We start from the raw sequence: 122,434 nt of genomic DNA, 5'->3' as shown, positions 1-122,434 counted from the left end.
GTTAATTGTTTTTAGTTTAAGCATCAGATGAAACAGTTGGAGATGTTTTCTGGGTTTGAAGACAGAACAAAACTTTGTAATAGCTTGAAAACATTCATTCATTTCAATTGATCTGTTGTATCTTGGTCGTTTATCTCCACAGTTTACATCTACAGACAGATTCAATTAACCTAACGTTGTTCCTTGGTTCATTAGGAATATCAAAGACTTTAAATTTTGTAATAACATTACAAATCTATCTTACTCAACATTTATAGGAGTTGAAAAATCGTATTAATGTTAACATTTATTTACCACTAACGTCTTTAATGTCAATAACATTGGCTTAACACTGATTGTTAACATTCAGTAAGTAGAGCTTGAGAATAAACATTTTCACCGTTGTGTTGAACGAAATAGACAACCTGGTTCAAACAGATAACTTCAAGAATGAAGTAAATATAACTAATCGCAGTACTCGCCTTTTACCATTAACTATAATATAGCAATTTGAAAATGAAATAAAAACACAAAAAATACCAAAAAGAACTCATTGAAGCTGTGGAACATTTTACTAATTTGTTACACCCAAATGTGCACTTACAAATGATAGGTTCAGTTGCCCATGTTCAGTTTGTTGATGGTATGAAAAAACGTACACATCTACTCAAAGCAAACTCCAAACATGAAACTAACTGAGTATATGAAAATCAAAAACAAAACAACATAAAAGCAGTGATAATAAAACTACAACAGCCAGTGTTTTATTTAATGTTTCTTTGTTGAATATAATTTATAAGTGTTTGACACAAAAGGCCAGTGCATTCTGAGATTATACTTTATTATGAAATACAACATGTATTATGGTTATCCTGAAATACATTTATGATATGTGATAAGTAATTATAAGTGCACCTTTTGTCAAAGCTAGTTCCTTATGAACTAAATTCAGTGCTGAGAAGATGATAGAGAATTTTTTCTAACTTACAAACATTTTCAAGAACTTACTATAGTAATATATATATACAGGGGCTCACCACTCACCACTTCAGTTTAGCTCTAGCTGCCTAAGTGAACACATAGACCTATCTGATTTTATCAGAGATGGCATCAAGAAGCTGCAAGCATTCTCCAGATGCATTCTGATATGTATGTAACCAATTTATCAAAACAAGAGCGAAAAGGTATTCTGCTAAAATGTGTGAAGTCTACAAGGCATATTTCGGCATGCCTGTGTGGGATCAAGACAAAGCCTGGGCATCTCATTTTACCTGTGAGTACTGCAAAAAAACTCTAGAAGGTAAGACGGACAATTTTTGTTTGATTGAATAGTAAGGTTTTATATTATACAAATTTTAGACCTTTTAAAATTTGATGCACCTCAAAGAGGAATCCAACAGCGTCAAGACCTTGCTAGAAGCCTTGAAGTATGATGAGGTTATCGGAGACTTCAAAATGGTGGCATTCCTGATGGGTTTCCCAAGGAGGCTTTACCAAGCTTGCCTGTTATCTTTGCCTTTGGAACAGCATGAGCACCACAGCAAACTAGAACAGGAAGCACTGGCCACAACGGACCGAGTTCTCTGTGGGGAGGCACAATGTTAAGTATGAGCCACTAGTGGACCACCAGAAGGTGTTGTTCCCACTATTGCACATAAAGTTGGGTCTTATGAAACAATTTGTCACAGCTCTTGATAAGGAGTCTTTAAAACTTCTTCCCTAAGCTGTCTGAGACAAAGGTTAAAGCTGGTGTCTTCGTTGAACCACAAATAAAGAAGATCCTGAAGTGCACAGAATTCCCCAAGAAGCTCAGTAGGAAGGGGAAAAAAAGCTTGGGGCAGCTTTGTCACAATGGTTCAGGGCTTTTTTAGACAATCACAAGGCCGAAGATTATGTGGAACTGGTTGAGACGCTGGTGAAGAACTACGGCAAAATGGGCTGCAGGATGTCCCTGAAAGTCCATATCGTTGATGCTCCTCTTGATAAATTCAAGGAGAACATGGGAGCATACTCAGAGTAGCAAGGCGAGCGCATGTATAACGAAAATATGATGGGAGACTGTATTTGGGGGCTGATACGTGAAAGTGATTTACATTACAGTCGCAAATCTCGAAAAACTACTCACTTCTAAACATTTTTGTTCATTTTTGTATAACTTTAGTATAAATAAATGTAAATCTTGATTCATATGTTGTTTTATTCAGACCTTATGAAAATGTGCAAATTTGCCCATTTTTATATAGAAAATAGGTGAATTGCTCAATTTCATTATCCAGGTCACAAAAACAAAGTTTGAAAGAAATAATGGCCATTTTCTGTACTTTTACAACATAAGCAATTAAGAAATAACACATACTATCCAGGAACAAAATGTTACATAGTGTTATAAATCATTCATAAGGAACGCATATGCACTTTCAGAAGTGCGAGACAGTTAAAAGTTAATTATACCAAACAACAAAACGAAGTACACAACACAACACACAGCGATTCACTAAGGATAAACTGAAGCTAAAACTCTGAATCCTCAGATGTACGGTTTTACTGTATCAAACTGTATGAAATAGACTTTTAGAAATGTGGGCTGTGTACAGAAGTTCTGTGAAAATCAACGGACTCAAAATGTTAGAACTGTCTTTGGAGGAAGGTAATGAATTTATTCGTTCAAAGATAAACATATAACTTGATAAAGTCTAGTGTCCAAGAATGAAGCTCTCAGCAAATGGGTTGGCATTAAAGGTGGAAGTGCATTCGGTTAAACAAAAGTTACAGACAACGTTCTAAACAAATTGAACTCAATGAGGCCTAATTAAACTATGTGTTATTACATATTTTGAGGGAATGTATGAGATTGTACTCGACACTAAACTTTCTTTCATCAGAAATTCTTTATTTCTTCACAACATTCTTGAACTAGGACAACTATAAGTTTAAAGCCATTTCTGAGAACTTTTTCTATCTTACATACTAAGAACTTGAAGAAAACGTGGGTTGCCATTTTTGGGACTTGTGCTGCTAAAGGAATGGATAATTAGAAGAATAGTGTTGGAGCACCACGTGGAAAAGTAGACGTCGATATTCAAAGTAAAACAAAGGAATCAAATATATCGTGGTAGTGATAAATTGTTTAACAAATGCAAGCAATTGAAAAACATCCACATCTTCTGTTATATCAAACAGACGAAGTATAACCTAAAATATTTGTCAATGAACTTATACTGAAATGTGGAGTTGTCCAGAAAAATTCGTTTAATCAAATGCAAAGTTTTATGTTATTGATATTTGAAAACTGAAAAAAAATTAAAAGAACAACATTTTATCATTCTCTAGATGTAATAATAGTAATTTTTTTTAATATTACTGTGTCAAACCTTACTTTAATATTTGTGTGCCCGCTTATAATTATTGTTTAGAGTCATATGATATAAGAAAAGTATCATAATCAAATCATTCTTTGTATACTTTTTCAACGTTATCTGTACCTTGTCTTTCTTCTTGTGTTTCCCAAAACTTATATGCAAAAACGGCTCTTTTGGGTTGAGAAAATATTTTACGTAGAAGAGCGAACAACGTTTCGAGCTTCGGTCATCGTCAGGTTCATATTGTTTCGCATTGTATGAACACTTTCATATTTAGGTTAAAAGTCTAGTGCAGGAGCTCCCAAGATTTTGTTATTTTGGTCAGTATTGCAGTTTCTTCAACCATCAAATCTTCAATTATCTAAATATAAGCGCTATACTCATTGTTATGAATATTTTATTAGCCATAATAAACTTTCAGGCCTAGCAAGTAGATATTAAAATAACCAAAAGTGTAAACATATCCATAACAAAAACTTTCTTAAAAAACAACAAATACTTTATCTGAAGTTATCGAAAAATAAGCTGTAGTACTAGAGTTAGGCCTAATTCGCAGTGACGGTTGGCCTAGATTAAACGAGTTTATCAATAGTTGGCGTGATATTATATATAGCTAATAATATTTCTATTGTCCAACAAATAATTGCATTTTGTTGCTGTTGGCATTGTTCTCTTTAGAAAAACCGTTGAAGTTACAAGAATATAAAAAAATATGTATTGACTTGATAACGATGGCAAAGGACACAATCTGATACGTTTTTACGAAGTTGAAGAACTTGCTACTTGTTTTCAATCTTAACAGGAACATAATCTGACACCAGTTACAAAAGGAATTAAAATATTCTTTATTAATTTTATAATACTGACAGAATTTAATAATTTTTACAAGAAGTTTAGTTAAGAACTTTCTATTTATTTAATAGCGTCGACAGGAACACAATCTGACACCGTACACAAGAGGTATAAGAAATGTTTGTTAACACAGTTTATTATTTGCACACCGGCTGGCTATTTGCTAAACAGAGAAAAATGCTATATGTATAATACGATAATGATGTGAAACGTGTGTTTGTATTACTAAAGGCAGTTAAAACACAACAAATGAAACAACATTCTTACAATTCGTAAGCACAGTATCCACAATAGTATTAAGTGCAGTATTTCACAGTTATCGTTATGATAGTATAAAATAACATGTGACAGGTCTCTCATACCTACAAACTTCTAGATTAGAAGCAAACCATGACACGAGCTTATCGTCCTTATTTTTGCGTCACCTGTTTACTTACAAATCCTCAAGTCACATCAGCAGAGCCAACTTGTTCAGTAGCAACTGATCAGTTGGTAATTAGTAATTCTTTAACATAAGAATGCCAGTGTTACGCAACAATTAATCACCTATGATTTAATTGGTAAAATAAGTTCGGCTTTCACTCAGCCATTAATGATGTGCTTGACATCATCACGACTTCGAGACAAAATGTCATAATGGAAATAATTCGTGACTCCTGAGATAATAGCTTACAGGCCTAGTGCGGCCGCGTGTTTCTGCGCCTTTAACCTCAGATCAGCAATACTAGTGTTTTTATTATTCAGCCTATCAGCAGCCAAGAGAGCAGACAGACTAAAAGGATGGGTGAGAGAGGGATACAAATAAAAACTCGGATGGTGATGTGTGCCACGTGCCACTTGTGCTGCCGCCGCAGCTGCCACCGAATACTGGTGGGCAGCCGCTAAAAAGGTAGGATCTGCAAAAGGTAGGTAATGCGTAGTTGGCACCAGGTAGCGCTCCTGTGGCAACCTAGGTGGTGTACTGCTCACGTTGATATAAGGTGCGATCCGTGACGACTCGATTGGTGTACTGGCTGCCATCAGTAAATCTGAAAATAAAAATATGATATTAGGTTTGATTTTGTCTTAGTAATAATTGATGGATTTCTAAAATATAGATAGTTGTTTTTTAGCACAAACTTATATCCACAGAATATCAGGTTGTGTATTGTTACTCAAGTAAGAAAATTGTTTTGAAACACGATATGAACATTAAGTTTAAAATACATTACTATTGTGTTTTTAGTTTACCTATATTCAGGACAGACTGCAGAAAATGTACATAAAATTGTAACTAAATTAAACGCAAAAGGAAGTATTTTATATTGGAGCTGCTTATAGGAAGGCCCGGCATGGCCAGGTGGGTTAAGGCACTCGACTCGTAATCTGAGGGTCGCGGGTTCGAATTCCCGTCGCACCAAACATGCTCGCCCTTTCAGCCGTGAGGGCGTTATAATGTGACGGTCAATCCCACTATTCGTTGGTAAAATAATAGCCCAAGGGTTGGCAGGGGTCGGTGATGACTAGCTGCATTTCCTTTAGTTTTACACTGCTAAATTAAGGACGGTTAGCGTTGATAGCCTCGAATAGCTATGCGCGAAATTCTAAACAAACAGGCAAAGCTAATAGGAAGAACTTTTCGTTTGAAGTTAAGCACAAGGCTCCATAAAGGGCTATATGTGCTCTACCCATCACGGGTATCAAAATCCTGTTTCAAGCATTGTATATTCGTAGACATACTGCTGTTTCACTATAGGGGACAGGAATAACTAACAATAAATTCCAATTATATAAAATAACAGTCATCAAACTATCTAAGTTAATCAAACAAATAATAATAGTAATAATTTGCAGTTTACTGTTAGTAATCATTTTCGTGACTATTTTGTTTTAAACTGCTTTTGAAAGCTTGTATTAAAAATAATATATAAATAATTTTAGTTAGTCGAATCTATTAATGAAGAAAGTTCGAGGGCATTTTAAAAAATTAGGGCTACTGATTAGTGCATCACAGTTTTGATACCTTAACTCCTTTCCTCAGAATATTTACCCAGCTTGTGTTACTTCAGTTGGTTCTTTGGAACTCTTATTGATTTGTGTGATACAGATTAGGTTTGTTTTTTCTGTTTAATTCGAAATAACATTTACAGTTCATGATAATTCAAATATTTTCTCGAAACATTTACTAATTGAAACCATTATTAATGGAGTTTTTCTGTATATCATATTTCGGTACAGCTTATGATTTCTTCCGAAATTTACTAATGAAAGTACTTGAATTTATGACAAAGCTACAGAGGTTGACTACCATGGTCACTGATATTGAATTATTAACCAAAAGGATGGCAATCAGTCAGAGCACTCTATCGTCTGACATTAGCATTGACAGATCTCACTCTATAACGCATCCAGAGTTTAAAGTGCGGGTAATTGTTATCGCATACCACGGATTCGAAACCAGTTCACTAGCCCTAAAATCGGAGTTCTACCCATGCCCTTTCTTTACACAGATACAATTGATGATATATTCACAAATTAATCGTAATAATTAATACGACGTACTTCATACTAGACCAGTTACTTCCTAAATGTATTTGTTTGACACACAGAAGGTTATTGTTCGACAATACAAAATTAATTTCAAAGATTAATGATATATATTTATTGATGATGTATTGTTTAATTCCATAAGATGTTTTTTTGAAATGATCACAAGAGCTTTAGTCGATCATTACACTAAACATTCAGTGGTTGTTACATTTCCAGTTAGGTTGACGACTGAACGACAATTGAAAATAAAACTATTTTAACCTTGTTATTGTTGCTGCGATTATAACATTAAGTCATTAGTTACCACTTCGTTAATGACAGTTGTTGGAATTCAGTTTCATGGAAAACTCACTGATTAGTAAAGTGAAAATCAGTGTAATTCTATCTGTTAGTTTCACTCAACCTTCATTGGTAGTTGTTCTTTTGTCAGCTGTTGTTCCCGTAGTTGTCCAACGTAAGTTGGGAGCTTATAGTACTAAAATTCAGGATTCAATCCCTACAATAGGAGTAACACATTAGCCTATTGTACAGCTTTGTGATTTGCAACCAACGAACATGTTATCAGTTACTCTCGTGAAACATTAGATAATTAGTTATAAGTAAGAGTTGTCGTATCGTTTTTCACGTGATGTTAAATCAATAAAAGTGATTTGAGAATGTTCAACAAACTAGTTCCGCTTTATGTACCCTGACAATAAATAACTGTCGTTCATACTGTTTCATTTACATAAAACGCTTCTGTTCCTTATGTTGAAATAACAGTTTGTGTTTAATGGAATTTAATTATACTTTATTAACTAGTTACACATTTTATTCGCTGTGTAGGAAATTACAGTTTTGATAACATTTGTTACATTTGCTTTTATTGGATAATAGGTGTTCATATCATAACAAAGTGAGAATTGTAGTTTCGAGATGTATATCTCGCGGTGTCATGAAATAAAAACAAATATGTTTTACGTAACAGTTCATATGGTGACAAAATGAAGAAACCCGCTTCCAATAGCAATTTAGTTTTAAAAAGTCAGAAGCGTTCTTGTGTACAAATAATATACTTTTTAAATGATAATTTTCCTTCTTCAAATTAATTCCGGATAACGTTAATTAATTTACTAGTTTTAGCTCCAGGTAACATTAGCTAATTAGTCATGAAAGTTCGATGCCCTGTTAGCTGCTTCTGCATAACATGCACTGATTAGCAAAGAAAAGGTGACATTATATCAATTACTTTCAAGCAACTTGCACCGATTAGTAATGGTTCCCGACACTGTTTTAGATATATTCTGTGAATTCGACACGATATCGCTTTATACGTAATTAACAGTGTTTAATAACGTATTTGAGAACATATTAAATTAAAGAACCATAATGACTGTGATTATGAATTATTGTAAGATTTTGTGGTTTCTAGTTTAGAAGGTTAGGACACACACAAGAGAACATATTTACTATAATATATAATTTATTTACATTTGAACAGGGTCGCCAGATGGAAATATGTTAAGCTTATTTCACACAACATTTCGGCATTAAAGGAATCGTAAATTAGAAGAGTTCGTAAAAGAAAAAAGTTGAGATTATCCCACGAAGATATAGCAACAAATACAATGTTTTTTTAAGTCCCAGTCAATGTAGCATTACTTTTCAATGCCTAAAGTACATTATTCTCAATAATACGACATTGTAGTTGAATGCCTAAAGTATATTACTCTCAACAATACAACATTGTGTTTGGTTGCCTGAAGTATATTACTCTCACAAATGCAATATTTTATTAAACTAATTATATGTTAGTAGTTAGCTTTATGTTACACCAGTTAAAATCTGTTATTTTTAACCAGCTTTGTTACATATGACTGCTCCATAATAACACTGCTGTCGTTTTAACGTAATGTACAGTTGTCTTTCTCGTAGTATTAAATGAACCTATCCCAGCTGTTAATCCTGGTTGATATTAAATGATTGTTATTGTACACTGAATTTGAACTAGGAAATTACTAATAACTTGTTATGAAACGTAAGCTAATTATACAGCTAATAACTAATTAAATTTAAAATATCATATAGATGATAATTAAAATGATCAACTTTAAAGGCAGTTTGGTATAATTATTTGCCTTCGTATACATTTGATTGTTTTTTTTAATTGCATGCAAAGCTACACGAGGGCTATCTCCACATACTCTTGATATGATATTTCAGCACATAAGAATATTAAGGCTTAAAGTTATACAATGGTTAGGCTTAAATGGATGAACATTTGAGTGGTCTCATTTCTAACTATACATTTAGCCATAATCCTAAGAATATCTCATGAATTAGCCCATAGTAGGAAAGTTAGGTTAGTCCTAACCAAACAATAAGTTAAGAAACAAAATATTATTTTCTAGAGTAAAATTTTGGTTATAAACACTTAAACAAAGTAATAAAAATTATAAACGAATCGACACTGCTAGTTAAAAATCTAACAGACACGTTACAAAATATATCATATGAAATCAGATAACACTGCTTTTAAAAAAAACAGCACACCCCCAAATGGTTCTGCGTCAAGTCTAATAGCTCATAAGTTGAAAATCGAGTTTATTTAATAAGAAAACAACTCTAAAGAAAAATGGAAGTTTATTCCATGCGATAAATTGATTGGTACTTTATTGAAGTTACATTAATTTGTAACAATAACTGTTAATTTCGCATGACTTGAGCTTTATAACAGCTAGAATAGTGCTGTTAGATTTAAGGAAGCATTTTTATTTCTACGTGGGATTAACAGCTTATTATAGAACTTATTTCATTTTTATTAACAATGTTATGTATATACGAAATTAAAATATCATTTCTATACTGAACGGAAACTTATAATTATAGTATAGATTTCTATTCCTCGTATAGTAATAAATGTTAAGCATAAAGCTGCACAACGGTCTATCCGTACTTTATTAACTGCAGGAATCGAAACTCGATTTTCAACTTATGAGCTATTAGACTTGACGCAGAGCCATCTGGGGGTGTGCTGTTTTTTTTAAAAGCAGTGTTATCTGATTCCATATGATATATTTTGTAACGTTTCTGTTAGATTTTTAACTAGCAGTGTTGATTCTGCAAGACATAAGTCAGTTATCGTGGAATGGTCGACATGGTCAGGTAGTTAAGGTACTGGACTTGTAATCTGAGGGTCGCGGGTCCGAATCCCCGTCACACCAAACATGCTCGCCCTTTCAGCCGAGGGGAGCGTTATAATGTTGCGGCCAATCCCACTATTTGTTGGTAAAAGAGTAGCCCAAGAGTTGGCGGTGGGTGGTGATGACTAGCTGCTTTCCCTCTCGTCTTACAGTGCTGAATTAGGGACGGCTAGCGCAGATAGCCCTTCTGTAGCTTTGCGCGAAATTCAAAACGAACAAAAGTTATCGCAGGAAGTTTTAGCTAGTATCTGATATTGATAACAACCAGAAAGAAATGTAAATTTATGGATGTACAGGTCGAGTGTATGCAAAGAAGTTCTGAAAATCAGTGTTAAGAAGACAATATCGACAAGTTGAAAATAATTTTACTTCTTTAATGGTGGTAATTAAAAGTCAATTATTCAAAAAATCTAGACAAAATTCATTTAAGTATGAAAACATAGGTTGGTGCAAAGATAAAACATAATTTTAATGTTAAAATAATGGTGTAGCAGCGAGGTTCGTGTGCTTTTTTTAGCGTTATCTTAGTGTTTACTAATGATAATACTTCAGTGAATATTGACTTCAACATTTTAAAGTGGGCATTCAGCATTGTTGTATGGCACGCAAATATATCTGATATGTTTGGCTAGGTGATTAAAGCGCTCGACTCGTAATCTGATGGTTGTGGGTTCAAATCCCTGTCACACCAAAGATGCTCTTCCTTTTAGCCGTAGGGTCTGACGGTTAATTCCACTATTCGTTTGTAAGAGAGCAAGCCAAGAGTTGGCTGTGGGTAGCGATGACTAACTGTCTTCCTTCTAGTCTTATACTGCTAAATTAGGGATAGCTTTGTGAGAGATTAAAAAAAAAAAAAGATAAACAACTGATCGGAGCACTGTATCTGACAATATGAAACAGTTTTACCGTACCACAAACCCTATTTTTGTATCACTTTAAACAGCTTACAAGAAAATAAGTTTTGTACATTTGACGTAATAAAACCTGGATAAAAGTATTTAATATGCTACTTAAAGAAGCTTTTTTTACTTATTGGTGATTGTAATGCAAATGTTGTAACCATCACATACAGTTATTTTGTTCATTATATTAATATTTCGTATCAATAAGCAACAAAAAACAAACTATGAAATTCCCATTCAACTTTAACGTTTCGTTTCAGGTATTGAACATTTGCCTTTTAAACACAAGCGCATAATGGTATTGTTTTCTTTTGTTTAAAATGATTATTCTATACTATTCTGTATACATTTTTCACATAATGACAAATGTTTCTGCGAGCAGAAATCCACAACTTCTTTTACCAAGTCTAGTACATTTATATGTCCACTGACATCGCTAGGGAGAATTACCAACGAAACTTTAGAAGAGGTTACAATATTTAAACTGTATACTTACTTTTCTGCACCTGGGTCTCGTGCTTACGACACTTCGCTCTTCTGTTTTGAAACCAAACCTGAAGAAAGGAAATGAAATAGTTATCATTAGAATTGTCAACTCCAATTTCTATATCAATGTAGGCGTCGTAAACAAAATTGTTGACAAGCACGCGCCAGTGATCACTAACTTCGCGCAGCACGCGGCTTCGCGAGGACCATTCTAACACTACACGCATCGAACAAGGACTTGAGGAGAAGTTTATTATGGACGCACAGTGGCGGTTATTAATCATGTCCTGATCCAGCCCAGACTTAATGACTATGCGGAAATATCCGCATTTTCTTTCATCAACACGATTGCATTAGTGAGGCCACTTATTATTGGTAAATTCAATCTTGTTAAACGGCAATTTTGTAATGAATAGTTTGCACTAGACCGTTTAGTCTGGAATTATGTAAATCCCCCAGCTTTGTGCCGACTTGGACAGAATACTGCTTCTCTAATTTAATTTCTTCGCCCCCAGGACCCCCACATCAGGTTTCTAAGCTCGTTGTCTTAATGACATTAACGAGAGCAACTTCCATTCCATTCTTTTATTCTGTTCGCCAACAGGGGTGACGCATAACGGAGGAGGAGTTTTCCCTGTCAGCGTATTTGCATCATTGGCTAAGTAGGAGAAATCTATTTTATTAGATTAAATCAAGGTTTAATACAGCTGCATAAGCTGAAATAATGGATGATGATAATTATCCAGATGGATGAAAGACAATTATTCCCGAGACAGTGACACTCAAATATATATCTGTAAACACTGTCTGATATAGATATAGTCATTCAAATATTATAGTTATGTGTCATTCACGCACTCCACTTTTTAAATGAGCGTATTCTGCTTAATCTCATACCATACAACTATTAAAAATTGCGTATATGTATAAACGAGTAGAGCCTAAATGTTTATACGTCTATTTATTTAGCTATAATAATTCCAAAGGCTTCTCTGCCTTCTCCATTTCAGTATATGTTCTTAGATAACTTAGAGATGTCTACTTGTAAGTGTAAGTTATTTGACTGATCAGTCCAGGTCAGCATCCAAAACTCATGTTCTTAGAAGGCTTATCAGTGTGTATATATGTGTAAATATACGGAGGTTAAAAGCGTAGTCTCTTATCTTCCACATGAAATACAGAAGAATGGACTATTCAGATTCTCATCGAAAAATAGTGTTAATGTCCATAAGCCTGGTTTGTTGGACTCTACACACAAGATCTTATTAGCAAGGTTAAAGTGCTCTTACACATGTTTAAGTATATTGTTATTAAGAGACTGCTCCAAATGTGAGTGTTTTCAAGGGTGGACCGGTAATATACACAGATTACTATATTGTTATGAGAAACGGTTCCGTTAAGACCCACATATATAGCGTCATTAGAAGCCTGATATGTTACTATTCACATATAATTGTATTGTTATTACAAGGCTAGTATCTTGAAGAATTCGCACAAATATATTTTCGCTGCAAATCTAACCTGTTCTGTTCTAGATGTGAGTTCTGTTATTTCGTTGGTAGTCTAGGCTGTTTATATTTATATGACATTTTAATAAGTTTAACCATTCATGTCCAAATGTGTATGTATTTCTATTGGTAGTCTGGCCTGGTGAGGTCAAATTCATCCACATATTTACTTTTATTGTTATTACCAGGACAAACTCTCCATATCCATATGTAAGTATGGATTGTTCATGTGTATACGTAAGCGAAAACGTTTGGACTATTGCTGTTCGTTTGTAAGTGTGTAATACTAGATGGTCTACACGTAAGTATTGAAGAGTGGATTTTTCATGTCTGTCTATGAGTATCTAGAGAAGACTAGTCTTAGCCTGTTCAAATGGGTATAGAAAACTTGACTGTTTTGGTCTATATTTACGTAGAGAATAATTAACTATTCAGGTCTATATTAAATATAGAAGAGTTAACTATTAATATAAGTACAGAATACTGTAGTGTTCGGAACTACATGAAAGTATAGGAGATTAGATTGTTCAGGTCTAAATGTAAGTATAGAAGACTTAACTGTTCAGCTCTACATGTACGTATATAAGGCTCGTCTCTTTATGCCCCCATGTATCTTGTGATGTTTGCAATATTCCTGTGCATTACTATTGGAAGGCTGGCCAGTTAACGTTTAGTCGTAAATATAGTAACCTGAAAACCTGCTGTTAGAACGCAAGTTTTTATTATTAGGATCACTTGTTCGTTTTCACAGTTACGTAAGATTGGACAGTATATATCCATATTTTAGTGCATAACGATGGACTTTGGACTGTTCGTGTTCACAGACAAGTACATTTTTACGAGAAGACATATCCGTTCAGGTTCCTAAAATGGAAGCACGTTTTGGTGGTAACATATTTGCGAGTCATGCTGTCAGCTACTGTACCACGCCCGGTTTCACAATTACCGTAGACTTATCTCTTCAGGTCCACTTGTGAGTTTTGTCTTATCACGAGACCGGTCAGTTCTAGTTTACTTGTAACTTTGTAAGACTGGACTGTTCAGATCCTCAGATATGTCTCTATGGTAAGTTGTCGTGAAAAGTGTGATCTATTATGTGTGATCATTGTAATATTTTCTTCATCGATTTTAAATTACATAGTTACCTAACTGTTGCCTTTTACCTTTTCACGTGAGTGATTTGTCTAAACCTTATGTACGGGTGTCTTTGTGTAAGAGAAAATAAAGTTATTTTAGTCTTATGTGACAAGACATCTGAAACTGGAACCGACATTATTTTTTTCACTCAATAAAAGAGATTGGGAAAATTAAAACTCACCGTTGTGGGAAAAGTATTTAATGTCAGGAATATCTAAGGTGACTAATTATAAAGATTATTCTTTTCTTACACAAAATCACAAAATCTAAGTACCTTCAGTAATGTGACTTTGTTACTTTACTTTGTTTGTTTTTCCACAAATCAGATTGATTAGGGATATTGAATAGGCTTGTTAAGACTAACTAGTAAGGCCGTTTAAAAGTGGTATAAACTTTGTTTTGGTGACTTCTCCATCTGCATAGACGAATAAACAGATCGTTGAAACAGTGGCCGCACAAATGTGAAACGGCCGTAATGTTTTCCTTACCCGGCCGATATACGTTGTATTGTCGGGATGCACGTGCTGCCTATCACCCCAGGGCCCTGAGTGACCTCTCTGACCAATTAAGTTGGCTAAATGAAAAGGGTCAGCCTCCTTAAAAGGCGCATTACGGAAACAACGATTTAATCTTCGTAAAAGCCAGAGTTAATTGACAAGCCTGCTGCCCTTAGCAACTTCACCCGAATGAGCTGAGACACGTGAGGCGCGTTAGTATGTAGTCTCGCTAGTTGCACAGTTTCGGATATCCAATCACTTGACAGAGGCCACTTTCAAAACAACAGAAGGTTTTTATAGACATAATAATGGATAATAGTGACTAGCAGGAAAATGAAGTGTTCGAACTTTTCTATTTTGTGTCTTATTCCTTACGAAAGTGGAAACTTTGATATTTGGAATACTTTAAATTCTTTAAATTCTAAAAATATCATTCTCGTAGGAAATGTTTAAATCCAATAAAAAAACTGTAATTGATGTTTCAGATGAGCCAAATGCCATAGAAAATGTGAAAATCTTTCCAAACTGTGTGAGTGAAAAATACATAAATCAAACCTAGACAATAAAATGGAGAACCAAATTGTATAATTATTTTAAGCTCTCAACAACAATGAAAAAGCTCATGTCGTTGGATATTAAAACCTGACGTCACTTTAATGACACATTTTTCCTCCTTAAAGCACAACGTGACACTTTAATATGCGATATTCCGATTAGTGAAGTTTTTTGTTTTGTTTTTTAAATCCAAAACTCCATAGCTAGATTGTTCCCTGGTCAATATGATAAGTAATTGTTAAAACCAACTCAACCCTCTCCCAAATAATTCTACAAAATACATTATATCTGTATGTTTTACAGCCTTAATGTTGAACTGTGAAGATAACACACGTTCAAAATGCTGATGAAAGAGAATAAACTTATTAAACATGTTAAAAAGTGTCTAACAATGATTTCCGTGCCTAACATATACTGGTTTTCTAACAAATCTATTTATTGTTGATATATTATTGAAATTTTTCTGTGTTTCTTTTGAATTTCGCGTAAAGCTACACGAGGGCTATCTGCGGTGTAAGACTAGAGGGAAGGCAGCTAGTCATCACCACCCACTCACACTGCCAACTCTTGGGCTGCTCTTTTACCAACGAATAGTGGGATTGATCGTGACTTTATGACGCCCCCACGGCTGGAAAGGCAAGCATGTTTGGTGTGACGGGGATTCGAACCCACGACCCTCGGATTACGAGTCGAGTGCTTTAACCACCTGGTTATGCCGGGCTTCATTATTGCAATTATTAATGTACGTATGTGGACGTATGTGCTATAATGTTAATCATGAGCACAGGCCTTTGTCCACAGTGTACATTCTGAATTCGCTAAGCACTCTAAAGATTATAAGATGTCATCATACACTTTCAAAACCACATTCACTCTGCACAGTTAAGAGCTGATAAAACATGTATCCTTGTTTTGTTTGCTTTCTTTGTTCCTGATAGTATCATGACTTAGTTATAGTCGATACAAGCTCTTATTTAAGCTGTACCGAACTCTACTTACTGGTCAAACAGACAGCAAATACCCTTCTGGACACATGCTGTACAGATTATCAAAGTGATAACACCGATACACTTAAATATCAACTAATAATTCTTGTATACCGTCCGCAACACACATAAAGTTTCTTTAAAAGTTCATGCTTGGTATAAAACTACTGAAATCGATGCAAATACATTTATTTGAGTTTAATTGAAAGTACTCAGATCTGAGTTGTTATTGGCTAGCATAATAATATAGTGGAAATGTACCTGCACACGAGCCTCCGAAAGTCCTAACCTCTGTGACAGTTCTTCCCTCATGAAAGCATCAGGGTAGTGAGTTTCTTCAAACAGTCTTTCCAGTTCATTCAGTTGCTCTAGAGTGAAGTTGGTTCTCGAACGGCGCTGTTTGGCGGACTTGGAAGAATGAGAGTTAATAGTGTCTACAGAGGGTACCGGTGAGTGGGTGCTGGGTTTGCTGTTAGCGGTTTCCTTGATCCCTTCTAGTTTAAGATTTCCTTCTGAAGAATTAGGACAGCTGTCTGCTTCAGATGGACCACTTTGTTCATGAGAGACTTCTTTAGTGCTAGTTACTGATGTCACATTTGGTTTCCTATCTCCCTTTCTTTCTGAAGGCAAAGATGGAGTTGATCTGGCTGAAGACGGAGATCCTGTGGAAGCAAAATAACCTAGTAAAACAGTCTTGAATGAAAAGAAAACTTAAATATTATTACAACTTTTCTACCGCACATTCTGTTTAATTTGTGCGTGTATTTCACGTGTTTATGACTAGTTAAGTAGCATGTTGTTAAGGTTATGAGACTGGTTATTATTAGCTGGTGTGGGTGTCTCTGAGAAACCCTTAGCATAAACTGTAAATGTACCTTTACGCTTTCCACACATCTGCATAATAAGCAAAATTTGATGCGAGAATAAAAGCCGAAATACATGTTACATGAGAAGTTTTTACATGTGTGAAGCTTTATAATGGAGGGAAAAAAATTAATCTCTGAAGTACATTTGATGGTAAAAAGGAACAAGTTACATGTTTCTGTGTTTTATGTACACCATACAATGCCTTCCAAGGTTTTCACGTCTTACGTAATAATTTCATTGTGTTTATTGGATACAATGAGAGACAATACGTGCGTGATAATGAAAACAAATTGAAGTAATTAAAACAGATTCAAACGTTTGAAAGATATATTTTTTAAGTAAAATTCGTTTGATCCTATTTTAATTTTTAATCTGAGAGTCGCGGGTTCGAATCCCGGTCGCACCAAACATGCTCGCCCTTTCAGCTGTGGGAGCGTTATAATGTAACAGTCAATCCCACTATTCGTTGGTAAAAGAATAGCCCAAGAGTTGGCGGTGGGTGTTGATGACTAGCTGCCTTCTCTCTAGTCTTACATTGCTAAATTAGGGACGGCTACCGTAGATAGCCCTAGAGTAGCTTTGCGCGAAATGCAAAAAACAAACAAAAACAAACATTTTAATTTTTTATATGTTTTTCCTTAAAATAAACTTTATGTTTGACTATCTTACTTAATATCCTATCAGTATCAAAATTTACATAATAAATATTTCAAACAACACGATATTTTTCCCCTGATTACAGAAATCGTCATACATTGAGATTAAGGCCGAAAATATCATTAATAAATTCAATATGCTTTTGCCTCTCAATGGCTCAACGGAAAGTGTGGCGACTTATAACAATAAATAAACTGGTTTCAATATCTGCCACAAAAATTAAGTTTTATTGTAAATTGATTCATAATAATAAATAATACTAGTTAATTTGAAATAATTTCATTAACTCAATTCATCGGTGCCTTTGTTATTGCTTTCTTAAGAACAAAGTCAAATTTACATTTCATCTGCTCGTTAGTTTAAGTTAAGAGCATTTCTAATGAATTTTCTGAACGTTTAGAATCTTGATAACTTATAGAAATACAGAACGTGTAGAAACAACCGTAAAATGAGCTTGCATCCAAATCATAATCTTCCTTCACAAGATATTTTTACTTGCCATTTCTCGCCTATTTTTTACTTTATCAGGAATCTGTTACATATATTCGGTGTCAGATGTGAGTTGCTAGAAACCGAAAACTATTGTGTTATACATATATTTACATAAAAGGGCCGGGACTGGTCGAGTATAAATATAGACACTCAGCCGTTCACGTAACGTAGATTACTTAGCTATTAGTACCTCATGTGGGACAGCGGTAAGTCTTTGGATTTACAACGTTAAAATTCGGAGTTCAATTCCTCGCGATGGACACAGAAGATAGCCCAAAATGGCTTTGTTCTAAAACAAGCACTAACTTAATTATTAAATCACAGTTTATATATATATATAAATATATTGGAAAACGTTGTGAGTGTAAAGTAAAAATTACAGTTTCATTTTATAGTTTTTTTTTAAATATTATTGCTATCTGTTCTATAGAATAACTGTCTCATAGGGTGTGACAGTACCATTGTTTTACTGCAATTAACTTGTGTTAAACAGCTGGTGAAGAACATGTTTTTATCCTTTATTTTTAAACAAAATTATATTTATCATATTAGTAAGTGCAGTAATTCATTTCATGGCATTTTCTGTATAGATGAGCACTTTTACTAGAATACAACAATTTTCCATCCTTTTCGTTACCCTAACTATCAATCTCCAGTTTCATCTCATTCTAGTGACTTCCATATTCAATCATGGCTTTACTCACAAAAAGATAAAAAAAACATCAATATGACTCACAAAATAAATGCACAAAACACGAAGATCTTTGATTTCTTTTCCTCATCGTTACGTTAGAACTTCTCCGTGGAAAAATAAAAGTGCTAAAAGGCGTGCACTGCTCCCAGAAATAGACAATATTTGATGAATCACATTGTACGTTTTAAGGCATACTGTTTGCATTTGTTTCTGAAAGAATTTAAGTAATGTCTATTTTTCACATAAACCCACACACTCTAGGTCCTCGGGAAGATTTGGCCAGATTTGTAGTGTAACAACAAGATTTGGGAATCACGCTTATCTTCAGATGCCATTTTTGATTTGGTTTTCACTTTGGTTCCCAAGACGTTTGCGGATATTACTTCCCCGCGCTCTTCTCGCGAGAAGAAAAATGTCCGATAAAACGGCCCACAACGAATTGAAGAGATCTGTTTATTACTTTGCTTCTCGTCATCAGATCTCAGTAACTTATAATTAGCTTTATTCGTTAATCTCTAAAATATATCAAGTTTGTTCACATTAGCTTCATAGACGCAAGGATCAGAAAATAAAGGATTTATTTCTACAGACCAGTGAGGATTTATAGGTTAGTTAGGATTTATAGGTCAGTTAGGATTTCCAGAAATGAAACGACAACGGGAACTTAGTAGTAAAAGTAAATAGCATGGCCTTTTGGGCATAATATGGACCTGTCCAATGTTTTGTTATTAAGTCTAGTTGTGAGTTTCTGGACTTTTTAATTATACAAATTGGTTGCCAAATAGTAGTAATCTACCATTCTCTTAATGTAGTTGACTGCTATGCTCCTGATGAAATTAGTCAGGAGAATGTTGTAACAGTAATGTTACATCTTCAGAACTGATACCAATCTAATGTGATTTAATCTACTTTATATCATTATAAATACTTTCATGAAGCACTGTTTGTTTGTTTGGTTTTTTCACTAGTATTTTATGAAATGAACTAGCCAAACTGTGTAGGAGATATACAACAGCGCGTGTATAGAATAGGCATAAAAAATGTTTATTAGTGTTTTAAAGATCTTTATAGATTTAAGTCCAACAAATAATTTAGGTAGTGTTTAGCTACTTTTTGTCATTTATTTGGTATACACAAACTTAATATATATATATATATATATATGCACAATGATAGGTTTTCAGGATATAAATGTGAATTATGAAATCTCTTATAATACGTTTTCACACCAACTGCCCTCTGCTATCTATGATTTTGGTCATACATATCATTGATGGCGCAGATATTTCCAGAGTAAGGTAACAAGCCTGTCTATAAACTTTGGTTTTAGTACATAGTGTCAGTAAACTAGTAGTGGTTAGTAGTTCTGAGGCTCATAATGATAACACCTGTAGGTTAAAATCAGTATTAATCTATTGGAAATTATATGTTTACTTTGATGTGTCACTTTTCTATGCAGTATTTTTAAAATATCCGATCGGGGGTGCTTGTGATGTTTTTATTTTTCGTTGCTACTTTCAGATAAAGATAATTTCTCTGAAAAGATTTTCACCTGTTAGTTATAGTCTGTGAATATCTCTACATGTTAAGTTCAATAGAGTTAGGTACGACTGTTAAACGTGTTAAAATATTCCAAAGAAATGTTGGAAGCATCCATAGTAAAACATTCTAAAAACACTTAGAACAATTCACTACAAGTCACTGACTAATTAACAGAAGTAATACTTCCTAAAGAGACGCCTATTTATAGGTCCTCTCTCCAGAACTAACTGACATCTTTGTCTCAGAAGGATGATCTTTACTACAGATTATTTATTAATTAATCAACTACGGTAAACCTTACTAACGACACGTCTACTTAATGGAAGCCACTTCTACGAAAGAAACTCACATTTTATCTGTACAGGGTAGCTGTACGAAACCTAGGGTCAATTATGTACTATTGTGAAAATCGGTATCAGTTTCTAAGGTAACAGATTCGCACGTGTAGTATAACTGAGAACCTATTTAAAGAAATATATCGCGGTAAAGCTCTAAATTGTATTGTAAACTAATGATGATGAAAGCTTCTAAGACGACGTTTATGCAGAGATTCACATCGATAGGACTAACTGACATGTTGTCTACACATGATTACTTCAGTACGCTTGGGATAGTGGTTTATTATTTAATTAACAAAATGTGTATATGTAGAAATTCATATCTACAGAACTTGCCGGTAGGATACATTTCCCAGAACTGTATATAATAAAACTTCGTAAAAATACATTTATTTACAAGACCACATCCATAAAACTAATTGATATTTTTACCTGTTCAGTCTAACTTCATCAGGGCTTTAGGTACAATTTGTTATAGTGTAATTAATAACGGTAATTTTATTTTTAATGACACGTGATGAAATTCTCATCCTTACAACAAATAATCATCTTTTTTAGCTTAATGTAACTTTAGTTAAGTAAGGTACGATGTGTTATTATACGTCAAGTTAGTAAGGGTAAACGTTTTTAATGACAACTATACAACGAAATTATCATTTTCAAAACTAATAACCAATCTATTAACATTGCGCAACTTCCCCTTATACATGTGGATACCTCTGTGGTTGGATGATAAGTCCGACGACTTATAACGCTAGAAATCGTGTTTCAAAATCTGCTGTGGCACAACACAGCCCATTTGTGTAACTTTGTGCTTAACAACAAACAAACAAAGCTGCAGGAATAATGTTTTACTGTCTAGTTAGAGATGGAGAGGTTTCTACGGAAACGGTAACTTAGTAATTATCAACTACTTGAAAACACGATTGCCTCTTTATTTCTAACAATGATTCTACCCAATATCTCTAACTGATAGTGTGTTTTCCTATGGTTTAGCCAATATTTCTTCTTCATAAAAGGTATTTTTGTTTTACTTTTGTCGCTTTTGTTTGTTTGTTTTGAATTAAGCACAAAGCTACACAATGGGCTATCTGTGCTCTGCCCACCACGGGTATCGAAACCCGGTTTTTAGTGTGTATGTCCGCAGACATACCACTGTGCCACTAGGGGCTACTTTTGTCGCATCAAAATGCGACGTTTCTTAAACAAAGATGTAAAGTTATTTCTAAATGTTCACTTTCACCATTCTCTCTTTTACATATAGTGTATCGTGACGTGTTATCCATTACTAAGGTTTCATTCACTACATTTTTTATAGCGTGATATAAATGTTTTGTTTGTTTGTTTTTACCGCAGTGCTCATCGTTATATTCATTCTACCCAATTTTATATTTAGAGAATCATACATTAAAGTTATACAATCAAGAACAATAAAAATGCACAGCGAAGTTTGTTAATCTCAGTCTTTATTTTGTACATTCACAAGGTCTCTTTTGTACCGACGCTCGCTTTATCATTGGCTCTTGATCAGATCTTAAAATAATTAGAGTGGATGAATTTCACAATAAAAGAATCGTATTTTCTGCATAATAGCAACCATGTTTTCATCAGACTGGTCATATTACTAGTATGGTATATACTGTTAAACTTCGACAATATTACTAGTATTGTATATACTGTTAAACTTCGACAATATTGCTAATATTGTATATACTGTTAAGCTTCGACAATATTACTAGTGTTGTATATACTGTTAAACTTCGACAATATTACTAGTATTGTATATACTGTTAAACTTAGACGGTATTACTAGTATTGTATATACTGTTAAACTTAGACGGTATTACTAGTATTGTATATACTGTTAAACTTAGACGGTATTACTAGTATTGTATATACTGTTAAACATAGACGGTATTACTAGTATTGTATATACTGTTAAACTTCGACAATATTACTAGTATGATATATACTGTTAAACTTAGACGGTATTACTAGTATTGTATATACTGTTAAACTTAGACGGTATTACTAGTATTGTATATACTGTTAAACATAGACGATATTACTAGTATTGTATATACTGTTAAACTTCGACAATATTACTAGTATTGTATATACTGTTAAACTTAGACGGTATTACTAGTATTGTATATACTGTTAAACTTAGACGGTATTACAGATTTTTCATTTTTGACACATTGATTATCGCTTCGAATGTGAATTATACAACGAAGAAAACTTTTAATGTCTTGTATTCCACGTGCGTTAATCTTCTGTTTCATTGTACGGACAAGATATAAAATGCTTATGAAGTTTTGCGTAAGGAATTTAAATACATCAAAGAATTCTTATGCCAAAATGGTTCTCCTTGTATATCTTATTGACAGAAAACTTCGTAACTGTTTGAATGCATGTAGTTTTAGTAAACCATTGGTGGACACGAAGTACCTAAATATCCTACTGTTATAACTTTGCCACATATATGGGTAAATATTATTTAACTATTACAAATCAGTTAAGAAATGTAATTCGTAGGGTATGTCTTCATATACAGTTGAAATGCATTTTGAAATCTGATTGTCCACTTTCTTCTTTTTTTTAATTTTTGAATTATATTCCTGGGCGAAGGGCGTCAAATGTGGTTTATTAATTTACTTACCCTTGTCTTCAGCGTAATTATACAGCGTTTATTGTAAGAAAACTTAATTCGTATGAAAGAGCATACAAGTTTAGGATTCATGACTACATGTTTGTGATAGTTTTCTATTGAAATTACATTAAGATATTATCACGATCCAGTGATGAACAGAGCGCCCACATAAAACACCTTGTTCATACACGAACCGATGTCTGAAGTTACCCAAGTCAGCTTCATGTTTAAGTCACTCTTGGTTCTGTAATTTTACCCTTCATGAAATAAAATCTACTGGAGAAGTAACGACAAATGTGAATGCTTACAACACTAAAATCCTGAGCTCTGTTCCTTGCGGTGAACAGAGTTTGAGTTGTAATTCATTGTGTAGTTTGCGCTAAAACAACGTGAAACAAGAATGTTCATATTTCCAAAGATGTCGTTACTTCAGTTGTTTTAGAAGTTGTTTTAAACTTCATTCTTAAACGAACTCTTGTTGCGTATCAGTGACAAGTAGATTTTCTTACCTTTACGATCTCCGGAATCTTCATCATCACCATAACTATGGCTACTGACCGTCGGACTGACCAAGGATGATGTGGTCAGCGGAGGTAATGGTGAGGGATTTGGAAACCCTGGATGGAACACGTGGGGGAGCATTAGTGTGTCCATAACGGTGCCAAGTCCTCGCGGCCCAGGAGGATGAAGAGACAGGTGACTTGTAAAGGTATGAGCAGTCGTTAAACAAGGATGAGAAAGGGAGGCAGTCAAGGTCGACCGGTCATTTGTGGTAAATGACTTGGACACAAATTCTGCCAACTGTTCCATAGTTTCAGTTTTCGGAATTTTTGTAAGTTTAGTTATTAACTACAGGGTGACAGTTCAGATGAAGACTGATAATTACTTTATGAAAACTAAAACAAACATCCTAATAAAACTGATCTGTAGATCTAAGCTCGAAGTAAATTATTCATAACATACAACTTTAGTTTTTACTCTTGTTTGTAGACCTCATACTCTTGTCAGAAGACCTCTTTACTTCAGCTGTTAAAATCGTCAGAGTTAACTTAAAATGTGCTTGAAAATCTCCCAAAAATTTTAGAAAGAACGATAGCAATTAGTAGAATTTTAATATCTCGATAGCGTGTAGATCTGGTAGGAGCGAAAGATCACAAATTATTTCCAAGACCTTTAACTAGTTCGTAAAATATGATTTAAATTTTTTGTATGGATATATTTAGAACTACTGTTTCAAGTTCTTCTATAATGTTGATGGGTTTGGTGAAAATAGCAGCAGCTCACCAAATATGATTAAAACGTTGGCTGTAAAATGTGAATTACCACGCTAATCTCTTCCTTCATGTCACCATAAATCACAGTGATTACAGCTTGTTTTGATTGGAACGATACTGCGGTTTGTGTCCTGTGACAGTTTACTGTTTGTCGTTGTGTAACTTCGAGAGATTCCAGTCAAACTCTCTTACTTATATATCTCGTCGTCTGTTAACTGTGCGCGCCCCTAATCACATTATTTCCCGCGTGTTTTCCATGCTTCTTGTCATATGAAAAGCTCACTACTAGCGCCGCCAATGCTGATTGGATTCTGCCAACCATTTTAGTGCCGAGAAAGCTTTCCTCGCAGGCTTGAGCTTCGTGTCCAATGAGCATAGAAGATGCACGGTTGTTTTTTTTTTGTTTTTTGTTTTCATAAATTAAGGGTTTTACCACAGTTGGTTTGATAGACTTCTAAGACTAAATACAAGAATTAGGCAGGTAAGGCACATTTTAAAAGCTCTTTACTTTTAAATATTTATTTGTTGTTACACTCCAAACAACCGTACAATTTTTAGAAAGACTCCCACAGGTTCATAATGAAAAAAATTATATCAATGTGTGTGTTTTTATAAACAGTAGCTAATTGTTTTAATTATGTCTAAGCAAAGCCAGGAAAATATTTATATAACTTCATAATCGGAAATCTTCAGCATATTTACAAAAACTATAAAATTTATATTCAAAAACATGCTGAACATTGTTTCCAATTACGACAGAGAATATATTTTAAAACTTATGTACTTTCTATTGATAATATAACAAACAGTTTAGTCGAAAAAATCCAGTATGACCAGAAAGAGTATAACAGAGTTTTGTAATAGGTAAACTTTTAACTTTTATGTAGAGAATGAAACGCAGATGAGATATTGTGATCAAGAAATACTTAGGCCTGAAAATTAAACACAAATATAGAACAGTGTTTAGTGAAGAGCCTATTGAACTGATTATTTAATTCACAAATACAATAACTACACATTTTACAGCTGGCAAGGTCTGATTTTAGTAATTACAATATTTCGACCAATAGTACTGAGCCATCATCAGGTAAGAGCTATATTATTGGTCGTCGTTGAAAATACTAAATTAGAAACTTGTCTACTTAAATAGTTGCTGTTATAGTATTTGCGAATTTACATTTTTTTTCCAATTAATATAATTCGACTGTCTTTGACAGATAGAAATACATAATTCTTGCCAATACGAACTTCAAGGCAGGAGGAACCTACGATATATGATAACTATATCTGAATGTTGAAGTTCAAGCTGCATGTTGTTAATAAGCATAGTGGTGGAAAGTTTACATTTTCGTACATTTCAACTCTGGGCAGTAAAAAAAAAAAACACTCGATATTTTCCACACTATACCAAGGTGGAATTTTCTCATAAATTATAAAAGAGTTTTTTTCTCATCTCGTATCTGTAAAACGAATAAGTTTAAGTATTTCTTCAAGAAATTTTATATTGAAAAGTTTCATGTATAATAATAAGCATTTACAAGAGAAAGAAGGGTATTTATAAGTAATTCGTTTTGTATTTTGTGAAAACAAAATAAGTCTTTGTAACATGTTTGTCTAGTGATGAATTGTCAGGTATTTTTGTAAATAGCTTAATTTTAATGTGGACACCATTGTACGTAAGATATTTAAGTTTCTTTGTTTATTTTTAATTTCGCACAAAGCTGTACGAGGGCTATCTGCGCTAGGCCTTCCTAATTTAGCAGTATGAAACTGGAGAAAAGGCATCTACTCACAACTCCCCCAACTCTGACAATGCCCCCCGCTAGTGCAGCGGTATGTCTCCGAATATACAACGCTAAGAGCAGGGGTTCGATTCCCCTCAGTGGGCTCAGCAGATAGCCCTATGTGGCTTTGCTATAAAAAAACACACAAACACACACGTTTTGACAAACGAATAGTGGGATTTACCGTCACAGTGTAACGATCCCATGGCTGAAAGGGTGAGCATGTTTGGCGGATAGGGATTCGAGCCTGCGACTCTCATATTACGACTCGAGCACCGTAACCACCTGGCCAAGCCGGGATCGTAGTGTTTGATGTCTTACACATATACATGACTTAAATATCTACACCAAACATGTTCGCCTCTTCAGTCACTAGACGTTATAATGTGACGACGATATATTCCAGTATTCCTTGGTAAAAGATAAACGCAAGAGTTAGTGGTGGGTGATGATGCCAAGCTACCTTCTCTCTAGTCTTACACTGCTATATTAGGGATGGCTAGCCCAGATAACCCTCGTTTAGCTTTTCGCGAAATTAAAAACAAACAAAGAAATCGAATACCACGTAATTCACGTGAACATTTAGGTTAATAATGAATATTTAAGAAAGAAACTGTAATCTAAGCAGAATTATTTTAATTTTCTTTGGCTACAAACTTGTTAGTAGGAAACAAAAATAATGCTTCCGGTGGGGCAGTGAAAAGTTCACGGACTTATAACGCTAAATGGCCCGGCATGGCCAGGTGGGTTAAGGCGTTCGACTCGTAATATGAGGGTCGCAGGTCCGAATTCCTGTCGCACCAAACATGTTCGCTCTTTCAGCCGTTGGAGCGTTATAATGTGACAGTAAATCCCACTATTCGTTGGTAAAAGAGTAGCTCAAGAGTTGGCGGTGGGTGGTTATGACTAGCTTCCTTCACTCTAGTCTTACACGACTAAAGTAGAGACGGCTAGCGCAGATAATTCTCGTGTAGCTTGAAACGAAATTCAGAAAGCAAACAAACAATAACGCTAAAATTCGGAATTGGATTCCCCAAAATGGACACAGCAGATTGTCTAATGTGTCTTTGCTGAGAAAAGTATTTATATGCCTGGTAATGTATATTATGTGTCAATTTAACGTGTATTGCATTCAGTGAGAGAAGGAAGGTGTGAGTATGAAACGAAATAACCTACTTACTTTCGTGAAGGAAATTTGAAACTTTTAGTCTTATTTTAATGTTGATATGTGTATAAGAGGCATGCATGAATAAAAACTACGAAATCCTTTACACCGAATAAAATTATTTGTCTGTTAATATTATTATAGTAATGTAATGTTTATCTGTTTTGTCGAATCCATAATGTCTGTGGGTAAAGGATAATTTAACTACCAGTAAATATAAAATATGGTTTGGTTTGGTTTGAATTTTGCGCAAAGCTACACGAGGGCTAATTGTGCTACCCGTCCCTAATTTAGCAGTGTAAGACTAGAGGGAAGGCAGGTAGTCATCACCACCCATCGCCAACTCTTGGGCTACTCTTTTACTAACAAATAGTGAAATTGACTGTAACATTATAATTCCCCCATAGCTCAAATGGCGAGTATGTTTGGTGCGACGGGGATTCGAACCCTATAAAATATGAGAGGAAGGTTTGTGGCAAGAAAACATGCGTTTTTATTTTTAAATAATGCCGCCATATTGTATTAGCTGTATTCATCACTGGGTTTGTTCTTAGTTCTGATCTACGGAAGTAGCTTGTTTTGATCAGAAGTTAATAATAATTATGATGGTTATATTACATTTTATTTTGAAGATTACTATAGCGACAATAGAGGAAATCTCTAACATACCTACGGTAACTAGTTGCCATTTTCTTGACGTTTCTTACTGTACTACTACTAAATAGCGTTGTGAATTAATATTATGGATACTACATAGGATGTCAATATATTTGGTTTATACTCTGTGGATTGAGACGATAAAAGCTCGTTCACCTCATACTAAAATAAATTATCTTCATTATAATTAACATTTAAAAAAACACGCTACATGTACCTAAATTAAATAACAGGTTGCTGTTTAGTGCCTTTCAACACGAATTTATTCCTGATGTGTATAACACGATGTCTTATCTTAGGATACTCATTTGAGAAAATGTGAAATATGCAAATGTGCCACCTACACTACACGTCGTTACTACTATAGTATTCCCGTTTAATTTTGTTCAAACTAACACTGTTATTTAAACATAATATCATAATGAAGAGAAGAGTTAAAGATATGTATATATATATAGATTTTACACTTACTAAACAGAATTGTCTGCAGCGTTTTAAGAACAAAAACACCTTACTGTTTATCCTTTATATGTTTTTAATCGTCTCTATGAAATCAAATTGACATGTTTTGAAATGATACGTATTTTCAAAGCTAGTAATAACACCATTGATTCTGGGAAAGAAGCGGTTAATTGTCTCCAATCTCTAGGAGACAATTATTTAATAATTATTTGCCTAACTTGTCAGACTAATAGACTGAAAAATAACTTTTGATTTAAAACATCTGAGAAAAACTAAAAGTTCGTGAATTTTACTGAAATCGTGTTTGTTTCAGTGTTAGCATAATTGTACATAAAACGCTATTTGTTATGTAAACGACCCTAATTTTGAAATGTTAGATAAAGGGGGAAAGAAGTTATAGTTAACAATACCCACCAGCAACTTTTGGGCTACTCTGTCTGACCGAATAGGAATTGACCACCACTTGTTTATTACGCCTATAATACTAAATACCGAACGGGACACGAATTGTGAACTCTCGGATTCATAGTATTGGTACGCTCAGACTTCTTACTTAAACCTAAACAAACGTGTATGTATGGATCTTCTTCACGAGTTTTTATTGTACAGAGAGTGGGCGTGGCATAATGTTGCGTACTAGGTCCGTGAATCCGAGGGTTCATGGCTCGTTCCCACACACACACGCCTACAAAAAGAGCGTTGCGCATTTAAGGTCGTAGGTACACTATACAAGTGACAGTCAGATATCCCTACTTAGCCAAACAGAGATAGAGGTAGTACAAAGGTTGGCTATGCGTTTTGTTGATTTGTTGACTTTCCTCCAGTCCATGGGTTCAACATTAGAGACAGCTGTGCGCAAATATCTCTTGCGTAGTTTGTTTTTTCTTCGAAAATAAACACATATAGAAACTGATTAAAAATAAACGCTAAGATAGGCTTCAGCTAAAAGAAACGTTTCAGTTTTAATCGGCAAATTCTAGTCGCCAGGTAAATGAAAAAAAAATATATATAAAAGTATGATTTATGTTCACTTTTATTTAGCGCCTTTAGCTATCTGTGAGAAAAATATGTAAAGAAAATATAATAAAAACAGTGTTTTAAATGTTTTTTTCATCATTATCCCAAGACTAAACGTTAAGCATACAAACTGATATCCACTTCTAGATATTATGTTCGTAAGCTTTGTTATTGTAAAAGAAAGTGATCAGAAACTACACCAAAATATCACTCTTGTTTTATAAAATATGATCTGTTAAAATAAAATACAATATACAACACATGACAGTAATTCTCATTATCAAACATCGTTACAACAACATAGTTAATGTACACCAAACTGTGCTCTTATCTCCAGGTACTTTGTGGTTACAATAACATGTGTAAATCACACCAAGTTGTGTTCTCATCTCTAGGTTCCCTATCATCACCAAAACATAGATAATTAACACCAAGTTGTGTTCTTATCTTTAGGTTACATACTGTTACAACGACATAGATAATTAACATCAATTTGTGTTCTTATTTTAAGGTTCCTTATTATCCTAACAACATAACTAATTTACACCAAGTCGTATTCTCATCTCCGGGTTCTTTGTTGTTACAACAATATAACTGATCATACCAAATTGCCTTCTAAACTCTCCAGGTCCAATAATTGCTATAACATCATTGATAATTTGCACCAAGTCGAATTTTTATGTCCAGTGTCTTTATTGTTACAACAACATAGATAATCCACGCCAAGCTGCTTTCTAATATCTTGGTTTCTTGTTGTCACAAATCCATAGATAATTCACAGTATGTTGTGTTTTTATCTCCAGATTCTTTATTATTCCAATAACGCAGATAATTAACATCAACTTATTTTCTGTTCTCCAGGTTCCTTATTTTACTAACAACATAGGTAATCAACACCAACTTGTGTTCTAGTCTCCGTGTTCGTTATTGTTACTAACATAAATAACAGCCCTCTAGGTAGGTATAACTGCTAGTTCCTTCGGAAGGCTGTTGAGCATGTAGTCTTTTCTGGAACTATCTGATAGTTTTACAACAATGGACTCATACTTGACATCCAATGACGTTCATCATCTATGAGTTATAATCACAGTATTACATTACAGAGTAGATTTTACTGACGTATTTCTTTGTAGACGCAGTTTCCAATAAAATCGCCTTGCACTTTCAAGTTCTTGAAAATTCTTGTAAGTTCGAGAAAATTTTCTATCAGCTACTCAGCACTGAATCAACCTGGAATGTTCTGGAAGATGGGTAAATTTGAAAATTTCATTACCTAGGTCACAAAAGCAAAGTTTGAAAAGAAAAACAGGTCTTTTCCATTTACTTTAGGTATAAGCAATTGGGAAATAACACTTTCTGCCCAAGAACAAGAAAAAGTAAAAATTTTGTTTAGTGTTATCCTTGTTTGTAATTTTTTATTGGTTAAATCTGAAACATATAATTTTTGTGGAAGTTTCAATCGTTTTATTTATAGTTCGGCTATAGAAATACTGCCTAGTTATAAAAATTTTACCCAGTTATGATTGGTGATGATCGGTGCGGTAGTTTCCGAAATCCGAGTTTTGGACGTATACACCGCAAGCTCCATTATAATAAGATAACAAGGTAGATAAGTCACACCAAGTTGTATTCATAATCTCCAGGTTCCTTATTGTTACAATAACATAGTACATATAAGTTCATTTTGACATTATCGTGAAAGTAGCTTTAAGTTAATACGTTACTTCTTAATTACGCGCTCTTGTTTTGTATTAGCTTAATTTAACAGTATTGTGTATTTACGTGGTTTTGTGACAGTATTAGTTAAGCCTAGCATTATGACATATGCAATTTTATGCCATATCAAACGAGACACTTTAAAGTTTCCTATTTTATGGTTGTAGATATTTGTCAAATTTACCACTCTCATTTATCTACGTTTGTTACAGTACATATTAAAATCTGCTATTATATAGCTCTATGACAGGAAATAATTCTGTTTAATGCTATCATATGTGTAGTTTTATGATATACAAGTTTTTACGAACAGATACAAGTTTAAGACAACTTATTCTATGTAGTTTTTTGTGAGTGGGTATTACTGTTGATTAACAATAATGTATATATTGTTTTATTACATCATCTATTAGCCCAACATTATATACAGCCCAATATCTTCATGACAGTAAATTTTGGTTTAAGTTTTCACTATCGTATAACTGTTTTATAAAACAGTAAATATTTGTTCAATATTTAGCAGCCATTTTAAAGGGAATCAACTTCTGGTAATAGACATTTAATGATATAGAAATTCCTTATCTCTTTCTCTCTCTTTTATTTATTTATATATTTTTTTTTTTTTTTTTTTGTAGATGCTTCTTGTAACTGTAATTATGTGTGGACATTTCTTGTAAACATAGCTTTTTTAAATATAAATTTCCTATAATTTAACATTTCTGGACAGAAATAGAAACTTCCGGTAAAGAATTATGAGAAAAAGTCTTGTTGCTTAATTATTTTCCCACAAACACTATATTGCATATTGATATGACTGTAATTAAATATACAGTGTTTAGGAAAATGGGCCTTATTTTCCCAAAAGGAAATATTTTAATGATATGAAAACATATATGCTTAACGTGTAAATATATAAGGTTTACAGATGTATGTGTAGAAAGAAACTCTTAGCGTTTGTGGCGACATATGTTAATAAAATATGGTAAGGACTATCATTGTTCTCGTAACATGTATGAAGGGGGTTATATTACTATGGATGTGTAAAAAGTGGATTTTCTCGTAACTGTACGTATCAGTGGACTGATTTTATTGTGATATCATCTTTCTGTTGAATATTTTTAAAAGTATGAAGATATATTACAGATTTCTTTTCTTTCCACCAAAGGTAAAATTAAAAATATAATCTGTCACACAGAGGCCTAACGTATTCTTTAACCAACCTCTCTGTTGTATATTAGTTACTCTGTTCAAGAATTATTAGCACAGTTGTGGTCAGAAAAGCAAACTATCTTTAGGCCTATTATAAGGGTGATGTGTATCTAATATTTATACGGTTTTTGAGTTTGTTTTTTTAACTTACCATACAGTAACCCAAATAAATGCAAGTGTGTGAAGAATAATTTGGTATTGTGCTTAATTTATTGTTCGATATTACACAACGGACCAACTGTTTAATGATTATGTTACATATTCATTTTATTTTTATAAGGGACTCAAATATTACATAAATATTAGACATACATTATTATAAGAGGCCTAACCGTATTCCTTTTGTTTGTTCATCCAAACTATGCTGCTAAACCTTGAAGTGGCAGAACTGAAATCCACAACAGAGGGTGCGACCAGTTAAAGAATACATTAGGTCTCTGAGTCACAGATCATATTTGCAAGTTTACCTTTGGTAGAAAGAAACAAACCTTTTAATCATAAAACAGTTGATCCAATGAATAACACTGAATAATGAATTAGGTTCAATGCCATAATATTATTCACACAGATTAATTCAAGTTACTATATGGTGAGTTTAAAAAGGACTCAAAAACCTGTAAATAAGAAGACAATTTTATAATACGACTGTGTATCGTTTTTTTTTCAGGAATAGAATCACGAGATAATTTACTCATACCCGCAATACGAGAAATAAGTTGATGAAAACATCTGGTAAGTATAAAAAGAATTCTTTTTTGTTGAAAGCAAGTTTAAAGAATATATTTCTATGAAGTATGCGGCGTTTAAGATGCGAATTTTGTTATAGATATGAAAAAAGTGCACATGTATATTAATACAGTTAGTTGTCTTACGAATGTTTAGAAACATTCTTATGTATGCAAATTATTCTAATAACTGTTCATATATGAACGGGGAATTTTTTTTTGCTGCTGTAGTTGTAATTTTAATCAGCTAAAAACAGATATTTGTGCAACTTTAAATTCGAGTCCACAAGTTGTAAGAATTATATTATCTATCCAGGTGAGTAAGGACCCATACGATATTTTTGTTATACAATGGATATGTTTTGAAATACAGTTGACCACCTGCATATTACAAATATATGAGAGTCCTGAACCTCAAGATGAAGTAGAAAACGTAATGGTTATGTCGAACGTACAGCATAATCCCAATATTACTTTTCTTGTCACCTTGCTATTCAGGACTGCCGTATAATAGTTACTGTTATGAAAACTTTTTTTGTGTGTTTAAAAACATATATCAAGTGAAAGGTTCTGTTGTCGTAGAGATATATAACATAATTAATAGTTAAGTGACCGTGTCGCAGGTGTGTCAGTAAAATACTTCCTTGTCAATTTCACTTCTCACTGTGATGAAAAGTCTCTCCTATATCTTTATGAACAAGTGCATGTAGGATATTTGGTGAGTTACTTACGTCTTTAAAGTTTTATTTGTTTGTTTTTGAAGTTGCGCAAAGCTACACGAGGGCTATCTGCGCTAGCCGTCCCTAATTTAGCAGTGTAAGACTAGAAGGAATGTAGCTAATCATCGCCAACTTTTGGGCTACTTTTTACCGACGAATAGTGGACTTGTACCTTTATAACGCCCCTACGGCTGAAAGGGCGAACATGTTTGGTGTGACGAGGATTTTAATTCGCAATTTTCGAATTGCAAGTGAAGCGCCCTAACCACCTGCCCATGCCGCGTCCGCCTTTATATATAGAAAGATTCTTCGTTGGTTATATGAACACGTGTGACTCTCGTTTCTGACTGTAGAATATGAAAAAAAAAATAAAGAGAGAGAGGTTCTTCTGATGACTGTAGGTACATACAGGCCCTCTCAGAGGTTCAAAGATGTCCGGGCTGCTTCCGTCATTTAAAGCTTCTGGTTATAATAAAAAATAAAAATTATGGCGCATGAAAACAAAATAAGACAATCATTAGTCCAAAAAGAAAAGCGTGTCATAATTTGAATATTTAATTTGTATATATAATTTGTATATATAATTTCAGCTTTAAGTTTAGAATGTGCCACTTTTTTTCTGACTGGAAGGCGCATAACAACAAGTCGCGAAACTTGACAAATGAAAAATAAATAAATTTGAGATCCCCTTTTAGCTTGAGACCCGGGCCAAATGGCCTTCTTGTCTCACTCATCTAATTGGTCCTAGTTACATACGTATATTGAAATTTCATGGCAACTGAGGATGAACTTACTGAGTTGTGTACGTTTTCTTTCAGTTTTACAGACAACTATACCTAATCATCATTACAGGTAAGAACTATTCCAGTGGCTGCTACTAAACGAATTAAGCGAAGTGCCCTCTGGTAGCTGTTGCTACTCGTCTAAAAAATATATTATTATTGATTAAAAACAAAGCCTCTTAAGTATAAACTTAATATAAAAGCTGGAGTTATGTTGACCTGGTTCTATCTAAACATGTGAAGTGATCCAGGAGCTCATAAACAGGTAAATAATTCAGAAATGGAGAGGTTTAGGAAAATAGTCCCTAGTCGTAGTCGCAAGACATGAAGCATTATAAGCTTATTCAATGATACTGTCATTTACGTCATTTTTAATGTTACGACCTTTGGATATTTTACAAATGTGTATTATACATGCAAGAAGTCAATAGCACCAGCCAAAAATTAACACAATCACTCCTCAAGAACAACAAATATAAGCATCAATTTCCTCTTGTTATGCGTAAGTTCTACCACAGAATACTGAAGTCCATTCAGAGCAACGGTTTGTGGTTCAGTGTCAGAATTTTGCACTTTTGAAGTGTCCATCAGGTTAAAAAATTAAAATAAAAGCTCTTTATATACGGAAGCACACAAACTTTATATTGTAGCTACTCCCAAATAATCTAAATAATGACACAATATTCATTTGACGAACAGTTTAACATGGTCCTACTTATAATTGTAACTTTATTCACGTGGTTAACAATAGACCTTGTTATTGTAGCTACATGAATAAAATATCCTCTTGTTTAGTTGATCAAAATGTATGATAGAAATATTACTGTGACCTTAACTACACCTATTGCTTTATTCACGATTAACAGTACATCTTGTTACTGTAGATACCTGAATGAAATAACTTTTTCTTTAGTTGTTCTACATTTGATAGAAATATTACTGTAATTGTAGCTACATCAATGTCTATGACTATCACATGATTAACAACATATTGTAATTGTAGCTAGATTGACGAAATACCCTTTTATTTAGTTGATCTACGTGTATGATAGAAATATTATTGTAAACATAGCCACGCCTATGTCTGTTACTTTAGTCGCATGGATAACAATATATCTTGTTACTATAACTAAACAACTTTTACTTTCGTACAGTTGTTCTGTAACGTTTCAGACTTGCGTACCACTTTTTGTTTATTTTTTTAAAATTGAAAACACAAACCTTATTTTAAATAAAACATAAAGACCTAATATCAAAAAGTCATATTTTAACATGTATCCATTAACGCGAAGGGTGCAATTGTCTTTTCTGGCACGATTGAAGAATATGTGGTACAAGGTTTGCCAGTTTTAAAGCAAGGAAATACTGGCGTAGAGGGTGAGTTATATGTAAGTAGAATAGAGTGTTTATGTACGTGGAAAGCTTAGATAGGAATAATTACAAATTTTATTTAATTTTGTATGCTTACTGTGTCATGTACCACTGAGATTAGCATCACGTACCACAGTTTAATAATTCCTATTTTAGTATATGGACTTCTTTTGATACCAGTTGAGCTATGGATGTAAGTATTTGTGTAAAAACAGATCTATGGTTGTTTCGAAATGCATTGAGAAATATATTGCTGCTACTACGGCTAAATGTTTGATACAAATTTTATAGTCAAATTTACACTGTGAAAGAACCTGTAATTGCACTGTACAAACATTTCCCTAATAATAATTTGCATAACAGCTAGAATCTTGAAAAAACTTGACGTAACTGTAGCTATGAGAATATTATTGTAATGACTTTTATGTCATTCTGGTTTCGTTTTATAGATCATTCTTCTATGGTTGTAATTAAATAATTTTATGTCGCTTGTTATAAAGTACCTTCTTACCGTTTATTAGAAGACTCTTGGTGTCACTTGTTAGAAAACTCTCTTCATACCATTCGTTAGAAAAAAAAAATGACATTTACTAAGAAACTCTCCTTTTGTCACTTGTTTAAAACTCTCTTCCCCTTGCTTGTTACTAAAAATCTCACCGTGTCACTTATCAGGTAGAAACTCTTCGTGTTGCTTGTTAGAAAACTAATCATTTTCGTACTACTTTTTATAAAACTTCTTATCACTTGTTAGAAACTATCTGCACGCAATTGGTTAGAAATCCCTTTTCGTATAGTTTGGTAGAAAACTACCTTTGATTGTACGTATATGCAAAATGGTGTTAATTGTGAATTTTAAGTCACAATAAACTTCTTGTATCTCTAAGTGTCGATACAAGAAGTTTCTCGTTTGTGCTCACGAAAGATAGAAATTTAACTTTAGAAAGGTAAATGTTTCCAGGATTGAGGAATTTAAGACTTTGCCACCGAAAATTTACAAGAGTTAATAATTTCAAATATTATCTGTTAATGTTCACACACATTATATTTAAAAGTTGCTCAGTCAGTGTTCACAGGTAATGTAGATGTAATAAGTTATGTATATATTTATTTAAAAAAATAGTTTATATGTGGCATTTGGTCCAATGTTATGAAACTTACATATTTTTAATACTATTCTTTTAAATACTTTTGAGATAAATATATATGACATGTTATTCTCTCAATAACTTTGAACCAGATTAATAGTGTAGTTTTCCTTTCAAACTCGTTTAGTTATTAAAGTTTTGTTGGGAATTGGTCACTCCACATAAACATTTAGTACGCTTTAGACAAATTGTGCATGAAACAACGTGATGATACCATAGTATCAGAAAAATTATTTTATTTTGTTGTTGTTTTATTAAATGACATTTTAAAGATTTCTCTATGATAAAGTATCATTTTTCCCAGTACTTGTGTGTGGGTAATCTTAAGATCTTGTAAAAACGGTAGGATATTCGTGTAGTCTTGCGTGACAACTTTGTAAAACTGTCATGAATTTCACTGAAGAGTTTCTTTAAGCTATTCATTTTATTGAAATCAATAAAAAATATCCAGCTACAGAAGTACTCTGGGAGTTCTCAGAGTACAGCAGTTTAATGATGTGTATCCAAAGTTCGAATCGAAACATTTTCTCCCCACTTTGCTGTAGTAATACCGCATGTTACGAGTACTTTGCCACTTGGAAAGCTTAAAATAAACTTTAGAATATACGTAGTTAGGAGGAATGAACGAGTTCAAGGTTTCGGACAATTTTAAAACTGTGAAGCCTCTATTGGAATTAGTTGATTTTTGAATAAAACACACGATGGAAACTAAAGTATTTGTTCATATAAGTGAATAGAAATTATGATCGAAGGCAAAATCAAACATTGTTTTATTTGAGTTAAGAAGGTATATTTTTTGGAATTTAAGCCAGATATTTCTCCAGTTTTGGGAATAGAAACCGATATCATAATTGGAACTACGTATCTGGATGACGAGAAATCCATTTGAAATACAATTTATCTCAGAACGGCTGGTATGGGTATTAACACTTTTATTGATAAGCAGAGAACAACGTTTCGACCTTCCTAGGTCATCTTCAGATCAACAAAGAGAGAGTTTGCACTTAACCGTTGCCGGGCACGTCTTAGGAACGAGAGTATAAATGGTACGGGATTGTAGGGGGCGTTGTAGTTGGATGTTAGGTTATTAATTAGTATAAGTATTTAGGTGTTCCTTTGTGTTGGTTTAATTTTGGTTTTAGTTGTTGTATAAGTAGGGTTTTTTTATTTTGCGTTTGTTTATTTTTTTCCCTAATTAGTATCTGGCTGTGTTCTACGGTTGTGTTTATTTGATTTGCAGTGTTCAATAATATATGAAGATGTTTTTTTTTGTTCTTTGAATCTAGTTTCCGTTTTCTGCTTGTTTTCTTCAATATAGAAGTCGTGGCAGTTGTTGCATTGTACTTTATAAATTATGTTGGTGTTTTGTTTGTCAGTGTAGTTTTTACATGGTATGAACTTTAGTTTTAAACCTGATTTTTAAATACATTTGGTATTTACTGAAATGTTTGTTTTGTTAAGTTTTTTCCAAATGTTGGTTATTTTTTCGCTGATGTCAGGAACATATGGTATGCAGCAATACAAGGTTTTGTAGTTTGCTGTATCTTGGGATTTATTGTTGCCCTAGGTACGCGTATAATTTTTTCCACGGATTTTGGAAGAAATTTGTTGATGTCGATGAAGTGTTGTTTTATTTTGTTGATTTCATCGTTAATTTTATCGGGTGAACATAGTTTTGTGGCTGTGTTTATTTGGTTTCTTAATATATTGAGTTTTGTTTTGTTTCATATGCTGAATCCCAGGAAATGTATAATCCAGTATGGGTGATTTCTCTGTGGATTTTTGTTTTGAATTGTGTATCGGTTCTAGATATCTTGAGGTTAAGAAGTGCTGTTTGGTTAGTTTTTTTCTTGTTCACAGGTGAACTTAATATTGAGGTATATCGAGTTAACGTGGTTGAAGAAACTATAGGGAAACAAATATAAACAAAGGCAAAATTAAAGAAACCCTATTTATACAACAACTAAAACCAAAATTAAACCAGTATAAAGGAACATCTTCATACCTATACTAATTAATAACCTAACATCCAACTGCAACGCCCCCTACAATCCCGTACCTGTTTATACTCTCGTCCCTAAGACATGTGCCCGGCAACGGTCAATTGCAAACTATTTGTTAACCTGAAGATGACCTAGGAATGTCGAAATGTTGTTCTCTGTTTATCAATAAAAGTGTTAATACCCATACCAGCCGTTCTGGAACTACGTTTTATCTAAATGTTAACAAGTACAAACCGTTGCTAAAGCTAACAATCATTTCTACCCCATTGCCTGCAACTCTTATTATAAAGGCTTTGTTCAAACCAGAATCCTTACGAGAGCTAATTACTTCTAACAGAAATAGGTTTTATTAATTGGTCTTGTCATAACCCGGAAAGATTAAGTCTAGTTAAGCAAAGAATAGGATATCTTACAGAATAATAGATTAAATTACTGTGAATATTTGAAATGATACAAGTCAAATCATTGTCAGTAGTTCCAGAGATTTCAAAGCTTAACAAAACAAGTAACATTATAAACAGTTCAGGTTTCTTGCAGCACTGGCCTTACATGAAATCTTTAGCTAAGTCTATTGCTGTTTTTCATAAAGCTTTTAAATTTTAGTAACATGTGCTCTAAAACGTTGTGTGTAGTTTTGAGGTAGATCTGAAGAAAAGTATAGTTTGTGACTGGTTATAAAATGAGTAATAACTTTTGGTCAGTTTGTTTGTTTTTAGAGTAAAGTCACATTAGACTATCTTCTATGTCTACAGCGGGGAACCAAATCCTGAAACTTAGGGTCTTAAGTATGTTGACTTATTGCTATCCTACTGGAAGACTTGTGGTCAGTCCTACTGAAAAGAATAGCTTCTGGTTAATCACGAAGAGAATAATATCTTCAGTGTTAAATAAAAAATACGTTTATTTTTTAATCATGAAATAAAAAGTAATTTATAGTCAGTCCTGAAAATAAGTAGCAATTCATAGTTAGTCCTTAACATAAACAGTAATTTGTAGTCAGTCCTGAGAATAAGTAGCAATTCATAGTTAGTCCTTAACATAAACAGTAATTTGTAGTCAGTCCTGAGAATAAGTAGCAATTCATAGTTAGTCCTTAACATAAACAGTAATTTGTAGTCAGTCCTGAGAATAAGTAGCAATTCATAGTTAGTCCTTAACATAAACAGTAATTTGTAGTCAGTCCTGAGAATAAGTAGCAATTCATAGTTAGTCCTTAAAATAAACAGTAATTTATAGTCAGTCCTGAGAATAAGTAGCAATTCATAGTTAGTCCTTAAAATAAACAGTAATTTGTGGATAGTACTGAACAGAAGTAACTTGAGGTAGCCATAAAAAGAAATAGTAATTTGTTGCTAATTTTTGGAAGATTGATATTTGATATTCTTAAGAAACATACAAATTAGTTTTAATTTCAAATATTAGTAAAAGGGTAAAACCCAAAGTATACGGTTTCAGTAAATCAACAAACACACACATAATGTTAGGAGTTAGAAAATTCAGCGGAATAGCAAATAACATTACTGGTGCCACAAAGACGCAGTGTTGACACCTCTGTGTTAACAGTTCTGGAATGTTTTTTTCTCAGACTATATATTTTGACATACCTCATAAAAAGCTTGTCATTTCACAATATTAACTATGTATTTCTAATATTGTGTATGACATACTGAGTGTAGTTACCTAAAATATCATTTCTTGAAACATATGACCTAACAAAAGTATCGGGGATTATTTGAGACGAACGATTTTCATGAGGTGTTATTTGAGTTGGAAAAACGCATGGACTTGAGTGAAACTGTTATGCTATTTTTAATACTGCTATATAACGTATTACTAAGTTTTATATAATTCTACGTAAACATACACAGTTTACTCACCCCCTAGACACGGACTATGGATACGGATATTTCCCTGTTAAGAAACTTTGTAAAGTCAAGACAATGGATTCCATTATTTTAAAATAAAAACAAACAAACAAATGATATTGAAAGCTAAGAGGAGGAGATACGCTTACACCATACTGCATGTACCAGAACCATTGCCACGATATTTTGGAAACATTTCAGTTAAAAGCCTTTTGTGGGAGTCGTGAAATGATAGATGACTTACAGTGATTATCTTGGCATCAGCTTAGTAAACCATGTTTTAACTGACTGACCTTCCGTTCTCGCTGTCAGTCTGCAAGGACGGGGAGGCGATGCTTTTCCGAATTTATTCTTTTTCCAACCGTAAATCTTGTAAGGGGATCTCGTCTTTACTATGTCCGGTTGGTCGACTTTTGACGAGAAGGGGAGTTATAATGTTGTTAGGCTGCGACAAATGCACGCGCCATGAAACTGACTGAGTGCATATTTCATAATTCAATCCGAAAATTAAAATATTTTTGTTTCTCTTTCTACAACGTGATATTCTCAAAATTTGCTTTCATAAAGTGCATCGATAGCTAATTGACAGAGTGAAGTATCAGTAATGTGGAACTTGTTTCTAGAGACAGATTCTGATTTTTGGTCGTTTTCAGAAGAATTGTTTGTTTGTTTTGTAATTTCGCACAAAGCTACTCGAGGGCTATCTGTGCTAGCCGTCCCTAATTTAGCAGTGTAAGACTAGAGGGAAGGCAGCTAGTCATCACCACCCACCGCCAACTCTTGGGCTACTCTTTTACCAACGAATAGTGGGATTGACCGCAACATTATACGCCCCCACGGCTGGGAGGGCAAGCATGTTTAGCGCGACGCGGGCGCGAACCCGCGACCCTCGGATTACGAGTCACACGCCTTACGCGCTTGGCCATGCCAGGCCGTTTTCAGAAGAAACTAGATTGCGGATATCATCTAACACTACATACTCTTGCTGCTGAATAGCATAAAATAAATCATAGTAACTTACATATTATATTTTCTCCAAAACTAAAGGCTTTTAACTAAACTGAAGGTGTTCCCTAGTCTTCTTTCTTTTGTCTATAAACATCCAAGCTACGTGCAAAAACTTTGAATAATCGTACCCCCATGTATAAAATATTAAAAGGTAAAAAAGGGACTTCATTAACTATGTTTGACTTATGAATGTGTGAGATGGACTGATGTATTTGAGAACAAAGACAAAACCTACAATTATTTTTCAAAACGCTGTTCAGCTATATTTGTTGTTAAATCTACAGATGAATCATCATATGAATAATTGTGAGTAACAATACGGGTGTTTTTATATGAACCAGTAATTAACCACTGGATATGTTAACTCAAATACATTTTATTTCATTCTATATTTCTACAAATTTATATTCCCTGAGCATAAAATAGCTTTTAAAGTGTTTTTTTTTTCATTTAATATATAAAAATAAAATATATTGTGTTTAATATTGAATAACACGTTTCGCTCTGCCAACTTTATCTATTGTCTGAGAAATTTGAGATTTCTTTCAGGGTAAATATAGATTAGATTGATTAAAAGTGATGTTAAATTGGGCATGTTTTAGTGGTTATCGTGACCACTGCTAATTCGACGATTTGGCACTTTGATGTCGTATATTCTTTATAGGTACATCCAGCTTTTCAGGTCAAACCAATGTTATCCAAGATTCGGCGGTGGGTACTGTTGACTTGGTGGTTGCATTCTAGGGACAACTAGCACAAGTAGTCATTGTGAAATTTTTTACTGAATAATGAAAGGGACATGTTATTTTTAACTTCACCATAACATTTTTTAGCTTTCAGAAAGGGTAATATTATATTACATGGATGATATTATGAGAAAGTTCACGAGATGTTTTCGTACAATTTTCAGACTTCTTTTTCTGTCCTTGTTCTTTTCTCTCCATTCTCAGAACTTTATCGAAACGTTTTGTTTCCACATAGTAATAACTTTGGTTTTATTTAATGTTCTATATATATTATTATAAATTGCTCAATCGAATGATCTCATTTCTATTTCTTTTTGTAGAATGTTATCAAACTCAGTTTGTTGTACAAAACGAGTGATTTAAGATACAAAAAGTTAGACGTTTTTAAATCACCAGGGCTATTTCTCGACATGCTGGAATTTGTATTCAAAGTATTATAATGAGAAATAACAATTATGAAAAATAAAATAACTATAATTAAATAACTTATAATAAATTCATTTGATCTTGTCTGTTGTCAAAAGTAAAGATATACAATAAGTTATTTGAATTATGACCATCGCGAGGAACCGAACCTCGTATTTTAGCTTTCTAAGTCCGTAAAGTTATCGCTAATTAAAGATTAGTCGTAGCAGTAGCGAACAACGATTAAAATCAGCAATAGTGGGTGTGACGAAAACTAAAAAATAAAAAATATAGGTAGCATATGAAACTAATGTGATTGATAAATGTAAATGATTTAGTGTTGTAGTGAAATATAAAATGTGTAAATGCTGCTATCAAACACGTTTTATTATAAAAGGATGCTATGCCTACACCCGTTTTTACATAACAGGTGCTGAACGTTCGTAGGATATATACAAGTGGGTTGTTTGTGTCATTTAATGATCACAGTAAGACTGCCGAGGTGTGTGTTTAGAATGCTGTTGTATTATTCATACTAAATCAAAGCATAAGACTAGCAATAAAAGTTTTGGTATAAATTATCAACAGTCTTATAACTGGTGAAATTCCACGCAAAACACCCACCAACAGATCCCTCGCTGGTACAGCGTTAAGTCTACGGATTTACAACGCTAAAATCTGGGGTTCGATTCCCCTCGGTGGATTTAGTAGATAGCCCGATGTGGCTTTACTATAAGGAAAACACAAAACACCAACCTACAAGATTACGTTTTGTACGATTAGAAGGTATATACTGTTTAAAGTAACTGAAATGCCACCAACTATTTTATCAGTTACAGTCCTGAATGCATGGAAACTTCGTATATTGATTTCCATACACTGTATTGATGAAATTGGTAAAATACTGTTGAAAATTCAAAGTAGGTCAATGTTTGGTTAGTAGTTTGAAGCATTTAAGTAATAGGCAAAACATTTCAAGTAAATTTATACAATATCCGTTTACACACTAAAAAAATCTTATCCAACTTCAGACAGTAGTGTTTGTTCTGTTTCAAAATAATAATTACATTAAGTGTATTTAATAATGAACTATAAGTTTAGTTAATTAGTCAGAACAACAATAACAATTATCAGGAACAAAGTTAATTTTCATATGTACAACCATACCTCTAAGTATATTTAAACACTATTCGTAACAAACCCAAGTATCAGTAATATGTTTCGCTTAATCACAAAGAATTGGCTATTAAACGGTTAAAATACTTTTAAAATGTATTGGATGATTTTTTCGATCAGCCCAGTATTCGAAACAACACTAACAATTTATAAAACTGGTTCATTGCAATTTTAAAGTTGCCATTCAGTATAAGGAAATATATTTCGTATTTCAAATAAAACAATTACAAGGTAAATCAAACCCAAGTGTTAAACCTATTGTCACAAATTTACACAGCGTCAAAACCAAGAATCGTATTAATACGGTAGAAAGTTGTAAACATAAACAACTTTATATTGAACTACAACACTCAAACAACAACTTTCATTTTGTTACCAAGGTCTGGTTTCTTCACCGTTAGACATTCAACGTTGAGTTGTTTGTTCATTGCTCAAAACAAGAACACTTGTCAGTAACAACTTTCATTCTATTACCAAGGCTTGGTTTCTTCAATATATAGCATAATAACGCCCCCACGGCTAAAAGGGCGTTTGGTGTTGCAGAGATTCGAATCCTCATCCTACAGATTGTAATTCGAGGTCTCTAACCACATGGCCATGCTAGTCCAACTTTACATCAACCTATAAAAAATCTCTTTATATACAATTTCTTGTAAATAAAATCTAGTATTCCTTTTTTCTCTCTCTCTCTCTCTCTTTTATAAATACATTACACCTTAAATGAGAACGTATGTATATACATGAAAGTACCCGTATTAAGCTATACAGAATGGTTGCTACAACGACACATTCATTTTTTTGACTACACAAAACTTATGTTTTGAGCCCACATAATCAACAGATTCGTAATATTAATTTCATGTCACAACCGTGACTTCTAATACAATTATGATGCGTGTAAATGGTTAGCAAAGAAAATGTGCAAAAAACCTTACCAGTTGTGTTCCTGGGTTTTCTAGATCTTTTTGTATCCAGACGCTGAAAGGCAGTAATGCTTAAGACAGGTAATTTGCTACATAACAAAGCTGTTAGAATCCCTAATTACGCCATCATAATACACCTAAAATATTCAGTTGTGTCATGCTGCGAAACGACAGATTATGCGAGTGAGTGCACGCGCTCCAGATGTTGAGCAGTCAGAACGTAGCACGCGTAATTTGCCGCCTAGTCAAGCGGTCGACACGAGCAAGATGTCCGAGAACGAGCTAAAAGTTTGCGATTGTTTGATATTAGCTGCTAAATGTTCCTTGCCCAAGCTTGTCTTGGCGAATTAACTTGGTCATGTGACACACAAACATTTTAGAAACGTTTCCATTGCTTTTGATAGCTTTTACATTAAAATGTTTTTTACTTGAGTCGATTACCTTCGTAATAAAAAACGTAGCTATATTATGCAAGTTCACGATACAGCTTAAATTTTTATTGAAACATTTTTTACTTTTATTTCCGATCTTAATATCCTCACGATGACAAAGGTTGATAGATAGTTGTTATATATTGTACAACGATCTAGTCCAGTATATGACAAAGGTTGATAGATAGTTGTTATATATTGTACAACGATCTAGTCCAGTATATGACAAAGGTTGATAGATAGTTGTTATATATTGTACAACGATCTAGTCCAGTATATGACAAAGGTTGATAGATAGTTGTTATATATTCTGCAACAACTTAGTCCAGCAGAAGACAAAGGTTGATAGATAGTTATTATATATTCTGCAACAACTTAGTCCAGCAGATGACAAAGGTTATTTATTAGGTAGTTATATATTCTACAAATGTGTAGTCCAGTAGGTGACAAAAAATTGATAGGTAGTTGTTAGATCTGCTACAAGGATCTAGTCCAGTAAGTGACAAAGGTCTATAAATATAATTGTTATATATTCTACAACTATCTAGTCCAGTAGATGAGAAAGGTTGATATGTAGTTAGATATTCTGTAAGGATCTAATCCAGTATATGACAAAGGCTGATAGGTAGTTATATATTCTACAGTGACCTAATCCAATAGATGACAAAGGTCTATATTTATACTTGTTACTCCATAACAATCTAGTCTTTCAGATGAATGACTAAGCTTTATATTTAGTTATTGTAACATACATTTGTTTTAACATCCTGTATATTTTGTTTAACACTTTATACTATTCATTATTAATTTTTATTCAGAACTGACGAACCACCTAAGTCTCGTTGATACCAGAGTGGGTTCAGCGACCACAGCGCCAATAGGAGAGGACCGCGTTAGTAGTTATTATTAAGGGTTATACGTTGAATGTACATTAACACGCTAACTTCAAGTATATGTTTTATCCAGTGCCGTAAGACAATACATTTTTCATCATCGAATGCAGTAGTTCCGCCTTTTTCTGAGCTACTTCTTGTAACTGCCACTAAATACTGTGGGTCGAACAATGTCTGTCCTAGTGGAGAGAGTGGTTTAATTTTTCTCCTGATAAGTCATATATACGAGGGCTGTTCAAAAAATACGCGGACTGTTTGAATTGCGCGGCTCCAGTTGGTTCCAGGGGAATTCGCTTGGTGTCGCTAGGTTCGCACAGATCAGCTGATTACGACGCCATTTCCCGATTGCAGATATCTTCATTTGTGTATTAGCTACGCGGTTTCAAGTGAAGGGCGATTTTTTCGTTCGGCGGATTTCAGAATGAATGACCTGAAGGAGCAACGACTTGCTGTGAAATTGTGTTAAACTTGGAAAATCTGCGACTGAAACTTATGCTTAACACGGCTTACGGTGATGTTGCTATGAATCGTACGGCATGTTTCAAGTGGCATGAACGTTTTAAGGATGCTCGACAGTCCATTGAAGATGATGAGCGTCCTGGACGTCCTTCCACGTCAACTGACGACCCACACGTCGACAAAATCAACACCCTGGTGCGGGCAAATCGACGTCTCACTGTCAGGGAGCTTGCTGAAGAGTGTGGGATATCAGTTGAATCTTGTTACGAGATTTTGACCGAAAAATTGAAGATGCACCGCGTTGCTGCGAAATTCAGCCCTCAGAACTCGTGAGTTTTTGGCCAAACACTCGATCACTGTTCTTCCCCACCCCCCTACTCACCTAACCTTGCTCCTTGCGATTTTTTCTTGTTCCCCAAACTCAAAAGACTCTTGAAAGGAAGAAGATTTGAGACGATTCCCGAGTTTAAGGCGAATGCGACGAAGGAGCCGGAGGACAAAAGAAGCGTACTAGGACTGTTTCAACAAGTGGAAACACCGTTGGGATAAGTGTGTGCGTTGGGGAGGAGAGTACTTTGAAGGGGTCCCAGACCTGTAACTTCTAAATACAGTACATTTTGTTTTATGACGTCAGACCGCGTATTTTTTGAACAGCCCTCGTACAGTAATATAAATCTCCAATTTCTACTCGTTGTTAGAGCTGAAAAATTAAAAAGTCGTATTCTCCATTAACTGTTTTGAGCATGTATTTATCGAGAGTTAAGCGTTTTTTATAACAATGAATAAAGCAAAAACTTAAAACTTAGATATACCAATAGTATTCATCATTCTTATAGATTTTTCAACCAAATAAAGGAGGATCATGGAAGATTTTGATCACTATAATGTTACAGCTATAAACAGTAATTAATATACTTAAAAACGAAGCAGTTTATTTGTTAAGAAATAAACACGTGTCAGCTATTATGGCAGATACCTATGCTCCAAAGACAATTATCTGATGTCTATAATAGCAACCCCTAACCGCTTAATTATGTCAGATATTTCTTTAGTTCTTGGGAAGTCATGTTTAATATTTACAGCAGAGGGGAAGGTTTATGAAGCAGACATTTATATCTTTACCAGTACGTAAACTTATTTATGTAAATGTTTAAAAATAGTGTATGTGATGTGTCATAAATAGTAGTTATTCACCGCCTTTGATTTCTGATCAATATACATTTATTGATCAGTAGTTTTTGTTATTCATAAAACATCACTTTAGAAATCACGGTCTCTGAACAAATAAAAGCACGAAAACATGTGCGACTAGATTTTATTATTCAAATGTCTTTTTATCAGAGAGCACAATCAGGGGCTACATCAGCCTTTTTCCAATGAAGGTACTGAGGTGGACTGGAGAAAACCAAGGGAAATGCACTTTTTCTTGTGGGCAGATGTGTTGTCTTGTAAATGAACCAATTTTACCAGTAAGCATTGTTCACTGGGTGCGGGGGCTACTGGGGAGGCTATAGTACATTTTGGGGTTACTTCAGCCCCAGAAAGCTGCCCCTGAGCAGGGTATTTTGCTTGTTTATTCGTTTGTTTCTTAAAGCTACGCGAGGGCTATATGCAGTAGCCGTTCCTAATTTTAGTTGATAGACTGGACGATATGTGGCTAGTCAAAAGCACCCACCGCCTTCTTTTGGACTACGTTTATCAAATTTGACCGTCAAGTTTATAATGAATCCACAGCCCCAACATGCGGAGCGCGATTTTATGAGGTCGGGACATGAATTGAAATCCCTTGTGTTCAGTCCAGCACACAAACCATTTGGCCTTGCCCAGTCAATAGTTGGATATCTTTTTTTTTTTAATTTCATGGAACTGGTCACGTTGTGTTACTTGCAACAATATTGCTACTGAATGCAAGATGTGTAATTTATCAACCCCAAGTACTATTATTACAAAACAATCTACACTGAGAAACCTAAGACATATCACCATTTTAGACACTAATCTTACTATAATGGACGTAATGTGTATGTCATTATCTATATACGTAACCAAAACTTCTGCATCATCTACCGAAAAGCACCACATACAAAAAAGATTTCAGACTTTGGGTGTTTAAGATTCTCCTCACAACAAGAACACAACTTTCACTAGGACTGTACATGAGGGTTTGTTTTATCGATATAATTTTTCAAAAATGCTTCTGAGAAAATGAAGTTTTTAAAAAACTTTTTTCAAATAAACGGTACCATTTTTAATATACAAGAACATTAGAGTTTACATCAATGAAATTTATGAAAGTTGAACTTTGTACATTGAGTCATTTTGATATAATGAGTTGTGTATGACTAAAGAACACAATCTAACATTTTTTCGGTGCAGTACATCCCAGAAAAAATACTTTCTTAAACAAATGTTCACTTTTTCAATATATTTTTTTAATAAGGTATGAATACTACGAATAGTAGGGCGGCGTTTCTGTTAGTATCCATAGTAATAACAGTTGATTTTTTTTTTTTTGGTTTAGTCAAATTGTTAATATTATTAAAACTAAAAATAGGTATATTTATGACATGTCATCAGTGCAGAATATTGTCCAGAAATAAATGTCTGGAATTCTTACGATGGCATTTAAAACAGGAATATTGAGTAGCTTATCGTTGGTTGGTTTACCCCCAACGTTTGTCGCTTACAAGGTGTCTTATTTGTCTGCTGTTTCAACTCTATTCAGAGTAAGTTTTGCAACCCGCAAGGCAGCATTGGCGAGAAGGACATTCGTCTGATTTTCCTCTTCGACTCAAACTTGAACAAGAAGCTGCCGAAACTACACAAAACATCATCCAGGCATTCGGCCATGGGTCTGTTACTGAACATACAGTTCAGCGTTGGTTCCAGTGGTTTTGACATGGAGATGGAAGTCTTGAAAACCACGAAGGTTGTGGAAGGAAGCCATTCTTAGATGAAAACACATTAAGGGAAGCAGTTGAGACAGAGACCCTCGCACAACAATACGTAAGTTTGTAGAAAAGCCGGGCACAAGCAAATCAAGCATTGCCACCCACCTGCGTGTGATTGCATAAGTTCAGCATGAGCTGACTGAAGATCAACAAATTCAACGTTATGAGACCTGTCAAGGATGATGCTCCAAAAATTGAACGAATTGGGAATCGAGGTTCTGCCTCATCCACCTTATTCCCCAGATTTTCCCCTACAGATTTTCATTTTCAAGCACTTCGACAACTTTTTGAACAATAAACGCTTTCAAAACCAGACAACTGCAGAAAAACTTTCAGGAAATTCACTGACCATAGAAACTCTGATTTCTACAGAAAGGGCATAAACAGCTTCGATACACGTTGGTAAAAGTATGTTAAAGCAAATGGTGCTTACTTTGGTTAAAGCATGTTTTACAATACTGGTTTATACTTTTCCAAACTTCGCAGTTCACGAACGACATTTATTTCTGGATCACCTAATCTTCATTGTCTATTAAACGACTTTTTACCTCAACCGTGTTGTAAGATTCATGTTTTCATAAAAATCATCCCATTCATGTGAAACCTTCGCGATACTCCCTTATGTTGTTGATATGAATTATTTCTTACTGTTGGCCATGTTAACTACATTTCATAAAATGAATCATAGCTATAATTATGACGTCGTTGAATTTGTCATATGTTTTCTATCATTTTTAAGTATTGTTCAGCATACGTTAAACCATCTGTCCTAAAGTGCTGAAGAGCTAAGTATTAAAGTCATCACGACCAACACTATCTAATTTCTTTCACTCTTTACGAAGGTAAGCAGGACCAACTCTTTCATTTTGTCTTCAAAACATCACATGAAGTCACTTCTATTACTTTGTATTGGGCCCGGCGTGGCCAGGTAGTTAAGGCACTCGACTCGTAATTCGAGGGTCTCGGGCTTGAATCCTCTTCACAAACATGCTCGCCTTTTCAGCCATGGGAACGTTATAATGTGACGGTCACTCCCACAATTCGTTGGTAAAAAAAGTAGCCCAAGAGTTGGCGGTGAATGGTGATGACTAGCTGCCTTTCCTGTAGTCTTACACAGCAAAATTAGGGACAGCTAGCACGAAATTTAAAAACAAACAATACTTGGTATTGAAATTTTACAGCCAAAACCTTTACGAATTATTGGAAACCATGCATGTCCAGTACTTGTAATATAAGAATAAAAAGGTTACAATACTGGTTGAGAAAGGGTCTGGCTTTATTGAACTTCTGTTGTTGTTTTATGCAAGTTCCAAAAGCACAGACACTAACAACTTCTACACAAATAGTTTTATTCTTGTACTTATGACCACTTCTTTCTTTCAGTCATGAAGGCAAAGTGTAAATTTTTGATCGCATTTCTTTCTTCCTTTCTGACAATAGAATAAACTTATTTTAATTCAAAAACAGAAGACAAAAAGTACAAAATGTTTTTAGTTAAGTAGTTTGTTTTTCAGAGGTAAAAAAGTTCTCTTTACATTAGCTTTGTTATGTAATACTTCTAGACCTCATTGTTATTTCCTTCTGCTAATATGCCCCTATTTCTGTATTCTCTAATATCCTCTTTAGTCATCTTTTGTGTGGTTCTATGTTACTCAGACTCAGTTTTATATTTATTTAAAAAACGTTTGTGCCAGTCAGAGCTTCTAAATTAAAAATTAACGCTTGCATTCAAGGAAATGATAAATGTACTCTGGGCCTTAAAACCTGATTGAAGACACACACACACTGTCGTTTTAATCTGTCATTACAAATCAAAGCCCTGAGTACTGAAGCTTAACCATTTATAAACCCAGAACTTCAGTTGCTTAAAGTAACAAGAGTCAAATCGTTCGCATCCTGTCTATTCTTACTTTTCATTTCTATAGAAAGCTTACAATTTCAAATACTAAAATGTTAAGAATTTCTCTATTCAAAAAGATCAAGTTCAAACATTTCCCTCGTTGTTTAAACCAAATTATCACAAGATACAAAAATGATCTCTTTCATTGACAGTGCTTATTTCGTCATAGTGGTGCTGTTGTGTAAAACAGATTTTCAATCAGTTTTAGGCCAACTCATAAGCTCTAGTGATATTTTCTTGTAATCAGTGTATAAATTCTTATGTAAATTACTACCTTACAGTGCATTATAAGAATGACAGTCAATGATATACAGTGTAAATGATACAAGGTGCTGGCTGATTGGCTGCCTTCCCTCTGACCACTACTTGAAAGTTTAGGGACGGTGGCAAATAACCTTACTAGTCTTGCCACAAACAGTTCTTCACAGTAATAGGGTGGAGTACGAAACGTTCCACTGTCTTCCCTAAATGAAGGTCGAGTAGTTTGATATTCCTTTTCTCAGAATACCATCACAACGTATAAGATAAGCATCTCAGATTTACCGATATTTATTTGTGAATTGCGCTTATACAGTTGAATGAGTTGATGCATTCATTTCACCAATTTATCTGTCAAAATATTATAAAGAAATACCGTGGCGTTATTTTCATGGAATATGCTTATTAATATCTACTATATTTAGTGGCTCTCCAAGTCTGTACCTTTAGATTTGTAGCTTTGGGCGAAATTCAAAAAACAACAACACTTTTGTGTCACATTTGTTTATTTTTTAAATATTTGTAGTTTGTGTTTGTTTTTTGAATTTCGCGCAAAGCTACACCAAGGCTATCTACGCTAGACGTCCCTCATTTAGCAGTGCAAGACTAGAGGGAAGGCAACTAATCACCATCCACCGCCAACTCTTGCCCTACTCTTACCAACGAATAGTGGGATTGACTGTAACATTATAACTCCCCTACAGCTGAAAAGGCGAGCATGTTTGGTACGATGGGGATTCGAACCCGCGACGCTCAGATTACGAGTCAAGTGCCCTGACTTCCTGGTCATGCTGGGTCAAATAATAGCTTTTAACATTGATACTTAGGAAATATATTAGACAAGTTTTATTTACGTGCATATAAGTAATTAATTTCTAACATTAATTACACGGGTTTTAACGTGCCCATGTTTAAAGTTAAGACAAATAATACTATTATGCATGTTACTTACGTTATGAACCTAAAATAGCGATAGTTATTATTAAAAACGCGGTCAACATGCGCGAGCCGATTAATCGCATAAAGTAAAACATACTTATATAAAAATGTATCTCCTAAAATTGATATAAAACTTACATCAGTTGTTGGTAAACATGTTGGATTAACAAGTTTTGATATTTTCACTCCAGCAGTATAGCGTTGTCCAGACGTCTTCTCTCGTTTTATATCACAATCGTTTGGCTTCCTTCTTACAACTGATTACAAAAAAAACTTTAAAATATTTGGTCTGTAAGCAAAAAAAAAACAACTGACTGTCTCTTTAAGAACATGTTAATACTTTTAGTCGCAATTAGTGTGATTAACTGCATTTAATTCTAATAGATATCTGATAGATCAGGAAGTTTCTCCAACACAAAACCTACGTATCAGTTACTAAATTTTTAAAGTAACAAAAGTGAGAGTTTACAATATATCTAACATTTTAATTTTTCAGATATACTTAGTACTTCCTTATCGACTAGCCACTTCGTTAATTCGTTTTTGTCCTAACACTAATCACGTAGTTTTTTACGACCTATTTCCAGCAGCTCGAATAACTATCCTCATTTCAACTGAACTTAAAATTGGATTTTCTTCTGTTTCGTTAAAAAGTCGGCAGACTTCTGCTTATTCTTAAGAAGCGTCAAAAGAAACAAATTCATTAGGTGATTAATAAGATACACATGATTTAAATTACAAATAAACGTTACTAATTCAATCGAATTTGATGAAGGGGCACGTATCGAGGGCAAATACTTTCGAATTCAATGAACCTCAACATTCAACGCTGGTTTCAGCTGCCTCGGGGCACAGAACTGCCGCCAAATTGGCCGACAAATATCACTCCAGTGTTATTTGTTGACAAACAGAGCCTAATTACCAGTAAAATAATTATCTCATTGCTAGGGCGTTGGCGACAGCGTAAAGACTGAGCTTGGTTAGGCTTAATGCAATCACGACTTCCTTCGCGCCACGCTGCTAAGGGACGGGCACGTGCTAATCTCGTCTCTACCTGGACTCGAAAACGCCCAATACTGCTGCTTGCCGTTCAAATCTAATGGTTGGATCTTTATTAATCCAATTTTGATCAAGCTCCCGAAATTATGTTGCCATTCAAAATAAACAATGGAAGCGACCACCGGTTGTTTCTAACCCAGTTAAGGGGTCTACAGTAAATCTGAAACCAGCGAAGCGTGAAATTTAGCTATCGGCAGCGCGAATCTGGAATCTTTGAATCAGCAGAGAGAATACAAGTAAGCACTGTTCTCTCTTTCGGTAACAAAGTATTGATTCTTGAAATACACCATTAGAAACTTAGGAAAAATATTTTAAGCGATTTTCCGCGTATTTCTTTTGTAAAAGATTACTCTGGAAAACTTGATTTTTATATTCGTCTTTAAATTAGTTTACTTTTTTTAAACAACCACATCGAAATAATGTATTAATAACATCGAATGTTAGTTTTACTAATTAAACTTTGAAAGGATAATTTCCATTATATACACATATATAAAATATAAATATGCATTTTACTCAGAAGTGTTCATAATAAATTCCTGAAAATATGAATAAAGATTGTATTCACATGGCTAAAATATACCGCTTGAGCGGGTAATAACGGAAAATACCCTTTTAAATTTAAAGAAATAAAATACGCAAGTAATAAGCACTTAACAGGTTTATATTTTTCATCAGTAAAAATACACCTTTACAAACGATTTGAAAGATCCTATTTGAAAAGAAAGTTATACTTTTACATTAAGCTTACTTCTTCATGCAAGTTTTTCTTTATCAAAACTTTAAATACACTATTAGCTTTAATAATATTAATACCTACAGCAACAAAATTTGCTATGTAATAAACGCAGACACAAGTGGAAGAGGTCGTAACAAGCGAATTCGTTTGTGTTTACTGATTATAAACTTGTTTTACAAGTGATAGCTTTTGCAGTAAACAAAATTTTAAAACAAAAAATAGGTACAACATATTGCCCCCTAGCGCGAGCGACCTTTCAAGTTCATTGATTTTAACGGCTTTTCTTTACCGTTAAAACCCGTGGGATTGAGAATGATCACCTCAGAGATAGAAACATTACACTTGTTTCTAAACAAGTGGGAGCGTGGTAAGATTCATTTAACATCAAAACAGTACTGTTATTTTTGTTATTAAACGTAACACTAAACGACAGACAAGTTTTGCTATACTCGCCGTAAGGACCGATTTTTAACGTTATAAGCCTGCGAGGTTTCCCTTAATTCACTGGGTGGGTTTCAGTAATACTGCTGAACAAAATAGCAGTGTAAAATATAATTTTCTATGCTACAATTTGTTTTGAATCCATTAAGAAAATAAGATCTAAAGTAGAAAATCTGGAGCTTTTGTACATTACTAAATTTTGAATCAACATTAACCATGTATATATATATTTCACATTCCAAGGTTTTAATCATTTTTACCACAGGTTTTGTAATAACATAATTCATGGAAATGTATGTATTGTTCTACTAGTAAACAATGAAACCAGTAAATCAAAATGTCTAAGATGCTGCTGATGCTTTAATCGTGGACATACAGAAATACAAAATTTCAAATATTTGAGATCTTTATTTCATAGTATTTGCTATTTGAAGCTCTGTCCTTATCCAATAGAAAAATCTTGACTGAGTAACAAATTACTACAGAGTAGCAAGTCTAGGAAAAGATTGTAACATGAAAAAAGTAACACTAGAAAATTTTGGTAATATACAATCCATCATAGTGCATGGTCAACGTATTATAGATTTAGTTAAAATCAGCTTCCATCACTGTTCTCATAAAAAAAAAAAAAATTAAAAAATGTATATATAGTACACAGTACTTCAAATATCAAAACAATTAGCACTGCACTACACCAATTATATATAATAGTAAACATTAATAAAATCAAACTAGAATTACATTTCAGCTCTTCCATACAAAAATAACTATATTAAAAGTTACAAAGCTTTTGATTTGCAATAAATTTCCATGGCAACAAAATTAAACAAATATTACTGTGATACACTAACTTGTTTTCTAGTTTTTTAACATTTCTATATTTGTATAATGACTAGGTATAAGCTTTTCTGCTATTTTCTATTGTGCAGAGCATACTATTTTTAACTGGAATGTTTATAAAAGTATAATCTCAGAGTAGTTTGGGTTTGTAAAAAGAAACTATATAAATACTTGTGTACAAGCAAAAGAGTTAAATAATAAACATTACACAAGTTTTGATGATACACAGTAAAAAAGAAAAAATGTGCAGAAAACAAATAAAGAAAACTGAATATAACTTGGTCAAAGCACAATTTGCCTACACATTTTCATAATTTCAATACTACAAACATTTTAATAATTTTATCTTGGATGGAAATCTATATAAAACATTTTTTGAAACACTGTAGTCTATTTACAAGGTGTTAGTGTGAATATCTTAAAACCTACAAAAAATCATTGTATAGCCACAATGTAACAAAAATTATACACAAAATCTGTGAAAATCTGTATATGATAAAAACTAATGTAAAGCTGTATGTTCTACATGAGGCTAATGCAATTCTGCTTCTTACCAGAAACCAATACTGTCTAAACCACAAAGTCAATGGGCAAGAGCTTGGCAACAAACACTTAACAGTCTTACAATCTGGATGTACTTCTATCAGACAACATTTGGGTAAAAGTGGACTGGGGATTACCCGATAGAACAGAAGGATCTTCAAACTCAACAATCTGAAAAAAAGATCAAATCTGGTAAAGATGATGGTCAATCCTAGTCCTAAACACATTAGAATATGAAAGATATTTAGATAAATTTAAATTTTGGAAAGTAATTACTTAAATATACATTTTTTTTAAATTTATATTAACAGAAAATTAAAACCCTATCAATGTGCTCAGAAACAGCAGATTCTAGAAAACTACGACAGAATGAATAATGGTTAAAACAGCACACAGAAAAATGTTCTCATCCACATGACCTAGGTCCTGATGAACATTTCACATTTCTCTTTCACAAGTACCAGTTTTCATCACTTCAGTATTCTAAAATTTTGTAAGACTATAAATTACATAAATTTATTAATCATGTTACTTATAAATTCTTATTTATGTCTAATTAAAAATAAAGTACTTTAGTCAGTTTTGTCTTAATTCTTTACCTGGTTTACTTGTTTCAGATACTTGAACAAAGTTACACAGAAACTATATGTAATATCCATCCTTAAATAAAAGTAGCAAATCAACAGTAACTACTGCCAACACTTGAGATATTTTAAACAAACAATAGGATATGGCCACTTACTCTAAACACATTTACAGCCCCAAAGCATGGAGCAGAACTTTGTGGCAACAGACCACAAACCATAGACCTATCAAAATGATAACAGGACTAAAAAATTAGTAGTTTATTTCTCTCATGGCAATTGACACCCAATATTCATTACTCAGCAGCAACTTCAGAAATATATAGACATTTTTAGGTTGACACTTTAAAAGTACTGTTGGAACAACTGTTTTCCTGAATATTGAAATTTTTTGGAGTATCACTTATATACAACATGCTAAACAATAAAAAACAAAAATTAGAATATTCCTAACCTAAGGATGAAAATTAGTTATACAAAGATTTTTTTTTTTTTTTATAATGACAAAACTTAAAATATTACTTAGAAAGTCACACCATAAAAAGTTTATCTTACAGTTAATATATACTTAGGTGTTATTTAACCTCATAAGATTGAGAATCAACAGATTTAACTTTTATACATAATATCATTTCTGCTTACCTTGCCCTCTTGAAGTACCATAACTCTGTCACAGTTGAGGACAGTCGAAAGTCTGTGAGCAATGATTAAAACTGTACTTTCTGCAAACACCTCTTTGATGGTTTTTTGAATTAAGTGGTCTGTTTCCAAATCAATAGCAGCCGTTGCTTCATCAAGAAGTAACACCTAATAATAAAATATTATACTTTAGAACAGTATAAAACAATGTTGTGGTGGTATATTTCTAGACGTCATTCACATGATGTAAAGTCACTACTATCAGTGCTTTGGCAATCATACAATTTTCAATTTATTAACTTAGAAACATCAGCTATGTTAAGTAAGAATCTAAAATGAAGGGATGAATAGAAGATGGAAAATTAACAACAAAACAAATACCAAATATCCTTTTACACATTGTAATATGCTTAACATTTTAATGAATTTTTTTTCCTTCAAACTGTCTTCTGTGAAACCCAAGGAATGTAAAAAAATTGGGGATGTTTAACACAAGAGACATTTTAAATGTCACATTCCATTATTTCTTTAAGTTCTTAAATATTTATAGTACCATATGAAATACCTTTAGAATGTGTCATGTTCTTTGATTTACTATGTATTTATGACACCACATGATATACCTTTTGGGTGTGTCATGATCATTTATTTTTTAAGTATTTATAACACCATATGAAACCTTTCTGCATCACATTTGTTTATTTCTTAAGTACTTATAGTAGTGTGTTTTTTCAATTTCGTGCAAAGCTACATCAAGCCTATCTGCACTAACTCTGCAATTTAGCAATGCAAGATTAGAGGGAAGGCAGCTAGTCATCACCACCCACTGCCAACTCTTACCAACAAATAGTGGGATTGACCATCACATTATAACGCCCCCACAGCTGGGAGGGCGAGCATGTTTGGCGCGACTCAGGCGCAAACCTGCGACCCTCAGATTACGAGTCGCACACCTTAACACAATTTATGAAACTAAGCAAACATCTACTGTTATTAAAAATAACTCAGGCAAAATAGATGATAATTTTGGTTTCAGAAAATAGTCAAGTCAATAGCAAGTATCTTAAAATTAAGCCATGTATTAAAATAAAATGTAAGTAATAATAATTCACAGTAAATAAAAAATATTTTCATAACCTAATTTTAAAATTACAGAAAATTTTATTGAGTAAAAGTTATTAGAATTGAGCATTTATCTGTTCATTTCTTTACATCCTATTTAGTATGAAAATTAGCTCTAATTATGTTGAATTTATACCAATGGTGAACAGTCAAAACTTTAAAACACATCAAGAGTTCATATTGTATGATCAAACGAGTCAATGCTAAGATGAAAATGTTTTTTCTTATAAAGATACAACTCGTGCTCCTGTAGTTTAAACAGCACTTACCTTTGTACATCTTAGAAATGCTCGAGCCATACACAAAAGCTGTCGTTCACCAACAGAGAAGTTTGCTCCATGCTCTACTACAGAAGCATCAAGCCCACCATCAAGTAACATCACCTATGATATGAAAAACGTTTTTTTAAAACTTGCATCCTTATTATAGTATTGAAAAACACTTTCCATAATTTCTTTGTAATTTCAATTGCATAGAAACTTGAGTATGTTCATCACCACTTAGAAATAGTTGTAACAAACAGCAAAAACATTTAATTACACTTTTTCTTAAATATCTTTTGCTAACAAATGTGAAGAGAGTCTTAACTGTCCTTAAACAGCTGTTAATATTATGTTTATAAATTAGCTGTTATTAATGGCTGACATTTGAGGATTGTGTGTCAGCAATAAATTCAGATATACAAACTAATCTTTCCTGAATACATAGCTAAGCAAGAAAGCCTTTTTATTCCTCACTTTACACAGATATAACTTGTCTGTATAATGCAATCTAATTTACTAGGTAAAACAATAAATCAATAACTTATTTTTTTACTACCATAAAAAGCATTCTTTAACAAGCAAATAATTTAACAGTGAAATTTAAAATAACTAACCTTTTCTTTCATATGAGTTTTCTCTAAAGCTTCCCACATTTCTTTATCAGTGTTCCTTTGAAATGGGTCCAGATTATAGCTTGAAAACAAAACAATCTTTACAAGTCTTATCAATCTTTAATATCTATGTATTAAATCATGATAAAAGTTGTTTTTGTCTGATTTTTAACTAATGTTTTAAAAAACTGTTAGTTTTATTTCCATCATTCATAGCATAAAACAAGTTTTTGAGATTTAAAGAGACAATTTAAGCATGCTATTTTGATATTACACATTGTTGTCCTTTAATCCCAGTAGATATTCTTGGGAAATAACAGTGTAGCCTCTAGCATTGAATGTGCACTACAAAAACAGAAGCTTTACCAACTTTACAGAATAATAAACATAATTCTCAAGCATTCAAGGTCATACAAAACCCTAAACCTACCGAACAGTTCCATGGAATAGTACCGGGTCTTGAGGTATTACAGACATCCTGGATCTCAAGTCTTCTAGTCCCAACTTACTAATGTCAACACCATCAATGTGAATGGTACCTGATGTTAGTTCAGTCAACCGGAATAGCACTGCACCAATAGAAGACTTACCTGCAAAGAAATTAAAACTTAACCTTATCACAATAGGATTTAAAAATTAAATGTTTTGGAAATAGAAAATTACTTTTACAAAACATTTTCAACTAGGAAATTTTTTTAATCCTTCTCTTGCTTTCTGTCATTTAGTATAAAAACACTAACCACATGCTAAAGAATGCAAATCATCATGTCAAAAACATTCAATGGAAAAAAAGAGAAGATCTTATAGATAACTCAGGGCAACAACAAAACATTCTCTGCTACTACAAAAAATGCAACTATATCCAAGTAATTTCATGATGCTGATTCTGAAAATAATGAAGTGGCATACTTGCTATTTACTTATTCAGCCACTAGACCATGTCAGATTTGTAAACTGTACCACACACATGGAACGTAATGTTTTTCTCCGTCATCAATTTTAAACCCAAAGTAGTGGTATTAAGATACCTTTACTTGGTATATGGTGTTTTGTTTTTTTTGTAAAACTAATATTTTCCACAAATGTAACAAGCTGTTCAGGTGATTTTTGCACTTTACTTGAACAGCAAGCAGCCAGCATTTCAAATGATTTTCTAAATCAAATAAAAGAATTTATTTCAACAGAACTACAGTTTAAAATATTTTAAAAAATTCTAAAATTTATAAGATATGACAAGAAAGATCAGACTGTTTTGACTGTACTCAGAGAGAGGCAAAGTGACCAACTGAGTAAGTGAGATACAAATGAGGGGGTCATCTGACTGCTTCTTGTGCTTACTCAAAGGATTTCTCAAATGTTTTAGCAAACTAAGCATGCAAGTTTCATGATCCCCAGGTGGATCAGATGAATGTGTGAATGAAACAAAAGTTGACCAATTTGCTACAATAATATTAAGACAAATAGCATAGATGAACAGTATATATTTAGAATCTTGTACCAATACAATACAGTCAGTGTTTGAAGTTATCAAAAATGTACACCTTGTACCCATTAAACAATCCAAATAAGCTTAATTTTGCAGCATAAATCCATTGAACTGCATTTATTGCATGGTATATTACATAATGCTGATAAAAAAAAGATACTACAATAATTCAAAACCTAGAGGTGATGAACAGACTGACTACATTTCTGAAACTACTCCAAATCACTTGCTTTCTTCAGTAAAAAACTGTCTAAAATGAATGCACTACTATAATCAGGATTCAACATCAAAAAACAATTCATTCACAATAACAACTTAAATTAACAACACTTTCTAAAACAGTTAACAAATTACTGCCTGGCTAGAACTTCACACCAATATTAATCAGTATTATTTCAAATAGTGAAATTGGGAAAAAAAAAATAGAAATAATTACCCAATTCCAAATTTTGTTTAGCTCAACAATGAACTTTTAGAAGCCCATTCTTATGGAATTTATAACACTAATAAACTAAGAACGAAATAAGGCTGAGACTATAAAGACACTAAGGAATAAACTTTTTACTTAACCCTTACACAGTGGGAATGTTGTAGGTAGCATCCTCAATTAACAATAGCTGATGTTTAAGGGTTAACCAAGAATTCAAGCAAAACAGACCTTGCTTTACTAAGAACAATTACTGGCAATACAAACACACCCAGATGAGACAAAAGTATTTGCAATCACTAAAAAATAAAGCATAATGAAAACACCTAGAATACTCAGATTACAATGACCAACTTTGCTCTACTACAGAGATTAAATGATAGTAATGACAATATACAAGTTTTGATACTAACATAAGAAAAATACAAGCTAAACAAATAATCAGAACAGTAACTCAACATCAATATTTTATTCTTAAAACCTCGCTGATAAAATTGTTTTTGGTTCTCCTGAAACTCTGAGGTTAGGTACATTGTATCAAAATGATTTTAGAACCTCAATGTCCACATCTTTCTTTGATGACCATGAATCTTGACTATGGCACTGCAGCATTTTTCCATTGTATAAAACTGTTGTGTTCAACATACAAAACTTTACATTATGTGCAGTTTCTATAAATAGATTGAAGATAACAGTTTATGGCACTTGTTTCAACAGTTTGATCAAACAGAAATATAAACATTGCATCTAGAAACCTGAGCAGTATACATATTTGTAATAAATATGAATATCTATTTGATCTTCCAGTTATTTTAGATACACATGACTGGTTGAGAGGTATGATTGAAAGCCTTTATCTCAGTAAACCCACCCTGTTGGTCTTACCTATATTAAAAGTCATTACTTATTTGTGGTAGCAAAGATCCAGAACATTGGTCCAATGCTAAAAAGAATACACTGACCTCTGTATTCAGCCTCTTCATCCCTAACTCCTGAAAGTACCCAGTGATCATGAATCCTTTCAAAAATGTTTTGTGAAATGCCTTGAAATGTATTAGAATTTTTCTTTTTTCATTTATTGACTGATTGAAAATGACAGTTTTTACAGTATTAAAAGTGCACATAAATGTCAGGTGTCACAATGTACTGCCATTTTACCTTATCTAGATACTGTTTATATGGTACTAGAGCTGGTCTTCCTTTTTCATGATATGTAATGGAAATAACTTGTTTACAACAGGTGTCACTTTTCTAGATGGAGATCTTTATTGATTATGTTGTGTACGGTTGCTTGGAATATGTGGACACCTTTTGTCATTGACTTGAGTCTTAAAGAATTAACTGTTACAAGATGCAGCACTTTGTTTACTGTATCTCTTGTATGACAAGTTTTGTTTTCCTGATAATCATGGTACATCAAATTGATCCATATTCTTTTGTTTTCAAATGTCTTTCAGTGTATAGTAGAAATTCTAAATCAACATTCTGACCACCTATTTATGATCCGAGTGCATGAATATTTTTTGAAAATAACTTAAATACTCTTCCCAAAAGCAATCAATTTTTGGGGATATCACACTATTTATGAAACACCAAGCTATGTAAAGATATGGTTCTGATAAACATTGTTCCACCATTATTTTGTATTTGGTGGTAAAATGACTTGCTGATATGCATATTTGAGATTTGAATTTGATATCAAACTCAACCATATTTATACACTTCTGAAGATGCAAAAGTAATTTAATATACTGAATAAACTGAGAACAATGTTAAAGACATTAGTTTTTTAGAAGATGAACAGCCAGAAAGAAGTTAAAATGCATGAACCAACACCATAATGTCATAAAAAGTATAACTTTTGTTAAACAATAAAGTCAAGAAGTATATTCTCTAGAGCAGTGGTTCCCAACCTTTTTCATGCCCCACACCCCTAAAAAATATTCATATGTTCTCGCACCCCTCACAGTAATTAATTTATTTAAGAATAAAGGTGAAGGTGGCCAAAACAAATGTTATCTTGCACCCCAAAGAGGTGTGAGCACCCCTGGTTGGGAACCACTGCTCTAGAGGAAACAAGAAGCCAAACTACAAGACATGGTTCTCTGCTACATTCAAAAGTCCTACATATTAAGAATTAAGACAAATGAGAAAGCCATCTTAATACATCATTTCTGATCCATTCTTTCAAATAGTATATAGGTTTGAGTCTCAAATACTTCATTAAAACTTGCAACATAAAATACTTTTTTTTAATCTCATTTTATTGTCACCACATACCCAATACTCTATTACCATATTTAAGCAACCTTGAAACATGTAAACTATAAAATAGAATAAATAAGGCTTAGTAAACGTGTTAAGGAACCTCAACTTTAAAGAAGCAGTATCTTGCATACAATTATTAATCATAAGGAATACCATGAGAATATTTTGGAAAAGCAACTAATTCTAGTGAAATACACTGAACCATATTACCTAGAATAATTAAAGAAAGCCCAACAGGTTAAGAAACTATTAAAGCTACAAAGAATTAAGTCCACAAAATAGTCTGTATCAGAATTACAGGCTCAAAGGTAAAATTATGGCAAGTAAAATTATGTAACATTGGAAATAACAAAATATGGATATTATGCATTTAGAATACTATTGATTGTAACAATTCTCTAAGTAATCATTATTCATAAGTTTTTAAGTGAAAAAAGGTCACATCAGTTCTTGCATTTAAGTAGTATTCCATAGAATGCTTATAAACTATGTTAACTTCAACATTTATATCTCCTATACAGCATACAAATTTCCAAAATTTAAGTTGCCAGTACCTGCCCCTGTTCTTCCTACAATTCCTATTTTTTCTTGAGGACTAATATCAAATGTTAGTTCTTTCAAGACCAAGGGGAGTCCTGGCCTATACCTCATACAGACTCTTCGAAAACTAATGCGTCCTCTTGTAGGCCAATCTGGAGATGGTCTATTGTTTTCTAATATTGGAGGAGCTTCAGATTCAAGTTCTTGAATGTATGAATTGATCCTCTCTACTGATGTGAAACGAGTCTCTAAGTCACAGCCCAATCTCACAGCATACTGGAATATCCCACTCAGCTAAGAAATAAACATTTATATTATTAAAAAGTGTTTAAGTTAAACATCTTGTAACTCTTACCCACTCAGATTCCTTACAAAGCAAAGATATTTTGAGAATTGTGCAATCCCTTAATAAATTCACTACAGGAACATAACTGCCTCAACCCTCAAATCACCAACAAGTTTTTCTACCACTTATAACTGATGGTGTCCACATTTTGTGCCACAACAGGTAACCTTATGCATTTGTCTTTTACAATGCTAAATGCAAGAAACTGGGTAAAATTATTTTCTATGTAAAATAAATTGCAATATTTGTGTATCATTTATATGTTATTAAAGGATGAAGTTGAAAGAAATGTTAATGAGCAAACATGTACAGTAGAGAAGAAACAAACAAACATGAACACAAAACACTTTCTATAGCATGTTACATATACAATTGTATATCTTCCAGATAAGATAAAAGTTAATTAACTAAATTAAAAAAATCAAAATGTTAATGGTCAGCAGTAAGAATATTGTAGTACAAAAGACTAGATGACTTATACAGCAGGTTTTGGCTATTTCAAGTCAGAGACAAATTACCTTCCCTGAGAGATGGAACAAATCTCTCATCCAAGACAGTGAAAAATTCACAATACACATTTTGTACCTGACCAAACAATAAAATGAATATCAAAATGTGGAATCTACACAAGATAAGGGACATCTTAGAACTGTCAAACAACTATTCTATAACACAGGTCAGTCTGACTTACAAAAATTAGCACCAAGTCAATATTCTAAACATTATCTCAACCAAGTCTGGTATGCTTGAACATTAGAGTTTTCAAAGTTACAAATTTTATAAATTACAAAAAGCAGTATCTTGATGTAAACTGTCAAATAATTTAAATCATACTTATTCATGTTATAATGTACCTGAAACATGTTGTATCTCTAAGCAATTAAAATTACATAAGTGCACTTTTTTTCTTGATTACAAGTTATTGATGAAACAGTGGCATAATCAAAATGTTGTAACATAACAGCACACAACTACAAAAGCAGTAGACCACTGATACAATAATCATAACTGTGGTTGTACAAAATGTTAATTGGACAAAATTACCTGCTAACATAGACTACTGAGTGAAAATGGTAAAAACATTCCAGTTTTATCTCTACTGAGCAACTAAAAATGCATTATTTTCTCCTTTGTTTTCAATTTGTTATTAGGAGATATTTAATAAATTCTAAAAAAAAATTGTTTGAAATAAAAATCTTTTGATATACACATACAGTTTGCATAAAAAGCCACATTAGCCCAGCCATTCTGGATTTAAATTATACTTTTGTACACTACATCTTTTTATACCATAATAAACTTTTAAAAGAATAACCAAAGCAAGATATTTTCTTCATACTAAACTACAAAACACTCAGGACATTCTGTTGCATCTCTTCCCTGACAGGCCATAGTTTTTAATTCTGACAAAATACAATTTCACAAACTAGAATAATTCCTTCATATTCTAAAATCTTGTGAGGATATTCAAATTTCATAAATATTTGATTAAAATATTCAAATTAACAAAAAATACCTTATTAATTCTTATTAAATTCTTGTATAACAATTTCCAGTTTAAGATTTTAAAACATCAACCTTTCTTTCTCCAACATTGTTCACAAATAATAAAGTGCACTCTTCTCTCACCTGCATAGCAACAGCAATGGCTAAACCAGCATACGCAGCTCCAACTTCTTTCTCGAGAACCACAACCAGTACAGTTATAACAAGAATTATCACAACACTGAGAGCATCCATACGACAGCCCAACCAACGTATAGATGAGTGATATAGGTAATGAGGAGAAGAATGTGTATCAACTAACTGGCAAAATCTGAAACAAGAACATGGCTGCTTATCTCTGTGAACATGTTCAAAAGGACTCAAAATTTAGAACTTGCACTAACCAAAAATAATCTGTGATGCTTACAAGGAATTAAAAGATATTTACTAACAAACTAAAAACTTATCAAAAACTATAATTGAGTGTTATTTAAAAAGTCAATAAGCATATCACACCAGAAAGAACATTCCATTAAGTAATTTAGAGTCATTTTTAAAACATCATAAAGCTGAAGTTCATAGTCTTCACAAAACTTTCAAAACCTGAATATTAAGGTTTAAAAAATACTGTATAGAAATATTCAAATGCTTCTCAGAGCTCTTAATACTGACTTATAATTTTATACTACTTCAAATCTATACATTGACATTTTAGATCTATACTAGTGTACTTTTAGAAACAGTTTATTAGCACTAACTTTTCAACAAAGTCCTCTTGTTTTTGATAAGCACATATAGTAGCAAGACCATCAGCACTTGCACTGATGTGACTGTATATGGGAGATCTTGTAACGTTTTCTTGGCGTTTTAAGTCCCTCAGAGCCACACGAAATATTCGGTGAAGTAAAGCAAATCCTACCAGTAAGATTGCAAGTACTACCAGAAACCATGGAGAGACAAAAGCAATCAGCAGAAGGTTGAAAAAAATGATCATTACTCGTTGGAGAAAGGCATCCATTACAACAGGAAGTTGAGAGTCAACTGAAAATTAAATTTTTTCATTAGGATTTTAAGACAAAACTAAATATTTAAGGCAAACAAGTTAATTATTGATAAAAACATGGAAATAAAGTGAATACAAATGATACACCTATTGAAAATGTATCTGTGCATTAGATATACATAGTTGTTTCACTTTAATGACAATGTGAACACTTAACTAGTTTATACAGCATAAGTGTTAAATTAAATTATTTTTATAATAAAAAAGGTTTGTGTAACAATTTACAAATCAAGTGTTGAGTAGTTCAGTAGTTATTAATTTACATTATATTATTGCATCATACTAGAGTTTTCCTTTTTCATTGTTGGAGAAAGTTCTAGACCTTTGGTGGGTGTATAATTACATATCCAGTTGAAGAGATAGATGCAGTGATTGTGAAAGCAGCCACAATATGCTGTTTATGGCTGAATTCAACGTGACATTACCACAAATTGTATTGTACACAGATAAGGGAATAATTTATTTTGTTTTAAAGTAATTGAACCAATCTGTGTGGACCATGATAAAAACTATTTAAAACCTTGGATACAACTGTAGTAACAAACACAAAAGTAGTAATTTTAAAGTGAAATTAATGAACATTTTTTGTAATAACATAACATCAAGAATAATTCATCTTGTTAAATTATGTTCAAAAGTAATTTTGACAAAATTATTTAACACTGAATAGAACTAATAACCAACAGGTTTGTATAAATGTTTGGCTTATTTTAATACAGGTTTACTGTATGCTGTTTGTTTATTGTGGAAATTTATCATCAGCAAGTCAAAGAAACCTACTGTAAAGAATTTGGCCCATTCAAAACCTGGTAATGTAAAAACTTACCTTCATCCACATCTCTGGTAAAAATATTCAGTATTCGGCCACAAGGAACAGTGTCAAAAAAATGCATTGGACTTCTGAATATTCGTAGAAAAAAGATTATCATGAAGGGTGCTTGCTGCTTTCATAGTTGTCTAGATAAAGTCAATTTAAATTTAGTTATTTCTTACACTTAATTATAAACACTTGAATTACAAGCTTTTCGTACTTTAACCCTGGATTGTTTTTTTATGTTTACAGGTTTCATGGCTCATCTTTAAACTAGTTATAAAACTATTCTTTGAATTTGACAATACAAGAGTTAAATATAAAATGGCCAGAAATAAGAACAGTTTCAGTAACAGTCAAATACAACCAATATCTGACCTCTACATAATTTAATATTTTTACCACTGATACTTTTAGTTGAATGAATAAATATATTTTGATATTTCAATTTGTGATCACTTAGTAGTAAAAAGAAAAAAAATTGATTTAGTTTATTTTCTCCATCAGTGGGTAAAATGTTTAATACTGGGTAGCAAAAATTTTGCAGCCACACAGCTAATATTTTAGTTCAGGTTAGCACATTCTTTATCCTCTTATATTTTCTGGATATGTTTGTTTGATTTCTTTTGAATTTCATACAAAGCTACTTGAAGTTTATCACTGTTAGCTGTCCCTGGTTTAGCAGTGACAGACTAGCAGAAAGAAGCAAACAAGTTCAGTGAGTTGGACAAGTAAAATTATATTCAATTTAAAAAAAAACCTCTCAGGACCATTCAGTAATTAAAATGTTAGTTTGAATTTGTTTACTATTATATTTACTAGTTTTTTTTTTTTTTTTAATTTGGGCAATTTAAATGGTTTTAAAGATTGGCAAAAATTCTCTGAAAACCATCCAGCAGCAAAAAGATTTGTTTCAGTTTAAGTTCATTCTTTCTTTACCAATATTCAATAATAAATTAACTTATTTTTAAAGTCAACAAACAAAATATTATTCAAATAACTTAATTGTAAGAAACAATAAAAAGGTTTTATTTCAACATTTGCTTTTGCAGGGGGAGGAGTAAAACTGTTTTAAAGACCACCAAGTACAAACATATGATCACACAATAGCAAAGAGGTTAATTAGGTTTAACAAGTTTCCTACCAATGTACTTGGTAATTTAAGAAAAAAAAAACTTGTTAAATTTTCCATAAATCCAGTCTGTGTAATGGAAACCTAAGAAAATATATTCAAACAATGTTAAAAAGTACATTTAAACAACAAATCTAATTAATACAAAGGAAAATTAAAACATTTCATTACCTTTGTGAAGAGGTAACCCAAGATGAGTCCAATTGTAATCATGACACAAACAGATAGACCATAGACCAACTGATAGAATTCAATATCTGCATTGTCAGTAATGACGCCATTACTACTGGAATTCTTTACATAAAACAAAGAACAAATATACTTTTTTTATTCATAATACTAGAAATGATAGAATGATTTAGCATATTACATACACATTACCTAGTAGTATTTAGTCATTCAACATTTTTGTATTTTTATGCAAGTGTTTGCTTACTTCTGAAAATATTCAATAATTAAGAGGCCAACATCCTCATGGTCAAGTTTCATATGATCACATATCCAGTCACTGAAAATATAAACCACATACTTTGGAAAACAGTGCCAAGCCATTCACTACCAATACCAAATAAATGAAGTGGAAGATATCTCCATAAATATTAATTATTCATATTGTTTATAGCAGTGGTTCCCAACCAGGGGTTCTTGCACCCCTTGGGGTGCGAGAACATTTCAGTTGTTTTTTGTTTATATTAAGGGTACTATCCTACATATTCAAAAATTGTGCCACACTTCGAAAACCTCATAAGAAATAAACAGGAACAAAAGAGTCACTAAATTTAAATTGCCTTATGAACATTTGAACATTTCAAATTCAAAGAAACTTCATTTCATGTATGGATGAAAATTTATTTTTCTCATAGGCCATGTAGGGTTTATGAAACTTTGTTGTAATATTTTTCTTTTCCAAATGTTTTGTTTTTGTTTATATATCATTAAAAACTAATTATAAAAAATTATTTTGGCCACCTTCACCTTTAATCTTAAACAAATAATTACTGTGAGGGGTGCAAGAACAACATGTTTTAGGGGTGCAGGGCATAAAAAAAGGTTGGGAACCACTAGTTTACAGCATTCAATAGGTTATTCAAACCATAACAAAAATCATATGCTTCAAAAAAAAAAAAATTGAAAATGGCCAAAAGCAAATACAGGAAATGAAAAATAATGTTAATACATTTAGTGTTTAAAGAACAAGAAAGTGTAAGCCTTTTTAAGGCCTTTGACTTTTTCCTATACCCATTATAATTGCACATTTAGTTAATATTTTGCATTTTTTTTTACATATGTAAACTTTTTAATTTTCAGAATGTTTCTTGACAATGTGGTTCTTTTTGCTTATTTGTTCTTCAGAATCAGTTCTATTCAAATTTTCTAGTTCTGTCTTCACTCATGAGAAAGTCCTTTTGTAATTGTGCTAGCAACAAATTTACTGACTAAAAAAATAAAGTAAAAAAACAAATGTAAGCAATGAAACATTTAACTCTTGTTTGGTTTAATCTTTACTTTGTTACATCAGGTGATTCATAGCTAGTGTTCACCAATGATCTATGAAATCCAATCACTAATTTATATATGTTTAGTTATAAATAAATGTAAATATATAATTTTAGTCAAAAAAGGCAGCATACTGCTAATGGTCACTATTAAAATATTAAACAAAGATAACTTTTAACAATGGAGTTTGTGTTGTCAATTTAAACACTACTGTTGTGGGAACAGAGCCACCATTTACTAACAATATGACAATTTTTAAAACACACAGAACTAAACTTAAATTCATTGTATTCTAAAACAACAATACGAAAAATAAAACTGGAGATAAAGTTTTAAAATAGGAAGAAAATGTTAAATTCTGAGAAAATTACACAAATGATTAACTTACAAATAGATTTCCAACTTAGGTCATGATTAAAGTACATAGAAATAAAGTAACATGTTAGAGCATTAAAATTATAATCAATACGTATATTGTTTAAACTATAACAGTATATTTTTAATTACTACTTTAAGAGAGTATGTGTGTGGGGGTAGGCTTCTGACTTTATTATACTTCAATCACTATTTTATTTTTAACCAGGAATATTTTTGAAATTTGTATGTGTTTAGTGATTAATCTTTATATAAAGTGTTTAACTATTTATACTCAAATTTCTGAAGTGATATACAATTAACATTTCTTTTACCTGTAAATATATTTCTGATACATACTCATCTCACACAGAACAGCTTATTTAACTCATGTTTTCTCCTAAAAGAGATTTGCTAACCATCAGCCTTGGGGAAACTCAAACATGAATTTGCAGAACTGCATGATGTAGTCATATAGCAGAATCCATCACCAGTAGGTGTGCAACACTCCTCTATGCTTACTAACGCCCTCTATATTTGCACTCACGAATCTTTATTCTTTGATGGGGCAAAAGAGAAATGTGCACCAGGAAAGTGTGGAGGACAACATTGTATGGAACCATGTTAGTATGTATCCCTTAGTGACCATTATTCACTACAAGCCTTCTTGAATGTTATGGGAGTAGGGTCCAAGTGATACAGCAATGGTGTATATTGCATGGTCATTTCAACTCTACTGTCAGTCTTTATGGGTCCCAAGCCAGCTACAGGAGGAAGCCACTGTCCACTTGAAGATTGATATCAGTTTTGCATATGGGGTGACTCATACTACATTCCATTGTCACACCAGCCCCACCTCTCACCACAGATGGACCTTGCTCTAAACAGAGAGATCATATCCCAATTGGTGAGAATTCTCTCATGGGCCAGCAACTAAGTGCTGATAAATATGTATGTAAAAACGGCTCGTTTGGGTTGAGAAACTTTTTTTACGTAGAGGAGTGAACAACGTTTCGACCTTCTTCGATCATCGTCAGATTCACAAAGAAAGAGAAAACTGACCGGAAGCTGGCCACGTTTGAAAGGGGTTGTGTAACGAGTGTTGAAATGTAGAGGGCAGCCATATATGTTGAATATACAATTTTATATTTATTTTATTTTTTTATTATTATTATTATATTATATATTTCAATATAGATATAAAGGTGTTCCTTTGTATTGGTATATTTTGAGCTTAAATTGTTGTATAAGTAAGGCTTTTTTAATTTTGAGTTTGTTTATGTTTGTTTATTTAGTATTTGAGTGTTTTCTATGGTTATCGTGTTTATTTGACTTAGTGTTCGAAAACGTGTGAAGGTGACTTTAGTCATAGTGAATACGAATGAATACATTCAAAAAATGAAGAATATCCTATCAGACACTAACAAATTTAAACCAATACACACAAATCTAACAAAGACACACGAAACGCAACTAAACAAAATACTACTCAAAATGAAAAAGCCAACACAATTTCACAAACACTTTATTCCTACCTACGGAAAACCGACTCATGCACACCAAAAATATACGGCATCTTCAAACCTCAAACCAGATTGTCCATTATGACCAATAATATCCACATATGAATCATTTAATTACAATCTTGGTAAATACATAGCATAGGCATTCCCCAAATATGTAACATCAGCCGGCTCATTCATCAAAGACTCTTTTAATTTCAAGTCTAATCTTAATCAACTTAATCATAAAGCCTCAATGGCCAGTTTCAATGTTATATCCCTCTTTACAGAAGTCCCACCCGCTGAAGTCTGCAAGATAGCCTTAGAACTCCATATCCGAGACCCTAACCCATCAATAGACATTCCCAGCAACCAATTAGCAACCCTCATAGAATTCGCCACGATGAAGACAAACTTCATGTTCAACAACCACAACTATATACAAACAAATGGCCTAAGCATGGGCAACCCAGTATCACCAGTTCTAGCTAATATTTTTATGAAAATATTGAAACACAAGCAATTAACACAGCATTACATCCACCACCATACTGGTACAGATATGTAGACGACACAATTGCAGTATTCACATCTGCAGAACACACTTAATTTTTTCAACCACATTGACGCTATACATCCCAACATCAACTTCACATGTGAACAAGAAGGAAGCAATCAAATATCATTTCTGAACCTCAAAATTACAAGAACCGATACACAATTTAAAATTGGAATCCACCGAAAAATCACCCATACTGGACTATACATTTCTTGGGACTCAGCGCATGAAACAAAACAAAAACTCGACATACTAAGAAACCAAATAAACACAGCCATAAAACTATGCTCACCAGATAAAATTAACGATTAATTAGACAAAATAAAACAATACTTCATCAACATCAACAAGTTTCCTCCACAAACCGTAGAAAACATTATACGCACACACCTAGACAAAGCAAAATCAACTAACAAAAGTAAATATATCTCGCAAATCAAAAAAACACGAAACCATATACTGCTGTATACCATATATTCCCGACACCAGCAGAAAAATAACCAACATTTGGCAAAAACTAGTGACAAAATATGACATTCCAGTTAATACCAAATTTATTCAAAAACCAGGCACAAAACTGAGGTCTATACTATGTAAAAACTACACTGACAAACATCACATCAACATTATTTACAAAATACAATGTGATAGCTGCCACGACTTCTATACTGGAGAAACAAGAAAAATGGAAACCAAATTTAAAGAACCTAAGTCACCTTCACACGTTTTCGAACACTAAGTCAAATAAACACGATAACCATAGAAAACACTCAAATACTAAATAAACAAACATAAACAAACTCAAAATTAAAAAAGCCTTACTTATACAACAACTTAAGCCCAAAATAAACCAATACAAAGGAACACCTTTATATCTATATTAAAATATAACATAATAAATAAAAAAAAATACAAAATTGTACATTCAACATCTAAGCCCACCCTCTACATTCCGACACTCATGACACAACCCCTTTCAAACATGTGGTCAGCTTCCGGTCAATTACCTCTTTCTTAGTGAACCTGACGATGACCGAAAGTCGAAATGTTGTTCACTCCTCTACGTAAAAAATTTTCTCAACCCAAACGAGCCGTTTTTACATATATATTTCTCTAGAAGTGGGTTTTCTCAACATCACTGATTAAGTGCTGGTGAGTGGAAAGGATTTCCCCCATGCTTCACTCAACAAGGGTAAAAGAATTTGCATAGGGGAAACCCACAGCATGTGCCCTGATTCTTACTTGTCCTTCAGTCCAGAGAGATTTTTTTTTTTAATGAAGACAATGTAATGGGTAACAATTAAAACCTATATTCAAAAGCTAATAAGCACTATTCAGGACTGAGGGGCAATGTACAGAAGACCATAAGAGAGGAAGTTTAGTATGGAATGGTATGGCAGAGGCATCTATGAGGGGAGTTCCAGTTTGAAAGCAGATCCAACAGAAGATTTGATGAAAGAACTCTAGGTAATATGCAGTCATGATAAGAAAGATGGTCCATGACAATATTCAGTGCACTTGGGATATGACAAGCTATTAAATCAACCTGATAAGAATAAGTCCAACATTACCAAATGTTCCACCAAATTACCAAATTATTAAATAAAATAATCACCGAGAAATACTCCCTATCCAAAAAGAAGCTTCCATGAAGAGGTTAAGGTGGTGTTGGAACAGTCTAGCCACTTAGCAAGATCCTCTATTGTACGAGGGGAAAGCATCAGCAAGTTGCAAAATGTATACTGTATGAAATGCATGAGTGTGTTAAACAAAGTAGAATAAGGGTTCTAAGTAGCCATGGTCTCCAAAAGAGCAGCAAGTGAAAGAGTGAAACAGAAGGTCCTGGCTTTATCACAGACCTCACTACACTTTCAACAATGGCCATCATGTCTTCAACAGATAAAATTAAAATTTTACCAAATAATAATAATTTGTTCAGAGAGAGAGAGAGTAATATTTTCACTCACATCAGTAGAAGAGTTCACATTGAACTGAACTGTGAATTCATACTGAGTCTGTTTAAACTCAAATCAAGTAGTTGAAAATCAAAAATTTGTAAATCTCAGCAAACTACATGTCTGAACAAAAGTGCTAGGGAAAAAAATAATTCACAAGCACAAAGGTGAAAGGCATTAATAGCATGAGGTCTGCCACACTCTTATTGGTAGAAGATTTTGCTGCATAATTATTTATAATTAATTATGCCATCACACAGTGGTGCATATTCTCATAGTTTCATGTGAGACTGGGTAAAAGTTTCACAATGTCAGAGGTTTGCAGATAATTTTGAAAAATTGTGTAAACAAGAGAAAAGCTATTTTGTGTAAAGAAATGAGTATTCATTTCAAAAATTTTAATTTTCAGGTAATGTTTTGGAATATCTTGAACAAAGTTTTTGTTCAAGAAAATAGTAAGATTTAAAATTATTTGAGTTAGGGTTACAGCTTACTCCATGGTAATTCACTATTAATTCCCAGATTCAGTAAAGTTTAGAGAAGAATTCTCAATTTATCATGAGTATAATAAAAAAAATTAACTCTCAAATACTTTCAGGGATCAATATACACGTAACCTAACTTGCTATGGTAACAGAATGTTTTAATACCCAACAAAGTATTGAACCAAAAAATTCAAAACTACAGAATCTGAATTACTTAAAATTTAACATTTTATCCCTACTTTGGCTCAGAAACAATTAGACTTTCATATCAATCCCTACTTGGCTTTATAATATTTAGATATTTTATTATACTTGTTTCCTCTTTATTAGCCAAATTGAGTTCCAGCAACACTAAACTTGGAGAATATATATACCCAATTCTATTTTATTACCCCATCATGTTCTCTACTAATCTACCCTCAAATCTAATTATATGTCCAAAGTAGCATATTACTTGTTTTGCACACACACACACACACACACACACACACACACACACACTAATATATCTTTTTGGAACAAGAAAAGAACCATTGTGAACCTAAGACAGTTCTGTGAATGAATTAGAGCAACGAAGTTCATTATCCGTTTTGTGCACTCATCTTGTGCTCTCAAGGTGAAAATTCATCCCATCAACACAGTGACTCAGATGGCTTTGTAACTACAATAAGTTTTAGTTTTGGCTCAGCCAATATTGTGAAATGGTTATTGTTAATACTCAGACATTTTAAAAGGTAGTTTTAAACAAAATGCTTTATGACCACTATTTTGCTTCATCATGATCCCTGCTATTAAGTATTATCATACTTGATGATAATACCTGTAAAATATGGAATAAATTTTAAAAGCTAATGTTATTGTTCATTGGAACTAAGCACATTTAACCCTTTTATTACATAGATTCCACAATCAATATCCAATCGATGTCAGTTATTTCCACTGCCACCCATTTCAACCCATTTAGCTTTTACCTTTAATAAACTTCTTATAACATCTTCTGAAATTGCTTTATCAAGGCAGGTAAACAAGACTTAGACCAAAAACATTAAAAACAAGAGACCACATGATATTAATACACGCACTTCTTTGAAACATAGTGATCAACAATTGCTTTTGGCATTATGCAAATATACATTTAATGAACCACTGCTCCAAGTTACAAAAAGGACCTCAACAAAAATTAAAAGCGTCAATAATTATGACATTTTTTGTTGTTTGTAAATTTTGTGCAAAACTAGTCATATTTGTACTAGTCATTGTTAATTTTCAAGTGATAGATAAAAGAGAAAGCAGTCACTCTTAAAATGTATCCATGTCCTCAAAATGTAGTGCATAAACTGAGGGGGGGGGGGGTAAAAGGGTAAGAACCACAGAACCTCAGATTCATAGTTTAGCATATTAGGTTATGCTAGGCCTATTATGACACAAACAGCATGCAATCTTGCTAATAAATTTGCCTACCTGTGATCTATGCTGAATCTAGACATTCATAAGTGATATATCATTTGTAAACAATCAGCCTAGTATCAATCAATGCTAAGTGAATATATTTATAAATCTACTGCTTGTAACAAACCAGCTTAACCTTTATCTGTACTGAATTTAACTATAAATCATATAACTTATAACAAATCATTCTTGCCTTGACCTATGCTAAATCTAAATGTTTATAAGAAATATGTTGCTTGTAACATCAATCTAGTCTTGATATGTTCTAAATCTAAATATTAGATATACACTTGTTACAAAACAGCCTAGTTTCTAAGTGCTTACAACAGCCACATCTAACTCGTTTTATATGTATTTTAAAAAATGTAGATAAAGATAGCATTATGATTCATGGTCTTTGCTACTATAAAATCACCATAAGAGATCACAGTTTTTCTTTTACACATGGCAATACTTTTAATTAGTGATAGAGAAAAGTAAAACTTTTCTACCACCAGTACCAGTAAGTGATTTTTGTGCTATGTTCAAAGCAGTCATTCTTGATCATTACACTAAAACAAACCTAACACAACATACATTTATTTCCAAGTCAGCCGTTATAAAATACAGTATGTCTGAGAAGTCTGGACCCACAAGGAAAATAAACAATCTTAAAGTTAAACAAACATTTCTAATTTCAGTCATACATATTTCAAGGAAGAAAGTACCCTGATGGTATAATATACCACTAATTGATATTTATATGGCTGTTAATGACAAGCAATTTGAATTAATTTCAGAATAAATTATGAATTTTTCCATATGGGACCAGACTTGTAGAACACCCTGTACAATGTTTATAATACACATTAAAATAATTTAATATATGTTGTGAATTAAACTAAAGAGTTTATGGATGACAAACACAACAGATATGTTATGACCATAGAAAATCATAAAATAAACTGCCACACACTATATTTTGTAGCATACATATTATCTGCTGCTTTTTGTATAATTTAGCGTAATATGAAGAAAGTGAAACTACATGGCAAATTTTAAAAATGATACTAGACCCTATAAAAAATACAAGTCAATCTCCCAGATAATGACAGGCAGTCTAAAATTTGACTAACACACTTTTGCTTAGCTGCTGATCAATTTATTTAATTCTTTCTCAATGAGTTCAGTGTAATATACACAAGTTCATATACACATTTGAACATGTTAACTATTTGCAATATAACTAGATACAGCATGTGCATTTTCATATTTCGTAGAATTTTAGTAAAGATAAATTCTTTGTACATAAAAACCAGGTTTTCTGATGAAATATTTTTATTAAAGATTTGTTTAAGAAAAAATAGTTTCATTACTGATCTAAGTGCAAAGCGGTTTCATGTTGTGACTAAATAAACTATTCTTCATCCCAAAAATGTTGAATATTATTTGTGTAATGTCTAAACTATCTTAAATAGATTTCAAATGTTTGTTGTCAGTAAAACTTTATATTTTATGTTACCTACTATACTTTGGCTATGTGAAGGTATGTCATTTGTCCAGCCTCAAAACCATCATTATAAAAACAATAGAAATAAATATAAATGTTTATTTTTCATGCTAGGAATGACTATACTGCAACACAAGAGTATAAATGTTCAGTCAAAGGAGATTAAGTCTCATAACGTTATACATCAATATTTATTATTCTATTTTATTGACCTTCAAGTCGTTCCTGCCTAACATTACATTGATGCAGAGCATGTGCACTCATGTTATGTATCCAGCAATATAAAACTGACATTTAGTGTTTCCTGTCTTGGCTGTGTTTTAGTGAAATAGTATTTTGAAACACAGTCATTTTAATTAATACATATGTATATAGATTATTACTAATTAGAAATAAATGAAGTAAAGCAAGCAATTACCTCTTCTAGTTACAACCTTTGAACTCAGTTGCTGCTGCTGCTAGGCATAGGTTGCTAAGCATTTTAAACTTTTGCACAAGAGGATACTGAACAAAATGTTTTAAAGTTTTCATATACAAAGTTAAATAACCAACAATATAATTATATAGAATTCCAATATAATTGAAGATGTATACAGGTTTAAGAAACGAAATTTTGAGCAGACTAAAGACAACTTTACCTCATTGAAATAATGGTTAAAAAACACCAAAAAAACATGGTAACCTCTTCACAGATTAAAATGGCTGAAAATCACTATGGGACATTCTAAGCTGTTGATTAATTATTCACATCATATATTAAAGTGTTTAAAAGGGACAATTTCCAGAAAATAGAAAGATGGATGGAGCCACTGTTTGATTCAGTACACAAGCCATATTTCATCAAAATAAAAGGTACGAGGTTCTCATTTTATATTCTAACTTGTTAATATTGGTCATTTGAGTTCCTAATTTGTATAAAACTATTGATTTAGTATTCGACATTACAAATTAATTTTAAACAATGGTGCATTCAACATATCACAATTCACTGAAGTCTGTATTTGTGTTCTTTTAATATTTGCTTTAAAGTTAAGAAATTTACTCATAGTATTTAAGTTTGAATCATAATCTACAATTTGCTTCCAAACCTGACAAATTCATATACTTCAATATAATTTTAAATGCAAGTCAAATGTGATGACATGGTCTTTGATGCATGACCTATCAAAAAAGGGTTAAACAATTTTGTTTTCAGTGAAATGTACACATTTTCTCCAGCCTCAAAAGAGTAATTATTTGCAGTAAACCAACAAAACAAACTGAACTCTCCACATAAAAGTAAATTCTGCTAAAGCTAAAAATTTAAGGATATTATCATAAAAATTAGAATATTCATAACAATAAAAAAAAAGCTGTAGGATACCTACAAGCAATATCAAATTCTAAATAAAACCTTAAATTCAAAGAATATCCACCAGGAATCAAAACAAACACTAAATTGGGATAGTACATTTGTACATAATTATGCATCAAATGCAATGTGATTCATATTACAACTACTACACAAAACTACTAGTAAAATCTAAATGACATTTGATGGTATAAAACTTTTCAATAAGATGTACCGAGTCTGGGCGAGTGTTATGAAACCAACAAATGTTTTAAAACTCCAGAGATCAAGATAAACCAGCTTGAAGTTATAAAGAGACTACATAATTTGATAATCAGCACAAACTTGTGGTGAGAAAATTAGACTTTTCCTTTCTAAAACAGTAACACTTCTTTAACTGATGCTAGTTACATTGTTTTTCAGGAAAATTATTCCATGATATAACCTCCACTAATGAATAGTCTTGTTTGTACTGTTCATTTTCATATTGATTAAAAATATCAAATGTGAATACACTTCTGCAATAGCAGGTTTATCCCTAAAATCTTAACTACATTGTAATGTGTACAATAATTAAATTACAAAACCCAAAACATGAGAACCATTATTTTTAAGAAACAATATAGTTACAGCAAAAATATTTCATGCCTATTATTTAACTAAATTATATATCCTTAGGCTTACCCCACCACTTCCTTGAGAAAGCCAGTAACTAAGCCACCAATTGCTAAATGCTATGCTTGCAGCTTGAAGAATGAACCATATAAGAACCAAGAAGGAGACCATGTATCCCCCTGCAGCTAAGATGTAGCTTCGATAAGTATCAAAAGATATGTCTCCTTGTTTGATCTCTTCCTCAGTCATTAGTCTGACTAATGCAGAAATAAAGAATTTCACAATGGTATCTCTAGAATGTTTAAGTTGAAAAACTAAATATTATATACTTATGATCATTCACAAATATCTATATTACAGTTTATGTTTTTAACCTACATGAGAAAATTAGTTTTTTAGAATTTTCAGTGCTATAGAAATAAGCATTTCAAAAAGTTAATTCATTATTTCTCCTGCAGTACTATTAGCCTCCAGCAACAATGAATCAATAGATAAACTTTTTCTAAGTACAGAAGTCATCATACAGAGCTCAGAATGGCTCAATCAACTGCTTTTCCTCAACCTGTGGTTTTATAGTCATCAAAACAAAGAAAAAAATTCAATGCGAATAGAAGATACTGTTCATCATAAACATTCAGTTTAAGTCATAAAGCATTTGTTCACAACAAATCATGAGTAAACATGAATTATAGTAGCTAAAACATTTACAAACTACTGACCAATAGTAAGTTTGAGAAAAAAAAAGAAAACACTTGCAGATATATCTGCAAGGTCAATTATGTAAGGGAATATCCTTTTCACTTAAACTATATTTGTCTAGTTGATTGTTTGTAATCCATACACATTTTATTTTATGATTTAAAAATAGACACCTTACATAACACGTAAAAACAAAAGTTATTTCTTACCATCAGCTATATTAGTTTCAGCTATGTCAGACAGAGATGTTGACACACTAAAGCTTGTACTGGTACTTCTACTGTGGCACTGCACTTTAGCTCGGGTTTCAAACTCTTCCACAGATCGACTAAATCCTGAAAAAGTTGATTAAGACCTTAATAATAAATTATTGAATCTTAACCGAATGCATTTTCTTTTAATGACTTTACAAGAATGATTAGCATTTAGGAAAACATACTGAAGATATAATTCCAAGTAGAAAGCAGCATTTAAAAACCAAAAACCTGAAAACTATTATTAGCAGTTTATCATATTTTATGTACTTAACATTGTGAGGACCAGATATCAATCACTTATAGTTAGAAGCTTGGTAACTGGTTACCATTCTTTGTCTAATTACTAGATATTAATTCCTAACTAGTTTTATATGTTTGGACTGCTAATCTGTTGCCACCTTCAAGGAAGTCAAGAAAGATTGACTTTTTCTGTAATATTTATACAATTTCAATTCTGAATCAGTGCTCTAGACAAGGTGCACACCAGCATAATTCCCAACTGAAAAATCAGCTACTTTTGGCCTTAAAAAATATTGAGTAGTTGATTTAGTGCCATGAAAAAATACAGTTACTGTTGCTTCAACAGTAGTACAGTAATTAATGGTCTAGCTATTGTAGCTTCTGTAGTTATGCACAAAATCTGTGCAGTTCATAGAGTAGTAAACGTTCTCTAATCACCAAAAGTTCCTATTGGTGTGATTATGAATGATCCAATTTCATATAATAAAAGGTGGTAATACTGTTTATCAAAGGTGAAATTTGTCAAGATTAGCAAAACTAAATCAATAGATGCAGTTATAATAAATAACAATTTATAATTTGTTAAATTAAGTTTTATCTCAAATGTTACTACCATACTTTGTAAAACAATTATTCCAACTGACAAAATTCTGGGAGTGATTACTCCTTCAAGAAAAACATTTATTTGGAACACTGTTGAGTCATCGTGATGTTCCCTTATACAGGATTTCTTCCATAGGAAACTAAAATAAAAGATTATTTGAATGCTTAAGGAAATATCTAGAATTTGCTAGATTGAATGTATTTTCAATTAAGTGTAGAAGGCTTATCTTGTTTATCTCATGTGGTTTATATACCTTTATTTTGATATGAATTGTTATTGTACGATCTCTGAGATAATGGGCTACTACAGATGTTTGTATTACTGAATTTTGTCTCCACACACACAGAATTCTAGCTTTTAATATTTTTCCCCAATACTCAGTAATTTTAAACTCTACATGGAACATTTTGAAAATGAGCTCAAAGCCTCTGTTTTGAAATTCAAAATTCAGTTGTGCTATGATGACAATTTGTTTCGTAATAATTTGGCAAACATTTTACAACCATAATGAAGCAATTTAGCTTAGTGGGGGAGATATACAACATTTTGTCAAAACATTGGACTGTCCTCTTCAACTACGGGTCAGATTTGAAGACAGACTACATCTGTCAAAACATGTAATTTGTCCCTCCCAAAAATAACTTGCTTCATTATGGTTATAAATTGTTTGTCAAATTATATTAGCATAATGCACTTCCTTACTAAAGAATATTTCATAATAGACAAACACTACAGACAAGATTCCAGAGTTCATGAACCATGCTCACAGACAATATCCAGCAATTCAATTCACTATGGAAATAGAAGAACAAATTCTTGTTTCTAGATGTGATGATTACTACAACACAACCTACGTACCAACAACTGTAGTTAAATACATCAACTATAAACCAAACCACTAAGAGTGTAAAGATAAGCATCATATACTTCCTAGTTAAGGAATAAGGATGTGCAAGTTTTACCTTTTACAACTGTTGCCAGTTTCCTGTCTTCCATTTCCTCCTCCTTTTTTACATACGACTTAATAAGAGCTGCATATTCACCACCTTTACTTTTCAGTTCTTCATCTGTTCCCTGTTCAATGATCTTCCCTCCATGCATTAAGACTACTTCATCACATTCTTGGATATACTATACAATGATATGGACTGCAAACTTATTTTCTGAATATTAACCTGTTACTTAAAGAGAGTCAACTGTTATCCAATAAAAGTTTCATTCAGAACTATTTAAATATGCTTGTATTAGCCACTGTAATTAAAAGGAAAGCACAAATAACTGTTCTAAACAAACAAGACACGATCTCTACTCGATGTTAGTTGTAACCTAGATCTCCTGATCTGCTTATGACAATATCACAACTATAAATATCAACAGTACTTGTTATAGCCTACAGTTGTAAATACTCATCTTAATGAAAATCCATAATTAAGAAAAATCTTCAGTCTCAAAGTGATGTTTTATGTGTGCCATACAACTTAAAAGCTGATAATTTCTGACATTGTAATATTAATTTGTTGTAATCATTATACTTTCCTCATTCAGTCTTTTAATATTTAGTTAAACCTGCTCTAATACAATTTTTGAAGTTTTTACAACCTCACACACAGAAGCCTTTCGATTTTGTTTCACCGTAACAAATTTCTAAATAGGTGTGCAATGTATGAAATACAAAAATAAGAATCAGTGAATATATACATCACTTATTTCTGAACAATATATTCCAATGACATTCAAATACAATAATGCTCTTAGTGAGTTCCTAGGTATGTCACATTTTAAAACTTCAGAGGTAGCCAACGTAGTTAATATTTTACTGATGTTGCTATTAAAGTCATTATGTTTCAAAAACTGTTTAAAGCAAGTCGTTTCATCATTTAGAACAGAATACATGCTTACAATCTTATTAAAGCGATAAGCTAGCAAAATTGGAATACATTTACTTAATTGTTTTTCACAATAAAATCATAAAAATAAGCATAATGTTATAAAATCTAGCTAGATTCTTTACCAAGTTCATATGGTTTAGTATTTATTATACAAGTATTTTAAACTTTCATAAACAGTTCCATGAATAAAACATGGTAAATTTGTCATCTATACATCTATTATAATAAAATGACTAAAGATAGCAAGATATTCCTTTAATTATTTTTATGAAAATTCACAAAAAGTGTTCACAGTACACAAAAACTAATTCCATTCAAGATCTTATAATAAACACAGAATGTAGTTCCTCAGTTTCAAGTTACACCAGCTTATAAAACATTTAAAAAGTCTATTTACAATATTTGAAGATAAAGTTAACATAAATCGAGTGTTTTAAATGGAAAAAAATAAACAAAAAAGTTACTAACTAAACATTCATAATATTAAAGTGCAATTTCCAAATCTAATGGTATAAAAAGAATCCAATTAATTTTTGGCCAATCATGTTATTCCAACACAAAAACCAAATAGCTTGATTCCTTTGTATACATTCTCAGTTACAATTTTACTTTTCTTTAGCTGTAACAAATATCTTAATGATTATAACTTTGAAAACAAATTGTTCAACCCAATACAAAAGCTATATTTCTACACACATGTGCATGACACTTTCACTATTATACCCAAAGACGACTGTTGGGTAAGGAAATTTCACAACTTACTGAATTCCACTGACTTTCATACAGTTCACTTACAGCAAAAAGTGACAATAGAATTGCCTTTCACAAGAAGTTCTGATGACAACTGAAACAAGTTTCTCAAAATCCAACCAGGAATAAGTTACTCCCTTACAAAAGATTAAATCATGCAAGAAAAAAAAATGGGTATTTGCAAAATATTAATTTGGCACATCTTTAATATCTACTCAAACCAGAAAGGAGCCAAGCAAGATATTAACTATTTAAAAATGTTCTTGTATCAAGGATTTGATAAATATAATCAACAGACTGTTCTCTAAAATCAAAAAGTTTCATCAGCAAAACCAAAGAAATTATATGGAAAACAAACAAAATCAAACCCACCCATGTTTTCCATACCACCAAGTAATATCGAATAAAGTAGGTGCATTATTGAACAATCAAATCAAACCTATTGAAAAACTTAAGTAAATAAAAGAAGAAACACCAACAGTTTCTTGAAACAAGGAATATATTCAATCTGTTGCTTGTGCAATAAAGTATACCCAAGTGAAACTTCATAGTTGTTAAATGTAAGAAAAGAAAATCATTGTTGCCATTTAGAAACAGAAAAATAAGCCATCATTGCCCATGTATACCAAGATGATCACGATCAAAATTCACAGAAACAAAATTCATTGCAAACATTAAATACTTTTAAAAACAATATTAGAGGAGCTATTGAAGTACATGAAAAACAGGTTCATTAACATTATAAGAGCTTTCAACTGAATTTGTTATGGAAACCATTTTTCAAAGGAAAATGTATGAAAAAATCAAATTAAGAAAATACTAGATGTTGCTTTTCACATACTGAATACCTTGAAAGTAACATTATTTCAATTAATTTTGATGCATTATCAAATTTTTGTAAATTTATGTTTATGTTTTAAATAATATGTAGATGACTAGCACATTTGCTGTTTGTAATCTCAAAATCAGGTTAATGGATTTAAAATATTTGAACAACAACCATTCAAACAGAAATTACAGTTGAATGTTAATAAAACCATTTTTGACCATCTTAGTATACATTTAGCATTTTATACATTCACATTTTAAAAAATGGCTTACACTGTAAGCAACAATTTTCAGGACTTTATATCACTGACATTTGTTATTTATGCATTTAAAGTGAATTCAGTTAAAAGTGACCATTAATCTTTCTTACAGGATTGTAAGCAATTAATTTATGCAAAAATAAAGGAAATACTTGTAAAAAGTTGCAAGCAATGCAAATACAGGAATCACAAATGAATATTTGCTACTAGGTGGTAAATGTATTACAGGTTCTAAACATTATCACAGAAAATACAGAAGATAAAAAGTTGTACAATGTATTACTATATTGTATATGATTACTTTGCATTACACAAGATATTATTTAATGCGTACATGTTACTATTCAGTTTATCCAGTATTATTACCTCTCATTTCACTAAGTTTTTGGATCTCCCTCTGACTTTCAGTTCTTACACACACCCACATAACCTCAAATATTTACATCAGGTCTACGAGTACATCAAATTAGTTAACATCCTTTGATATTGTTCAGACAAGTTGCTATCCATTCAACTAAGTTTTATTATGACTGAAATTTCATCATTCTCTTTACTGTTAACTAAGTTTACTCTTTACTAAGCCAGCTGTTGAATGACACATCAAGACATAATATTTTAAAGTTATGAAGAGGTATCATTTCTTCTAAACAATGATCCCAAATCCATCTTGAAATAGAATCTTACCTAAAAACAGATCATTTTGCAACAATGTATCCTATTGAATAAAGAAACATGGTTATAAACGTTTTATATTAAAAAATAAAAAACATTACAATCTTAGAAACAAATATAAAATATGGTATTAAGTATCATACTTGCAACTGGTGAGTCACAAATATCACACTCTTTCCTCGCAAAGCTCCTTTTATGTAGTGCTGAAAGATATGTCGAGCAACTGAAGCATCTACACAAGACAAGGGATCATCCAGTAAATACAATTCTGCATCTGAATAAAGAGCTCGAGCAAGACTGATCCTTTGCTTCTGTCCTCCACTGAGGGTAACACCCCTTTCTCCAACCTACCCAGGTAGAAAACGTTTATACAATTCAAATGAAATAATAAAAGAAAGTGAGTCTACATTCTTTAAACTTAACAGCAAAAAACCAAAACACTAAGATTATCTTAAGATTTTTGAATGCCAAAAACAAAAAAGCCACCAATCTAATATGAGATAAAATTTTTACTGTTAATAATTTCAAATTGGGACATACGCTTAAAGTACAATTTCAAATTTGCTTTTGTCTCCCCATAAGTTACTGTCCAGGAGACTCACTCACTACCAAAGTTTAACAACAGCTGAATTAATCATAGGGGATGATATCACTACTTCTGACAGTCCCATGAGACCAAAGGATAGAATTATTTGCACTACAGGTTGCATGTTATTACCAACTACCAATGCTTCTAGAAGATATTTTAGGGAAGTGCTTTTCATTTCAGTTTCACAGGTGTAAAACTAATGTACTAGAACTACTTAAAGAATTCAGGCAGTTTTGTGATGTTATGAAAACAGTCAGGTAAGTAAGCATATGTGCTATACATTAGATAATGGTGAGCTGATCAAGTTTAAAAAATTGTAATGGTCATTTGAACTACTACCTTAAAAGTAACTGATGGTCTGTCATTATCTTTGTTAGTTAATTTTGCATGCTGGCTAAATACTTTAAGCTTATAATATTTACCTATAAATCAGCCTGTAACATCACTCCATCTTATTTTATCAACCCAAAAACACCTGCCAAATCTGTGGTTAGTAACTCAACATGTACAAGTCAAGATGACCAACACTGCAACCAAAAAGCATCCATACTACAGCTTTTACTGTGGTAAGTGCATTTTCATGAAATTTGGCAAGCTTTTAGTAAACACAAGTGTTGTTTTTTTGTTTTGTTTTACAGAAAAATCAGGTTAAGTAAATATCTTTACTAAAGATTTGTCCATGAATATATGGAGCCAAAGCTGAAAAGTTGTAAAACAAGGTGATTTTTGTGTTATGGTTAAAAAATTTTTTCACCTTCTAGTTTACAAATCTGCTTATACAACCTCTAAAACCTTCTAAACATACAACTTTTCTTTAAAACTTCAGATTTTTTTTATTTTCTTTAATCAAACTCTATACAAGTTTGGTCAATTTGACAAATCTTGTAGCAAACCACTAAAGTATGAATTAAATATTAAATATACATTTTTTTCTTACATGTCTACATGTTATAACAGAAAATTAAAATTATCTTAGACAGCTTAATGTCTGCAAGTTTTGTTTTTTTATTACTCTTTGAACTGTCACATTAATAGCACTATAATACTAGCTGTAAATCAAATGGCAAATGCATACTCAAGTTACACTATTGAATGATGTAACACAAACCATTCACAAGCATACCTCATGGTTTGTTTTTTTTTGTTTTTTTTTATCTAACCTCAAGTTTTCAGTTGTTACATTTTAGTTACTTTTAATGAAAAATAAAGACTATACAGATAAAGAAAATACAAATAACTTATACAAACTACTTTTGGTATAATTGCATCATATCAAAAGATACAACTAAAGGAAATAAACTTTTTCAATTAATTAATAGAATGATAAAATCAAAACTTTATCAAGATAACAATAAAGATCATATTAATGATCATCTCTCAATTATGGCTTATCTTAAAAGGGGGAAAAAAAAAAGCTCAAAGAGATTAAAGCTGTTTAAGTCCAAAGCAACACAATGAGCTGTATGTACTCAAAATACTGTAGGGAATCAAACCAAAGATTTTAGTCAAGTAAATTTACTTCTGACCAAACAAAATATAAAAATAAAGCAGAGCAATGAAATGAAAACATTTTTAAGCATAATTTTCTAGAATATTCTTATCCAAATGAGAGTTGATTTTTTTAATTTCATGAGGCAGGAACAAAAAAAAATGCATGGAACATTCTGAATTTCATTTGCACAGCAGGAAACTGTTATAATATAAACAAGTCTACATAAATATTGTGCAATAACTTAGCCATTATTGATAAAATAAGTATACTCAGAATCACATAACACAGGGTCACTGTTCTTGATCAATCTCCAATAAGTAGACATTATACAAAATATGTAAATAGCAATAATAGTGACTTTCTCAAAATTTACAACAAAAATAATTACTAGCTTTTCCCCACCTTAAAGTAAATAGAAAAAATTCAAACAAAGAATGAGGTCAAAGTTAAATGAAAAATTCTGAAACTCAAATATAGCTACAAAATATTTATAAAATCAGTATCAAATTTGTATTCATTAAGATTTTTACAGACAAAAATTATTTCCTTCCTCGCACTTAATTTTGAATAAAGCCAATGGACTAAAATGAAAAAACTAATTACTTTGACTATAAAGTTAGGATCTTAACAAAAGTACACAAATAGTATAATTAACTAACTTAATATAATTTGCATATTAATTACACTTCCATACCTGGTTAAAACATGCTAGTGAATTACAATTGTCAAAATTTATAATAACTAGTTCTAAATTTATCTTCAAAAAGCCAACAAAACCAACTTTCCTAAGAATGAATTTCCATAATCCTGTCAAGAAACTTGTATCTCCTTGTCTTCAACTAACACCTAAATCATGTCGATTCTCTTACAACCTTCTCACTAATATATTCTGCATAATAATTTCTTACTACTACAGTGGCACTAACACAAACCTCTGTTTCGTCCCCACCAGGAAGTGCTGCAATATCTTCAGTCAGACTACAGCAATATACAGCCTCATAGTACCTGTAAACAAGAACTTCAATAAGACAAGTTCTAACAAAGCATGATAGATTCTGTAAACCTACAGGAGTAGATTGTTTTACAATAGATTAACAGCATATTTAACACAATCTTTGGTTGCATCATTATGAGCAACATAGTCATCAACATATGATATTGAATTGTATTTAATAGGCTAAACACCATTTATCAACAAATACTATACACAGCATATGAAATTCAATGTGCACCGTTTTATATTACTTATTTACAATACATCCTCAAACAAAAACTAATACTGCTGAAGCCTCATGTGAACCCATCAACATAGAATTTAAAAACAGTATTACATAGCTTAAGTGAATTCTAGTCATACTATTAACCAATAAACAATTCATTCAGTCACACTGTTCAAATTTATAACAAATAATTACTTATAAAAAAAAAAAAAGTTAAAGTTTCAAGAGATACATGTCAATAAACACTCAAAATGAACTATTTTAATTATGAATCCATATTCTTTTACTTAACAATTATACAATCATTTTTAAATCACCACACACAACAAATTACAACTTTTTTTGCAAAATTACCGTTTTGATAGAAAGGGCAAGCCAAATAATATGTTTTCTCGGATAGAACTGTTTAAAATCCAAGGGTGTTGAGGTACATAAGCAAGTAACCCTCTTACTGACACTTGACCATGGCGTAAGTGCATCTAGAAAATAGGTATTAATATTTTTTTTACACATTTATTTGAAATTAAATACACATTTGTTTCTAATTGTTAAATGCACAATCTCTTAAAAATGATTCAGAATAACTATGACACCCAGAGATAACTTCAACTCACAAATAATAAATGTATTTCATAATATCAAGCACCAACATCACAGACAATACAAACATTGAAGTAACTGTTGAGAAGTTCTCACCTTTATATCTTGATAAAAATGAGAAAGATTTGTTCAATACCATATTTATATTATAAATGCTGCTTAGCATGAATTGTGATAAAATGCAATGTATCCAAAATAATTAGAACACTGCTGCAATTTATGAAAGAAAATATGAAAAATTGAAAAGGAAATATTTGTTAGTAAACATCTTATTTTCATGTATGAAATGTATGCCTCTAAATATGCATATGTTAAGTATTTGCACTGTAACTTGATACAGCACGTGCATCTTCATAAAATTTGATGCACTTTAGTAAAGGTTACAAGTATCTTAAAGATTTTTGAATGAAGTCTTTTTATTAAAGATTTGTTTGTGAAAATAAGTATTCTGTTACTAGTTTAATTGTAAAGTGATTTTATATTATGATTAAAGAACTTCATTCCAAAAATCTCATTTGTATAATCTCTAAAACCTAAATACATTTCAAACATTTGTTTTCAGTAAGACTATTTTATTTTCTATACTCTAAGTATGTGGAGTTGTATTCACTTTACTAACTCTTAACAATTATAAAACATCAGGAAATAAATATGCTTTTTTCATGCTAGAATGACTATATAAGAAAAACAAATGTTCAGTCTAAGCGGCTTAAGTCTGACAACCCTATATATTTACACATTATTATATTGACCTTAAAGTCATACCTTTCTAACAATACACTAATTGTATTGATGAGGTGCAAATGCACTCATGCAACATATCCAGTAATACAAAACTGACCTTTAGTCTTCCCTGTCTTGGCTGTGTTTTAGTGGACTAGTATTTTGTAATTTACAGTCTCATTCAATTATTACACATCATATGGATAGATAATTACTACTTAAAAATAAATTGTTAAACTAAATTTTCTTAAAATATAGAATAAATCAAGAATTAAAAACAAACAATTCTCTTCTCCCTAAAACCTTTGTACTTGATTGTTAATAGACAGGTTAGTAAGCCTTTTAAAATTTTACAAATTTTTTAGTTTTTATACTTATACAGTTGAATAACAAAAAAAATCATAGATAACTATATTGATACCATAGAATTCCACTATAGTTTATTAAGCTAAAGTAACTACGGTGTATTTAGATTTAAAAAAATATGAAACTGATTAGAGTACAGACACAACCTACCCCCAAGTTTTCAAGGAGGTAGCCTTTTCAAAGATTAAAATGGCTAAGAAAACCACTCTGGGTACATTTCTAAGCTGTTTATTGGTTATTCATATGTCATATACTGTAGTTAAAGTACAAAAGGGATTGTTTCAAAAAAATAAAATGAACTGATTGGGGCCAGCATGTTTGATTCATTACACAAGGCATATCTCAAATTAAAAAAAGTTTATTTTATACTCTATCTTGTCAGTGTTAGTAATTTCAGTTCCTAATCTATACAAAATAACAAACTTGGTATTCTGACAAACATTTAATTTTAAATAGTGCATTGAACATACCATGCAAGTTACTAAAATCTATGTTCTTTTGATATAACTTTAAACTAAGAAATTTACTCATACACAATATTTAAAATTATAATTTACAGACTGATTTCAAACTTGACAAATTCAAAAAATGCCTCAATGAAATTCTGAATGAGAGTCAAGAAGTTTGATAAGACCCACAACCTGTTGAAAAAGAATTAATGTTTGACAATTGGTTTAAGTTCATTAGGAATTACTTTTATTAAATACAGGAAGAATAAAAATTACAACTTATTTTCCTTCTCTTAATTTCTAAATTACAATTATAATCAAGAACACTAAAATGCTTAAATCAGACATTGGATAAATATTTTTAGATCTAGGGGCAAACCCCAAAACTCTGTAGTCAGATGTGCCTAACCTAACTCTACTAATGTTTGTACCAGGAAGTGGAGGCTACTGTGTATTCATTTACTTTTACAGCAACAAATGTATTCTAATGATCACATGATAAACAACCATTAGTACTAATGTGTGAACTACCCATTCTTTTTGTCCCCTCTGACTTGACACATGCATTGATTGTTGAATTGAGAGAAAGAACAAAAACAGCACAAAATTAGTGGTGTGTTGCACAACTCAAATTCTTATTTCTGAAAAGTGCTGAATCTGCCATTAAACTCCCACAGAAACAAAGTTTGATTTAGGACTTAAATAATTCTGCACTTTCAAGAGTCCAGAAATGCTCTAGCTTTGAGTTATATTTAACACAGTCCTTATAAAATGGAAGAAAATACCAGGTGCAACAATATAATTCAGTTGTGTTGGGAAACTGGCACCCAGGATTTGTTGAGGCCTGATTTAGACTTCAAAAAACTTTAAAACAACTATTTTAGCAAACTGAATTATAATCTTTGATTATTAGACAAACTAAATGTAAAAAAAAAACCAGAAATGTTAATAATAATAATAATTATATATTTTAGCACTTTTACTATGAAAGTAATTTACAGGTATAATTTTAATTACTGCAATTTACATTCAAACTTAACAAAACCAAATGTTTAGTAGTAAAACTAAAGTTTGTCAATTAACTTGGTTAATTAAATTAACCAATAAGTGTCATGTAAGTGATTAATTTAAATTATGATAAAATCAAGTGATGTAACAAGAATGATCAACTAATCATAATTAGTGTCTGATTATTACTGTTATCAATTATTCCAACTACCTAGTAATTAAAATATTGCAGTTATGAATTCTTATTCATTTTGATTAATTAAAGATTGTTCTACTTAGAGACATCTCAAAAATGATCAACTAATTAAAATTAAGGTTTTCAAGTATTACTAATTTTGGTTAATTGAACTATCCATGTTTCATGCAAGAATAATCAATTATCAAATTCCATTAATCACACTACTCCAATAGCAACACATTTTGAATTATGAGGTAGCAGTCTTATTTTTATAGATTTGGTAATAATGGTTTAAAATATTAAGAAATGCTAAATTAAGTTCCATCTAAAATGAGGAAACAATACTGGTTGAAGATTTATTTAGTTTAAAAGGTGTCTTTTAATTGTTATATTGTGTGCTCTTTTCTAAACATGATTCTCACATTTGTTCTGACTTCCACTCTTAATATCAACACAAAAACTAAAATAATTCTCAATTAACATTCAAGATCTTAAATTTTAGAAATTGTGATACTTTTTTCTACAAATGAAACACTTTGCATATTAAACAATCTATTGTATAAAATGCTTATCACACTTTCTTTTCTAAAAATTTGACCAAAAGACAACTTTTGTGAGACTATTCAAAATCAGTCAAGCTCCTTCATTCACACAAATATTTAAAATAATTACAAATCTACCATTACACCAGTAGTTACAATAGTAAACCTATCAAAAGTGACTTCACAATCCTTTATATCTTTGAAAGGAAGAGAGACTGAAAAGACATGAATAATTTCAAAAACATGTTCTCTGTATTAGTTAGCAAAGAATTTATAGCTTTATACAAAACTAACAAATAGAAAGGACGTAAAACATTTTTAATACCCAATAAATTTTAGCTTCTATAGTGAAATATTCTGTTTGATAAAAAAGTTAAAAACCAAAACAAATATTCCATTTAACTTTCCCCTTAAAATAATTACTTTGACCAAATGTTTTAAACATTAACTGCAATATTTGTTTTCTAGTCAAAAACCAGCATTTAAAGTCAACATGAAACATTACAAAGTTTTACATGTTAACATAGTAAGGCTCACAAAGAGTTTGAAAAGTAATTTTTATGGGGTCTTGAGAAGCCACTGAATTTTAACCAATTCACTTTAAAAATCCTTAAATCAAAATGGCATAAACATTTCTATTTGAGCATGTTATTTCCCCTGAAAATGGACAGAAAGCCTGTTTTAACCACTTACACCACTAAACAATAGCATGTTATCTGTTAGGCAGTCAGTAGACATTAAAGTGATAGCTCATAAGGAATGCTTAACATTGTCAATTGTACTGTTGTGACATGAGTAAAATATGAGCATACCATGAGTCACTAGAACAATTATGCTCTATAAATTAGAAGAAATAAAAATTTATTATTTTTAATGTTGGTTTTATTTACTTTTGGAGTAGAACATTTTTGGAGACATCTGTAGAAGTACATGTAATTTAGTTTTATATCCTGTCTTTCAGAAGTTTCACAAGATCAATCATTTTAAATTGAGGGTATTCTTCTGCAGAATTCCTTTAAGAAACATTAAAATATATTTTATCCTGCAAATTGTAAAAAATCACTTTGGTCAAATTTCTGTTGATGTAGTCTTGAAAGGTCCTTAATTTTATAATCAGAACCATTTGCAAACCACACATAAGGTTTATAAACAGTAGCCCAGTACAAGTGTTATACAGTTTAATAATGGACAAAAATATAACTTCAGACAGTTAAATGTACACAAGCAGCAAGCAATACTATTTGGCTTGAAGAAAACTGAGTTAATACAAAATTTAAATATGTAAATGCTTGAAATCAAACTGGCTACAACTCAATACTACTAGCAGACATTTTCATTTGAAGTTTAAAAACTCATAACTCGTGTTATTGGAGAAAATTACACTTCAACAGATATTAAAAAACAGGTATCAGAGCTTAATTATCAAACCAACCTGTCCAAGTAGTGCACCAATCAGAGAAGACTTCCCACTACCCACTTGTCCACATACACCAACCAAAGAACCCTAGAAAATTAAGAATACATGCAGAAACTTTATATGGGATAATCATGTTTTTCATATATTACTATAAAACTATACTTAAAATTTTCAGGCCACATTTACAGAAGTGCAGTAAATTATTGAAAAGCATTTCATTTTAATTTTGTTAGCATAATATTAATTTAGCCATGTGTTAGGAAAAACTAACATTCATAATAAAATTTAATTGTCTGTTAACATTACACTTATTCAGAAAGCTACATTTAGGAAACTACATCTTCCTAACATATAAATTATAAACAAGTGTTAATATTATAATGATTCATTTATTCACATAATGAATCAAGCATTTACATCTTTATCATGAATGAGATTCAAATATCTAAAAATAAATTCTAAAAAAACAAACAAACAAGTTAATGATGGAATTTATAACATTAAAAACAAATGTACATAACAGATCTTAAAAGCTCCTTTTAAAGAACTTTAAAAAGCAAAACTTTAAAATTTAAGATACTGAAAATAATTATGTTAATACTGTAAATGGTATAGGTCCACTGGGCAAACATCATTTCAAAAGAGCTAAACATAGTGATGTTTATCACAATTCTGAATGTACCATATATATCACAAAATTTGGAAAACTTTTACTCCATATCACAAGTTTATTGCAAATAAAAGGAAATCAATGTTTCTACTAAAGAACCATCTGTAAACTTGTAAAACTTTTATTGCAGTCTGGGCTAAAAGTAATTTTAACAATAAAAGTATATTTTTCTTACAATTTATATTTAATTTGCATAATCTCTAGAACATCCCATACAAATTTTTTTCTAACACTAACTGTAGTTAAAGCATCAGTATACACACAAATACAGGATAAAATCAATATTTTTCTCCAGAATGACCACAGATTGTAGCAAAAATTAGAACTGTTCCTCCACGTAAGCTTTATTTTCAACATTTTCTTTTAATTTTATTACTTTACAATGCCCTTTAAACCTTATCTAAGTATAAAACATGTCATTAATCCCAGAAGATGTTTGATTTTTGAATCTTACACACAGCTATACAAGGGCTATCTGTGCTAACCATCCCTAATTTAGTAGTTTTTTTTTCTGAAGTTTACACAAAGCTACAGGAGAGCTATCTGCACTACCTTTCCCTAATTTATCAGTGTAACACTAGAAGGAAGGCAGCTTGTCATCACCACCCACTGCCAACTCTTGGGCTACTCTCAAATAGTGAAATTGACTATCACATTATAATGCCCCATGGCTGAAAAGGCAAGCATGTTTGGTGCGATGGGGATTTAAACCTGCAACCCTCATATTATGAGTCAAGTGCCTTAACCCACTTGGCCATGCCTGGCCAACCACAGAAGAACTAAGCATAAACAGTCAAGTTACAATCATGCGAGGCATTTAGCTTTTCTTGTTAAATTTTTCCCTTAATTTATTTTTATCTAATCTGATATGTTTCCAACTTGTCTGATATGTTTCCAACTTTTACATCTTATTTTAATAAAAAATGCACAACATTAATTACAAAATGCACATTAAAATCTTTTACATTAGTGATGAAGTTATTTTTGTAACTTGTACTCAAAGTACTTCCTTAGCATTAGTTTTCTTCATATTGGGTTAGTTCTCTACAAAATCATTGATGTTCCTTCCAAATATGCATTTCCAAACAATATATCAAATACTTAAATATTTCAAAACTACTAAAGTTAAGTGGCTTTCTAACCAATCTATAAATAGACTAAAACCTTTATTAGCTACTTGATGTAGAACATGACAATTAAAAGCAATGAAACTGAGGCTAAAATATCTATTTACATTTGCCAAAACAAAAAACTTTTCATTCTATTGGTTATAAACATGCAACAGAAATGTCAGAGTTACTATCATTTTTTGTTGGACAGAATGATAGCAAATGTTATCATTAAAGTTTAACATTTCTTCCTATATTAGGAAAGCAAGTAAACTGGAAGTTCTAGCTTTATTACAGCTTGTCAGTAGGTATAGTATGTGATTCTAATTAGCTTTACCTCAAAAAAATGACAAAGAAAATCTAAAGTTTAGAGCAAATTACATCACAACAGAAAAGTGAAGATTGAAACAATTTCTACAGGAACTATTTAAGAGTGAAATTAAAATTTAAATATAAACACTTGAATTATAAAATATATTTTAGTGTTAATCTCACTAAAATACATTGATAATAGTTGTTTTAGAAGTTTACTTAAATTCTGGAAGTAGTCCTGTAAAAAGTTGTGATAAGTGCATTTTGACTCAGTCATGTACTGAGGGTCATGTGAAGTGAAAAAATATATATGCAAAAACGGCTCGTTTGGGTTGAGAAAATATTTTACGTAGAAGAGCGAACAACGTTTCGACCTTCTTCAGTTGTGAACCTGACGATGACCTAAGAAGGTCGAAACGTTGTTTGCTCTTCTACGTAAAATATTTTCTCAACCCAAACGAGCCGTTTTTGCATATATATTTCTCTACAAGTGGGTTTTCTTGACATCACTGAAGTGAAACAAAGCCTTTTGCATGAGTATAATATATGTGAACTAAATATATTTGAAAATACATGTATATACTTTTGGTACTTGTTACATCTGAAGAAAAGTATCCTACATCCATATAAAATTATGTAAGAAAAGTATCTAACAAAAGATGAAATTTCTGGAGTGTAGTCACAGATGAGTGAGAATAAGCATTATTTTAATATGAAAACTGTAAAACCTGAGTGTAAAAAAGTATACATTTAAATTACACATGTATTTAAAGTTAAATTATTTTTTTTGTACAAATGAAATATCTATCATATTAACCCTCTAACTATGGATTTCATGGATTAAAACCACCTCAAGAGTTTCCATACTGTAAAAATGTATCTAATCTCAATCATTATAAAACAAAAATAATTTATAAATGTAAAGTACCCTTTTCTATAAAGACTAAAAATTGTAAAATCAAACTGTTTATCCTAAACAGCTTAAAACTTGTGACAGTATAAATCTTTTTATACTTAATTTAGCTGTTTTATTGCCTTTCAATCTATGTTGAATTAATAATCCCACAAGTTGCAAGTCAATCATCAAATGCTTCTTGTAAATATATTTCATGAAAGTTGTCATTAGCCCTATCCACCTAGTTTTTTTTGTTTTTACTGCTCATGACAGTGTTTCTTACATTCAAAATGTTAAGCAACTTTGTGTTGATGTTATACTAATTAGAATAGCATGAAGTCTTAGCTAACAATCCATATTTTAATATATAAAGTTCTTGATTCTATGAGGCAATATTTAACAATCCAGAATTTCCTCTAGTGTGACACGTGACATTTTCTTAGTATTTCATTCATATTTTATACTCCACCCCTTTAAAGCATAAATCACATTATAACATTGCCACTGATCAGATAAATCACATTATAACATTGCCACTGATCAGATAAATCACATTATAACATTGCCACTGATCAGATAAATCACATTATAACATTGCCACTGATCAGATAAATCACATTTATTATAATCAACTTTTAATTAGAGTTATCAAATAGAAAACCTGTCCCCTTCTGCCACACCTTCTGTTTCATAATTCGTTAATAGTTCATGCTTACATTTATTTACACTTTACCTACAACCAATAGAAACAAGGTTTTCATCTACGATACCAACGGGGGTCACTTTCAACATTGTTTATAATTGTCATTCATATTTACCTCCTGTATTCTATATTGAAACGTGTTAATAAATAAGTGCACAATGACTTTCCAAACACCCTATATAACAAGCATGCGTAATGTCACGTTCTGAACCATTAAATTTTAATTTCACTCAGTATAAAAGATTGTTCCTGTGAGAAAGTTCGATGAATTTTTAATCACTTTTGTCAGAGTTAGAAATCCAGAAAAATTGGAGATGTAAAGGAATTTGTCTATTTTTTGCACATTATTGTTTAGAGCATCATTTAATTAAAAAATATTAATTGCAATACTATGAGAAGTATAAAAATTTAAGGTTAATTCTCCTTGACCACTAAAAGCAAGAAGAGAAGATGTGATAAGTGTTTATTTTTTGTTTCTCATGTTTATTGTTTATGCAGTTATAAAAGCAAATAAAATGTAAAAAGATATTTAAAGGTTAGTTAAAATTAAGTAAAATTAATAATGGTAAAATAAAAATGTTTCACAAGGCATGTAAGCTGCTTGTATTAGTTGTAATAGCTAAATGGTAATGTAATTCAATAGCATAACAAGAGCTGCAAGTTTCACTCGTGATTTATAACTTTCAAATTTGATTATAAATAGATATATACAGTTTCAAACTGAAAATAAGGATAAACAAATGTGGTTTTATATTACATATGAAGTTAAACTGAAAAAAAAAAGGCAATTGAGATTTATTTCAATTTTTTTGGTGGTTTTGAGGTCAGTCAAATTTACTGTGAGAAAAAAATAAACTAACAAGTTTTACTGAAAAAAGTTTGAAATGTATTTAGGAAATCTTAAAGATTACACAAAGGAAGTTTGAGATAAAGTATTTTTAGTTTTAACATGAAAATTACTTTGCGTACAGACTATTCAAAACAGATACTCAATATATTTTTTAACTAAAAATGACTATGTTAAAGACTTATATTAGATGAAAGACTGCCAAATTGTGAAGATAAACAGACTATATTGAAAGTTAGAACTATTAAATCTAAAAATATTTCAAACAAATACAAAAAGATCATGTGGTTGGTCATATATACAGACTATGTTGAAAGAGTTAATTTTTCATTATTTTACCTAGTCTAACCTAACAAGTTTAATTTTTACATTTTAATTACCTTTACAATAATAAACAAACATGAAAAAACAAGAAATGGCATTTTTATGCCACTGAGTGTCAATGAAAGGTAATCTTACTTTCTTTTATAACAGTATTATTACATAAAATTATTAATTAATTAAATAATGCATCTAGGAACACAAAATATACTCTTCAAAAAAAGAAACGCAAAAGGGATATTTTTTTTATTTTAAAGAGAAATATATGTAATAACATTACAAGCTCAGAGTATGTGATGTTACAAGTGTTAAGGCACTAACTGTCAGACCACAATGACAATAAAAGTTATGCACTTTGGAAACGAAGAAAAACGAATTTTTCGCCAAAACGCATTCGTGTCCAATAAATTTGTTTGAGAGATCTGCATGTTCTGCAAGTGCAACATGTGCAAAACCCTATAAAAGTGACAGGTTCTCGGTTTCCATATCTCAGTGTTAAGCCACCAACACGCAATACAGTTACGCCAAGACTGACTGAAGCACAACGCAACAACGCCATTGCTCGCTTGGAAGCAGGTGAATCTCGATCAGATGTTGCCAGAGCTTGTCGTCACCTTCGGGATAGGACCACCACTGCAACATCTACTGTCTCAACCATACCAGGGCTGCGTAGGATTTCCGATCAGACCGTATGCAACAGTCTACGAGATTCTTAGGCCCCATGTGCAACCCATCATGATGAACGTCAACAACGTTTTTCAACATGACAACGCCCGTCCTCACACAGCTCGACTCACCACTGTCTTCTTGAGACACCACAACATCAACGTTCTTCCTTGGCCCTCCAGATCACCAGATTTAAACCCCATCGAACATCTTTGGGACGAGTTGGACCGACGTCTGCGACGGCTACAACCTCAACCGCAGCCTCAGCTTGCAGCAGCTTTGCAGACTGAGTGGACAACCATTCCACAGGATGTGATTCGTCATCTCATAGCTTCCATGGGCAGGAGATGCCAAGCAGTTATTGATACTCACGGGGGGCATACTCGTTTTTGACGCTGAGTGACATTAAACTTCAACTAGTGAGCGTGGACTTCGCCTTTGCAGACTTTGGATGTTCAGCAGTGAATGTGCAAAGTTTCACACATGTCATACAGAACTACCTGAAATAAACTTAATTTGTTTCAAATTTTGCCTTTTGCGTTTCTTTTTTTGAAGAGTATACATAGTGTAAACAATGTTATACAACTATAACTGTTTCTGGCTTTCTAATTTTGCAATAAGAGTCATTAAAATTCAGCTAAGCTTGCTAATGCAATTCCCGAAATAAAAACTTTCAAACTGAGGGCAAAATAAACATTTTTCTGAACAGAAGTCTTTTATAGATTAAAAAAAATAGTTTTGATTATGCTGAAATTTGTTTTCTATATGAAGTTTAAAATTAAATATATATAATAAAAGTTAACTTTGTATCTGTACTGGATTAATCAATATGTATCATTCATAAACACAGCATAATTGGGCTTTACTGACCTAGAAACAAGTTAAAATAAATTTTTTTACCCTTTTCATAACAAAACTAATGTCCAGGAGTGCTGGTACTGAAGCTGAAATGTTGGAAGACACTAAGGCCGTGTCAGCTGAAGCTTCAGGATCAGGATGAGGGACCTTTTCTGTGTCAGTTACTATAAGAGTGAGAAAATGTTTAGGTATTTTTTTATCAAAAACTTTTTAGAATTAATAAGGTATCTCATTATGATATTACATAGTTGATGTTATAACAGATTATATAAACCTTTATAAATTAATCTAACTTGTTCTCAATGATATGATTCACATTTTGTTACAAAAGTTACCAAACATTACTGCACTATTTAGTTGTTTAAACTATTATGCCTGGAGATATTTAACTGTAGATATTCTGATATTAAAAAACCTTGTGTAATTATAGTCCATGTGGCACAGAATGTTTGTAAAAAAATCCACTGAATTCTGTTAAATGCACAGAACAATTTTAAAACATTTAACTTGTTTATAAATTACACAGAAATAAAAAAAAGTTTCTAAGCACACACTACAAAATAGAAGTTATTAAAACACTAATAAGTTATATTCAGGCTTCTTACCACTTAAATTCAATTCTCCTTTTGTGGGTTTCAATCTTTTATGTGATAATGAAGGTACTGATTGTTCCCATGACAATGTGGCTTTGGATATGTAAACTGCATTTTCTGGATTGGAGGGTAAAGTACTGTAGTTCTCTTTTTCTTCTAACTGCAGAATGCTCTATAAAAATACACACACACACACACACACATTATATTGAAATGCCCAAAGTCAAGATATCAAGTTCTTTCATCTAATCAGTCATTGCACGTGCAATATTAATTATCCTTTTGATACAATGTATGTCATCTAATCAGTCATTGCACGTGCAATATTAATTATCCTTTTGATACAATGTATGCTCAAAAGAAAAATGTAACAAATGAGTATGCTTCTCATGCCAGTATTACTTATTACTATCCACTGCAAACTAAATAGCAAACCTACATCAATTTTTTTTTTTGATAATTGAAATTTTGGAGTTGCCAACAGCAAGAAATATTGTTGTGAGAGTCAATAGGATATGATCACACACACTTTGCAAGATTCCCCACAAAACTGATATGTTAAGAAGTTTGCAGTTTTTGTCAGGCTATGGCCATTTTCATTCAAAACCATTTAGCATCATAAAAAGATATGCAATTACAGTCCAAGTTTTGAAATTTGAAATTAATCTACAAAGCCATAATAAAGCAGAAAAAAATTAGAAGGAATAATAAGTTTCACATAAGTGTACAATTACTTCCATGAAAACTACTGGTACATTCACTACACTGTAATATTCTATAGTAAGAAGATGAACCTCACCTGTAATCTTTTTATTGCAACTTTACCATTGACAATATCTTTGATACACATAGGTAGTGTTTTGATTCCATGACTGGCAATATGATTTGCCATGACAAGAGTGAAAGCCTGAAAAATACCAAAGGATTATTTTCACTGATGATTTCAGTTTTATTCTTAAATAACTAAAAAAATTTTTAGTGAAAGTTAAAAAAATTACCTCAAAATATGATAAACAGTGACAAGTTCTATAAGTGAGAACTTTTAAAAATTCCTAAACACCAATTTTCACTAAGAACAGAATAATGCTTGAAATACAGCTTTTCTTGTGCACTCTTGTTCAATCCTTTCTCAATGGGTCAGGGTTCAAAGGCCATTAACATTAAAAAATTAAGTATTTTTGGCAAAGACCTGAATTTTTGTCATTAAATTTTTGAAGAACAAAACAAAAACCAAGTTTTTAATGCATTAGAAAAATTGTAAATACTTGCTAACCTAATGAAACCCAATAGTAACAGAGTTAAAAATGAATAGTAAGATTATACAATCGAAATAACAGAAGCTGTAATCCAACTAACATGATACAAACTACCCACCTCAGCTGCAGAAAGACTATGTGCTGTCAGAGTATATGTTAATATTGTAAATATATTTGCTAAAACTGGTGTTAAAACAGATATTGATGTACTGAAAACTTGAAAATAATGGCCCTTTTCCAGCAAATTTCGCTCCTGATCTCGCAAATCTGAAAGTAAAGAAATTCCATTTAGTATTTCTCAATGAAAATTAAATAAAAACTATTAAGATGTACAGTGATATGTAACTTTCCTTTCGAAATAAAATTTTAAACTCAGTTACACTTGTCAAATAACCTAAATCTTGCCTGAAACAGACTCTGAAAATGGCTGCTCCCAAGCATACAGTTTTACGAGCTTCACATACGTCAAAAGATCAGCAACCAGAGACACCTACATGAAGAATTGCTGTCTAAATATTTCAAAGCATTCAAATCATTTATTAAAAAATATATACACACATGCATGCTATATGTTATGATTAGAAAATATTTCATATGTGAACTTTGGTAAAATTTAGTATTTCACTTCTAAAAAAATTTCACAAGAGAGGAAAACAAATGCAGTTATTTTTGAAAAAAAATATTAGAAACAGATCACCTTATATAATTTTCCTTAAAAACTTTGTAAAATAACTAAACATTGTATTATGTAACATTTATTGAAAAATTTTGATGTCGTAACCAGTAAAGACATGTTACGAGACGTTTTTTTTTTTACCACATTTCAGATAGAAGTTGAACTTACCCTTTCATCAGTGGCTTTAATGGCATTCTTTCTAAAAGTCAATGACAAGCGTGAAATTCCAACCTAAATCAAAATATCAATGTATTTTAATATATTTACACCAAAACATCAAAACTACTTAAGTAGTTAATAATATTGAATGTAATGAAAAACAAAGTTCAGAATATATTAATAAATAAAACAAATCACAATAAAGTTCCATGCAATCCTTTTATATAAAACTATATTCTCCTTGAATGTTATCCATTAACACAAGGTACAATAGTACTACATGAAACAGGCATTAAACACTTAACAGCAGTCTTTGAAACACCAACTAACTGAACAATGTAGAAAATGCAACTTAATATTTTATGCTACTGTAAGGTTAAACCTGTACACAATAATCAAATATATGCAAATATGAGCAGTTTGAGGATAAAACATACAGAAAAATGGAGAAAAAATGAAGTTAAAAGTTAAAATTAAAATTAAATCACTTTCTTTCCAGAGATAAATAAAATACATACAAACAAAGGAATCTGAAGTGTTGTAGTTTTTGCTTAAAATCCATTACTAATCACAACAGAAAATTAAAAGTATCCTCACAGGAGTTTGTTAAAGCAGCAATTTGACATACCATTACAAGTTTCCAAGCAACAATGGTCTGCAATATACCATAATACAACCAGCTTCACCCATAAGTTGTGTTAAAAATAACCTCATGTAATTGCCCTTCCTTAAAAAAGTGAAAGTGTAACAAGTACTTTGTAACATTTTGCACCATCACTACACAACATCTTCAGTCATTATCACGTATAGAAACTTTAGGTATGAAGTCAAAACACTTACAATAATCATCCTTAACAAAAGGTTACTTTTTCTTATTACATGAAAAATTTATTTCAAACGAATTATTTCAAAATTTACTGTACTACATTCAACAAATTCATAGATAATTGTAGAAATACTGGTAATTACTACAGCAAAATTATCTCCATCTTAATTTATTTTAGTCGATTATAATTATTAAGTTGCCTCTACTCAGATTTATTCAGAGAAAAAATACCAAGCCTGGCACAAGCGAAGCTCATAAACATACAAATTTAACCAAACATTTATTCTTTAACAAAAAGGTTTTAAAACAGTTGACCTACCATACTAACTGTTACAGGTCTGAATATAACTTCAAGTATTTTCAGTGAAAAGAACATTTATTATAAATAACTGTATAAGCTTATTCATGTGAATATATTTTTCATTTAATTATTCATGATAAAATCTTAAAATTTTCCTGGCTCTTAAATGAAAATGTACAGTACAATAAAAAAAAATTTGATTTACCTTAATCTATACAAGTTACTTTTTTCTACAGTTTAAATATCTTATGATGCTGTAACTTCATTTGAATTGTTTATAGACTCATCTGCCAGTAAACTGAATGAGAGAGAAAAATGTTTCAATAACATTAACTCAACTCTCATTCAGGGGATGAAGTACTCTCATTTAGATTAATGCCACAGTAATATTTATGATATTTTTAGTAAAAATAAACACACATGTACACAAACAATCTGGATCTCCTGAATAGTTAATGAAAAAAACAAAAATCATCACAAAATGCTTCTTTTCAAGAGTACATTAGAAGAAAATTAGTCATGTTCAGCAGTTCCTAAAATTTCACAATACTGACATCAATCTATCAATCTTTGTATGTCTTGAACAGTCAATTGAAGAAAACACTTATTGAAAGCAAAAATGTTTTTTTTCAGAGGAATTTTAGAAAAAAATGGGACTGATTGAAAGATATTTAAGACAAACAAAAATAGTAAAAATGCATACTTCTGGTTATGGTTTAAATACATGAGAAAGAGTTAAACAGTCAAGCAAAATAAAATAAAGAATGACTGCATTAAAAACAGCAAATTCAAACTCGTGCTAAGTGACATTTAAATGAACAAAAACAAGCTAAAAGAAAATGTAAATTAAAGACACAGCAGACTTTATGCCTATCATATTCCTGTAGCAAAAGGCAGTTGACTGAACTTTTTATTCATCATCATGTTTTGGAAACTTACATTGAACTGTTTCAATAGTACTTGTATAAAAGAGAGAAGAGCCATGAAAGTCTGTATAGCAAAATTGTGATAGCAATTAGGCATAGCAGATCAGCAAGTTTAGGTGCAAAAAAATTACGTTTGTAATTAACATACTATTATTATGAATGCATTTAATATCTCTAAGGCATTAACAAATTTATAATGCAAGATTAGTGACATTTTATTTATTGAGGCAACATTACAGCCACCTATAGATCTGAAAGTTCACATTTGTAACAGGCACCATACAAGTACTGCAAGGTCTACGCTGCTTGTTTAAACAAAGGAGAGAGAGACAGAAAGCAAATAACAAAACAGGAAAGGCATATGGTCACTCTAAAGATTTTTGCTTAAAGATTCCTTAACCCTTTTGTCCCAGCTCAGGTATCCTTTACTATGCATGAAAGTTTTAGTCTTACATTTAAAATTTTAAACTTTGTTGTTTAAGTTACACCATTTAGTAAAGCATAAAATATTAGCTAATAATCCACATTTTAAGAGTATGTTTTAAGTTAAAGGAAATGTATTTTTAAATTCTAAATTTTCCCTAGAATGATATGTGCTATATATCTTCTGTAGGCATCTTGTATTTTCTATTTCTTCCAAAACTCCTTGGAAGAATAAGAAATTAAATGTGAATTACTCACTATAGACAAACCATGATTTTCAGAGGCTTCACTTATTTTTTAGAAAACTATCAATTGAAAATCAGAACCCTCCTGCCACCTTTTCTCTTACAGGATGCATTAGCAGTTCTCTCTTACATTTAATGATATATTACATATAACCAACAGAAAATCAAGATTTTCATCTATCAAATGGTGTATTGTATAGCATTGTGTTCTGAACATATAATAGTCAATTTCACTCAGAGTTCAAGCAACATTTCAGTGGGAAATGTAGTGCCTAGTTGGATAAATTCCTAACAGCTCTTGTTGCATAGTTAAAGCCAGAAATAGAGTTAAGGGAAAATGTCTTTTTTTGCACGTTATTAGTCAATGTTCTTTGGTGCAGTATTTAATTAAATAAATATTATCTGTATAAAATAGTATAAAAATTTATACTATCATTAGTATAAAAAAGTAGACTTAAATGTCCTCAATGATCAACAGTAAGAAATAAAGGTTGGGTCAGTACTTTATTTCAACTTTAATCTTCACTATCATCATCATAAAAGTATCCAAAATGTAAAAATCAGGATATTTTAGACTAAAATTAGATCAGGCAAAATAAGTAATAATACATTTCACAAGGCATGCATGTGAGCAGCATGCAATTGTAATCTGACAGTGTAACACGAGCTGCACGTACCCCGAGCGAGATACAACTTGTAATGGGACAAATAAACAAGGTTCAAAGGACAATAAAATAATAACATTTAATTATAAATAGATGAATACTGTTATGAGCTTAAAGATACTTAGGATAAAAAGCTTCATGTTACAATTTGAAGTCGGTAAAAAACGAAAAAGCAATTTAAACAGATTTGTTTTTTTTTTTTTTATGGTTATGAGGTCAATCAAATTGATTCTGTTTTGAGTTAGTGTACAAAAACAAAATAAAAGGTTTACAGAAAAAAACATTTGAAATGTATTTATGAAGTTTTACAAAGAAAATTTAAGATTTGATGTGAGGAAAAATGTTTTTCAACCTTAATATGAAAATTATTTTGCACATAGCTTATTCAAAACAAATACTCTATATTCATGGATGAATGTTGCTTTAGTTTATTAAAAATACTTCACTGAAAAAAATTTTTTTTGCATGTAAAAAGACAATGTTAACTGAAAACTACCAATTTTTGTGAAAAATACACACTACACTGAAAGTTAATAAATCTATAAAGATTTTAAATGAGCACAAAGGTCTGGCAGATTGGCCAATCCTGTGTTGAAATAGTTAAGCAATAATATAAATTCATAATGAAAATAAATAACCAAGCACCGAATACAATTGCTAATTAAATTTGTATTAACATTTTCATACTCTACTAGTTAACATTAAGAAATTAATTTGAAAAAAAACATGTAAAAACAAAATTTTAGTACATCAAGTATTTTTAAAAAGTTTGCTACACTACTGTAATACAACACAGATAGTGCAAATGTTTATTAATAGGTGCACCTGGGGAAAAATATTTATTCAATGCCTGCATCTGACAATGGTCCTTTTCAAAATGTGAGCACTACTTCACAAAAAGTGGCCTTCATCCACAGGTTTGAGCATACAAGTTCAAAATACAATATACAATGTACTTAATAACAAGTATCACTTGGACTTTATAATAGATACAGTGTTAACCCATTCACTTTGGCTAGTACATATATGGCCTTCAAAATTTTTTCTGTTCACAACATTAACCAATCTAGATTAAGGGTTTTATTGGCCTTAAGCTTCTCGTCTTAGAGAGGCCACCTCGAGACAGAACCTCTACATGCAATACATTTATAGTCATGGCTTAAGGCCCTGAAGCTTCAGCCCAGTAAGCCCATACCTTAATCTGGGGTTGATATCAACTCAGAATAAATACCATATACTAAATCCATAAAATAATCTGGATTTTCCCCAACTTTGGCAGCACTTGCTGTCTTGGCAGTGAGATGTTGTACAGGCCTCTGACATCTTGAGAGAAAATGATGCATAGAAGTTGCAAATACCTGACTTACTGTATAGCAGTATTTAGGATATTGATGGATGCAACATTTGATGCAAAATTTCAAAAGCAAGAATCTATATAGAATGTATATGAGAAACTTAACAGCAAATACAATTAGGAAAGACTACAAATTTTGCTTAAACAAAAATTCACAACAAATAATATTCAAATATAAGCACTTAAAGACAAGTGTTACCCACAACACACTAAAGATTATGCTAATTGCTAGAAAATTATCCTTTCAAAAGTTAAAAGTTAGGATATCAAAACATACAGTAGTGATATCTCCAAATTATAGTAAACAATATCTTCCTCGACATTAAATGTTATGAGGCTTACCTGAAGACTATATGTAAACATAAAGACTGCCACACTAATAAGAGCATATGGTCCAATCAGATACCACGTGTAGGTAACAGATCCTATAACTACAAGAGGACCACCAATGACTAGTGGAACTTGATGAACCATCAAAAAGACTTTCTGGGTATCATTTGCAAAGTAGTTTATTAACTGCAATAAATAAGATTCAGAAAGAAGAAAAAGGTAAATGTTTCCATCAAAACCCAGATAGTTTACAAGTGTACAATAGAGACCCTTAAATAATTTTCAAAGTTTCACTACATTTTCAAAAGATTTTGAAATTATGGTAAATAGGTAGACTATCTTAACATCAAATCTTGAAATAATGAGTCTTTCCTTTTCACATGTTCCGTATTACACATTTCATGGAAACAACCACAAAAGATTTTCAGAGATAAAACTTAAAAACTTGATCTTGAACACAATCTAAAAAAATATTTAATTCTAAAAACTGTTGATTTATTTTTGAACTCAAACCAATCCTTCAGTACAAATGATTTGACAAATTAACAAGTTATTTAACATTTTTAAAATAAATTACCTCAGTTTCATACTAATATTAAATAAAATCTATGCACAGAAGATATGGATACTTACGAATTCTTAGCTTCAATTTAGTCTTAAGCATGAAATAAAAATATCAAAAGTGGATATCTTATTTACAACCTTTACCCAAATCTTAATCTAGGTGTTTCAAATAATACACTTTAAAAATACTTTGAAAAACTATTTCAGACAAGAAGTGATTACATAATGTATTAAACAGCATTCTTTCCTATACATTATCTATGTACAGTGTACATTACATACTCCAAACAATTTAAAATATCCTTTGTTCTGTACACTAATAGCTCACATTCAAAACACACATTAGTATTAATTTCTTAAAATTATTCAAGTTATTTACCTTAGAGTTAGATTATAAATGTTATCCTGGATCACTCAAGCTTTGTTAAAAAAACTTTAGAATGATTTTAAACATTACATTACAAATTATGAAATGATATTGTGCTACATGAAATTTAATATATTTTGAAAAACATGGTAATGTTTGAGCTATCATCACACAATACTTAAAGTTGGAATACTAAATCTTTGCAAGCACTTTAAAAAATTTAGACCTTAAAATCACATGAATAATTGGAGAGTTGAACCAAAATAATGAGTACACACATTTGCAAACATATTTTTAGAAGAACAAATAATTTTCCAGTTAACTTTCACCCCATAAAGATTAATAAACATTTTATTCTCTCTTTTAAAATAGTGTCACATCAACTAGTTTTTAATAGCTTCAATCAGTCAAGGTAATGAACATGCAAAACTTGCCAAAATATACTTTTAAGCTTGTGACAGGAATTTCACTGTTTAAACATTCCTTACCTCTCCAGCTGACTTGCACGCTACAACTCTCAGTCTCATTACTTTCCGATACAGTAAAGTCATGACTCCAGCCGAGGCACGAATTGCAGTTCGGGTATTGATACCCCAAAACAATGTTAGAAAATAGATTCTGAAGAACTCTGTTAGAAACACCCCTACAATCCATTTAATTTTTTCTTCATAAAAATGTGACCCAATACTGTCCAAAAGATTCCGTAAAAATATAGTCTAAAAACGAATCAAAATAAATGCTTTCAGCACACAATCCTAGATTGAAAGTAATATTTCAGAAATTTCTTAATTATGTAAACTTCAATCTAATCTTTTTAGAAATTTAGTAAATATCACTTCCTAGTGTGTGTGTGTGTGTGTGTGTGTGTGTGTGTGTGTGTGTGTGTGTGTGTGTGTGTGTGTGTGTGTGTGTGTATATTCACACATCTAATAAAGTGAAATTACATAACATCTTGGAAAAATGAAAGACATTGATCAATGTCAACTGTTCCATCCTCTAAATTAGAGTAAAATACAAATCTCACATCCAGCCCTTATAATGACAGATTTGCTTTTTAAAACATCTATAACCATTCATTTAATCAATGACACACAAAATAACACCTAAAACTGAAATAAAATATTTTTATACATAGTTAATGTAATAATATCTACAATAGTTACAAAGAATATGATTAAATATTTGAATGTAAAAATGCATTTCTCACATCAAAATAAGATACATTGGGTTACTTACTGGCCCAAGGAAACCAAAACCTAAACAACAAACATACGCAAGGCACGCAAAGATAATTCGAGTTCTGATAAACTTCCTGATAACACTGGAGAGTGAAGCTGCATGGAGACCTCTAACCTTAACTTCTTCATCCCAATGAGAGGAAAATCTAACCAGCAAACAAAAAATATTTAGATAAAAGAAAAATGGTTTCCCTTCTACATCATTTTATTTCTTCTTCTGAAAGTAAGTTACTTTATCACAGCATGTTAGAAAATAGTGAAAGAATATATTTACAATGTCAAGAAAAATTTAAAGGTTTAGGTTATGACTATTACTGAAATCTAATGTAATATCTTAAAGTTATATGACAAAAGCAAAAATACAATATTACATTCACAACATTTCTCATTATAACACTTATTCAGTTTTCCTGAATAACAGTTACCTTTGTTTCTTATCAAGCACAAAGCTTCAACAACTGGCTAGTTCTGTTGTGCCCACAAAAAAAGGTGTCAAAACCTGATTTTATTTGTTATAAATTTGACAGTATAAATTTATGACAAAAGTAACATTAAGTTCATTAACCTTGCCCCATTAGCTCGAGAGCCATCAACTGGAGAACACTGGTACATGTCTGAAGAAGTTAGGCCCCTACGAAAGGCTCTCCACATAAGGGGAGTAATCCAGGAAAACAGTGAGAAAGCAATGCATCCTGTTTGGTCCACAGGCATCATAGTTCCAGGTCTGGAGAAATTGTAAATAAAATATGTTAAACCAAAATAACTTTGCAAAACAGGAAATATTTTGTGCTGTACATTATCTGTATGAGAAAACTATCACAGAAGAAACAATCTACTAAAAATTACTATAAAAAACTTGAAGTTACACACAATTATACATCTTACATATTTTACAAAAACTGTTGCTCATTACAGTTATAATTAATATGAAAGTAGACCCTATGTCATTCATATAAAGCATCTTTATATATTTTGCATATTCAATCCTTATGTAATACATGTACAGTTGCAATACAGACAGTTTTGTTATTCAGCTGGGAATAAATGGTCTTGATACTTGATATTTAATGTTTTGATATCCAGTTAGATGTAAACAGTGCTGATAAACAGTAACATTACTTCATAAAGTATATATACCAGATCTTTAACTGTTTATATATCTAAAACTAAAATATTTACTTAACCATTTAGCAACAGGTTTGGCATTATATACACCAGTATTCATACAGCATTTACTGCAGTATGTGTGTGTGTGCATGCACACCTTCACAAAATGAGACAGATTTAGTAAAAATTGCAAGTCTTTTTTACACAAAAAATCAGATTTTTTGGTAAAGTATTTTTGTGAGTGAAGTTTTGTGACAAGTCTGAGTACAAATTGAATTTCGTGTGATTAAAAACCATTTTGTCCCACAAATCTGTATAATCACATACTTCCTGGATAGATTTCAAATGTTTGTTCTCAGTAAAACTATATTTTGTCTGTTATTTTCTCCAACCTAACTGTGTGGAGTCTGTCAGTTTAAACAACCTTCTAATAACCATAGAAAATAAGTTATGCTTTCTTGTTCTAAACTGAAAAGTTATCACACAAGAACACCAATGTTTAGTCTAAATAGCTTACGTCTTGTCATATTAAAAATTTAAACATTTATTATTGTGAACTTCTGGTTGTGCCTGGCTAACATTGCAGAAGGTGCATTGATGTGGTGCATGTGCATTCATGTTACTGAATCCAATCATATGATCAACCTTTCTTTGCTGTACTTTAGTAGACTAGCATTTGGTAAAATATAGTCACATTTCAATTATTATACATTACATATGTATATAGATTATTTACCAACAAATTCTTACTTTTCTGAAAACATAGAACAGTAAATAGATAAGTGCAGCAAAGAATTATATCTAATTATGACATTTGTACTGTTACTGCTTGCCCTATGTTCTTAAGCCTTTTCAAATTTTGTACTTGAAGGATGTGGAATGAATTTTAGGTTTTATATATGCATTTGAAATAACCAAAAAATCAAATTTATCGCTACCAATTTCTAATATAGTTTATCATGTTTAGTAACTAAACTCAAAAAATGTGTAATTCTGAACAAACTAAAGACAACCTATCAGCTTGAAATCTTGATTGAAAGAACAAGACAGCTTCTTAGTACATTAAGATGGCTGAGAAAACCACTAGGGGAATATTTTAAGCTTTTGAATGGTTATTCATATTATATATTAAAATGTATACAAGTAAACATTTCCAAAAATAGAAAGATGTGAGCAGAGCCACCATTTGATTCATTACATAAGCCATATCTCAACAAATAAAAAGACAACTCTTATTTTATATCCTACCTTGTCAATATCAGTAATTCGAGTTCTAATTTGTATGAAAGTGTTTTTGTACATAAACACAATTTCAAACAATACTCTATTTAACACACAATGTGACACACAAAAGTTGATATTTAAGCATGTTCTTTTAATATTTACTTCCAAATTAAGAAATTAACTCATGTAATATTAAAATTTGAGTTTAATCTAAAACTTGATACCAAACTTCTTGATATAAATTCATAATATACAATACTAAAAGTTGAATTATAATCTACATTTTGATACCAAACTTATTGACAAATTCATGAAGTAGTAATTCAATAAAATTTTGAATGCAAGTCAACAAAAGTGATAACACGGCCTTGAATTCATTACAAATTACTATAGAGTTAAAACTCACCTACAACCATTTATTTAATCAATGGCACCTAAAAACTAAATATTTTTTTAAGTAGTAAATGTAATAGTTGTAACATTCAGTTACAAATACCAGCATCCCCATCTAGCAGTTGTTTTGAATCAAGGACAAAGCTACAAAATGGGGTATCTGTGCTATGCTAACCACAGGTATCAAAACTCAGTTTTTAGCACTACGTCTGCAGACATACTGCTGTGCCAGTGGAGGAGGGGATAGCATGATAAAAGAATTTCTAAAAAAACTGTGCTAAACAAAAACACTAAATGAAAATTAATTTCCTATAGGAATGTTTGTAATAATAAGGACATTCCCATCCAAAAACTGTCTGGACAAACTTTTAAACCTTTTACAGTATTAATTAGATACTCAAATGTTAAAGTAAAACATTAAACAAACCTGAAAATAAGAGAATACCACTGCATAAGTGATACTACCATGATATAAACTAAGAACATTATGTATCTCATGCATATACAACTTTATTACAGTTTCATTTTCTATTTCAAAACTACATTAATGAGAAACTTAGAATGACTGGTTACTCTAACAAAATTTTATTAAGCCACTTTAAAAAAAAACTAATAAAAAGCAAGATGAACAGGAGATGTTAGTAGTAAGTTTTGAGGAATTGCTACAAAAATACAGATATGACACATGGTTACAAGTCTATAACATCAATATTATAAAAAAATAATTCACGATACACCTTTGCTTCACAATTTTACTCACCCTGTTCTAATTCGTACTGGTAGAAGATGTTTTAAGGTCTCCTTGTATTTGCTAAAGCCTTTCTTTCGTTCATATTTTATAGTTACAGTTGTTGGCCTATACACACCCTGCCATCCAGCTGTACTGTCTCCTAAGGATCTTTATTTTAAAATATACAGACACAAAGATGTTGAAGCAGTGAAGCAAAAATACAAATATTAAACCTAGAAGACCTTGTATTTGGTAAAATGGAACATACTGGTAGATTTGAACAAAGTAAAATTGACATCTTTAAAATTAGTAGATATATAAAATAAACTACAAACAAAGCAAATATTGTCTATTCACAAAATATTTTTATAGAATTACCTCTACTTTAGCTTTCCACAGAAGTTAAGTGGCTTGAAAGCTATAGAACAAAACTGCAACATAGTAAAATCCCCCCCCCCACAAATGAAGTGTACTACTAAGAGGTTAAAACTTCATTTTAATCTGACTATTATTTTATATACACACAAATCCAATGTCAAAACATGAACTACACTAATAATTAATTTTTGACTCAAAGCAACCACTTTCTTCTCCAAAATTTTTACATTTTTTTAAATTAAGCATATAAAAATACATTGAAGAATTCTAAAATACATACAGCAAAATCCTTTAAGAAAAAAAATTAAAGATGAATTTTCAGCTTGTGTTAGCAATAAATACATCTTATTTAATTTAAAGTACAAAAAGGAATTTTCATAATACAAGCTTTATGAACAAATAATGACATACAAAATGAAGAATATACAACCAGACTCACATTTCTTCAGCTGTTTTACTCATTTCACTTTGACTATCTGTTAAATTATCAATGAAACTATGTCTTTCATCTGAATGGTTTTTCCCTTTTTCTGTGCTACTTAACCCTGTCGGCATGGTTTCTATTTCCCGTTTCACTACATACACCAACAATTATAATCTACAAAAAATTAAATAAAAGTTTGTATTTTTTTTAACCAAAAACTATATAACAAATATAGACATGATTAAATGTTATTTACATTTGAATGAGCAAGTACATTTTTTTTTAAACTCTTGAATTTAACAGATATACAAGAACTCTTCCAGATCATTAAAATGTACTGTTGCTATAACTCGTATAAGTACCATTACAAAAACTATTGTGCTCAAAAACTTATTTATCAAACTGCTTATTTGTGAATCAGCATAAAGACATTTTAATAAATGTAATAGCTAAAGGTTTCAACAGTGAAACTGTTAAAGTTTAATAAATACAAAAATAAAACAAGTGATAGTTAAATTTTACTTCCCCTAATTATTAAGTTCATTCATATAAAAAAGTACTGCTTCTTACATTAGTTGCTCTTACAAAGTTTAATTTTTACTAAATGCAGTAAATGGCAATTTTTAACAAGGATACTGATCTTCAAAACACACACAACCTACTATTAAGTTTATTTTAAAGCCAGACTTAGCATACAAACTTTAATAAAAAAAATTCAAACTGCTTTTAACAGTTTGAGAGGGATATATAAAATGGAAAGGTTTATTAGAAGAGCTGTTACGTGAATTATGAATCAGCTTTTTACATGTATGTGTGTGAAAGCAGTTACCTTCTTATAGAGAAAATTCATAAAACTTTTTGAAACAAATGCTGTAATTTATGAAGCCTTTCAATTAGAAGCTTTTTCTTCAATATTTTTAATGTCTATCTTTTCCTATATTTTGTTATGTTATATATTTTATAAAGAATATTTATTACTTGAGAAAACAGTAACTTAATTGGCTGAAAATAATTCTCTGCTTTTAACTATATTCATGTAGTAACTCTCTTTGGTAACAAGTTAAATATGAAATCTGTCTTTTTCATACTTTTTGATATGTAGTAATATATTGTGGTTTTATAAATTGAATGAATTCACTAATTAAAAGTTTTGATAACTGTTTGCATGTTAAATGATTTCTCAATATGCATAAATTAAATTCATAAAAGTATTAAAATTTACTACATGCAACATAACTGGACAAAATGCAGTCAAGATCAACAAGAACTGTAGCAAAAGAAACACATTATAGTGAGAAATATGAAAATATTATCTAATTAAAAGGTACAATAAATAATTATAAAATGTTGATCCCTATTAAATAATGCAATGACACTATGCAAAGACATACCATAGTGTTTACTTTATACAATGTCAAAGAAACTATCAAATGGTGAACTTTAAATTACAATGGAATCAATGGAAGATTTAGTAGCATGACTAAATGTTAAACTTTAAGGTAAAGACTTGCTCTCTTTCCAAGCATTTTCTTTGCAACAAAACAAACAATACAACTTCAAAACAAATATGATTAAATTTTTGTGGTTGAAAATTACACAGAAAAAAAAAACAACTTTATAGTGGTTGTTTAAAATCTTATTGATATTACTTACTACTAGTGTCATTAAGTAAGATATATATCTATATTTATTCATTCTGATTTAAACACCTCAACATCGTGACTTAACTAGAATAACTGTGTCACTGGCTGTCCCTATCCACATATTGCTATTAGCAATACGTATTTGTCGAATGTTAATCCAACTTCCAAGCCTAATGACCAGATAAATACTAAATGGGACTAGAAGTTTCCAATAACTTACCCTAACAGTAACATTCAATAACTGGATCTGAAACAAAGTGCGAGACTGTAAGTTAAACTACACTATAATCTATAGCTAACTCTTACACTTTTAGTCTTAGTCTTTATACTATAAGTATTGGTACTAATAAGAGTAGTACGCATTAGAAAAGAACTGAATTAGTTTTTTCAATGTCACATTGTTTTGTTTAATTACATAATATGGCAAGTCATCATAAATTCACATCACAATAATGAATCAAATACCCACCACCTACCTACCTACGAAGTTACTAACTATTCTTCAAATGCAAACTATCATTCATCTTATCACCTGTTTAGTATACTAAGCATCTCAAAGGTCAGGTGGGATTAGACGCCACCTAGCCGAATTAATATGTGTGTGTGTGTAATTTCTTTGACATTTTGTGTAATTAAATAAATGAAAGAGGTTCACATCGTAGAAATTGAACAGTAAATAGTCAATAATTGTTACTTTCATAAAGGAAATAATTCATTTGAAATCGAAGTTGATCAAGTTATTCGCATTCTAATTCAGTACAACATTGGCCAGATCCAAGTTAAGTAAACCTAGAATAATATGTAGATATTGCAAATGTACAATTTATTTAGATATATTCAAGTAAAAGATTTCAACATTTCAATACAGATTCTCCGTGCTGAACTAGACATTCTATGTGAATAGTATTTACTCTGACGTGCACTGTTTGTTCTGGCATTCAAGTACACCAATGTCCAACAGAAACGAACCATGTATTCATGATGACGAGGAACTCACTTGAAATAAATATATATATATATAGTAGAGACGGTTGATATTGGTGTAGTAAAGTGATATTTAAAAATAACAAAACAAATAACAACGTTTAGACCTCCTTAAGTCATCATCAGGTTCAAATCTTATTCTCAACCAACGCTAAAAATATCGTGAACAGCAACGGTACAAATTAAAACAACAAACAGATTTACTTATAATATGTAACATGGAATAAAAGAATAAAAATAAATAAAAGCTGGACACAAAGCTGAATACCTTACAATATTAAAGTGACTGCCAGTTGTACTTAAGTTTAAATAAAAAGAAATTCTAAGCCTATTACTATCGAAAAGAGAAAATACGAAGTTAATTTCAATTTTATATAACATATAAGAAAGCTGTAAACAGATATAACCTATCAAAAATACATTTTAACTTCTTTGGTTAAAACTTTTCCCCTCGGTGGACTCAGCAGATAGTCCGAAAAGAAAAACACACACACACACTCAGTTAAAACTTAATGCCAACTTTTGAATTGAAAGAAAATATTAAACTAAGACCGCATACAACCAGAATAAAACGTTTTAATTAACATAATTAGAGTGAAAACATTAAATGGATCACAAGTGAATCTAGGTTACAACAAAAATAGGCGTAATAGAGAAGTAATAGGAATATTCCATAAGATGTAGAAAAAAGTTTTCAGTTTAAACAAAATATATATTAAAACAAAATAAAATGGACGAAATCACATTTTATGGCCCTCCAGTGGCTCAGCGGTGTGTCTGCGGACTTACGACGCAAAAAACCGAGTTTCGATATCCGTGGTGGGTAGCTTTGTGCTTAATTCAAAACAACAGTAACAACAAATCACATTTTATGCTGTAAATAAATGGCATTTCTAAAGAAAACTGTTGTGGTTCTTAACATATTACCAGCTCTCCATACTGATTTTGTGAAAGGCATTTCTTGCCTGGCAAATGCTTTCTCGTTATCTCATCCTAAAAGCAACAGTTTTCATTGTTCTTTAGGCGATGGTTCTTCTCAATTAGGCGTCAGTGCTCCGTATATCTGTATGGCCTGCTTCAACTTCAGTTTCAAGCTTGTTTTATTAATGCCAAAACTTGATCTTGGTAGTAGAGGTACAAATGTTTCACCATGCCCAGATCAGTATTAGCTGGAACTGTCTTGGTATGAAACCTAATATTACGATTGTGCGGTTCCTTGGTGGCTTTGTTGTGTTATGACAGGTGTCTTGGCTATTTTTTATTCACGGTCGTGCAAATTGAACTGGCCTGTGAGACAGCGTTTGAGCTGAAAATTTTGTGGACAGTTTTTAAGGTGATAATAGATATTATCAATGTAATGTTGTAATATTGAACCGCTTCAGTGGGCAGAAATATTGGTATTTATTCAAACCCTCCCTCGTCCGTGACACTTGTTCAAGGTATTGGTTCTCTATTGATCGACATGTTGGTAGATGGCTCAGAACTGTGTAAGGTTAGATATCAGTCACGCCACAAACTGACCTTTTCTAAGAAAAGGTCGTAAGGATGGTATGTAGCAAATTTAACAGTTGTCGTGGAGAATACATTCAGTACTGAACTGTACAAATCAATCAGTTTCAAACGGTATTGAATGTATAATATACATAGTTTCTTGTGAAACAATGCAGATACACTAATTAAATAGATCCCTGATTGTACTGGCCCTTGTAATAATTTTATTGGTCAGCAAACACAAGTGTCTCCTATAAACACGTGAGTTCCCTGGTTTTGAAAATTCATAAAACACAAAATACACTATATTTTTCACTCCATACAATCTAAACAGTATTCTTAGCTAAATTTCTTGTTTGCTTGAAAAATTAAGGTCTTGTAAGCATTACATTTATGCACATAAATGTACACAGACTGGATACTTTATATAATGGAAAATACAACTGTACTATAACACACACACACACACATATATATATATATATACCTATCATTACATATATCCAATGCATAATTGCAGTACATGATATCACTATTCAGTGGCATCAACTATGCTCCCCATATGCGCGTACAAAACCTCAGGGAAGATTCAATTAGATCAATCCAACTCAAAGATACCTCAATGCTTCTAGCTCATCAGTTGAATTGATTATGCAGGTGGAGAATTGTCTTAGATCCATGAACAATAGCTCTGCACAATATGTCCCTTTTGGCATAAGTGTTCTTTCCTGATGCCTAAACAAGAGCCTAAATAATCACAGAAAAGACAAGATAGTTAACAACATAGTAAAGTTTTTGTAGACATGGGTTCAGTTTGAATCATTCAACTTAAGAAAGTATCTAGTTTCCACTAGTATTTGTTATACAAAAGAAAGAAGGTGCTCAGAAGATCTGTATAAATATTTTAACGACTGTCGGTATATTTACATTGACACACATAGACGAATGCCTTTATGGCTTGACCCAAGATCGTTATCAACAGAAAGTTCATCTATGTGAAGAAAACACGACTATAACTGCCTTTGATACCCAAAAAATCTTATATTAATTTTTAATTATGTTATTCGACTTTTCTAACGCACAAGTTATTTTTGAGTGGCTGATGCATGATGTGATTTGCAGTGACAATGTTGTCTAATTAATGGTAATAATATTACGGAGTTTAGTTGCACATTACAGACTACAGTTGAGAACAAGGGCATGAAATTGTCATGTTTGTGACAAACAAACCTGACAGTGAAGTTAAAGACATTTTTTTCATGCAAAAACGTATAGAGTTTCTCAGAAGGACAATAAGGAGGAATGTAAATTTTCTTCATCATGATAAAATCATAGCAGTGTTATACTGACCAAAATTACAAGAAAAATATCAATGTTTTCTTGGACTTACCTTATATCATATATGTTTTTGGTCAACTTTTCGACAATAAAAGTATTACTATCAGCATTAATTAATGCTGAAGCCTCCTTAAGATGGACTGAGATCTTTGTGCAACCATTTCAATTGTTCAAATGTGCATTGGTTAATGCTCTGGGGTAAGCTAATCATAAGAGAGATGTTGTATCATATGCAAGTCATATGCTCATGCTCTCTGAAAACCTTTATTACATAAAGAAGAAGCAGGTGCTACAGAAGTGTTCATTAAACATTTTTAATATTATATGTAGAATCATGAATCTACCACCCAGGTAGATCACGCATCATTAAAATGGCTGAGCAGTTTGGGAAACCAGAAATTATAATTGAGCTTTGAATCACAATGTTATACAGGAATAAAAGTTTACTGTACAGCATTGACACGGATGACTTTATGGCTATGTATAATGGACAATCTATAGTGCCTAATCCACATAAATAATATTGCCCCAATCCCTCATCAACCAGCTTAACATACAATACTAAGCAAACAATGCAAGAACAACTAAACGATCTGGACTGAGACGAGACTGATTGCTTCTCACTGTACTGTAAAAAAGAAGTATGACTCTTGCAAGTCAGTGAACGTGACATAAAAGCCTGTAACCTTTGGAAATTGTTTGATCAGTTAGAGGCATTAGAGGGAGTGTTACATTATATATATATTATTCATATGGATGTAGTATCCAATCTGTAACGCATTTATTAGTCCCAAAAATCTTAA

General features: G+C 31.8%; 2 protein-coding genes and 2 long non-coding RNA genes across 4 annotated transcripts; 1 reads left to right on the top strand and 3 right to left on the bottom strand.

The window, feature by feature from the left end:
* Positions 1-4,240: 4,240 nt before the first annotated feature.
* On the bottom strand, positions 4,241-24,233 carry LOC143232580 (uncharacterized). Its single transcript, XM_076468182.1, has 4 exons — positions 23,725-24,233; positions 16,234-16,634; positions 11,300-11,357; positions 4,241-5,218 (listed from the first exon to the last, which is right to left on the bottom strand). The coding sequence occupies exons 1-4, from the start codon at positions 24,023-24,025 to the stop codon at positions 4,860-4,862; spliced, it is 1,119 nt and encodes a 372-aa protein (XP_076324297.1). The 5' UTR covers positions 24,026-24,233; the 3' UTR covers positions 4,241-4,859.
* Positions 24,234-24,690: 457 nt separating this feature from the next.
* On the top strand, positions 24,691-46,738 carry LOC143232582 (uncharacterized). Its single transcript, XR_013017612.1, has 3 exons — positions 24,691-24,970; positions 33,167-33,231; positions 46,617-46,738. It is a non-coding gene; the product is annotated as an uncharacterized LOC143232582 (long non-coding RNA).
* Positions 42,182-53,535, bottom strand: LOC143232581 (uncharacterized). Its single transcript, XR_013017611.1, has 3 exons — positions 53,337-53,535; positions 45,380-46,870; positions 42,182-45,065 (listed from the first exon to the last, which is right to left on the bottom strand). It is a non-coding gene; the product is annotated as an uncharacterized LOC143232581 (long non-coding RNA).
* Positions 53,536-55,779: 2,244 nt separating this feature from the next.
* LOC143232579 (ATP-binding cassette sub-family C member 5-like) lies at positions 55,780-118,402 on the bottom strand. The gene is given in 31 exon segments (XM_076468181.1): positions 55,780-56,991; positions 58,047-58,211; positions 59,435-59,548; positions 60,043-60,121; positions 60,470-60,629; positions 64,775-65,054; positions 66,736-66,922; positions 67,350-67,632; positions 68,481-68,565; positions 68,567-68,611; positions 69,769-69,891; positions 80,902-81,089; positions 81,741-81,866; positions 83,595-83,763; positions 87,175-87,378; positions 90,045-90,117; positions 90,687-90,811; positions 95,631-95,702; positions 102,039-102,160; positions 102,602-102,761; positions 103,389-103,496; positions 103,964-104,112; positions 104,251-104,335; positions 104,690-104,752; positions 109,763-109,936; positions 111,170-111,397; positions 111,918-112,065; positions 112,485-112,643; positions 115,404-115,541; positions 116,191-116,349; positions 118,299-118,402. Coding segments are annotated over 30 exon segments (4,221 nt in total). The 5' UTR covers positions 116,307-116,349; positions 118,299-118,402; the 3' UTR covers positions 55,780-56,898.
* Positions 118,403-122,434: the final 4,032 nt, after the last annotated feature.

The sequence above is a fragment of the Tachypleus tridentatus genome, chromosome 11 (genome assembly GCF_004210375.1).
Source record: "Tachypleus tridentatus isolate NWPU-2018 chromosome 11, ASM421037v1, whole genome shotgun sequence".
Taxonomy (NCBI): Eukaryota; Metazoa; Arthropoda; class Merostomata; order Xiphosura; family Limulidae; genus Tachypleus; species Tachypleus tridentatus.
This window is presented reverse-complemented; position numbering and strand designations above follow the sequence as displayed.

Coding starts and splice junctions, on each gene's coding strand:
- LOC143232580 (XM_076468182.1), bottom strand. CDS start 24,025: ATGGAACAGTTGGCAGAATTTGTGTCCAAGTCATTTACCACAAATGAC. Junction 16,635..23,724: donor AGATTCCGGAGATCGTAAAG/GTAAGAAAATCT, acceptor TTGCTTCCACAG/GATCTCCGTCTTCAGCCAGA. Junction 5,219..11,299: donor CGAGACCCAGGTGCAGAAAA/GTAAGTATACAG, acceptor TTTTATTTTCAG/ATTTACTGATGGCAGCCAGT.